General features: G+C 39.0%; 2 protein-coding genes across 3 annotated transcripts; one reads left to right on the top strand and one right to left on the bottom strand.

The window, feature by feature from the left end:
- Positions 1-13,679: 13,679 nt before the first annotated feature.
- Positions 13,680-41,752, bottom strand: kif18a (kinesin family member 18A). The gene is made up of 18 exons (XM_079664060.1): positions 41,614-41,752; positions 40,421-40,762; positions 39,124-39,281; positions 38,857-38,961; positions 38,501-38,611; positions 37,793-37,990; positions 33,580-33,756; positions 33,410-33,484; positions 33,155-33,255; positions 29,541-29,703; positions 28,899-29,063; positions 27,788-27,909; positions 27,371-27,642; positions 24,464-24,508; positions 19,934-20,312; positions 15,408-15,500; positions 15,111-15,208; positions 13,680-14,307 (listed from the first exon to the last, which is right to left on the bottom strand). Exons 2-18 carry the CDS (start codon positions 40,734-40,736, stop codon positions 14,177-14,179), a joined length of 2,709 nt encoding a protein of 902 aa, XP_079520186.1. The 5' UTR covers positions 40,737-40,762; positions 41,614-41,752; the 3' UTR covers positions 13,680-14,176.
- A 31-nt stretch (positions 41,753-41,783) lies between these two features.
- mettl15 (methyltransferase 15, mitochondrial 12S rRNA N4-cytidine) lies at positions 41,784-79,109 on the top strand. Of its 2 annotated transcripts, none has more exons than XM_079664073.1 (6): positions 41,784-41,879; positions 43,603-43,854; positions 63,481-63,617; positions 71,272-71,463; positions 72,437-72,615; positions 77,668-79,109. In XM_079664073.1, the coding sequence occupies exons 2-6, from the start codon at positions 43,618-43,620 to the stop codon at positions 78,090-78,092; spliced, it is 1,170 nt and encodes a 389-aa protein (XP_079520199.1). In that variant the 5' UTR covers positions 41,784-41,879; positions 43,603-43,617; the 3' UTR covers positions 78,093-79,109. The 2 variants fall into 2 exon arrangements, with proteins under 2 accessions (XP_079520199.1, XP_079520200.1); XM_079664074.1 differs by lacking the exon at positions 41,784-41,879 and adding an exon at positions 41,891-42,065.
- Positions 79,110-133,950: the final 54,841 nt, after the last annotated feature.

Raw genomic sequence — 133,950 nt, 5'->3', positions numbered from 1 at the left:
CCAATTTGCATAGTGACATCATTGAAGAACCAGATGAAAAACCAAAAGGACATTTTAGATTTTTTTCTTGGTAGGTTTATTATTACATTATGTTTGAGCAGGGTGGAAAATCACAATGCAAAGCTTTACTATTTAAATGTTCCAGGAAATGAAAGCTAACTGATGGCAATTGGGATTCAAATGATTTAAAGTATCAGGAAATAGAAAAAAAAACATTGAAGAAATTAAAGACAAATGTCTGTTTCATCCTTAAGTGGGACATTTGTATCATTAAGCTGAAATATACCTGCATAGTGTCTTAATTACTCAAACACAAGGACACTAAAAATGGCAACCTGATTACATGATTACAATTTAGGCATTTTCACCTTCAGTGTAAACGTTTTCAGAACAACCAATACCACTGTATATATCTTGTTGTAAAATCCACTGTAAGCCAACTTAAAAATATACAGTCAGATAAGGTCAGCAACTCTGCATATCAGCATTACTCAGGCTTCAAAACAAAACAGTTTTTTCGATGTCTTTATGTAAAAGCCCTATTTTCTGACCCCCATACTAAAAAGCCTTTGTGATGAATATAATCTTTATCTGCTTAAGCACTTGTGGGCGCCCAGGAATGGACGGGTCAAGAGTTTTAGCTCTTTTAGCTTGCAGAGGAGGTGGAGGATCGTGACTTGGAGGCTGTCGGTTAAAATACCCGGACTGAGTGAGGAAAGCTGCGTAGGGAAGTAACACTGTGCTCTGCCTCAACAGAAACTGTCAAAGGGCATCTGCACAGAGTCACTGAAGTCCCAACTGCTCAGTAACAGTGTTACACGGTCTGTGTGCTGGGCCATTTCAAGGTGTTACTGTGTGAACTTTCCCTTGTACGGTGGAGTGCCTGGTTTTAATAAAGTGTATGTTTGGGGATACTCTCAAACAAAGTGGAAAATCCTAATGTAACACCTACTAAAATTTCAAAGCTTTTTCTCGACTGTGAAATCAGCATTTAAAGCAACAATCTCCACACAAGGTCAATTCAGTAGCTAGGAAGAAGTTTTCAATCATATCAAATTATCTTCATTGGCAGATAGAGTAGAACTCATGCAAATCATTTTCGAAAATTAAAACTGAATAATGGTTAGTAGTAACATTTTAAAAGAAAGAGGCCTGATGGACTTACATACTTGAAATATATTTGAATTCCAACAAAATAAACATCTTGATGTCGCCACAACAAGTGAGTCTGCTGTCTATATAATAGCCACTAATTCATAAAGAGCACAGAAATACCAATGATGTGTTTGAGGTAATAAGAAAATGTATCCTGAAATGATGTTATTTGTATTTTTAAAAAAAAGTCTGACATCTGAATAATGAAGTATTTTTCTGGCTTTAGTTTGATCCATCTTATGCCAGCCTTAAAATGAGTCTTCCTCAAATGAACGGTGATGGAAACTAGTGCAAATTCGATCCTTTTCATAGAATAGGAGAACACAGTCACGATAGCATCACAGATCGGTTTGTGGACTAGGGTTTTGAAGCCTCAGCTTTGGACGTTGCCAATTGTCGTTTCAACCATAAAATACACAAGAAAGCAAAGTGTTATCGAATGCTAATAAACGTAATTAAAGTTGTACATCGAAAACAATGCCATGGTTACAACCTGTCAGTCACAGGGTAGCCCCGCCCTCAAACATACCCTACTTTATCTTCTAAACGATGAACCCTAATGAACAAAATCCACTCTAATGAAGAAGACTTGAAACTAGATATTGAAACCATTAACATTGTGAAAATGATTACTCAGATAATAAATAAAGTGAAAAGTAGGATCACTTTCTCATAGACTTCTATACATCACACTTTCTTTTTTGCAACCAGTGGAGTTACCCCCTGTTTAGTATAAGAGATCATTTAAGACATTCTTCAGATCAAGTGGTTATTGGTTGATCCTAACAAACTGATGTGGTAGTTTAACCTTCACATTGTGATGAAAAGGATTTGAGGTAGTGATAATGCCAGTAAATAGCCCGGGCACTTAATTACCAATGAAACACCTAGTTTCAATTATCCACATGGTTTGGATGAGAGTTGATTTCAATAAAATTGGCAATAAACGAAATAGGCATTATTCACCAAAGTTTTAACCTTTCCTTTAACTGCATCGCAAAATGGAAGAGATGGACAAGATGAAATGGTATTTTACAAATGAGAAAATCTGCCTTCAATTGGAATGTTTCAATTAAAGCAGCCAATGAATGCTGTATGTAATGTAAGAGACCACATCAGAGAATTTAACAACAGGTCCCCTTCTAGAGACTTAGAACACAGCTTTCTGTCGGCACTGTTTGCCTTCATCATTTAGCTAAGGTCTATCCATACTTCACCTGTTTGCTGCAAAACTGCCATGTTGCAGACTTTCTTAAGTGCTCTTGCTCTCCTGTTTCATTTCTGTCTTTTATTGTCTTTTTTTGCAATTCTTTGTTTCTTCTGTGCTGAACCATCACTTACTCTGCTTTTGCTGCCCATGTCCGTGTTCTGCTTATGTTTGTCAGGGTTTCACTTTGAATGTAGTTGATGCTGTAAACACCAAACCTTTCTCGATAAACAATGTCACATGGCCAGGTGATGTTGTTTGATATCTGAACTGCATGCCCCCCCCCCTCTGAAAAATAAAGTCAAACAAGATTCCCCATTACAGTTGACAGACAGACAGTAGGCACAAAGTTTAAAATAAAGGTCTTAAAGGGAATAAAAGCCTTGCAGTGAATGGTGAGGGGATTGTTAAGGATAATACAAAGGAGTGGGATTTCTCGTGCATTTGTCTGCAAGAGATATCCCAGCCAAAGTTTCTCTATACATCAAAGGGCCGCCGCAAATAAAAGCACACTTGTCAGGGGCGAACAAACTGCCTCCTTTGTGCCTTCTAGCAGCCAAATTCAGGCACACAAAGGCTTTGGATGTACAACACTGCAAAGAAGACATACTATTCAGATGACATGCTTTGCTCTCTCTCTGGTGGTTTGCTGTGTGCTTTTGTCTGCCCTGACCAGGACAGATATATAATATCACTGGATCAAAATCCTTTCAGTCCCTTTTACTCTCTGTTAAAGACTCCCGTTACACTCCCTCCCCCACTCCACTATTCTTTCTTTTCTTAAACAAAGTAAACTTGATGCAGCCAGATAACACTTGCAGCCCTCAGGCCTAATGCCCAAAAATGAGTCTCAGGTTCATTCAGGTTTTTGAAGCAAAGACTCTTGTACAAACTGTGGTCAGACAGACTGGAAACGGTTTACTGTTACCTCAGAAAAACTTGGTCCGTTTGTTTTGAACATCTGTTGCCTGCATCTTTTACATTCCTGTGAATTAAATTGCTTAGAAAGTTTTTTCCATGCCAAGAAAAAAATAAGAAGAAAGTCATCGTACCGCCTGCACACTCTCTGACACGACTCACATTTACACAAACACAAAGACACCTGAATCACACATAACTCCAATAACCAATGCAATCTGAAACACTGAACGTATCAAGATGATGGTTTCCTGTGTGAAATCTTGTAAAAATTCAACAACATTATTTATCTATGTTGTTCAGGTCTGTAACTTACAGTACTTTCCTTACCAATTAATCTTTTGTTTCATATATATTTACATATAGTTTTATATAGTGCAAGTTATTTTGTTCAGGTTTCTAATTTTGTCTGATCTACCATCCACATTTTTTTGGAGAAAAGATCTGATGAATTCTGGTCATTTAGACAAATATTCAACAATAATTGTTCCAGTAAGTTTTCTGTCAATCAACTTATCAACAAACTAACTGTTTTAGCTGTAATTATAATATTTTGGTCTTAATGATGATGATTTATTTCAGTTTGTTTGCCCAAAAAGTTAATATCTATTAATTGAAATGAATAAAACACAATTTACATATCTACCAAAACCTGTTTTAATATATCTGCATTTGTTCCCAACTTGTGGTGTGGGACCCATTGAAGGTATCAAAATATGAATTCAGGGGTATTTGCTATTTCAGACTTTTCTATTACTTCACTCTTAAGTGATAACATCGTGCAAAATCATTTCAGATGTTCACTGAGAGAATGTGTGATTTTTAAATCTGATTAATATTACATTTGCGTTAGTGACTGAGGACTCCTAGTTGACTAAGAGAAGAAATGCAGCAGAGCGTTTTTCTTTTGTTGTAAATGCAATTAAGTGCTTGATGAATAAAATACAGCTGCCATTTCACCATTGTAATTATCGCAGCAGCAACCCTACAGAGCATATTTACTGTGCCAGTCTTGATTATGTTCCCTATGACCAATGTTTACCCAATAAACTAACTTCTGAGGGAACATATAATTATTGATTGGCTGGACATTTTTTATAAAGCGCCGTTTGCTCACAGGGGAAGGGAGCCATTTTTAATTGCAATGTGTGGATGGGAAATAATTTCACACGATTTTAATGACGCTTTGAGCTATTTTTACTTGACAGATTTAGTTTTCCTTTTTTTTTTTTACATTTGAGACAAACGTCATGGCACACCTGAGCTCACTCAGAGGCACAATGGTGAGAACCACTGCTTCACTCTGCCTTAAGAGATTTCATCGTGTTGAATAGAGCAAGTCTCTGAGTGAATGCAGTGACTCATCAGCAGGGTCATTTGCCTTTCACTGCAAATGAGTGTGGGTGTCTGGATAACTTGCAGTTATAAGATGGATATTGTTTTTTAATCATGGTGAGAGAGAGAAAAAGTGTGAGAAAGAGAGATCTAGTTTGTGTGTACAGTACGCAAGAATGTTTTGTGTGGCTGTGTACAGTTAGTGTGTCAAAGAGACAAAGACTGAGGGCCACATTTTGAGTCTCTGAGATGTATTGTGCACCCGGAGCCACGCATGTTATCTATCAAACAGCTGCTTTGGTCTGGAAGTGCAGCTTCCTGTCATCTGACAGAGAAGCCCTCTATGTGTCAGCCTCCCTCCCACACTCAGTTTCGGGAGGAACACACAAAAGGTGGGAGGAGATATAAAATGTGTGGTTGGATGCACATACTGCCTGATTTCTTAAAGTTCACACACTCTTTGAAGGCCAGATTTATATGGAACTTTTCTTTTTCTTTTTACAAAGCACGAGCATTTTTTTTGTAGATTTTTCAAATGAAAGGCTATGGTATAGGCGCTCTATCTTCAGATGCCAGCCCACATACAGTAACGCTACTATAATATCCATGATAAAATCTCATTTAAAAGGGTGTGGATGAAAACTGAGATGATCATGAAATAAACTTTTACATATTTGTCATTCATTAAAAAACGGTCACCCATAGGCATCAAATTCTTAATATAAGCTCTGTCAAAAGTGTAACGCTTTCATCAGTGTCATATCAATTCATGTTTTCTATCCAACTTTAACTCTATCACAGTAAAGGAAAATGAATAAAAAACTGTCATGAGGACATTCAAGAGTGTTTTCAGTCACATGAAGCCAAATAAAAGAACTATAATAATAAAATGTAATGATAAATAAATAAAATACTATGAATAGTATAATCAAAATAATATTGTATATTTATATACTTTAAAGAAGTATATAACATTGCCATGACAGAGATCTCTCTTTTGTACAGAACGAGACCTTATCAAAAATGTGTGATACGTATCGTGAGTTTTATGCCCGACCCACAAATGGCCTCAAATAAAGTAACTACCTCTGTATACATGTAACTACTCTCTCCTGAAACAAGAACACGATTGTTGAAAGAAAAACAACATAACCAGAAGTGGTTATATTAACGCTACCAAAGGTAGCTAGCTACATTACTGGCTTTCAAGCTAGCTGTTGCCCCAGCTAAAAACACAGTTAACACCCGTAGTTAAACCTTTTGATTGCATTTTAAAACAGTTTTAACACTAAAAGTAATAGACATGTACATAAACTACTACATCCAACAGTAATAAAGTGCCAAAGACCTAACAGCCCAAGAAAATCAGCTTCAGCTGTGACTAAAGCACGAGCACCTTTTTCTTTTTAAAGACAGGATCAGGAACGACTTTAACCTTAACACTGCGGTTATCACAATGTCGATGTGTCCTTGGGCAAGATACTTAACAATTGGCACTGCTCTGTATGAATGAGGTGTGAAAGGGTGAATGACATGTAGTATGTAAAAGAAGTTTGATGGGTCGAAAATACCTTATAAAGCGCTATAAGTACAGTTCATTACCATTTAAATGTATTGATGCCAAACCACAGAAATGCACTCAAGACAGAAAATGCAAATGAAAAGAAATATAGCTTTTAAAACCTTTTTCTTACATAGATGACATGAATGCTTAATCTTCCACTACGAAAAAGTTTGCCTAGCCTTAACTTCGTAATGTTTTCAAACCCGACCTCGAGCTTTCCCTAAACTTAACAAAATCTTTTTTGTGCATGAACCTAAGCAGAATTTAAAATTCATCGTTGGTAGGAGCTACTTCCGTGATCTAGAACAAGTCTTTAATAGTCAACAGTATACGCCTATGAACATGAAGATATTAAATGGGGCATTTTGGATCGAAACAATAATTAAAGATTGTACTGCTAACATCCCGTTATGATAATGACTGTGTTGCAGAAACCTGATACATCTTACATCAGATACAGATCGATTAACTTTCATAATTTGGACAATTTTAAGGACTATGGAGATGGCTTTCCAATTGGTTCCAATTGCAATGATGAAGTGTTTTGGGTTTGATTTAGCTAAATATTTGATTCACGTCCAATGATGGCTGACGCTAAGTGGTGTTGTTTTGTTTAGAGTCTTTAGTCATGGTGACATTACAATAAATACAGATTCAATTATTAAAACTGAAGGTGCTAACATACCCCTAACTAGACATTGTCTTCATGACTGGACCACTAGACCAAACAAATGTGTCCGTGTGGGATATAAAATGTATCTAAGTCTTACATTATTAAGGAGTTTCAGTGTGGGAGAATACTAATTTAGATTTTGCTCATTACCTGTCTTGCCTAGTTATTAGTAATCCAAACTGTTTGGATGTACTAATAGGATTAACAAAGTTGTTAAACTGAAGTTCCCTTACTGTAAAGTGATGCAGATGTGGATCAGGCAAAGCCCGTTCACGCCCACCCAGTCCTGAGAGGAGGTCTAATCAGGCTAAACAATGTGGGCTTGACATGGATGTGTAGTGGCTCGAACTTTATTTCAAGTACTATCTAAAAAGTTATTCAATTAGAGAATACAAAAAATGTCAGGATGGATAAGGGACCTAAGTAGCTTTGCTGTGTCCAGCCAGCCTGCAGGTGGACGTCCTCACCACCAACACATTAACTTTGCCACACCCCAGCGCACAGGCAGGCAGTCGCCCACACCGCCCTGAGTGAGAGATTTACATTTTGACTTAGTGGGCAGCATTGTTTCCTTGTGTTTCACATTGCTGCCTCACAGAAAGTAGGCCTTCAGTTTAAACAACCTGGGGGTCAAAGGGGTACCAAGATAAACCAGAGGGGGTCAAAAGATTTGCTAACAGGGAAAGAACGCAACTAAACATACATAACGGAGGCGGCCATAGCTTTGTTTGAATAATTCACAAGCTGAAAAATGTTAGAAAACACTCCTTCACTCACCCAATTACCTCTAATGTGTTCATTCTGGGTATCAGAGGTACAATTTCTACTATTTGCAGCCCTGGGGTACATTTCCAGGTCCAGGGATTAATACATTCTAATTTAAAATCTAATTAATTTAGACATATCACTTCAGCTACATCGTAATTGGATGGATATTGCGCCCATTATTGCCATTAGTGACTTCTCGATAAAACAGCACAAGCAAAGACAACATAACAACAGGATGCTGCAAAAGGAAGAGAGGATATACGGGCCGTTTGAGGGAAAAGGTGTGAAAGGCTGCCGAGAAACAAATATCATTTAAATGTCTGCATATTCCCGAACCCTGTTAAAGAGCGGGAGTCACCGATCCACTCAGTGTGCAGTGTTTCCTGGAAGTTGTGGTAAAGGGTAATGAGCATACACTCATGCACTGTAAAATACCAGTAGGTTTGGGACTTAACCCTGTCTCCATGGCAATTGCTGCAATGATGACAAATATTCAGTTTCAATAAACAAAATGACTAAAGATTCTGGAGCACTAAGTGATGCCTCATTGCTGTGAGTTTTAGTGACAAAGGAATTCCATGTGTAACACAGAAGGGACATGTTAACACAGGAGGATCTTTAACACCGACCGAATTTACTGACTGAATAAAAACAGAATTGGTTTGTCAGACTTTGTATTTGCAGTCTGTGGGTTCAGACTATAAGTCAGCAAAGTACTTCAGTAGACTCTGCAAATGGTGAAATGTTTATTTGCAAGGCTACCTGCACCATACAGCTCATTCTCCGGAGGATGAGTCATCCACAGGCTACATACAGTACATTTGAGGTGGGCTTTGGATAAGCTCCTGGAGGAGAATGTAGAGGGGCAAAGAACACTGCTGAGCCATCACAGCTGTACTGATTTTCTGTCACATTGTTTCACAACAGGAGACATTACCTGGTAAAGGAAACTGTAAATCTCACCCATCCCCCCCCCCACTTTAACCACTGCACAAGGTCCTGTCTACTCTCAGCTGTGTATTGATAAAGGCGGCCTGGTATTTTCTGCCACAATGTTTCTCACAGAATGTGTTTGCTGAGTGAAATGCAGATGGAGATTATAACAGAAAACATTCCTGAAAACAGGCTGCAGGGATGTCAAGCAAACACATAACTGAATGCACAGCTATTCAGATATCATTCGGTCGCAGCATAATTTGTTAGGTAATATGTGAATGAGAACATAAAACAATCTTCCTTTTTCTGAATGTGATACAGACAGTATATCATCTTGTTGAAAGATGAATGGTTGTTGTTACCTTAGATTTTTCAAAGTTTACGAACTTCTATATGAAATAGATATTTTTTCAAACAATGTACGGTTTATTTTCCTATGTCTTATCGTGTCAGTACAAGTTTCAATCTCTGTACAGTTTTAAGTTATCGAGGCTTACCTTATGCAGAATCACTATGGCTGACTGTATTTCGAGTTGAAATATCTCCCCAAAGTGTGCTCGAATTGAAGATAAAGACACTTTTATTTTATACTTATATGTCAAATAGTTTGCTTCCGACTGACAGACATACTGGGCCAAAATGTGCATGTTGTAAACAGCAATCATTGGCGCTGCTTTACATGCCAAATCAAGGGTGCATGCCAGCAATTTCCATAAACCCCATTTAAATATTTGCATCAAGCATCACGGGAAGGGAGGATGATCAAACGCAACTCTAAAGGGCCCAGTTTACCATGCAGTATTTTGACTGAATATTAAAAAACTTTTCAGATTTAAATTTCTTTTTGTATAATTTACCTGAAGTATCCACAAATTATTTAATTACCTCGAAAAAACTTGAGAGGAGGAGCATGGAATAATGTATTTTTTCATTTTAATTCTACATTAACCTACATTTTTGAGACACAGTACTGCAAGTTGACAACATGAGTAACATTTTTGTTTATGGGCAGAACAAAAGCCAACAAGTGAGACTGTAAGTGGGGAGAGGACAGACTGTACAGGGGCCACAAAGTTCACAGCTGTGACATGCTACTTTGTGGGAGGCAGAAACAATGAAAGAAGGATCATATGCTCATATTTAGCCATGCACACAAAAACACAAATATAAAGGCTCTTTTTAAACACTGAATTTTGCAAAACGCTGAAAGATTCTTAAATCAGGATTATAATAAAGAGAAGTATAATTTGCAACAGTGCTTTGAGTGTGTGCCTGTTGTTGTGATGGTATCTGGATGTGAGGTATGTTATACTTTGCTTCAAAAGGCAAATGCTGAGGTTTCCTCTACATGTGGAATCCTTTTTAGCAGCCTTGTGTGTTGTGTGTATCATCTCCCATCTTTGACATGGCATGAGGTTCAATAACGGTTATTACAGCTGTAATTAGGAGCAGAAAATAAAACAATAAAGTCCACATTGCCTTGTATGTTCTCCAGTGACTCGGCGATGAAAATAACAGCTACATTTAGTAACATAATGCAAATCAATTAAAAGTGCTCTGACTTGAGGGCGAACCATCATTAAAGTCACTGTGATCTTTGTTTAACAAAACAAAAATAGAGTTAACAACTTTGTGACGCATTTGCACAGAGGTGTTTTTTTTTACTAACAAATCACAACACATAGCATGTAATGTCTCTCAGGGAGGCGAGATAAAACAATGGGTCCGACATGATCTGAGATTCTACCTGCAGTTGCTAAGCAACACCCACCTCCAACCTCTCAATCTGTCCCATTGGTCAGCAGGAAAAACGCACAAGGAGCCCCATTGGCTAAGAGAAAGTTAATAAACTTTAGCCAAGACCTGCCTCCCTGTGTGTGCGCACACTCTCTCCCTGTCTCTCTCTCTCTCTCTCTCTCTCACTCTCTCTCACTCACACACACACACACACACACACACACACACACACACACACACACACACACACACACACACACACACACACACACACACACACACACACACACACACACACACACACACACACACACACACACACACACACAATGAAGAGATTCTTGTGAATGAGAGCATGAGAGGGTGTCAGTGCTTGCGCAGTACAGTGCTGATATATGCATTGAGCTCCTGAGCTAAAAATAAAGATCACACTGAATGCTGTGCTACTGAAAGTTGCAAGACTGAATTCAAAGTGACAAGTCTAGTTCTCTCCAGACAGAGCAATGAGGTCCCACCCTCATCATAGATGCAGGAGGTATTTTTGACATTCATTTTTAGTATAGAATTCTAATAAAAGCTTGTTCCCGACGATCCTTCACATTTGATCAGGCTAAAAATGCAACGTAGGAAAGCCTAAAAATATCTTAAGGGGGATTGAGCCAACCCATTTCCCACAGCACTGTCAGATGAGGTAAAGACTTCATTCACATACATCACCATTACTCTGTTGTTATGCTTAGCTAACAATTTCAACCACTGATTCAATTATTATTATTTTTTTACATACAATATATACAGTGGGGCAAAAAAGTATTTAGTCAGCCACCAATTGTGCAAGTTCTCCCACTTAAAAAGATGAGAGAGGCCTGAAATTGTCATCCTAGGTATACCTCAATTATGAGAGACAAAATGAGAAACAAAAAAAATCCAGAAAATCACATTGTCTGATTTTTAAAGAATTTATTTGCAAATGATGGTGGAAAATAAGTATTTTGTCCCCTACAAACAAACAAGATTCCTGGCTCTCACAGACCTGTAACTTCTTCTTTAAGAGCCTCCTCTGTCCTCCACTTGTTAACTGTATTAATGGCACCTGTTTGAACTCGTTATCAGTATAAAAGACACCTGTCCACAACCTCAAACAGTCACACTCCAAACTCCAAATTCCATGGCCAAGACCAAAGAGCTGTCAAAGGACACCAGAAACAAAATTGTAGACCTGCACCAGGCTGGGAAGACTGAATCTGCAATAGGTAAGCAGCTTGGTGTGAAGAAATCAACTGTGGGAGCAATTATTAGAAAATGGAAGACATACAAGACCACTGATAATCTCCCTCGATCTGGGGCTCCATGAAAGATCTCACCCCGTGGGGTCAAAATGATCACAAGAACGGTGAGCAAAACTCCCAGAACCACACGGGGGTACCTAGTCAATGACCTGCAGAGAGCTGGGACCAAAGTAACAAAGGCTACCATCAGTAACACACTACTACTAGTCAGTATCAGTACAATATAAAAACTTCTTAAATTGGTGGAACGTGCTAAAACACTGTGACATGTTTTATGTCTTTATAGGTTCAAATATTTCCTCGGCTCGTATCATTTTCATCAGACATTATTTAATCCAGTCAGCCTCGTTGTCGCTAGTGATTTGGTCTTTGACTTAACGCAGCCCTTATTCTAGAAAACAGGTACACTAAAAAAAAAAAGTAACACACTACGCCGCCAGGGACTCAAATCCTGCAGTGCCAGACGTGTCCCCCTGCTTAAGCCAGTACATGTCCAGGCCCGTCTGAAGTTTGCTAGAGAGCATTTAGATGATCCAGAAGAGGATTGGGAGAATGTCATATGGTCAGATGAAACCAAAATAGAACTTTTTGTTAAAAACTCAACTAGACGTGTTTGGAGGAGAAAGAATGCTGAGTTTCTTCCAAAGAACACCATACCTACTGTGAAACATGGGGGTGGAACCATCATGCTTTGGGGCTGTTTGTCTGCAAAGGGACCAGGAAGACTGATCCGTGTAAAGGAAAGAATGAATGGGGCCATGTATCGTGAGATTTTGAGTGACAACCTCCTTCCATCAGCAAGGGCATTGAAGATGAAACGTGGCTGGGTCTTTCAGCATGACAATGATCCCAACCACACCGCCCGGGCAACGAAGGAGTGGCTTCGTAAGAAGCATTTCAAGGTCCTGGAGTGGCCTAGCCAGTCTCCAGATCTCAACCCCATAGAAAATCTTCGGAGGGAGTTGAAAGTCCGTGTTGCCCAGCGACAGCCCCAAAACATCACTGCTCTCGAGGAGATCTGCATGGAGGAATGGGCCAAAATACCAGCAACAGTGTGTGAAAACCTTGTGAAGACTTACAGAAAACATTTGACCTCTGTCATTGCCAACAAAGGGTATATAAAAAAGTATTGAGATGAACTTTTGTTATTGACCAAATACTTATTTTCCACCATAATTTGCAAATAAATTCTTTAAAAATCAGACAATGTGACTTTCTTTCTTTTTTTTCTCATTTTGTCTCTCATAGTTGAGGTATACCTAGGATGAAAATTACAGGCCTCTCTCATCTTTTTAAGTGAGATAACTTGCACAATTGGTGGCTGACTAAATACTTTTTTGCCCCACTGTGTATACAGTATATATATTTGTATGGAACCGGTAGCCTATCCATTACTTTTGGCAAACAAACTGATTAGCTATTTCTATTAGCTCATTTTATCTGAAACTCTCGGCCAACCATCATAAAGCTATATTTTCGCTGTTTTTCCCACGTTACCTTTTAGTTTATCAATATTTTAGCCGTCGTCTTTTAGCTATTTTTACTTATCTGCTTGCCTATCAGATTTTCATTTTTAATAATCACTAGTATATAAATAAAGATATATATGTATATATAAATAAAAGTAAAACTTGACTGCATTTTTGGACATCAGTGTTTGAGTTAGTGGTGACACCTCTTTCAAGACTGAGTGTTGAGTCTATGCTCTGTTGAGGTGAAACAACACTTATCATCCTGAAACCCCACGAGGCATTGGTAGAGACAAACAGCATCCCATCACTCACTGCACTCTGGGTTTACCTTTTGTGATAAAGGTTTATGAAACGGTAGCTTTTTTTCAATAGGAAGACAACGAGAAAGTTACGTTTGTGAGTTATGCTGTGGGTCACTCCTAGGTCAGTTCAATTTCTCTTGCTGTCCTATTTTCACCTTCCCTAAACCCGGCCTACGTCACTTATTCATCGTTGGAACATCTTGTAACCAAAAGTTCATTTACCACCATCACCCTCTTCATTTATTCATACCCTATTTCAATTGCAGACAAAGGCAGAGATTACATTTTAGAAATGGACTTACTCATTCAAAAACATCCACAGATTCTTTTACAAGCATTTTTATTATGACATAACCATAACACAATGTTATTAACTGTACATAAGAGACAAAAGATAAAACAAATTCAAACTTTTCAGTGTAGAGCAGTTTCAATTCTTTCTGCAGCCATTTCTTAATCTATGGTCAAGTAATCTTCCTTTGATATTAGCTGCCCAGGGACATTTGCTACCTACCAGATCAATCCTTTTTTTTTTAGATAACAGTTCAAAGAAACTAATGTATCTAAACATAATCAAATTAGATTATCAAGAACTATACAATGTAAGAAAAAAGTGCAGTCAAGTAAAACGCCACTGCCGTGTGAGGCTAAATCCAACATATTAACATATTAGTGCAATCTATGATACATTTTGTTAAAGAAATCTCTACAGTTTTAGGTTTTGAAGAAAATACTCTTGAGGAGATGAAAATATTGTAAAAAGATGGAGAATGGACGTTTTCAAGAAGGCTAAATGGTGGGATTCAAACACAATGTTTCTTTACAGCCGTTTGGTCGCCCGTTTGAACTGTTGAGACCTTTTATAGAGAAAGGACTTAGACTCCTGAGGATCCATCAGGCTTCCTTCAGAAACGCTCTTCACAACTCTTCGTGGCCTGTTCTCTTGTGAATCTGAGGACAACAAGAGTGAACACACTAAAGGATGTGAAGAAACAACAATCATGACGCTGTTACTGCCATACAGAGGGCACCATTTTACAGGGTTCCTACACATTTACCACCTCAAAATGACAGTGTACAGAATACAAACAGCTAGAGGTTTATTATGTAAATAAAAGGTTTTCAAATTAGCATGAATGTTATATTCTGAATGCCAGAAGATTGTAGCTAGGTACTCTAGCTGAAATAAATGGATCAATACTTGATGATGGCCTTGGTCCCTCGTTGGGCTGGGTCAAAATGCTGTGACTCTGGGAGCAGACTAAGCTGGAGCAACACTAGTCTGTTGCACTTGGCTTAAAATAGCCACCTTGGGCAGGTAGGAGATGTCAAACGACTATTTACTGTCTGAATGATCCATTCATATTTAGTTTGAAAGAAATCCTTAATTTTGGAAAACCGAATTGTCATGGGCAATAGTCTGGTAACAGTAATATTTTCCCATACATCCAGACCTGGAAATCTTTCAAAAGTCAAATTCCATATTTTTCTATAGTGTATAGAAGCCCTTTATTTTGTCAGGCAATATCATTCTGGCTGCTAACAGCAACTCACAACAGTGAACAATAAACATATAAAACATTTTGGTTTGTTCGAAATATACATTTCATCAAAAAAACATCTTATTCTGTCAATTATAGGGTGTGTGTGTGCACTCTTAGTCATGACAGTCACTATTGTGAATAATGATGACTAGTTTATGTTTAGTGTCTGGATGTCTCCTTAAACTCTGTTTTTTCGGTGTTGACGCTTACCCCCAAAACGATGCACTCTGTGGGGTCTGCTGGCGGATGAAGATTCTATCTTGATGCGCTTCGGTCCAGTAAAACCCTGTGTTATGTCTTCTTGGGTGCTGTAGTGAATAAAACAAGCAGAGAAATACAAATAGAGTTATCAAACAAAATATCAATAACTAAATTTCCTTCCTTTAATACTCAGAACTGGCTTTCAATTTTGGTCTCAGTTTTGTAGCTTTAGTCAGACGGCAAAATCATTATGTCAAAGCAAAGCGTTTAATCGACTGCAGGTAGAAGAAGCCAGAGGCACATTACCAGTTCATTTTTCGCTTTCCTTTGGCAGCCGACGTCATGTGCATGTAGGTCGGTTTGGCTCGTCGCATTTCTTGTAAAGTCAGGATCTGTTGACTGCAGAGCAGAGGTTCACGTTACCAAAGAGTCTCTACTGACTTCTTATCAAAACATTCAATCAAAATAGCTTATTCATTTCATTTGTGGTGTATTGTGTAAGCCGCGTGTATACAAATCTGAAGCTTTGATATGTGATGCTTTGTTCCGATGCACCTGCATTGAGACATTTGGATATGCAAATATTGTGGTCTCTTTTTTTAATAACACCTCAAGGTAGAAAATGAGTAGATCAATGCTTAAGGATTGTGTGTTCCCGTTTTAGTTTTTGTAAACTATCCATAAGTTATATGACATTTTACCCCGTATAATCAGTTTAATGCTCAAAATCCTCTAGCATTTCCATACTTATACGAGGTTTAAATGATTATGGACAAATTTAGCCGCTCTAAACTCCATCTCTGGCATCGCTTTGGGGCTAAAGCTAATCCCAAGAGAGCAAATACTTCCGATGCAGGACAAAACCCCACTGCGCTATAAATGTGTAGACAGTCCGTGACACACTGAGCAACCGGATGTCTGGCAAAACAAACCTGGTGAAAACTATATCTCCTTTTACGCATGTACCTTAATGCCATTCTTACATCATTAGCCCTTAACATTCACATTTACTGCTGAGTCAGGTCTCTACGTGTGTTTTGAGGCTTTTAAACATTTTTTTAAATTGTATTTCTTCCAAACCTAACAGTTAAACTGTCTAAGTAATATAAAACGTGTCTACTACACTTTGCATAACCCCCGCACAGAGAACTGCCACACATTCACTTTGCAGTTCCATAAAATCGCTTTTATACAGTTGCCAGTCTAAAACTAATGCCGTTTCTTGAAGTCTTTTCTTTTTAACATCGTTTTCGTAGTTTACAATGTTGGCACCATCTACAATGGTATCTACTTTCGAAATATTTACAAAAGGTTCTTGCGATGCAATCGTTTTTCCAATCAAGATTTGACCTGTCTGCTGCAGGACAACCCGTTACCGGGCGGTGTTTTCTTTCCATTTGAAGACTTTCTTTATCAACCTAAACTCCTAAAGCGATTGACTCAGACCATCAGGGAAAAAGCACATAGTATAGTATAATCAAATTATTCCCAATGTCTTTTTTTGCTGTAACCCCCACAGCGACCACCAAGCTTTAGGAAAAATATTGCATTGTGACGTCACCAATATGCAATTGTGACTGTGACGTCATCTGTCCTGCGCTTTTAGCTACTTTTGGAGCTAGTGCTAGCTTCTTCCATAGGAAAATATTTGGCAACATTGCTCTCAGAAAGTGGGTATAAGCCTTGTGCTTTAAGTTAAAGAAAAACAACTCCTCGTGACACAGCTTGATCGTGGGGCAGTACAATTGTTGCCCAAGCATTTACATTTCCTTTGATTTAGCCAATGCAGTTTGATTTTAACCTGTTAAGCCCTGAGCCTGTTTTTCAGGTCTCAGGCTCGAAAATGACATTCCCAGAACAAATGACCACATCTTCCCTTCTAAAAAGGGTTAAATTAATAATATTTTTTCTCAAAATAATGATAAACCTGTGAGTTGGATGTAGAAAAGTCAGAATCAATATATATGTTTTTGATTTTAAAAGAAAGTTCAGATTGCACATGGTAAAAAACTGTAAATTATAGTGTCCGTCCAAAAATTCTTTTTTACTTATAGTGAAAACTACCCTTGGATGATGGTAAGGTAGACTAAAAGCTTTAGGAATCCAAAGGACAACATATGATAAGCACCCTGTATCAAGATTGATGCAAAACAATTGACATTTGACCTTTTTAGAGAGGTATAGCCACAATAAACTCCACCTCTGGGGTGATTTGGGTGGAAATGGCCGTTTTTACTGTTTCTCTGGAACCCATAGGTCGATTTTGGTGATTGACATCTCTTTTTGACTGTTAGAGCCAATAGAATCGAAGGGGAATTCCCCATACACACTGGTAAAAAAAAGAAGGTGTGGGCTTTGCGCATGCAGGTTTGCATGCGCAATCTCTCGCTCTGACATCTGGAAACGGAAAAGCAGGTTTATTGCTTCTGGATTATCAGAAATAATTTCAAAGGGACACAGACACATTAGATTAACCTATGGATTAACTTCAGCAGCGTCTTTATTGTTTTAATGTCAATGAAGACCACTTTTGACCAGACAACGACCAAGGTGAGCCATGTTGCCGTTTTTAGCTACCTAGCGCCAAATGTTTTGATGTCTGTTCTTGTCAATAGCTTTGCGAGTTCTTATCATGGAGTGATCATGTATGTACCGATCGATTTTGTGTGATCTCACGATGCGAATCGATGGGTTGGGCATGCAGCTACGATATGTAATAAGGGTGTTATGAGTGAGTTTCTGTGCAACACGCCGTTAGCATTTTTCGTTCGAGGCTAATTCATAGGCTCAGCGCTAGCTTTGTGGGTTAAAAAAAAAAAATCAGTTAGCTGAGACTCTTCCCGTTACATGGATATAAAACATTCATAGTTTATTGAATATTAAGATGCCTTCAAACGCTGTTTCCTGCAGATGACGTGTTTCCCCCCCCAAGTCACCTATTATGCATAATCCACTTTTTCATGTCTTTTAAAGAGATTCTGAACGTTTCAGGAAAAAAGATTCTCTCACTTTCTGTCCTGATTCATTTATATAAAAACCTGTCTGAAAATGAGCTGATCAGATTTTGATGTCATAACGATTTTTTGGCTTGTGTAACCATTACCCAATAACAAACCAAGGTAACCCCCCCACCTTATCACCTGAATTTCCTCCTAGAGCACCATTGTGTTCTTTTTAACCAAATATCTCTCAGAGGGGCGTGGGGACGAGGGGCCCCTTATTTTCCTCTAAAGTAAAAGACAGAGAATCAGCACTTTTGAAACAGGGCTGAAACAGAGGGGATTATGGGATGCTACAATGATCTGTTTGGTATTTTGAGCCAAACACTTCCGAGACATGTTTTGTATCTGAGACCTATAATATATTGATGAAAAACAGTATAATAGGAGACCTTTAAAGATAGTTGGAAACCAATACACTGATACATGGTCAATGTGTAAATGCAAAGGCTCATCTGCTTGGAACATCTTTCACTGACACAAACCCCGTCTTCTGCTCCAAATGTTTTCTATTCTGTTTGCCTCTTCTTAGCTGACTTAAGCCTCTAGGCCTATGGTTCCAGTCTGGAAACTTGCTTCTGATGAGAATACTTCGTCTGTTTGCACTATAGTCTCCGTCTTGTTTTGAATAAGGTTTTAGGGATTTACCACTTCTGTGGGGTTTGGTAGCCATCCAGAATGAGCGTCTTTTACATTATGGGAAACTTTCATTGGCGGCCGAACGGACATGTTTATAGTTTGATCCTAAACATTTTATGGAACTGATTTAACAGATACATTTTTGCCTCTGAACCAATTAAGATAAAAAGCAATTTAATTTTAACTACACAGATGGTTGTTTAAAAAAACCCCCATTATTTATGCTTTCTGGGAAGATGATACAAGCAAGTATAGTAAGTATACATATTTAACAAACATTACATTATTATTCTTAGTTTTTATGCCTTTTCCAGTCATTTTATCCGATTAGACTGTGCAAAATGTAAATGATTATTGCATGAATTCTTTAGCCAGTGGACATTGGTGCCAAATGTACAGAAATAACCCCCAGGCATTCTTGAGATATCGCATTTACACAAATTGGTCGGACGTAGAGGCAACCGGAAAACCCTGTGCCTCCAGATCGGCTGTTGTTAGCACAGAGGCAATCGGAAGTGGGCCTTTCCCTTATTTTGTTTGTACTCGATAGGTCAGAGAGTTAATGAAAATCATTATTGGTGTTTGCTAATCTTATTAAAAGAATTAAAAGGATGTGGAAGCACACAGCAGGGGAAAACATATTTGCTGGCTTGTCAAGACATTAACAATATTAGATCAAGTCAGTCTTTGATGCATGAGAAACCATGAGACACCTGGGTTATTATGAGTTCAACCCAGAGAAAAGTATAAGATGCAAGTACATGACAAACAGAGAAATACATGACACGAGTGGGACTTCAGATAGCAGTGCTGGGTTAGCAGTGTTTTGTGTGTTTTACCAAAGTGTATGTTCCCATAAAGAGTAGTATTGTTTACCGAAACCTTACTTACACAATGTCCTATACTATTGTAGCAGAACCTTTTGGAGGAACCACAGGAGTGCAGCCAGCAGTATGCAGCTGTATCGATGCATTGTTTACGACTACTTCAACACGTTTAAAAGAGTGCACCATATGGACAATATGCTGCATGCTTAGTGTCAAGAGAACTGTAATCAACATTACAAGCCATTCTCAAAACTGAATGGGAATGTTATCCAACTTTCAGGAGGGAGGAATGTGTGTCTGAAGGATCACATACCCTTTTAAACGTTTTAAAATCAAAAGGAAAGCTTAGGCATGAACATTCTCTTACCTTTTGTTAGGAACCTGGCTCTCCTCGTTGGCTTCCGGAAGTCGGAGTGGTTGGCTGGGACCCGAGGGCTCCGTTGACGCCAACGCTCGACAGGGTCTCCCACTTCCTAATAGGATGGTTGCATTGCTTGCAGTTTGATCATCATTGTCCATAACTTCAAATGTCATGTTAGGATCCATGGCACTTGAGCTCTGTGGCAAGTCTTTAAATGTTTTTTGAGAAGGTTCTGGTGTGGACTTGAGTGGGAACATGTCCTCCTCAAACACCTGGGCTGTGGCGAACGTCTGAGGGCTTTGTGGTGCCAGCAACGCAGACAGATTCCTCCTGGTGGGCATCGTTGGACGTAGTTCTGCTTTCATTTCTGGCTGTTTTCCTCCAACTAAATAAACAAACAATCATCATTTAGTAAAAATGGACAAAGCAGCAATAACATAAAAGATGCTTGAACATGTTTGGTAAACCTATTTCACATTAATGATCTGTATTGGTTTTTTCTCTGTGCTTTTATCCCTGATTCGAAGTGGGGGGCAATGTGACATTGTCCATCAACCCTGATTGAGAATTGAGTTTTTGACAGCTAGAGTTCTTTTTTTACAAACTCAAAAGTTGACTGTTGCTTCTTAAGTTATGAATATTATATTTTTTAGAGAAATAAAATGTCCATAGGCTACAACAAGAAACCAAAGAAAACATTGTTTCGTAAAAATATATAACCGATATAAGCATATTTAAATGCATTGTTTACAACGAAGGGCTTTAAGAGGCTAATCAAACCACAGCAGAGCAACAGTTAACAAACCCATCCCCAATGACGCGGTCCCTGTATTCAATCAGTAATAAGTGCTGAAGTGCCAGCCTTGGGCTAAATAGTGCAATTTACAAAATGTCACAACAGAGAAATGAGATGGATCATTCCCTTAAGTTACATCCGGAAGTGTGCAGTAGTGTTGGTGAGGTTATACATGGCACAAGACAATTAAACATTATAGTGCCTTATTTGCACATTTAAACTTTACAATGTCAGAATGAAGCTGTGACAGGCATTATTATCTTTAAAAGCGCTGCATTATATAAATAAACCAGAGCTCAAGGACTGCTGGCTAACAGCCTTGGATTGGTTTCTTTTCAAACAAGGAAAATATACTGCTCAAACACGCAGCGCTGAACCCTCTGAACTCTACTTTTAAAAAGTATAAAGTGAAGGTGCTGCAGAACTTTTATGGGCAACATTATTTTTTTTATATAATCGTACGTAATTAGTGTGCTGTTGTTTATTGCTCTCATTAAATAAAAAACGTACTATTCCAGCAATTACCAGGGTAAAACACATGGCAAAAATGTGCATTTTAATATATACTAGCAAACTGCACCATTTAATGAACACAGGGAAATCCTCAAATACTTTTCTATACCACTGCTTTCTATGAGGCCGGTGACCCGTAAACAGCCAGGAACTTGTATTTATGATATTTCCAAGGTTTGATTTTTATCATTGTGGCATTTGACTGCAAAAAAGATGTATGAATTTTAACGATTTCAATTTCTTTTTTGCCCAGATTTTTATTAAATTGTAAGCTTTACAGGAGTTAGACCCCCTGGAAATATTAAATCATCCGTTGGTCAGAACCTTCCTGCGTGCACCGACTGTGGACACAGCCACGAAGACTGTAGCTACACAGCAGTCGAGCACTGACAGATAGCTAATGTTAGCAGATAGTGAATAGTGATGGACTCCACGGCCTTATTCCATAGGGAATAGTCACACTTGCATTAATTAGTGGTAATTATAGCAAGTGGGCATATTCCCAACAGCATTGATGTTTGTTTCCTTTTCAAGACAGTTGTAACACTGAGCACAAATACATGCCTGCATTTAGATCAATGTTGAAATTAAAATATATTATGTTTAACACATGATGATGAAGCCTCTGGTTCCTTCAAAAACTAAAACAGGATCACCAAATTATATCAATATTTATTCAAATAATGATTTATACAAGTAATTGAATGTCGTAATTTCGATGCCATATTGTCTTTTTTAGTTTTTTTAAAATAAAATGACAACCACATCTTGGGGCAGATTGTGTTAAAATCATGGTGTCTTCATCCCATTACGAACAGCATTACTACACTCGTGGCATTTCCTGCAGTGAGGGTTTAAAAAAGAAACATTCCAGCACATAAAGGAAGTGAGAGCACTAAATGCAAAGGTGAATGACTGAGTTAGACATAACCTTGAATATCAAAATGCAATATTTAGCAAATGTGAGTCAGACCTCGGACAGCACGAGGATAAATCGCTCTTTTCTGTGGCAGAGGAGTTGTCCCTATAGCAATACATGGAAGCCGTTTTCCTTCAATCACATATTTTTGGCTTGTAGGGGATTAATACATGCATGAGTTGCTATTTCTGGTGGAGGCTGCACTGAATTAGGGTCGCCTGGTTGCTGCTGCCTGTTTTTTATAGTGCGCCTTTTCTGGTTGGTGGAGCAGGGGAGTTTACGTCTGTTGACGTTTTTTCCTGCCCTGCTGTGGATCTGCATTTTCATGAATGAAGCTCAGGAGGGATTGGGAGGGTTAGATGCGAGACAGACAGCGAAAAACATTTGAGGGTAGGAGGGAAATAAAGGAAGAATGGAGGAAAAAGCCAGACTGACAGACGTTTGAAGCAAAAGGACAGGAAAAATCTGAGGAGGAAAAAATAGATAAGAGAGAAGAGAGAGGTACAGGATCGAATGGGAATATAAAAAGAACAGCATAAAGGGGGCAGTGGGAGGTAACTGAATGAAACATCCTGAAGCTATTAATAAACGCACGTGTGCACACGTTTAGAAATCAACACTCAATTGTGTTTCTTCAAAGGGAGCACTTTTATGTGATATGCTATTATTAAGCAGCACACAAAGAGTTAATGCGCTTTCAAAACCCCAACCCTTTTTAAAAAGGATGAAATGTGATTGGCTTTGCCAGCTGCAGGGTGGAGCCATTCCTCATAACATGCTGCAGTGACTACCATTAAGAGCTGAGGAAGCAGTGAGGGGCTGCCAAACAGCATCAGGATCAGATCAGAGCACTTCGTCTAGATGCTAAATAGAACCATAGTTATGAGAAAATCTGTTTTATGTCAACTGCATATAATCGAAAAATGTTCAGTCATATACTGATCATTAAGATAGTGCTGCACAACATGTATAATTACAAAAGTATTATGCAAATAAACTGAATTATTGACTGAACAAATTACACTGAAAGAAGTATTTGGTTATTCACTATTAAGCAAATGTTAAGCTTCTAAAAGCCTTGCATGTATTTGGTGTGTTGCATCTCTGTTGCTGTATGTAGACATGTTGATATTATGGACATCATATAAACAAATCCTTTTTGTGTCTGGTACATTTAGGAATAATACTATAAAGCTGTGCCCTTTTTAAAAATGTATAACATTCCTAACTCAAAGAAAGATTGCAGATTACTATGATTTATATTTCTTTATTCCCATGACGTATTATGTTGTCAATAACAGCTTTTTACTATTCTATTAGAGGAATGTCTAACGTTTGTTTATTTCAAATACCACATCCACCCAAAGTTTTATAGTGGGTGTAACACATGATAAATACAGTTAATGTTTGGCCATTCAAGTTTGTTTGCAAAAATATAAAAGATCACCATAGTAATACCATTTTGAGTGGTGGTGTTGACATTTGCAGAGAGACAACTATAGATGTATTGCCAAAGAAAAGTAAAATTATGAGCAAATAATAATAAATGACCAAATGGAAACAACTGGCTTGGCATGAAGAAGGAAGGGCCAGGCAGAAAGAAGGACTTTCTATAATACGTAGCAGGGAAACTTCATATCAGTGGTGGCAAACTCCCTCGTGCTTTCATGTTTCATTGCAATTCAAGAAACTCTGGTCATCTGGCAGGACTATTTTCTTCAAAAGTTACATTTCCCACAATATGTTTCAATGAAATGTAGACCACCTGCAGTAAATATCATTACAGCCAATTTGAACTGCAATATTTCAGAGAGCTTTTTGTGTTACATTTCCCTACAGGTTCCATGTGTACAGTTTTCCCTCTATAAAACTGCTTTTGAGTATTCACATCATTTCATTATTCATGTTTTGGCCAGGGCGGAATGTCTGCAGCACACCTATAAATCTAATTATATTACGTCTATGACTTTTATTGTTCATTTTTACTACTCTGAAGAAGGCTTTTAACTTAAACTGCTCAAAACACGTTCACCAAATAAGAGGTGGACATTTTGGCTCACACAAAAACAATTGTACGTTTATATGGCACATTTAAAAACACAATTTTATGATGTGTGTGTTCTGCTTCGATAAAACGTAGCATCATCTCTTAAATGTGTGTTTGGGCAAGTGTGATGGATTGAGTGAAAGGTGACAAGGAGAGAAGTGAATGATTGAGGGGGAGGGGGGGATTAACAAGCAGGCAGGGCTTTAGGATTAATGACTACAGTATGTTAGCATGACGGGGAAGAGAGGAGAGTAGATCTACCTTTTGGGTGAAGCAGCATGGTTCTTTTTCTGCGCCTCTCTGCACCTGAGAATTACAAAAAAATAATGAAGAGATTCAAGCAGAAGCTAAATGTACACACCTTTATCAAAAATAACAACAACACAGAGAGCCTGACAAACCTCTGAGACCTTTAAGTGGATGTTTTTGTTAGAAATCTTACATAAAAGGTGCTGGTTGAGTTTGACCAAATGGGTTGTTGTTTTTAAACTATTTACTGAAATTGAAATAAAACGTTTGCTGGTATAAAAATGAGATGAAGGTTTAACACTTTTCAACATTGAGGACGGTCTATGTTTCAAGGATCTCTCATTGTGCAGACTGTACCAACATCATTTTACTCATTTTAAATGAATCTTTTATTTAGGAAGAGTCGATCTTACTGTTGTGTTGATGTTCAAGAAAATATGAATCTGACACAAAAGCCCACACATGGTGCAGGGCAATGCGGCCGAGATGTCAGATGGGACATAATGAATTGCCCAAAAATCAAATAATCCTGAAAGGTTTTAAATCTTAAACAAACATCTTATTATCTTTTAAACTTGAATCTATGATTCACAGGAGGCCGATACTATCGTCTGTATTCAGTTGTGAAATGATTTATATTACAGGCAATGAATTTAAATGGACCCAAACAAAAAACACTTTAAAAAGAAGTACTGGATGGAATACAATTTGATATAAGCCAGCAGTGGAAGAGAGGGACAGGTGCAGAGTTTACGGCCACACAAATGAGAGACATCATCACAGTAATTGAGGATTGTTAAGCAGCTTTGGTTCATGCTCCAGTGTGTGTCGTATCTTATACGTCACAAGGGGCTCAGGGGCTGCTAGGTCATGCTAAGATGACAGTTAAAGTGAACATGAACAGTGCAATCTTATGAGCCCTACAATACACACTGCACCTGGATTAATGCCAAATACACTGGACCTCATTCAACTACCCTACAGGACTCCTGAATAATATATTTAACAACTTCTTACACTTGTGTAATCTAACATTTTTACATTTAAGATGTCCCTTGGAGGGGTGTCATTTTATTAACTTTGTGCAAAACATTTACCGGGTGGTGTTCAAGATATTAAAAAGGATACTATTCAGGTATTCACTGGCAGCTGTGATGACAGAGCAGCTAATGTTGTGTTAGAGGCAGGGCAAATAAGTGTTTCTACTCTCTGCTCCTTTCCATCATGGTCTGAGGGTACAGGTGTATGGATTATGTACCAAGAGTGGAACAAATAAATAAATGAAAAAAGACATGTGTGTGACACGGTCCATGTAGCTATACTACTCTTGGCTAGGGCTGCACAATCGATTTTAAATCGAAATCGCGATTTGAAATGATGCAATTTTTTTCTTCTTCTTGTGTGTCAGTCATCCACATCAATCAGAAGTGCTGTGCTCCACAGGTAATAGCCATTGTTAACCAATCAGAAGTGGCCCAAGGTAACTATGCATACGCCCAACAACAACACTGCACGTGAAACGCCCATGTGTGAAGACGTTTCTAGCAACATTCATGGTGTGGATAAATGGCTTCAGCCGAGCCAGAAGCAACGTTTTACCATATAGGTACAATCAGTGAAGAATCTGTGTATTATATTTTATTTAATGAACCGTGAACTGGGTCAGAGAGAAAGACCTGTGTCTGTGTATGTGTATGTGTGTGTGTGTCTCTGTGTGTGTCACTGTCTCTGTGTGTGTCACTGTCTCTGTGTGTGTCACTGTCTCTGTCTGTGTCACTGTCTCTGTGTGTGTCACTGTCTCTGTGTATGTGTGTTTTATCTATGGAAACACTCTCCTGTGGATGTCCTTTCAGATTATTTATATATATATATAACGCAAATTTTATCGCAATCACAATATCTGTCAGAAAAATCGCAATTAGATTATTTCCCCAAATCGTGCAGCCCTACTCTTGGCACATAATATCCTGAGCAAACAATATATTGTGAAAGGGTGTGAATGTCAGCTGTAAATATGATTTATACAACAGAGGTGGTCATTTGAACTGAACTTTTGTAAAAACTAAAGTAAAAAAACTGATAAATTGGTGGGGCATTAAAACATTAGCAAGCAGCTAAGATTCTGCACATCAGAGAGATGAATGTCTGACTTGACACAGATTCGGTCAATGAGAGGCCTCCCTCTCTCTCTCTCTCTCCCTCATTCTGTCGCATGCACTTGGTAGAGTTAATTGAGGGGGACAAATCATTTAGATGTAATTATAGGGGAGACCTGCTTCCCCATGAAAATGACACCTTCTCTTTTTTTCTTCCCACCAGCAGAAGATGATGAATGCACATGCAAGTCCTTTTTTTATATCTGACCAGTTTCAATTAACTCATTTGGGAGCTGTGGTGCATTCTCTCAGTGGCTATTTATAGAATAACATTTAATGGACATTTTCTAGAATAACATTTAATGGACATTTTCTAAGTAGATGTCTTGATTATAAGCAATAACCCATTACTGAAACATCTGATGTTTTTATTAGTCATTCATGTTGTGGCTATGTGGTCAGGTCTTCCTGTAGAGATCAAGCAAATTGACAGCTTCCCAGTCAGGCTACATGGCAGTACTTTTCAACGCTGAAACAATTACTGGATTAACCAATCAAATCTAGAAAAAAAAGACAAACATTGAAATGAAATAGCTTCCAGAATCGGAGGATTTGCTGCTTTTCTTAAAAATAAAAAAAGCATTTTTAATAATTATAATTATATTTGACTGAAGAACTCTTAAAAAATGAAATATTAATTGATAATATTAAACAAATAATTTGCACTACCTCATTTTTCTACCTTCACTAGTTTTACAACAATCCATCCAAACATATGTTTAATAAACAGCAGAATAATAAATAAGTAATAATGATGACTTACTGCAGGGAGAACTTTGGTGGTAGAGCAGATGTGAGAAGGACAGGACAGGTGCCAGGTCGCTGCAGCCCGCCTCCTCCTGAGACTCCCCTCCGGCCCCCACGCCTTTCAGCTGCTGCCCTGCCACTTCCTGGTCTGCCCAGACCACACCTCTCTCCCTCAACACAAGGTGCTCTAGTTCATGGTTCTCCATCTCATCTGCGGCTGTGACCAGCCCAGCCGCACGCAGCGTAGAGTAGTGCTGAGAATAAGCCGGCAACAAGATGTTGACCATTCTAAAAAGCAATGGAAAAATAGGATTTAACAGATGAAAAAAATTGAAGTTACAAGGTAAGTAAGTAAGGTAAGTAAGGTGCAACTTCTTCAGCGAGACTGATCAACAGTTCTTTAATAATTGTTTCTAGGTATTGTCAAACATACTTTTGCATTCGCTTGTTCTCCTGATCCTGCAGTGCAGTGAGCTCCACCATCTGAGTGATGTGTTGTTTGAGATCGTTAACCTGCAGCTCCAGTCGGTGGCCGTGTAGGCTCTTATCCAACACCTGAACAAAGGGGAGAAGTGAGTTCAGAGAGGGAATAGCCAGGGGGAATAGCCATTCTAACAGAACAACATATTGAATTGAAACTCTTGAAGGCAGAATTAAAAGAAACAAAAAAGAAAAGAAGATGCAAAGTTCTGTTTTCATCCACGTCTCATCAGAAAATCTGTCTGCTGCGGGTAAGGAAGGAAGGGGAGAAAAAAAGAGAAAGAACTCTGACGTAAAGAAACTACGAAACAACAGCAGAGAGAACATTTGACCGGTGGGTGCGTCACCGTTCTGGGTCAGTTCCTGGAAGAAAGGATAAAGAAGAAAAACATAACATGGGCATGGTTTAAGGTAACTGGCTGCAGTGTGAGGGATGAGTAAAGGGTATTGATTTATTCTCTTCAGCGATCCACGAGTGAGCCGGAGAAATAAAATGAGCACGGTTCTAATTACTGGGAGAACAGATGGGAAGAAAACAAAGACAGTCACGACACCAGTAGAGACACAGCCTACCTTCCAAAATAAACAAACAAAAAACACCAAGTGATGAGTTTTGAAGGATGTAACCCACATTGTGAAGTTATTCTTTTGATCTAATCATGCCTATTTGTCTTCTTAGATGAACTCTAACTATCTCATCCTGTCCACCAGGTATGTAAGGTTGTAACTAGTTTAACTCACGACTCGCCTCCACTGATCTATCTATTCAAAAACATACAAGAATTAATGTACTCCCTCGCCAATGCCAAGGTTGTTGGAAGTTGTATAAGCATGGCTACAAGCACTGTGGTGACACAATTGTTATGATCAAACAAATAAAGCTGATACTAAACCATGAAGCATTTCTATTTATTTTGTATAAAAGTGAAATATAAATGATTACTTATTATTAGAACATCTGTGAAGCAAGTGTGTAGTCTGAGTACTTATCAAAGTCACAACAAAAACACACATTTGGAAGTCGATAAGTAGTTAATGCACAAATGTCACTTGGTTCTACTAACCTCCGAGGTCTGATCATTGGACTTCAGCAGCTTGATCTCATTCTCAACTCGATGTAGCCAGCCGTCATTGTCCAGGAAACGCGCCTGTGCCTCCTTCAGACGCTTCAGAATGTGCTGCTGCTGAGTGCGTAAGCTGGCAATCTTCCGCTCATGCTTGCAAGTGGCCTAATGAAAGCAACAGCACATTTAAGTTTGAATTGGGCATTGCTAGGATTAATGTGAGACATATTTAACTATGTTTGTGGTCAAAGTATTTCTTCACACTAATGTAAATACTCCATGAAGTTCATCTGAAACTAATTATTTCTTCTTATAATATAGAAGTTTTCAAAAGCAGGTGATTTAAAACCACTATCAGGTCATTTGTTCTCACACTTTAATTCGTTTTGGATGACATTGAACCATTCTATAAAGTTTGGTCTTAGACATTTTTTTTGTGCTAATTATACTTTAAGTGTAATTTACAGCTGGGACCAACACTGGCAGAGAGGAGCCAGGTGCTGGGGAGCATAGTTCCTCCTGTAGTGGCGTAAATGAGAGGCCAAGACAACCATAGAGAACAGAGACGTGAAATGATGACTCAGCAGCTGTTTGTCTGCGGGGATGATGGGATGTGTGGATAGCAACGTAAGCATCAGCTACCTTCTCAGTCTTTTCTTTGGCACAGAAGCATTGGACCTGCAGGTTGTCCTCCTCACTGTACCGCTGGCGCAGCTCGTTCTCCTTCAGTCGTCTCTCCAGATCCAGCTGCTCTTTTCTGATTTGGGCCCGGCCCGAGAAGATTTGCTGCAGAGCTTCTGACACCCTACAGAGGGGGAAGAGTGATATTCACAAGTGAGAATCTTTCCTATCAAAAGGGCTGCATTTGAAAATCTGAATTGAACAAAAGTGAATGTCAAGCATTACAGAAAGCGTGTAAAACGAGTTTGATATCATACATTTTAAGAAGACATTAATGCTGCCCTCCTTTTCGCAATTCAACTTCAATCTTGCATTCAAATGTAAGAAATGTAAACTAAGAATAACATGAATAACTTAGTATAACAAGTATATGTTTTTAATTGATATGGTATGTATTGGTGATAATTACACATGAGTATCTTAAGTGATCACATGGAAAATCAAAAACTGTTCATTCGGATCCCCGTTCTTTAGGACAGTATTTAAGTGACACCTCTCAGTATAATGAGATACATCAACATCAGTCAAACTAAATTCCATTGTACTTTTTGTACAATGAGCTCTTCCAAACCAATTTGTATGTGTATATAACACAAACTAAAAGGGTCTTAATATATTTTACAATCAATTCAAACCCAATATAAATACAGCAATTTATATTGGTTTTAATGTGATTGTAAAATATATTACGACCCTTTTAATAATCAGGTGAAACCAAACTTATTATTTAGATCAAATGTTTGCATGACTATTATCGTTATTCTCGCCAATGAATTGCTTGAAGGTTTGAGTCAAGTATTAGAATATGCTGTTTATGGTTTCCTAAAGCTTCTTTAAAAATACCAGCTCTGAGCTGGAGAAATATTCTTAGCTATATGATGTATAGGTTTATTTCTGGAACACGGTGGAGGTGATATTGAGATTGGATGCAAGTGGCTGTCTGCTTGAGTTAAAAGCAAAAGGAGAGACAGGAGAGGCACGCAGGTAAATAAGACTGGAGAGCTGTCGCTGAAATGTGACTGCACTGTTCAATGTAACTTCAGTGACGTAGGAGACGTCGTGGCCTTGCTAGACTGCTGAATTTTTAATAGCTTGAGAAGCGTGCAGCCTCTATTCAGAGCCTCTCACTGTGCGAGTTGTGAATTCTGATGCCAGTGAATGAAATGTGTGGGAGTGAGACTCATTCAGCTTTTTCTTGTCCCCCGCCCCCAACTCAAATACCCCGACAGATGCTACTGTATATCTTAAAGATGACTAAATGGGAGGTAGTTAATCTGATTTATGGTAAAGAAGTTGATGTTTATACATCATTAGAATAAAAAAGGCGCTGCACAGATGTCCCTATCAAATTAAACCTTAACTAAGATAGTTAAGCTAATGTTGATTATATATAGTCAAAGCATTAGTATCACACCGGTATACACAGAGGTACCTACTCTATATGTGTGGCAGATGTATTAGAGTTGCATTTTTATCCTAATCAAAAAACTGTTAGACAGTATTTTTCAAACCTGATCCTAGGGTCTCAAAGCACTTGATCTTTAATCCAAGAGGTCAAACAGCCCCTCACTAGTTTAACAAGTGACTAGCTAGATTGAAAAAAAAACCTTATCTGTCATTGTGTTAATTTAAAAAACAGATAACAAGTAAGCAAGGACAAAGCAGGAATTTATAAAAAAAAGGTATAAAATTAGGAACTACACTAATTAAGCCCCTCCCCCCAAAAGCTTGATTAATTACAGACCCTGTTAATCAATATTTGAGCATCTGGCTGCTCTATTCAAGTCTACAGCGACTACAGTGCAGGTCAGAAGTAGATGTGGAAAAACTGCTTCTTGAGCTCAAATTGTTAATGAAGTGTAAAATATTGCTGTTAATTACACTAAAACATACTAGGTATGGCAAATAATGTTCTCTCTGAAGGTCTCTCCATTAAATAATGTTAGTACATTTTAAAAGAGTAGGTTACAGGGGGAATTAGACTCATGTAGATGTGCTGCTTTCCAGGAAGAAACCGTTTTCCAGGAGGTGCACATTTCGTGGGATGACATTTCATAAGAGTTATACAAACAAGTATTTTGAAAAAATCTAAATCTCAGGTCAATAAGGCATGCTGTGAGCTGATATGAACACGGTACAGAACAGTACAAGACTGTTATCAGCAGATTAGCAGAAGTGTCATTGGACGCTTACGATTCATTTAGTGAATTATGTATTTGTTTATTCGTGAGGGACAGGTACCAAGAATCATCAACTGTGCAGTTATTACAATTATTCTTAGTTTTTTGTACACTCTGGGTAGGTCAGCTGTCAAAAACCCCACCGACGCATTGTGTTGTGAGTGTGTGGGCATGGCACCACAAACAAATGAACAAACAGCAGTTCACCTTTTTCAATGTATGAGATCCACCATGATACTTACTGACTAACTGATCAAAGCACGTAGAAATGCTTTTGGTAGAAAAAAAGTTGTTTGCTTCTATTGTAGCATCGTCTTGATGGTGCTGCTCCTGGTTGAATATTACATTTTAACTTTTGGATTTTCTTTATGAAAAGGGTGAAGACAGGCTATCCAAAAACTACCAAATAATATCCATCCACAACAGCTCAGTACAATTCTCTCCGGAGCCATCAAGAGATTATGCAAACATTAAGAGGTTGCCATCATGTCTTTTTTATAGACAAATATCATTTAGGTGCAACCTAGGAGCAGACAGCATCCAGTTATGGGACCTGAGGATTGCTTCATCAATGCTTCACCAGCAGTGAGTGGTCTGAAGCCACTATACTCTGCTAGAAAACGATAGAATTGTCCTTTTGGTTGGGACCGAGTTGTTGCAGCAAGCGACGGCGGTCAAAAATCATTTACAAGTGAGGTGAATGTGAAGCATGAGACTAGGAGGTTCAGGGAGGGCCAAAATAAGTTTTCTTAATGTGGTACCTGGGTCCTTTGTAAATAGGTTGAGGGTTTGAACAATTCAGCTTTAATAACTGCTGCTTCTTATTGAAAAAAGCCATTCTAGGTAGTTGGGGTTTCTGATTAAGATACTCTATGGAGGCCTTCTTGCGGAGGTATTTCAGACACATGCTGCTGGGAGGAGATCCTGAGGCAGACCGGGAGCACGCCGGAGGGATCATATATCCCATTTGGCCTCTGATGCATTGGGAACACCCAGGAAGTGTTGGAGAACGTGGGCAGGGAGAGGAGCTCATACATCTCCCAACTAAAGGCTACTCTGCCTAGTATGCTACAAACATGAACAAATAGTGGACCAAAAGGTCACAATACAAAAACAATTACATGAAATGGAAAGCTAAAATGCAAACTTTAGTATTTGGTATTATTCATCGCAAGTCATTTAGTCATCATAATGTTCCAGTCTAATTCCAGGTCCTATGAATTAAAAAAAAAAATGCTTTGTGCTCTTCCTGCATGTATTCAGTGTTTGCATTCCATTTACAAAGTTCAAATAAATAATAGAGACTTCTAATAAAAGAGTTTATAACAGATAAAGACACAACTTATCTTTCTATGTCTCAGATTACTCCCTGAATCCTACTTTCTACATGCTTACCTTTTAAACTCTTCTTGTTTCTGGGAAGAGATGGTGGTAGAAGCCACAGGCACCATGTTCTTCTCCTCATAGTCTTTGAGTTTCTTCTTCAACTGCACAATCTTTAGAAATGCAAAAATAAAATTGAGATAGCAGTAATAAATGAGCATTGGATAATGGCAACTGTTTGAAAGAGACATTTTAAATATCAGAAAATAAAGATTTGCCAGATTTTTTGTATCATTAATTATGGTAGTGTTGGTTGTGTCATCTTACCTCTTGCCGTTGCTTCTCACATATCACTGCATACTGGCCAATGTGACTGTCCAAGCTTACAACATTACTCTTCAGCTGATAAAAGTAGAGAAAAACATGTAAAGATTAAAAATATACATCTATAGTCAAATAATTATTTCATTTATATCATATATTGCTTCGATACTTACCGATGATTTAATCTCCTTGGCCCTGTTGGCGTACTTAAGTGTGTTGTGGGTGTCATCGTAGGACTTGGATGAGGGGCTAACATTGGCAATCATAACCGTCCTGCAGTTTCCCCCCAAGGAGTCTTTAAGTAGCCGCGTCAGCTTGCTGTCCCTGTACGGTATATGAGTCTTCTTATTCTAAAAACATATGAGAAAATATAACATCAGTCCAAGAAATTAGACTATATTGGATTTTTTGCTTTATAAAGTGAACATTGAGTTCATTTAGAATCAAATCAAAAGAAAATACTGAAAATGGACATTCAATACTTCTGTCAGACATGACCAAAAGAGCAACTTTTAGGAGAGTTAGGTGCATTGTGATATGAAGAAAAACACAAGGTGCACCTTAATATGCATTCTCCATCTGGACAAGCCGCACAAGAAAAGCTTAGTCATATTACACTATTTGGTGGGGACCAATAAACTTAACAGGAAACTAAATTCAGTATGAAGTATTCATTTTAGTCAAAACAGGGAACAGCCATGGACCACAGTGGTCTGAAGTCCCCCTGTAGCTGGTCTGGGAACACAGCTCAGTCTGCTATAATGGCGTCAGATAGACTACAGCTGCTTAGGTGAGTCACAATCTCAAGGGCATAGGGATTGCAGAAAGTCACATTAAAGTTAAGTAACAAATGAGCGTAAAAGGATCTCTTTTGGGGTTAGCAGCTGTGCCTGCACTTCTCCCTGGAAACACCCTAATGCTACATCTGGATCCAAAGACCTTAGTTATAGTTCATGTCAGATCCAGGAAGATTCAGGATAGCAATGCAAATTTAGAAAACCATCTCTCAAATGTATTCTTTTAGCAATGTCTGTATCTAAAAGTAAACTGAAAAATATGTTTTGACTCCAATAGATTGGTCTGTGATGGGAAATCTGTTACAGGTTCAATGTCAAATGAATGGAAGGACCTTCAGTAATGTGAAGGGGAAGTTTTAAAGCAGCTATGAAAAACAAGCGCTTGATAAGAACCTCAATTCCACTATGCTTTAAATGGGCTTTGTCTGGTCGTCTGTCAATGATGCATTCAGTTTTTTTTTACCGACTACTCTCCATGGTCAAGTACATTTCTTTAATCATAGAAAACCACACAATATGAAGAATGTAAAAGGTTGTAGTTATCGCTGTTACCACTGCACCAGCATACAATTAACATAATCATTTGAACATAGATCATAAGTGAGGGGGGCTTTTTTTCCATTAGGAACCTTGTTAGTTTTTTGAAGTTGAGAACCACATATCCGTATTTAAAAAAAAGCAACATTTTCATTATCTGTACCATTGAGCATTTCCATTTCACTTTGGACACTTTCAGAAAAATGTCTCTGCATTGGTTTGGACATAGCATACGGCAAACAATTGCAACAAAAAACACGAAGCAGCATAGCATGAAGATGAGATTTCTCTTCACTCAAACAAGCGGCATGTCAGCCCAGACACAAGTGGGGACATTCTTTCCTATAAACAATATCCACAACGTGAATTCCTTGCCTGCCAAAAGTAAACACTGCAAGGCCAATAACCATGGGGATTGGGTTTGGATATGTAGCAAATCAAGCAGATTAAACTATGAGTTCACAACTGGAACACTTTGGAAAGGTGGGTAGAGTATAATATAAGATGGACACTATTTTAACACAAGAGTTAAGCAACCTGTTGAAGAAGGATCACATTTCAGCATGGCCCGGTACATGTGCACAGCACTAAATGCATGTGGCCTGCTTGCGCCTCGTCCCTTGAGACTGGTGTGTAAAATGAGAAGACTGCTTGACAGGTTAATGTATGCAACTGGAATGCAATTATACCCAAATACTCAGTTCACTCTACACATCCCAGGCTCTTCGTTTTACATACAAGCTAGTGCCTAACTTCATATACCTATAACCATAGCAATTTGAAAAAATAAATAATTTTGAAGTATGGCTGCTTTAAAAATATTATAATTGCTTGATTTTTACATAATTTAAAAAAGCAATATATTAAATGTTTCAAAATATTTTTTTGTTAATCATAAATAGCATTTAAAGGTGGCTTAGGTAAGTTTGAGAAACCGGCTCGAGATACACTTTTTGTTATATTCCATGGAATGCTCTTTACATCCCGATAGCAATGAATATCTTAAGCGCTTTGACAAAAAATACATAGATGTTCATCTCTGGAAGCCGTAGTACTGTAAAAAGCACGACCAATCATCTGAGCCGGCCCGGCTAAAATAACTGGATGGCCTACCTGCCTGTCAGCCTTCCATCTGTGCACAAACTTATCTCGTGCCCTCATTGGTCATGTGCGCGTTCGTGTGTGTTGGAGGAGAGGCTCTGTAAGGAAGTGGCAGATTTTTTCCGGCTGTGTATTTTCAAATTCTAGCGCACTCGAGCTGGTTTCTCCAAAATTACCTACCCCACCTTTAACTTGTTACATAGATAATCAAGCATTTGGTTCAGTCCCTATAGTCTTGCAGATGCTGCCTTGGTGCGGCTGTCTCATTTGTGAACAGACCGCTTATCTGAACTTGCAGCTGTCACTGAGGCATCTAGCAGACTGCTCCCAGCAAACAAACCAGGTGAAACCCTGTTCAATATATTAAAGAGAAGCCACATTTTTCATTCTCTCTTAATTACGGTGGCCCTGAAGTGCAAGTCAAAACAGCATTTCAGAAAACACTACAGCATTTCAGAAAACGCCAAGGCATTTCAGAAAACACTTCAACATTTCACAAAACACCACAGCATTTCATTTTATTGTAGTCTACCATAGTGTTTACATGGAGATAAGCCCCGAATTTTCGCATCGCTCTAATCGCTCGAGTTTCAGGCTTCACCGCGGCTGTCAGCTATGTTTACTCCTGTCATTCAAACAAGACACGCTGGAGAGGGGGCGGGGCTTATATCCATGCAAATAATTTGGTAGATACCAACTACAACAAAATGAACATATTTTTATGATTTAATTGTAATACGCATTTCAAAATGATGCCGAAGTAACTACATACTGATACCGGTTAGTAAAAAACATGAATTAATGCTGTGACAAGTCTGAAGACAAGACGGCAGGCGAAAAACCTTTTAGAATGCGTGTTTTCTGAATGGAGATCGGATCGACCAGGATAAACTAACCTGTAGCTGCTCCGTCCAAACTCACAACAACGTCATACAGACAGAAATAAAATAGCGACTGTATTCACCATGACATAGACAGTCTGTGGTTTGTACATGTTTAACTTTTGTCCAGTTTCTGAACAGATATGAGGAGCTGTGAGCTCTGTGTGCCAACAGCTAACAGCTGATGTTTTGGGACATGTTGTGCTGTCGGGTGCTGACCAATCACGAAGCATAATTTCTTGACTGGCAGCAAAAACAACCAATCACAGCAGTACTTCTCTGGCTGGCTCTGTCCAATCACAAACAAGAAGTGTTCTCCCTAAAGGAATACCCTTTCCGTAAAAGTTGAAATGCTGTAGTGTTTTGTGAAGTGTTGAAGTGTTTTGTGAAATGCTGTAGCGTTTTTCTGAAATGCTGTTTTGACTTGCACTTCAGGGCCAGCATACTTAATAGACAAAACGTCCACAATGTTGGTTTTCAGGGCCAGAAAACAATCAAGAATGTCTAGGATCGAGTGGGCAACCTGGTACTATGGCATAATGACCTTGGAAAATATAAGCAGTGTTTGCAAAACACGCAGGTCCTGTAAAATGTTGACGCACGTCTCTTGGCTATGATAACACCAGAGCATTCATCAGACCCAATGCGAAAATCATATGGATTTAAAAAACAATCGAAACATTGAGAATGGTAATAAAGGGATTTTTCTCTCTCTAATTTATTTACCTTATTTTGCGTGACTGTGCCTTTTCAATGAATTACCCCCTTGTGGTTTTATACCTCCGCCAACCAGTGAAGTTGCAGTTTGCATTCATGTCTGTCCAGACCAGAGGCTGTTTGAACTATAGAAGCAGTCTCTGTGACGTCACCCATAGATTTCCGAAAGCACTGAAATATAGCTCAATAAGGATGGCTTAGGCCTTCGTCTGTCTTGGCTTGACAAACAAAACACTGCCTTTACAAAAATGGGATGCAAACATGAGCAAAGAAGTGGATTGCTGACATATTTGACACATTTTTGCAACACTTTTTATGTTATCAGCATTAAATGTAGGATAATATGAACTCACCTTTGGGTCAGCGAGGGCATTGATGACATTGCCTAGGGCGAGGAGTGACTTATTGATGTTAGCACCTTCTCGTAAACGTGCCGCTTTAGCGTTGGTGGCGCTGGCTCTCTCTGAGCCTGCCAGATCAATCAGGCTCAATTTTGCAACGCAGGCATTAGGATTGAGGCTGGCCGTTTTGTCCTGCTGCCTTAAATATATCTGAAGAGAAGAACAAAGAACTGTCAATTCAAGACTATTAAGAAGTAAACAGCGATGCGTTGTAGATGTTTGCAGTGAAACAAGAGACTTGAAATACTTATGATCTTATAGACTGAAGATATTAAATGCCCTCTTGAAATTGGAGGGGTTGCAGTTAAAGTTTTGTATTTATGTTTGATCTTTTGTTAATAATTGTCTTTTATGTTCATGAATCTGCCTTTGTATTTAAATAAAACTGGAATGTACTAATGTTGTAACCCATGACAGTTTGTGGTATGATAACCACAGGTTTTACAGAACAGAAGATTCCACACAGTCTAATTATCTTGTAATCAGAGACATATTTTATGACAACACAGATGAAGGTATGTGTACCCAAAGACTGTTACTAAGAAGATAGTGTGAGGGAGCCTTTTGTTATGTATTGTTGACAAATGGCCTTCTCCTACGTAGCCGTCTATCTACAGGTGTGCATAAGTTCTCCTCTTTAATAACAATGGATTGAAATACCTGAAATACAGCATGGGAGCGCGAAGAGTTGGCATTCATGTCAGTAGGGTGCTGTGTCCTGTTGTGATTGCCAGTATCCAGAGCTTCAAGGATGTGCGCTGCAGATTTGGGCTGTATATAAATATACACAAAAAGGTAATATCAGGGATGGTTTGTGAACCAGAGAAAGGGCCATTCAGCTCTTGCAAACCGCAGCCACTGAACAGTGAAGATAAACATTAAATAGTTAATTTGCATAGCCACATTTTATAGAACAATATATTTTTATTTAAAAAAGGTATATCTTTATTTATTAGCAGATGTTATAATTCTTCCCCTGCTAATTGGGAGTGTGTATAATACATATTGCTACTAACCTTATGTAGCGTGAGGCCTTGAACAACCACTCCTTTAGAGCTGTCCTCTCTGACTGCAAGAGGCCCAATATTCGCCAACAAGTCTCTGATCTGTTCATTGTAAACCTGTAAACAAACAATATAACTGCAAATCCATCAAACTCATCCCAGGAGCTCAGTCGAAACAAAATGCTTGATTGGGTTAAGGCTCTATTAGGGATAAGAGTTAGTCTAAGTCTAAAAATGTATTTACCAGAAAAATAATAATAATAAGATTCAAATAATCACCTCAAAATATGAGAATGCAACAGTGAACTCTTTCTCCTCCTTGGCATCCTCCATGCGTTTGAATAGCTCTGTCATCGTGCGGTACATGACCCCGGGGTCATTCTGGGCACCTAACATAGTATGTGTTTTGCCTGCTCCAGTAGCACCATATGCAAACACTGCAAGTGAAAGACAAGGTTCCATGTAAGTAAAACATGCTCATAGAGTTACAATGCTTATTTAGAAAACAATAACAACAAACTTACTTGGATAGAGCATAACCACAACCTAATGTTATGTAACGTGAACAATTGAAGCACAATACATATTATATTTCATTGTGAAGCCAAGAAAAAACTGCGCTCATTATGAAAAGCTTCGCTAAGGGAATTATAACTGATAAAGAATGAAGATGTTCTAATCCGCCTATATTTGAGATTAAGCCTATAGTATGCAATACCCACAACGCAACCTGAATGACATGCTTTAAACTCAGTCACCCCCCTGAACCAAATCTAATTTAAAAGTTAATGTTGACATAGGTAAACAGATAGGTCTTTCTTTTATTTGTTCGCCCTATATTTATACCAATGAGGCTATGCTAAATAATAGAAACATCTCGTTATTTCAACAGCACTACAAACTCCATCCTAAGAATGACGCTAAAGCTGAAAAAACCCCTCTCTAAAGCAGCCTTAAGAAAAGCTGAACAATAAAACCTCATGAAGATAGGCTGTATTGCATGGCTTTAGAATCAAACTGCATTTGGTGAAGCGAGGTGTACATAATAAACTGTAAACTAGTTGGACATTGTTCCACAAGATCAAGATTTTCAGCTGATCTGAGCATCTTTCAATGGATCAATGATGGCTTTCTGAAGTGTCGGATTCTGTTTACATCAGTACACGAACGAAGGAGTCAAAATGTCCCATTTGTGCTGATTTAAAACAAAGCGTTGTGAAGTGAATGAACAGCAGCCAACAGTTCCAAATAATAATCAACAGTGTGAGTCAGAAAGCCATGTTGATAAGAAATTACTAAATAAAAAAATGCTGTGGCTCATAGCTGCATTTGAACTTCACTATTTGGTGATGCTGGATTTGAAGAGAGGCGGTCAAAAGGCCAAAATGTTAACTCCAGCAGATTAGCTGCTTGGGATGATATAGCTCACACTCAGTCGGATTCCAATAGTTCACTATATCATTATATCATTTTGGAAAAATGGCTGTTCAGTTGTTTCTTTACAGATTGGGGATGCTAATATGTTTGGCAACCAGGTAAAGCTATAACACAAAACATATTATTATTGTTGTATTACCTGTGCAGTTAAATCCATTCATCACTCCATCCAAAACGGCTTTAGTGGTCCCCTCGAAGAGGTCATCCTGGGTCGATTCCTCGCCGAAGACTTGGTCAAAAACAAACTTAAGGTCTTTGTTTGCCCTCTTGTTAATATTTTTGTTTCTGACTCTTTGTGACCCAAAACATGATGTGTCCTCTTCCTTGGGGTCAAATATGAGCATGTGGTTATCAACCACTTGGACCACACTTCGACAGTTTTCAGTCTTCTCGCTCTCAGTGGTTGGCCTCACCCGAACTACCACCCTCACATGGCTGCATACGTCACTTGCCATTGTGGTTCCTTCACATAAATGTGATGCTGCAAAACAAAAACAAAGGGTTACATTTCCAAAATCACCCATTTTAAATTTTCAACACTGTTGTAGGTTTTTTAAATAAAACTTATACTCAGTAAATCATAAATTGAGATAAAAACAGGGGGAAATGGACAGAAGACAGCAGGAGATGGTTTCAAGGGTCTGATGACAGTAAACGACCCTGTTGTAAATCATACTGTGATAAAGGTTATTATGTTTACTTTTGTTGAAGAGATTTAGATTGTGTCTTTATTCGAATTGATGGCCATTTCTGAGGCTCTTGTTTGTTGTGCTGTATAATTTTAAACGGACATACCATTTTATCAGGAGTAATACAGGAAAACATTTCTCTTTTGGACATATGTCTTTTCTACTGTAGATATGTATATAATTGCTGTTTTTTATTGTTTTATATTTAAATGTCTGAACAACAACAATGCTGCTGTAACAACATTTCCCAATTTGGGATGAATAAAGTATCTATCTATCTATCTATCGATCTATCTATAGTTAACAATGTAATACACAGATCTACAATGTCTATATGACTTGTTGGTTAACGTAATACTAACGTTATGCTTTTAACCAAGCAGTAACCAGTAACTAGTCTCAATTCACATTGAAATACAACATACGAGATAGAGATTTGACTGTTAGTTGAGTGCTGTTTAAAATGTTAACATACGTATTTGAATACACACATCACAATAGTGAACGATTAAAAGCCAACCTGCCAACGATAAGTGTGCAAGGGGTCGGATAAAGCCTGCTAGCTAACTGAGCTAGCTCCTACACAACTTCCAACGGTCAGATAGAATTGTTGTTCTTTATGTCGAGTGCAGTTATGTCTTACCTTTTGTCAGCAACGGTTATCTTTAATTACATTTGACTACAGTTAGGTTTTCAGAGAAGACACGCGTATTTCGTTTTGGGAAAGATTAACTTGCTAGGAAAGCTTAGACATAGCAACATCTCCGGTCATAGCTAGCGCAAGCGCCAATATTTTCAAAAACAAGCCATCTTCCTCTCTAAACGCTGATTGGATGTGAGACGCTGGGCATTGGATGACGCACCGGACATGCTGCTTATGGAGGCGGAGCTACTCTCTGGTCTACTACGGTAAGCTACTGTTCACTTCCAGTGGTGTAGACATGTTTCTTCGTCACAGTTCACCTTAGTTGAACATTTTTTACATGTGGATGATCCATGTCATGTTGTGTCCCTATTTGTAAATTCGTGCGAAAGTGCGTGTGGCTAAATGCGTCAACATGGTAGCATAGCAACGATATTGCTCCATCGTCAAGGGTAAAATGCTTAGCTAATGCTGATCTAATGACGTTACAGCTACTACACACATGTGATGAAGCAGCAATGCATGATTTTAAACGTTGTATTTCACTACTTATTACATTTGCATTGACCAATGTCACGCCAAACGCATACATGATTTAACTCTGTTGTGAAGGTCAGTGTGTGCATGACTACTTGGTTACATTTTCTCCATGTTGAGTCATGTGTTTTTTCCAAAATATGGGGCTTACCTGCTTCACAACGGAACTGTTTATGTGTGTTACAAAAAATAGCAACAATAATTCCGATTACACGTGTTAGTTCCAAGGAGATCACGCTGTTGGGAGCTAAGAACTACCAGTGCGTGAATTTGGGCATTTATCCATCTCAAGTAGCCATCTTGTATATTATACCTCAAATGTATATAACTTTATTCTATATTATTATGTGTTATTATGTTGTAGCCCTAATGTTTTACTTGCACACTTTTATCTCTTAGATTTTCATTTTTAATTCCTTGTGTGATTTCCTTTCATAAAACAAACATTTATTAAGCATTATGGGATAGAAATGTCAACAACTGCTTCCCCCTTATTGTTGTACATGTGATAATTAATAACCTTAGCTTGATCAAATGTGCTATTATGTCAGATGTAAGGGCACTGATAAAAAAATTGTCCATTCAATATGTTCTCTGGTCTTCTGGTAAAGGATAGGTTACCTGAAACTGAAAGATTTAATATATTTGATTCCTGTTTGGTACAGCAGGTCTAGTTCACAATCTGAATGCAATCAAGCATTGTCACTCAATATGTTATTGCCATCTCTTCAAATACTGTAATTGTTTGCTGCAATTGAATATTTTCTTTACATTTACCAATGCTATGCACAAACTTGTTAAATTCCTTCAATCCATGCAGATATGTCTACCTCATTGGAGGCATGCATCACTAGCTTAGCTCTCATTTCCAATGCATCTTGTTGCCAGGAAACACCTGAATACCTTTTAACCATTTGGCTCACTGTAGGCAGTATTGCTCATGTGGAATTCCAAAATGTTGAACTAATTAGCCAAAGATGTACTCACTCTTATTGCGGTTGTATTGAGCCACAATTGTTTGCTGTGGAAGAGTTTAACCTTCAGAATGATCTGTACCGGCATGAAATGTTTAAACTGTGATGCCCTCTTGTTTTGGTTTGACACCCCAGGTTGGAGACCAGCTGCTAATGTTAGTTAAAAATTCCCATCACGTATGCAAATATCAAAGCTACTCTGTTAGCCTGCAGCACAAGATATCTGTCAGTTTGCACAGCATGATGTAGGCCTGATATTTTGATAAATATTCCAAATAATTGCTTAGTAACTATGTAAACCTAGTCACTTGAAGTCCATAACTATCACAAATGCAATCTTTATTTCACTTTTTAAAAATACTTTACTATTAAACAGTTTTAAAAACCCTTCTCCTAATTGGCTTACATGCTATGGTTTTACTGGTAGACATGTTTCTGCTTACATCATCTCATAACTTCACTCTTGTTATCTCCACAGATCATTATAAGGATCATGATTTTCCACCTGTCTGTTCGCTCCAATCCAATGTTACGGAAAACAAATCTGGCTGTGTGGAGAGCATGGAGGTCATGCAAGTTAAGCCTGCACTCTTCTACAGTTTGTGCATCTTCTGGTACTGGTCCCCTGGACAGATCTGAAGAACTGTCTTCCGTTTCATCCGAAAAGCCTCCTCACACGCCTGTCATGCTTAAAGAGGTGCTTCATTACTTAGACATCCAGCCAGGTCAGGTACGTTTGCTTCCTTGTTATTTGAGCCAGCTTTTTGAAAGAGAGTAAATTACTGTTTGTTAAGATGTTCTTTCTAACAAGTCAAATATTCATTCAGACTAAATGAGTGCTTTGTAAAAAATATTCACACAAAAGCAATGATGTTATTTCTACTTCTTTCTTACCGTTATTGCCTATAAAATATATTTGCCCAATGTTTTATTCCCCCATTCAAACATAGGACATGTTTAGCCTTTGTGCAAATCTGATATCTGAATCTCGAGGAAAGACTTCCCTCACTGATATTAGTAAGTAATTAGGTCGTATTCGTATTTTCAGGCATTGCTTTCTGGTCTGACTCGGTTGCTGTGGTAATGGCATAGCATGCAAACTCTTACTGTGAGGTGTTTCTTAGAGTATGTCCCTCTTATGTCTGTCAGGACACTCGTCCATATATTTTCATACAACACCATTACCAACTAGAGTCTGGTTAATTTAGTAAATGCATTCTTTTATTTCTTAATTGGATAAAGAAATCAGAGTGTAATGATATAGGTTTCCAAATGTGTGCACCTTCACACCCCAGTAGTATCTCATTGTAATCTGAAAATAACAATTATAAAACAACTCATTTCTTGATAATAATTCTGATTATCAAGATAATTACATTCTGTTCACAATCTATATAACAACCTGTTGTCATAAAGGCACACATGCATTGGACAGGGTGCTGACAGCTTGGCTCTCACCTATGTACTACCAGGACAGATGGGCATGAGTCAAAAGCCTTCTGGCGTGGTAGGCAGCATAGGAGGGGAAGTGATGCCTCCCTATATAATGCATGGTCAAGACAGGTGGGGGCCATGGGTCACAACTTAGTCAGGATTTGCGCCACTGTAGGCTGTTGGCAGGACACAGGGTGCTGCGTCGCTCCTGCCTGAACTTTAGCACCTCTAAACTCCTCCGCTGCCCGCCCATTTACCAACTGTCCCAAGACAGCTTGCCAATCAGATGCTATTAAAAACAGTTTGATAGATTTTGTTTTTTTGTACAGTACATGCTGTGCACCTCACTAAATGTGACGCTCTGTAGAAATGTTGGATGGTTACATCCACAAGTCATGTTTTAAATTTTGCTTCACTGCAGATGTCTGTTAATTTATTTATTAAAATGATGACACATATGTAATATGCTGTTTCCCTGGTTCTAACTCGGCAGAGACAGCCACATGCTCTGGCAGCCTCAGTCAGGCAATCAAAATTCAGAATTTTGACTCCCTGTCAGAGCTGTCTTTAAGCAGTAAAATGTGTGGTGGCTGAGTGATGGTGTCGTTAGCAGATCAATTGCTGTGAGGAGGAAAATCTGATATCAGACAAATGCCCGCTAAAATCACAGAGGCTAGGGTGAGTTATAATCTCTATGGCTATTGTAAAATAATCACCAAACTGTAATCGCTCTTGTCAGCTGAAGCAGAGTATGTAGGAATGGAGTACTTGAGTGACGATGAGTGTCAGGGCAAATACTGTAGTTTAACTAAATTGTGTAAATGGAGCCTTTCAATGCCCTGCTGCCTCCCACAAAGGATGCACAATGTGTAAGGTAGCTAATTTGCAAATAACCATTTTGCTTATTGGATCTGTAATGATAGTGTTCCATATGTCTTTACTGGAAGCAAACATTCACATAAATACATAGGTCACCGCTGACGGATTTATATGTCCCATGCAATGGCTATAAAACAGCTTTCTTTATTATTTTGATATATTTCTGTATGAAATTGAAACTGGAACAGGATAACATCTTGATTACATGGCCCAGGGGATAATAATGTCAGACACTTGCTCCTTCACTTATGTCCAGATTGAAATATCTCCAAAACATTTTGGTTGATTGCCAAGGAAATGAATACAGATATTCATGTAACTTTAAGATGTATCCTGATGACATCTCTGTCTGCCGGATGCTCCATGAAACTGGTAGAACCTGCAACCCTTTTGAACTACAGTGAGCCATTTTATAATGATAGAGTTTAAAGAGAGGCTTTAAACATTGCTGCTGCTGTGGGGAAACACTAATATATATCAACATGTAATTCAGGTTTAGCTTTTCTTTATTATAATGTTTAAAAAACCTTTATTAAAATATATATATTTTTAAATAAAGCAAGAGGAGTCCTCCACTGGCGCAGGCTGCTTGCGTAGGGGACCTCCTCTAGAACAGATTAATGAGCCATCAGCTGAGAGTCCAGGGGAAAAACCCTGCTGCTGCTGTAGAAGGAGAAACCAGCCGCCTACTCTTACATTTCATCTCAGCACACTCCCCCTTGTGGAATTAATGAGGCCAAAGTGTTAAATCTACTTTTTTGGATCAATATCAGAGGCTTTCAACAATCAACACATTAACAGCCTGATAAAGCAAATAAAAACTACTGGTTTGACTGTTTATTTTGATTATACTTTGGCAGGAGATGTATTATTTCTTACAGACATAGGCTTGAAGATATGTTAGTCTTAATGTTGAATGAATGACACAGTTTAATTGTTCACGACTCAGCATTCATATAATTATTTGGCTGAAATGTTACATTAATCCTAATAACAGTCATATAGGTTTCCTTCTAACCCATTGTTAAATGTTAAGGATGAAATGATCTATAACATATAATTCTGGTTCACTATGTATTTATATCTATTCTACCAAAGTACTCTTGTAATTTGGAGTCTGAGGTAATCCTGAAAGTAACAGAAACATTAATGCCAGTTTATGTAGAAAGCAGGTAGTCGCTGATGTGGAGCTTGCAAACCTTAAATAGCATAAACCAGGGACTTGTGATGGCAATAGGAATCTAGCACAGAAATACAGCAAAACAGGCAAACCACAAATCACAGGTGTTGTAGCTTGTTAAGGCCGTGAACCACAGCAGACTGAGTTTAGTGCTGCATTTTTCACTTCCCCTGTTATTTGGGTTATTTGGCTGGCTGTAATTCGGACTCATGAAGAGGCACTCTGTTCCCTGGATAGATGACCACACAACACTCCACCAGCTGCTTCTCCTCAATGTTGCCTATTTTCTTTGTTAGATGCAAGATGGAACAAAAACAAATCTAATGTGCAGATGTGTGAAATGAAAAGCAGTCCACATTTGTACATTTAAAGGTGGGGTAGGTAATTTTGGAGAAACCAGCTCAAGTGCGCTAGAATTTGAAAATACACAGCCAGAAAAAATCTGCCACTTCCTTACAGAGCCCCTCCTCCAACACACATAAACGCGCACATGACCAATGAGGGCACGAGATAAGTTTGTGCACAGATGGAAGGCTGACAGGCAGGTAGGCCATCCAGTTACTTTAGCCGGGCCGACTAAAATGATTGGTCGTGCTTTTTACAGCACTACGACTTCCACAGATAGCGTTTTTTAATGTATTTTTTGTCAAAGCACTTAAGATATTCATTGCTATTGGGATGTTAAGAGCATTCCATGGAATATAACAAAAAGTGTATCTCGAGCCGGTTTCTCAAACTACCTTTAAATGTGTTTTTTTGTGTGGAATGCATAGATTATGGATGTTCAAGTAAAAATGCATCAAACATGAGTACTGTGGGTACTGAGTGTACCAGCTTATAAAGAGGGGAATATAAAGGGTTAATGTGATCTTGTCTCTTTAAATTAGTTTGAAGTCTTACAGCTGAACTTTGGGCCAGCTGAGGTGGGTGTACAGTACACAGAGCACCGTGCACTTTTGTGCAAGACTATTTAGAAACTTAACATACAATTTTATATCTATAAATTTACTCTATTTCTGATAGTCAGTTCATGGGCAGCAACATGTTAATCTTCTAATACTTTGTGTATTCAAACTTATATTCCCAGCAACGGCCAGGTGAAGTGCTGTTGTAAGTACAAGCAAATAGGTAATAGGATCTTGTCTCTTCAAATTAGTTAAAAGCCTTGCAGTTGCTGTTGGGGCCGTGCAGCTGAAGTCAAAGAATGGCTTTAGAAGTAAATATGAAGTGCATGGAGTTATAGTAGTTCAGTAACCCATAAGCTGTTGTCTTTGTGTACTTTATTTTGTAGTACTGTATAAATGCGAGAATGGCACTTTACAAATTAAGTTGTATTAAGTTTTATTTTCTACAAAATAATTTTAAACAGTTTGTCAGTCAGTGTCTTGTCAGACCTCAATTCCTGGTTTTAGCTGTGTTGGCGTTGTGAATTAACATATGAATTTTATACATAAAACAGTTAATATTATTGAAATGTCTGTGTTTATTTTTGAATTGTAACTACGATTGGTTTTATATCTGTATTATTTAAATTTAGATTTTAAATATATAGGTCACACATGCCTGAGAAGGGCATTGTGTTTGATCTGAATAGACATTTAAGTTGTCTAGTCAAAAAAGGGGAACAGTCCAGACAGACTCATTAGCCGTTTATGGTGCAAACACCTCAACAAAAATCTGTATTATCTGAAATATATATTTTTGAATTTTTCTCTGTACCAAATTTGCCACCACAACCTCTTCTGGGTCTGTGTCGTGTCTTTATCTTCTTCTTTTTTTCTTTACACTCCTTTTTGGGAGCACTGAGTAGTGAAAGAGGAGGCTGGTAAATAATTGATCCTTGTAATTAAACACTCCAGCCAGGGATGCTGGGGCTGATTGACGGCCAGATATTAGGCCCTTGTCTCGTAAGGTTGCAAGTTTAGTCTGAGGTTATCAGTGGCCAGAAGAGTCTTTCTCCCTCCCCTCCTCATTACTTTCATGAGTAGAACATTTCATAGTGGATCAGGGTGGGGGTGTGGTGTGAAGACAGTCTGGGACTTCATTAGCCAAATGGGGTGCCTCAGTCTACAGAGCGCCAAACCGTTCTGCCTTGCTGAGCAGACAACCCACCACACGGTCCTGTAGAGCTGTTCTAGCCCTCCCGTCTTACAAATGCTTCAGCTTCTGTTTAAACAAAAGTCAACTTTAAACTTAACTCAAACCAAAACGTTTACCTAACCCTACCTGAAAAGATGATGTCTATTATAGTAGTGCTCAAGTAAGGCTCCCTACTTCCAAATTATATTTGCTCACCATTCAAGTTTCTATAATTTATTGCATTCTATTTAGATTTAAATTACTGCTTTATTTTATTGCTATCTTGCTATATTTTTATTACGTTATCTGTGTACTTTTTTAGATTTTTAATTTTATTTGAATGTATGCACCAAGACACCTAGTCAAATTCCTCGTACGTGTGAACCTACCTGGCAATAAACCCTTCTTTCTGATTTCTGATTGACTACATTGCTTAGAAACCTGTTAATCACACACAATTACAAACACATTGTCAACAAAAGCTTAGACCCCCTAACATTTAATTATTTCCCAAAAGTTGCGCAACATTAATATTGAGATGTTTGTGTGACGCATGTGTGTATCTGTGTGTGTGATGTAAATCATGAACATTACATTACATGGCATGGTACAGGAGTAGAGATTGCTGTGACAACATCAATTACTGAGAGTTGTATTTGCATGTAGCTTTAATAACAATTATTGAAATTGTAAAACTGTATTGTAAAGCACATATCGCTAAACTTAATAAAATTGAACTGGAACCGATCCTTGACGCTGAATTTAAACTATTACAGCAGATTTTATTGCAATATTTACATTTGTTCCCTGTGTGTGAGTGTGGGTATGCTAATTAGATACATGCCCTGTGGACAGCTGGATTTAGATGACTCATTCTTGCAACACATCCTCAACTGGTGTCTGTGTGAGGTCCAACTGCATTATCTCAGTGGTCTTTCTATTAAAAATGTTCAGAATAATGACACAACAACAAATTCACACTCAGTCTCATTATTACACTTACTGTTTAGATACATTTAGGTTGTTATTTTACTTCTTATTTTTCTGGATGATTCTTGTTTTAATAAATGGTTGTACTTGTATTCATTTGACTATTTAAAAGATGGATTTTGGCGTTCTTTTTGTAAAACTGAAAGAAAGAATAGTGCTGCAGTCAAATGTTTGTCAGACATGCTTCCTCTCTTGCATGAAATTGAGTTTTAACAGGCGTTCTCCTGCGACGCCCAGCCTCACTTATAAGCGCTACAACCAGGCTGCAATATTATAAACATGAGAAATGTGTGATGATGCGCGTGTAAGCAGTGATGTTGATGAAAGTGTCCTGATCGGCAAACATCAGCCAACACACACTTCCTTTTTGTGCAATGTCATCAAAAGGTTGGCCCATTTCACAAAAAACGATTTGAGAGCACCGCTCACACTCAGGTCGCAAATGGTGGCCGCGCCGCGTTTCACAAAAGATTGTTTCTCTCAAATTGCAGACACATTTGCGAGTCCTGCAGGGCTCTCACCTGCTCATGAGCTGCAAGTATGGCAGTTGTTTTCACGATTGAAAGAGGTCAAAATTAACAGGAGGAAATGATTTAATGTTGTAAATGTCAGCTTGCACATGTGCTAAAACTGGGGCCCTCGCTCAACTTTTGACACAACGCAATGCAATGTCATTCTGAAAGGTTCTGCGTCGGTCAGTCGTAGCGTGAAAGTTACATGCAAACGGGGTAATTCTACTCTACCCTTTTTGTCAAGACAGAGGTGAAGATTATTGCCGTGGAATTTCCAGTTGTAAAAAAGTATTTTTTAACCTGGGTCTTGTGTCCGATTTAAACTAAAGTAATTTAAAACAGGTGTGATTTCTCTTACTGCCCTTTCTCAGCATGTGTTCCTGCATCCTAATGATCTTTATTAAAGTGCTGTTGCTCATTTTTGATAAAAGTCAGTCTCAGTGACCTTAACTGTGTAACCAACATTATCTATATTCCCAGCAGCATCCAGATGAAGTGCTGTTGTTCTCAGCTGGAGTGCACCCTCTCCTTGCCTTCTCTGTTTCCTGACTAATTTGGTAGGGAAGAGCATGTCCGCTCGACACGACATGACACTACTGACCTAAACCAGTAGCAGAGATTTTCCTCGCTTCCTTCTCTCTGTTCCCACACCATGTTCAACTCCACATTGTAACAAGTGTCCCTTTTTGGGCATGCTGGTTTTATATAAGCTATAACAGCAGGAAACGTGCTTAAAAATAATTGGTTCTTTCATGAAAACAATAATCATCAAACATTTTTTCTCATCAATAATTTGAGGAAAGGCCTTTGAGGACCATTGTATAATTTCTAACATTAAGTACCCGGAGGCTTGTCAATTATTTTGGCAAGATACCACCCTTGTACAGTGTGCTTTATAGGCCAGATGTGCTTTGGCTCACAGCACCTTCACCTCTTGCTGATGAGTACCTAAAGGAAATATATTCAGTCTGGAAGCAGTGCTCGATGTAGTAAATCTTAGACTCGCTGTATCAGCAGCAACCTGCTGAGAAGCAGACCTATCACACAAGCTTCTGTACCCTCCAGGCAACCTCAAACTCCTGAGACTGACCACTACACCCTGAAGGCTAAAAGACTGATGTCAGGGTTTTAGGGGTTGGGGCCTGATGTCTAAGTGAAAACTCAAACTCTGACCGTTGCTCATTTCCATCCTTACAAACTACACTTCGGTGCCAGCTCAGCAATGGACAATATGACTGTATTGACTGTGGGACAATTTGTAAACTGTTGTACAGTAAAATGTTAGCCTGTTTGTAGGTCTCTCAATAGACATCTATGATGAGCGTTGTAGAAATGTTAATGGGAATGTCATTGATACTGAAACAAGAGTAAAGAAAATATAAGATGGTCTGGTAAGCTAACATTATCTCTTGTCTGTTTAGTGTTCACCACATTGAAATGGGACGCACTCTGCGGCCATTACATTACCACTGCTCTACTATGAAGCTTCCCTCAGAGTCCAACCCCTCCCCCAAGCCACCTCCACTGCCCCCACCCCATTCTCCACTTCCTTTCATTTCATATTGTATTGTCAACCCAGTCTTCCAACTACTGGAAGCATCTTCTTACTTAAATGCCTCTAGAAGTCTTTTCCCTATTACCATGCCTTCCACCACGAAGCCTTCATTTAGCTCGGCTCCTCTTTGCACTCCCTAATGGACTTGGCCCTGTTCTTCTTTTGTCTTCCTTTAGTACCATGAAATTCACCTTCAGGAGAGGAAGCCATCCTTCCTGATGCTTCTTTACATTTTGTGAATATAGTTAGATGATTCTACCATCTCTTTTCATTTTCACTTCTGCTTTCTTTCGGGCTTTATATAGTTTGCATTGTTTCCTCGGCACACTGTATTGACAGTAGAGTCACACTGAAGAGAAATCTTTCAGAGCAGTGAAGAAGAGCAATGAAGCATGTAATCATTTTGAATAGATCCACTGCATCATATTTGACCTTAATTCTTGTTTCCTGTTAAAACAAAGACATAGCCTTTTGGCACTTCTGTCACAATTTGTAGCATATGCTTCCCACTGGAACTTGTATTTAACAAGGACACATTTGTAAGCATGTTAACATAACAGCATGTAGTCAGACAACGGTATTGAAAACAAAACGTTTCTATTTAAAGTTGAGACACGCCTCTTAAAAAGAAAACACAGAATTGGTAGTTGAATGCTTTAAAATGGTCTATGTTTACATTAAGTGCTGGAGTTAGTGTGACGTACAGGACAGCAAAATGTCTGAGGAAGGAGTGGCAATATACAGCATTTCCTTTGAGAGATGAGAGCAGGGTTTACCACGACTCACTGTGCCAGACTCAAATGTTTTTGGGTGAAATATCATTCTCTAACCTCTAAAACCATTTAAGTAGTTGTTGTTGCCTAAACTTTAACAGACCAAATGTTTTTTGGGCATGGTGAAAATCTATTTATAATGTTCACCAAGTATGTATTGTTGCTTAAACTCATTAATGGAATGCTTCTAAAAACATTTGTACAATAAATAAACATGGATCTACTCAAGTTGTGTCTATCAGGGGTTACAAATGGTTTCAAATAGACAGGGTAAGGAGTCACTAGCAGGGATGTGAATATCCTGAGAGCAAATTTGATAGTCTTTTTCTGAATTGTTGATGTGCATCTAATAGTTAAATGGGACAGTGGTGTATCCCAGCGAGCGTCCATCCATGATAAACGCACATCAAGGCTCCCCCACTGACCATGTGTGTTGTCTTTTAGACACCAGTGCTTTCCTGCCCACCCCTTGTTTTGTTGAACAGCATCCTGGCCACACTACACTTTTTTTTTTACCATTTTTCTTTTTGTATTTACTATTTACTTGCACTATTTTTTTCAGTTTTATTGTGTGTGTTGCACTGTTGGAGGAGTGACCTAAGATTGTCATCGTCATAAATACACTGTAGCCATGTTCGTATGACCAATAAAATCCTTGAATCTTGAACTTTGAACCACCATCAAGTACATTGTTTCTTGTGGTATCATAATGGTCTTCTTATAGCTCCCCTCTAGAGATGTAAAATATGTATCAGTAATGACCATCGATTAAATTGAATATAGTTTTGTGTCTGTTAAGAATTTTTCAAAAATGAAAGTTGAATTACTTTTTTTTTAAACTTTTTTGGAATGACTTCTAATCCTTTTCCCTTGTTGAAAAATCCAAAATGTTTACATATGCAAACATCTGTTTTTGTTTCAGTCATTGAAGTGCTGGAACACAAGGGGTCACCTACTCCACTGGAAAGTAAATTCTCAGTGTTCATGCACAGTAGGATTCATGTTTCCACATCACGTTTATGCAAGTTGAATACTGGACCAGGATTGGAATTAAAAACAGTTTGGATTACTCATCATTTTATTGTTCTGTGCTCGTGTTGGTTGAAGGTGAACTCACAGAAAAACCAAACAGCCATCTAGTGTTAAATTACACATTTGTCTTGATGCATAGTGAATGTATTTGAGTAGAGGACTTTTTTATATTGTATCAGTCAGTTTGCCAAAGCTTCTCTGTGGCATAACTAATAGAAGGGAATAATAATGTCAGATTATTTTAAATAAAAATGCAGAAATACAGTCCTCTCAGATATTTAAATACCAGCACAGTTGTGATAATAGTGATTTAACTACACTAATCAAAGCAGGCTTTCACACAACATCACCCCTTTGCCCCTGTTTTCTACCCCAAACTAACATGCTGGAGGGTGGGAAACATTAATTTGATTATCATGAACTACAGATCACTGAAGGGACTCTGTAGTCTGTGCTGATCTAAGGATGTGTATCCGAGAGCCACAATGCTTAGTCAACAGAGTTATTTGGTAACTGGTGGATTTGGTAGTTTAATCTTTTCATACAGTTTTAGGTTTGAAATCCATATGCTGTAGTTTAAGCCAGTTATGCTGATGTACAGTATGTTGAAAATGCATAATAGCATCTATGTTTTAGCACACTCAGCACCCTTGTGATTTATGAAAGTGTTATAATGCACGTTAACATGAGCCACTGACATTGTTATAGTCAAACACACAAAACTACTGATATATTTAGGATGTATTCTTAACAGTCACCATAATGCACCTGCAAATTGGACTCATGATGTTGCTCAAAAAAAATGCGCTTGTTTAAGTCTGCATTCAGTTTGATATGAAAATGAATCTTTTCCTTTCTTGCAGAAGAAATGTTGCTCAGTAAATCTCCAACCTGCAAGACAAAAACAGACAGTTTGGCTGGGGGGTGGGGGTGGAGAGTGATGACTCATGCACAGAGTAGAGGTCCCTCCCTTTCCATTTCTTTCTGCGTCCAATCAGTTCTTTCTCATCTGTCACTCATTGCCTCCAAATCAGATCCCAACAATGCTTTTCCATGCCCTGTTAAATCACTTTATTCACAAAGTGTTAGAACTTACAAAGCAAATATAAATGCTAAATTCACATGTTGACACATAGATTGTTGCATGATGATCTGATTACCTTGCTGTGCAGATGATAATATTCAGCATTTAGGATGTTTGGGTCATGCAGTGGCCCCAAATTCAACTTAATCACACGTAGACACATTTTATAATGCTCCAGAATAGATTTTAAAGTTGCTATTGAATGCACATCAAACTACGTTTTAATTTTAACAGAAAAAAGTGTTAATATGTTCTGAGAAGCTAGGTAAAGTCATTATTTTTTAAATGCAATTACTTTCAGATTACTTTTTCAGGATGCCAGCAGAAAGACTAATCGTTGCCTTGGATTTCCCACGTACAGTAAATATTGAGTTATTGGCTCATAGTTTCAGAGAAGATACAAGTGCCTGCTATCCCTGTTTCTCCAGGGATCTCCTCAACACCACCGTGGTGTAAGAGCCAATCTCAGGACTCTTTGAAGTGGGCGGATGCTTGACATGGGCTTTATGAGCTTTATGTAGAGGAGGACAGGGACCGGGGTTTCCCTTTTCGCAGTCAGGTTTTCATGAAAAATAAAACAAATGTAACCAAAGAGCAAAAGCTGAGCTGGCAGGAATGATCTAAAAGTGTCGGTTAGAAAAAGGTAAATAAAGAAAAAGAAGTAAAAGTAAGGACATTTGAGGAGGGTTAGGATGTTATATGAGAAAGTGAGGGGGGTTACATACTGTATTACAATGTTAAAACAATCTTCATAATATATCAGCAGCTGAACATGGAGTTTTAAATATACTGTATACACTTTAAAACCATGAATCCAAAAGTAAAGGCTCCAGAAAGCTAACACCTTGTGTTATTGTAGAAAAGCAAAAAAAGCTTTACTTTTCAAAGTTATCCACGACTAGTACAGTGCTTGTTTTGGTGTTTTGGGATACTGAGCGTGGGTAGTCTGTAAGCCCAAAATTGACAAGGTTGTTGTCACCGTCACTGACTCAGTTCAGATTTTTATGATGCACGATCGCTCCAAAGTTGAGCAACACATCATGTAAGCAGGAAGCAGCTAGGGAGCGACCGGTGTTTTTGATGGCCTGTCTTCATGTCCCTCTTCATGCTACAATCAAGCTGCACAATCGAGCTGCACAACCGAGTCCAATAGTTTTAGAGGCAATCACTCCAGTAAGATAAATAACCACCCAACCATTCATTAAATTAGGAGTCACTAGAGCTTCTTGCTCAACAGCTTACTTCAGTGACCGTGACCCTAAATTAAAGTTATACATAATCAGTGCTCTAAATTCTGGACTCATTCAACTAACATTTTAGTTGGTAACACCAGCAGGTAATTTGAGTGTAACTTTAACACCAAACCACTAATGTATGATTTTACAACGAGTTCACCGTCAACATGACAAACATTTCACCTCTACTGGTTTCTTGCCATAGGTTGATGTCTGTGTGTAACCTTTTGTTGACATGCAGCAAAGGTGAGGTGATTTTTCTGTTGTGGGACATTTGAGGACTTAATACTAAATACTTATTTTACAATGAAAACGTTTTAAACTTAGTTTACGTTAGTAAAATTAGCTTCCAAATATATACAAAGCACAGTAAAAGTACCTCAGCAAAATGGCTGATAGGTAGCATAATGCAGATAATATTATTGTTTTATAATGTACATATCATTTCATTTATTACCATTGATAAAAGTGGAGCTAGTTTGAATTACCTTTTAATCTTGCTTTTCAGCTAAATCAATGAGAAGTAAATGTGTACATTATTTAATTATTTTTATTTATTAGTTTATTCCACTCGTGGCAATTATTATAAAACAAAACATGTACACTTTACACAGTTTTTAGCCGATGATGGAAAGGAGCAAGGAGAAGGACATCTTGTTTTACCTGCCCATTATTATACTTTTGTAACAATAACCAAGATATGTAAAGTAACTACTAGTAACAGAAAGTATCAAATGAATGTAGTAAAAAGTACAATATTGGAATCTGAGTGAAGTAGAACTATAAAGTACATTTCTTGGGCATGTGCCAGAATATTTACACACAGCACAACACTTAGTCAAATGTAATGTGAAGGGGACGTTGCCTTTGCTAATTACAAACAATGTGCCACGCCCCTCTAATACATGGTAAACATGTTTAGCCCAGCTGAGTAAGAGCAGATTTAAATAGTTAAAGACATTTTGTGCATCTGCAGTTGACTTCTCTTATTGTTTCTCTGCACAGAAAGAGAAACTTAAAATAATGTTTCTTCATGAGACTCAATGACAAATATCCTCTCACAGCTGCCCCATCCCTGACTGTCCCAGGATCAGCACCCTGGACAGAGATTGTGGCACACATAAGAACAAAAAGTTAGAACTGATCCACCTGAAACAAAAGTTTGTTATGTTGAACCTTTACCACAGTTGATCCTCATATTGTTTTTCAGGTTCCTTTAGTGATCAATTTATTGAAGTCTGGTTGTCAACTAGGAGCCTGCAGACAGATACAGTCGCAATGACCAGAGCCCCTGCACATGCCACTATTAAATTAAAGAAAAAGTGGGTCAATCTATTAATTTTTTACATTTGCATCCGTTATTTTTCTTTTCTCAGCACATCAGCACCATAATGATGCAGTGCATGCATATTCAGTTTCTACCTGACTAAGCATGCACTATTTGCTTATGCATCAGAAGATCCCTTACAGTAAATACAAAGATGTTAGCTTTGATATAATCAAGCTGTGGGATAGCCCATAATTAGCATCAGAGTGCTGTATGATAGGTACAGAGCTTATAGTGGTGACTTTTCAATATTTTTATATTCTGCAGTTGCTCATCATAATATTGATTGTGGATTTTATATTCCTCACCATTTATATTAATTGCAAACAAAGGACTAGCTTTAGAGCCGTTATGGTTTACATACTGGCAGTGTATTGTCCTGTCTTACCTCTAAGTTGACTATTTCACAAGCTGTGTTTGGGATGTGTTTTTTATAGAACCAAGAAAAAACTGTATAGGCAGAACCAAACAGTATGTGACTGATGTAATGTCATATATTATATCAACAATATTTATTTACTTCACAACACAGTTAACAATCTGCTTTATTAACCCCTTATTGCTCTTTCCCTGAGCTTAAATCATGGTGACACCAAAAGGAACATAAAGACACTTAACCATGCCTACGTGATTCATAGCAGCCTGAAGTTTGCTATATATGGTGTTGGGAGACACTGTGACAAACAGACTAGCCAGCTTCCTGAAATTGTTTAGATAGTTTTCCAGAATGTCCTCTGCCTTGTGCTACTCTGAGAGCACACACTTCTGTAGACCAATAGCCTATGTCCTGTTGCAGCCAATCCAAAAAAGGGAAGTCTAGTTAAAAGTCAAAACACTGGCCAGTAGACTCAAAATAGCCCAGAGTTTTCTTTTAGGGTTTCTCTCATAAGACTGTGGAGAAAGTCCAACATTTAGCAGCTGAGGATACTGTTTACAGAAGTTATTGACATCAAAACGTTGTTGTTGGGGATTACTCTTCCCTTTCAGTGTCCATGGCTGCCATTAAAAGCTGCTCAGTGCTAGTTGACTGTGTCTGTGTGGATATGGCTGTGCAGGGTTTGACACACATTTCGAGGCAGAGTTGGTTTATGGCCCTTACGCCGCTCTCTTTCCCAGTCAAGCGTTTTCCTCAGGGGAAGATACTTGACTTACAGTTGCAGCTTGCTGTTGCTTTCTTCACACAATCATGTCCGCTTTTATGATGAGGTTTACCGAGATTGATGCTGACAATTAAAAAAATAATAATTATGAAACTGTGATAATAGAATAATAATGGTGGTCCCAACTGGGAGTTCCTTTGATTGCTTCAAACAATGGCATTTCATTCTAAGTGGACTACTTTTTTTTTAATAGGGAGAACGAAATAAGCATTTGAAGACATCCCTTTGGGTCTGGTATTATCTCGGGAGCATGAATCGTTAAATGATTAATTAGTTGCAACTGTAGTTAAGTGTGAACTTATCAGCTATGCATGGGAACATGTCAATAGGTTTTTACATTGTTACTCTGTGTGAAGCATCATGCCTTCTTCCGCTTTTGTATGATCCTGAGCAGTGTTGGCTTTATTAAAGTGTACTAACATCATGACTTACTTCTTTTGATGTGAACTCTGACACATTAAGGTGACATTGAGCTCATTTGTACCTTTTAAAATATACCAACATTCAAATAAATACTTTTATAAATGACAAAGTCAGCATAGGACACTTACTACTATGCTTTTTAAGTCTCTAATAAATGTTCTACTGGACTCTAAAAAAGTTTCTAAGTGCCTCTGATAGGGTTTGCTGATTCTCACTCTTTGTTTGACCTACAAACTTCAGATGAGTGTATTAAGAAGCAAAAGCTAACGCTTTAATCTTTCTGCGTGTAGATGTGTCTTGTCTTGACTAGCTCAAATACCTCCTCAAGTGCCTTTTATTTAAACGTGTGCCAAAAGAGTGCAAACAGCACTGAATAGATGAGGAATGAAAGTATTTGTCGTGACTCTGCATCATTTCTCTGACAAAAGAGAGATTATCTTAACATACAGAGAGGAATTTGGAAGCAGCCCTCTGGCAACGAGTTTTGTGAACATTTCTGCACCCCTGTATAACTTGTTCACTCACTCATCACTCAATCTCTCTTTCTTACTCTCAGACACACAGGGAGTATGTTTAGTAGACTTTACGTTTATGTAGGGGAGGCAAAAGGCCGCATCTCAGACATTACTGGTCACCACCAACATAATCTCTTGACAGCGTAATTGCGGGAAGATTTCATGCCTTTGGAGTTCGTCTGCTCTCACTGGCCATCTGTCTGTGCCCCCCCACACCCACCTCCACCCACTACTTGCTGGTCTAATATACAACTCGCATCACATTCATTTAAACAAGTAGGTGGAGGAAAAATACATGTAAATCCTTTTCTTAGAAAAATTAAAAAACAACATAAGATGCAGAGTAACATATATTATGATGCTGTCATAAGGGGTTTCAAAAGTGATATTAATGTATTATAATCTTAATACAGTTTGAGCACAGCAGCCGTTTTGAATGTGAGATTTATGTCCAGAGTCAAGTGCACAAAGGCAACGACACACTTCACTTTCTGCTGTGGATTAAACCACCATTTCCCCCCGTTATCATAACCTCGTCTGTCCATACCATGTTCTCGTGCGGCCAAGCGGCAAAAAATTGGGCGCACTTGTATCTCACCATGAACTTTGTGTGACAGAGAAAGAAATGCAAACCGGTTACCTCCACTCTTGCCATGGCAACGGACGCGACAAGAAAAGCGATCCTGTACCTGTGTATCTGTCTCCCTAATGGTCTGTGTGTTAGTGTAACAAGATCTGTAAAAACTCCCCTCAATGACATTTTAGATCCCCCACTGTAACTGACCTGGGCTGGGGAGTCACAAGTAGGATTTAGGTGAGTACTCAGCCTTCTCTCAGGTTCCTCTTCCCCTTTTCCTAATGAATTCAACCATAAGAAGACTTGAGAAGGGGCCTCTTTTTCCACATGGCCAGGATATTATTTACTGTAGTACGAACTGTATTACGTTTGCAAATGTTCATTATCAAACATCATACTTTTCCCACTTCACAAATGTTAGTCAAACCTTTTTTTTTTACAGAAGAAGATCTTTCCCATGTTTTTAATTTAAAATACCAAATGGGAGTCTATAATGTTTTTTCCTTTTTTCTTTAAGGGGGTAAAGCTCTCATTAAGAATGCTTTGAGGTGGGTGCTGAAGTGTCCTGCATTAGAGCACCTTGCAGCTTCACTGTCGGACTGCACCACTCGGACCACTCCTAACTCTCCTATTCCCTCTGCTGGGAAAGGCAGATATTACACAGCCCAAACACAGCACAAAAACACAGACTACACTAATTACTTTACTTTAAGTAGCATCGCTGCACATAGGGACTCAGATGACCCATGTTGTGTTCAGGCTCAATTTCAATCTGCTGCTTCCTCTATGCAGGCTTGGTCTAGGTGAGAGCCTCGCTGACACCGCTCTGTATGAAATATCAATGTGAATGACTCACTCCCAAGTTTGGTGTCAATCATCATCGCAAATGCCAAACCTATTATCACCAACTCTTTTCAAGAAGTTGTTTGTCCATCAGGTGGCAGAAGCAGCAGGGTTTTTAGGAAAGGGGGAAGGTTTTCACAACAGCATTCAAAAGCTTGTTCTCCCTCAGGGTGAGGGAGCTACATTTCCAATGTACCTTATAAATGACCTTGTAAACATCACATTTTCCATTTTTGGTTTCATGCACTTAATTTCAAAGCGTGGTTTGTTTGGTGGGTGTATGTGTCTGAGTAAGTAAAAGGGAGGAAACTTGGATTAAACCTCATAAAGATGGATATTGTCTGTGCTTAGAGCAGCAGCAGTGATACAAATATGAATACATGTCGTACAGTATTTATATCTTCAACCATTTGCCTCGAAGAATATTGAGCATCAGTGGAACAAGCAGGCTTTACCTTTTGTTATTTTGGCCAAAGCTTTCCCAAGATTTAAAGAAATATTGTTTTGACAAGTGCAGCACACTCCAGTAGAGGACCAGTTTGTCTCCTGGTTGCTTGTGTCGACTGTTTCAATAAACGCCAGCCTACTTTGCTGTTTGTGTTTCTGTTTTCCTTTCCTTTTTTGTATTGAATAGCACAACAGGCAAGTTCATTATGCGTGTGACTCATCCCACTAGCCCACACCCCCTCCCCATCTGCTGCTGTGCGCTGGAAAGGAGAGGGAACCGCCATTGATCACTTCTTCCCTCACACATGCACGCACACACCCCACCTTCAACGTCACTATCGATCGACATGTTTAATGTTTTTGTGGGAAATAGCTGGCATTTCCTTTTTTGTCATTTTCAAATGTGTTCCTTACCATTTGCTGACATTACATAGCATTTAAGAAATAAAAAGTAAGGCATAATCCAAAGAATTGTTTTGAACAATCTCAGAGTGTTCAGTCAGTTATAGGCAGTGGCATTCAGGAAATATATTACATAATTATGTCTGGACAGGAGATGTTTGCGTGTTTGTTGTGTAGATCCATGGAAAGGCTGAGTTTACAGCAGCCTGACTAACAGCAAAGCTGCTCTGTAAAGTGGTTGGCAGGTATTGGACATTTCCTTTATAAAGCCCACTCCCTCCCTACCTGTTATTATTTAACAAATGCTTTAAACTTACCTCAGATATCCAATGGTATGTTTAGGATAAATTCAATATTTTTTTGGAGTAACAACATCGTTATAATAACTATCCTCAAAAAGATGTTTACCAAAAGAAAATGTTCTTCTTCTTCTTCTGCTTTGTTTGAAAGAGTAGAGACCTTATTGAAAAAGTTTGAAATTCATGTTTTTTTATTTCTAACAGGTTTCTGTTTTGAATCAAACACTGACCATATTTGTTCATTCTTTAATGCCAGATTTGGAAGAAATGCAATTTTTTCATTTCTCATGGTTTTCAGTAAAAACTATACACATATTCATGATGTAGCATAAATGCTATTCATCACTATAGCTAAATGTAGAAACACATGCTGCAAAAGCCTCAACACAGGGACACATTAGCATTGCAGGAACAATATTTGATGTATTAATTTTGCAATGGTGGCAAAGAGCTGTGTCTTGGAGAAAGAGTGCAAACAAAGAGTGTGGAATTATTGCTAAATAAACAATTGACTGGTTGAAGAGAGAGAGAGTTCATTTACATTTTAGGCATTATTAATTGCTGGGCATCTATTGCAAGAGTTTAGTTTGCACTTGTTGATAGAATCACCAGACTGACAGTGAAGGCACCTTGTGGCAGAACCAGACAGTTGTCTTTATACAACACTAACTTAAGATTACTTTTTGATGGAAAAATAATATGTGATTGAGTCCTTCTAAATGTTTGCTTTTCTGTAATCCACCAGAGCAGCATGTTAAAAAAGTTAGGAAAAAATAAAGGTTTTTTTATATGTAGGAACAGTTAGGCCAAAAGTCGTCATAGTCATGCGAATGATGTGAAAGAAAAGACTCCCCACTGATTTGTTTTCTCCAGTGGATATTAATAATGGTTTAGTAGGCCGACGCAAATGATTGTTGCGTCGAAAAAACAAAGTAAACTGTCGACATGTGCCAGAGCCTGCAAGAAATTATAGCTATTTAAATAATCATCAAACAAAGGCTGACGTCACGTTTATCTGTTTCAACAAGCTCGCACCAACTTTTCACACTTTATATTACAACTCAGATCAAGGCAATTAAGTACGGTAAAAGTCTTTTTGTGAAAATATTTATTTATTTTTTGTGTCATTTTACTTGAACTGTTATGTTCACTTTGCACTTAAATTCTTAATTAAATGGAAAAATACTCATAGCTTTTTATGAATCAAAGATTTAATTTACAAAGTAGTACTTTGCACGATGGTTATTTCATATAGAATATGCACAATATGTACATGTTTGACCAGAAACCATGCTATATACTGTATCATTATCAAGATATGAGATTACCTATATTGTAGTAGAACATTTTGGCCATATTGTCCAGCCATAATTTATACTTAAATAATTTGCATCACTCCTCTATTTTTGGGGATGTCTGCTTTAAACTTACAGGCTTATCTGGAATCATGAATACAAATCCGTTTTTGATTTTTGACAAAGTCAGATTCACTACTGTAAACTAAACACTGAAAAAAAAGAATCAACATTGTGACGATAGGGTGATGATGATTAATTGTTCATACGGAGTCCTGGTGTGAATGTGTTGTTTTCTTGCTTTCTCGCCTGTAGGTGGTTCTAGACATGACATTTGGGGGTGGTGGTCACACCAAAGCAATTCTGAATTTGGTCCCTGAAGTCACAGTCCTGGCCTTAGACCGAGATCCTACAGCCATTTCTCTGGCCCAGCAATTAGCCAAGGAATACTGGTAAGTGATTTATTAAAGAACATCATGTAGAATGAGACTAATGTACAATAGATGTGTATTGCCGCAGCTGACAGCTTGACCATTTGGATCACAGTGTCTGGTTTGTGGTCATTATTTCTTAAAACACACTATATGATGTAAATGTTGCTGTTCTGTCTGTATTTCTCACTTTTTCCCTGAGCCCGATAAAATACTGCTCGCCAAGATACAGCCCCTGAGTTTCACCATCCAATCAAATCCTTTTTTCCTTCTTAACTTAAAGCTTTTCTCCCCCCCACGCAAAGCTGGTGGGCCCGGCATGTCATTTGTCAGAGTAAGGGCCCACGCCTGCAGTGTGAAGGAGATGCTGCCTCCCACGGAGGATCTATAAGATATGAGGGGGGGGCGGGAAGTAGAGAGAAGCCCAGAGAAGTTAAAAAGTGTCAAGAGAGAAAAAAAGAAAAGGAAAACACGAGAGTGAGAGAACAGGGAGACACGAGGACACGTTGCCAGTGTGAGAGGGAGTGTGTGTGAGCATGAGCAAGGCGCGGGAGGATGAAAATGAGATGTTCCTAAGACCATGGCGTGGGAAGGAATCCTTTTACGTAGATTCTGGGGAAACCTCTCTCAAGGGACTCTGCCAGAGAAATGTGCCCGTGAGCAGGGAATGACAATTAAGAGAAAGAGAGAATGAGAACACTGTATTCTGTCAGCAGCAATAAACCCCTGCTGTAAACTCTTCCACGCCCACTCGTGATACAAGTTGAGAGAAGCTAGAGAAATCTAGCAATTAACCAATATTATTGGAAGCCTGAGTAAAAGACCCTGGCAGCCTACGCAGTGCATCCTCACAACAGGGTTAGAGGATTTTCTCTCTCGCCTGTACTGCTGTTTCTTGAGGGAAGTATAACCTCACTGCAAGCTGTTGAATGTTGGTGTGAATCTGAACCCAGTTTAACAGTACAGAAAGAATCATTTTACCTCAAATGTTTTTTTTGAAAGCATTAGCTTATGAAACTAAATCTCTGATCCCTGAATGATATTCAACCATGCCTTAAATGGGATTTGTCTCCTGCATGTTGAGCCTCAGTCAGCCTATTCTCTCCTCTTCACCATTCCTGTTGTTGCTATGACTTCCCTGCGCTTGAAGCTACGCAGGAGTTATGCCCACAATAAATGTTACGAATCAGAAAAAGCACTAAGCATTATTCTAATGTCAGGCAAACATTGGATTTACACCTGTTCAATGTTGTCACACACAGACTGAAATCAAATGTTATTTAAAATTAATTGTACTTTGTTGATTTCAAACCAATTTAAAAGTTATTTATTTAGCTCTTGCAATCGCATTCACATTTTCTGTAACCATTTGTCATGGATGGAGCTAGATAGCTTGTTGTTGGGCGGATTTAGTTTGAGGTACAGTTGATACATGAAATGCAATCAAGGCAGTGCAGTTGCAGGAACAGATTATGCATTCACAGGCTTTTCTGGGACAGTTTGTGAAACAAAGTAATTTGCAACTTAAGTTAACATGGTGGGAACTCATTTATCTTTAGTGAGGTAACCGGTGGGTGCTATAACAGGTCATAAGCCGCTAACTGTCTGCTCCACCTTTTATTTTTGTAATAGCTTAGAGCCGGAAGCCACCCACATTAAGCTTCACTACCGATCTTCAGAAACCAATAGACAATGTGACGAGACAATGTCCATATTTTGTATGTATTGTATTATTGTTTGTTTTAAGTCTATGGTTTTGTTTACCAAAAACAAAAATCCAACCATGAGTCATTGTCTTTACATTGTTCAGTGTATCGCAGTCAGCCTTTCTCTTGACTCTAATAAGAGGATAAATAACATGAATCATTCATCACAGACAACATCCCGGAAAGTGTACGTTTTCAAAGTTGTCAACTTTCCTCATCTGTGACACAACATCTCCTAACTGTTCGGAAACAAGCTTTTGAATGAGGACATGAAGATGAGAAAATGTGGAGGAACAGCAGGGAAGCATTTAACAGTTATTGATGACATTTCAAAGAAACACCGGCAAGGCCACCAAGTAAACAGCCGTTTAATTACATTTACTCAGCCAAGTGAGGTAGCATACATTGACATGTTAAACAAACACACATTTTCAAAGGCTAGTCTGTGTGTGTCTTTCTTGATGTTTGTAGCCTCCTTCTTCTTTTATCTTGTCTGGACTGTAGATATTTTCATCACTGCTCCTCTGCTGAAAGCAACCAATCAGCATCTTGTCTTAAAGGAAATGAGCAGGTCAACTCAAAGGAATATTTCAGGCTTGATTTGTGAATAGGGTGCATCTTGTCTGCTGAAAAGGTTCCTGATGTCCTCACTGAGTGTACTCTTATTCCAAATGGGCAAGAAAAAGGAATTATTTAGTGACAGGAGGACATACTAAAGAATAGCCAAATGTGTTGCTTTGCGCAAAGTACGTATTGTCTTATTCAGCTTTATGGTTTATTATTATTAATGACCTTAGAAAATAACATGTTGATATTAAAGACAGATAACCTTTTATAATATAATCGTCCAGTTTATTTGAATACAATTTAAAACTGGTTTGACAAAATGTGTATCTATGTGTCTGTGTTTTGAGTAGACAAAATCTATCATAATATTTTTGGATTATTGATTCCTACTGGATTATGACACCTTTTCATCTCATAGCTTTTAAGAACATGAAGATATCTTGATCATGATTCAAACTGAGCAAAGTGAATTTTAGGAGTTGCAGTTGTTAGTAGAAAGGAAAGAGACGCTTAGATTTCATTCCACATGGGGCAGTGCAAAACACATTTATGTCGAGGCTTTGCTGTATAAATATACTTAATAAACATTTAGAGAATAAGGCAAAGACTTGAGGGATCTGACTGCCAGAGGCTGAGCTGGACACACACATACAGTTCACGTACAGTATGTACAGTCTGTGTATTATCTCTTTGGGGCAAAATGTTAACGAAAGCTGACTACTGCTAAAATGACATGAGGCCAAATTCCTGTCACTTAAAAGCACATTAATAGATAGATAACATGTAACTGTAATCACCTTTTCTGATGTTCAATTATAAGGCAAAGCATTGAACATTTAAAAAGAAGATGCTGAGAATTGGAAATGTCTGATGGACTTTTAGTTTTATCCGGCACATGGTTTCTTCACTTATAGAAGATGCTACAGCGCAAATGGGAATATACCCTTGTATCATTAGCACTGGCTCTTAATCTTTGTCACTGCCATTTCACATATCCTGTTATACAATCTGGAAAGCTTTGGATTGTCTCTGTGTGATCTTCCCGTTTTTGGAAGATCACATTCAGTATTAGGTTGATCTAGCGAGATGCAAGAATAACAAAAAACCTGCATGATGTCAATGTTGTGGGGTGCTACAACTATAAATAGATCTCTTAAGCAATTATGAGCCCACACTTGGACCTCAGCACATACACCACTGAAACTTGTCCTCTTTAATAATATAAGACCTTACATAAGACATTTATATATCCAACTCTGTGTCTTAGCCACATAAAGAAGTTAATAATTTAGAAATGTTATGCAACTGTTTTGCATATTTTTAAATCCTTCAGTGGCTTACAAAAACGTGTCTGTGAAAAAGTCACAGTGTCTAGAGAAAGGTATGTACATCACCTGGGTGTGGACGGACACAAAGACCACAGTATTTTAATTTCCATTGTTAAAAAGCAGTAAGTAAATTGTTTAAAACATACCGTAATAAAAGGCCTTTCTTAAGCATGATAGAGCTTTCATTATATTTTTGTAGCTAGCTGTTACGAGACTCCAACTGTGTATGGGAAATCAATTATAGATATCAAATTGTATTGTGTTTTAAAATGTACATTGTACAGATTTCCCCTTTGTATTAGAATGTAACAATTGGCATAGACTCCTCCCATAGCTGCCTTCTGTGTGGTCCCACACAGGCTACACTCTTGCCTAACTCACTGCTCTCAGACATCAATCTTCTTTTGTTATTCACCACACAAATGTTTTTTAAATGTTCACAGAGTATGTTCTCTAGATCAGCTTTCATTCTTTCTATTCCACAACATCAATAACATTAGGAATTCCGCAAGAGATAATAAGCCTCGACTTGTGCAACACTCATAGGGGAGCTTGTGACTGGACCAGCAGTGCTGCCTACCAGTCAGTGAAGCTCCGTCCCCTTTCTCCTCTTCCCTGTTGCCCTTCCTACAGAGGAGCCCCTTTCTAGCTGCTAGCTATCAATGCTATGTATGGAAATCAACATTATAAGAAGTGGCTATGTTGACCATTAATTTACCATCTACCATTGTGCCCATCTTTTAGTGTATCAATACCAATCTTTTCCTCTTACTCAAAATATCATGAACTAAACCTACAAGTACCTGTAATCATTCACAAGTATACATTAGTAGGTACGTAGTGCAACAAAGTGTGTTTTCCATAGTCTCTCAGTGGAGCTGTTGGTGATAATCATATGACAGCAGTATCTGTGTGTTAGCAACTAGCTCTTATTTTCATCCGCACAACACTGCTTGACCTTCAGTAAAAAAAGACGTCAACAACAATTCAGGTTTGCTAAGATTTTCAACGCTCATGAGCTTAAAAAGTTTCTCAGCTTTCACCAATTAGACAGTTTATACCCTGAATAACCAACAAAAATTGGAGTAGGTGGGTAGAGTGCTTTTGAGGAGGCAGTAACATAAAGGGTTTGCGCAGGTGATGGGAGAGAACAACAAAGCCTTTACTATAGATTTTTCAACAAATCAATCACTGTGCAGGAAAGTGAATAACAACAGCAAAGCAATGGAAGGCCCTGGCAGCGTGGGTGAGATGCTCCCTTGCCATCTTGTCTTCAGTGGGCTTTGAAATAGAGGACCTGCCAATTTGTGTTCTTTCTTTGCATACCCCTAGTTAATCTTAAGAGTCATTGTTGTGTACATAAATGTATTCAAATGTCCGGGAATCAATAACAGTATCTTTATTTTATCCATACCTATATTAATGCCGCTTATAATCATTGATGCTGCTTATTAGTATCAATACAGTACTTCAAGCAATAATTACAATTACTTTCTTGTGGTATAGAAAATGAACTTAAATAAAACTAAACACCGTCTAGTAATGAAAGTCCCTTCCAAGTTACTTCCACCCCCTTTCTTTTGGCGCCATTGCTCAGAAAATCCCCATCTTTAAATTCTGCCTTCATTCTCATCTCATCGACACATCTGAAAAGTTTTGTGATGCCGAACCAGGCCGGGGTAAATTGTGCTCCTTCTTCACTTCCCAACCCCCCTACTTCTGACGCTTTTGCTTGGGTTTTCATTGAATGTAGGCATTTATTTTCTTCACACCTTTCACATTTAGGAAGTGCATCTTCTACTGGTGTTATGCTTTGCAATGAAAAAAACGATCTGTCTGTGGACAGATTTCGGTCCGTCCATCAAACTTTCTCCAGATGGAGGTTCATGTGTTGTTCTCAATCTATGTGCACAGGTTGCTAGATACTTTAAAGTTGGGCGAGGCAGCAGATTAAATTAGCTAATTAAATATGCATTGCATAAATGTAAGAGCATCACCATAGCCAACCAGTACTATCTTATGTTAACTAAAGCTATCACGTTTTGTCAAAACACTTGTCACACAATAAGCTTTAGCTCTCTACCTTAAAGTTTCATCCGATAACGATGGTTATCCTGATACAAATGTTATATATCCTGATACTGCAAATGTTGGGTTCAATGTTACCCTTCTCTTCCGTTCCTTTATTCCTGTCCACATGTTAATACAGTCTGCAGAATGTAAACAGAACTACAACTTATTCTTGTTTCTTCATTAATTATGAAGCCCTAGACCAGGGGTGCCCAATACGTCCGGTCGATCGCAAAGGTAGTGTGGGTAGATCGCATGGCATTGAAAAAAAGAAAAAAAAAAGTTATCCATCCATCCTTACTATGGCATTTGCCACTTGATTGACGTACAGGTAAGCCAGTCTGAGATCTCATCTTTTCTAACACGCAGTTCACCACCCATGCTCGGTCAACCGCGCCAGCTGCAACTCACCGGTGAGCTGATTACCTAGTAGTTAGCCTTCCAATTTATACAATTATACTAAAGTAAGGGTATAAAATGTACGTAATGGCCAAAAATGTTCTGAGTTGTATTGTCCCATATGGGTTCATGCAGTTATGCAAGGTACACCAACATAAGGTATTCTCAGTATATATAAATAAATATATGTTTAGCATTTTTAATGTAGGTAGATCATTTTGACTTGGTCATTTTAAAAGTAGCTCCCAAGCTGAAAGAGTGTGGGCACCCGTGCCCTAGACATGAAGAAACGTTTTTTTGACAGTAGGAATGACTCAGGATACAAGTCTTCACTTAAGTCTTTTGGTGAGTTCTTGACAAAGATAGGAACTCCCATAATGAGGTCTTTACATTTCCTTCATCTTTTAAATCCGGTCCATGTTAGCCTCATACTGAGTACACTTTATATGGAGAAATGAATGAGGAAGGTGTCATCAATTTAAGCTGCTTAGGTATGTGATATACAAAATGAGTTGTTTGTCATTTAGAAATAACAATAACATATTTTTGGTCACTTTATTTTCAAGAAAAATACCTTCACTAGCAGGGATGGGTAGAGCAGGCTGCAGAAGACCTCTGGCTCCTTATGTGGAGATGCTAGATCCTGTTGCTCTCTTCTGCCATCATCTTTGTTCGCACAATGTTAAAGGTCACATGAAAAATGCATGAATGTGGCTTGAGGATGCATGACGAAGTGACTGTGTACATAGCTTCTTGCTGTCGGTGACAAGGAAGGATCTAAAAAAGACTCTTAGTGGGAACTCCAAGGAAATACCTGAGCCTGTTTTGAGTTCACATTCAATTGTATACGTCACAGGGTCTCTGCTAGAAATGCTTAAAATGACCTTGACTTGCTGGTTGTTGACTGTGGATGTTTGTTTATATGTATGACCAATTTGAACATGAAAATACAGTCAATATTTGCCATTAACTGAGGAGGGGACTAATTTACCATTCCCATCTAGTAGCAATGTCTCTCTTCCCATCACTTACATATTAAACCAGTCGGTAAAATCCCCAGTTAAGTGTATAAGATTGTGAAACACTCTCCCTGTATTATCACAGAAATGGAGCCACTCTTTATTATCAACTCCATTACTCCTGTCTTCATCAAGGAATAATTCAGCAAGACTAAATCTTGTTACACAAGTCTTTGTATCATAATTGGGGCTTAATATCTTTTTCTTTTTTATATTAAATGATGGAACATAATCCAATACCGTATTAGACTCATTTCCCTGCTCCACATTGTAAACCATTTTAAAGGAATGTTCTAGTTATGAGTTGACATTGAAATCATAAACAGCTAAACTATCTTTTTGCAACACAATCCCTAAACTTTACATAAACTATTTTACTATAATCATTTAAAAATAAAAAGCTATCCAACCAGTTAAACCAAGCAATACAAACGTATTTTCCCTTATTCTGCTGTTTAAATATCACTGAAGAAATGTAACATTTGTTTTCTATTGCATTTAAATTAGGCCAGTGTTTTGACAGCAGCCATAAGCATTGATATGCAAATGTCTAATCATGCTTTTTTCCCCATTATCCTTTCTGCAGTGGTCGTGTGAAACCATTGCTTGGCAAATTTAGCGAGCTTGAAGCCCTGTTGTCTAACATGAACATTGAGCCAGGCAGCGTGGATGCTGTCCTGTTGGATGCTGGCTGCTCCTCCATGCAGATGGACGAGGCGCAGAGAGGCTTCTCCCTCAGCAAGGATGGGCCCCTGGATATGAGAATGGATTGTGAGAGGTAATATATTTACAAAATACAGTAATCGTATCAGGCTGATGGATCTCAATTTCATTAACAATACAGCATTAACAAAACTGGATACAAATAGCTCTAGACTTCATTTATAGAATAAATAATGTTGGGTTCTGCCGGAAAATCTGAATTAATGGTGACTTGAAAATGCGTCAGCAGTAATTCGAGCACTAATGTCAGTAAAGCAGATTATAAAAAAGGGACGTTGCACATTTTTCAATAAAATGCAAAATAAGTCATATGAATATTAAAATGACAAAGCTATTAATTTTGATTAAACGATGGGCTTTCCATTTTCCGTTTGACAGAAGTTTCTCGTAAATATTAAGGCAAACCTTTCCTTAACCATGACCACAATCTTTTCCTTCCTTCTTTATCATTACATTTACACTGAAAATATAATCTTTAATGATTATGAACAAGTATGATTGGGTTTTTGTCATAGTGCGTAGCAATTAAATGGTTCAATAAACTTTAATTTTGAAACAGATAGTTTCGCCAGGCTTTATACAAATATTCCAATAATCCTAATCCTAAATTTCATTTCTCTTTGAATTATTGTCGAAGGTTGATATGTATGTATTTGCGTATGTGCATGTATATGTACGTATGTAATGTATAGATACATATATAGTGTATATGTACATATTTATGCAGGTATATTGATAGACATATATGTGTAATTATATTTGTATTAAAATGTTTAGTTTATTGAATGTTTCTCATAAATATATGAATCACTTCACAAGGTCAGCGTAATGTGCAGATCTACCAGCTAAGATAACCTCATTAAAAGCTATTTCACAGGCTGCATCTCTCTTTTCATCCCCTCACAATCATTCTATTCATAACTGTCAGCCATAAATGTTTTCAGCTGTATCTCAGAGTTGTCAGAATTCGCCGCTGTCAGCAAGGACGTGACGTCAAGCAGCTTAATTGGGCTTCTCTTTGTGCGTAGGTACCCCGACATGCCCTGCGCTGCTGACGTTGTGAATACCTTAGATCAACAGGCTCTTGCATCCATCCTCACTGCATATGGGGAAGAAAGACAAGCCAGGAGAATAGCTTCAGCTATTGTTGAGGCACGCCGAGTCAACCCCATCACCCGGACACAGCAGCTGGCCAGCGTGGTGGCAGGTAAACACAATCCTGATTAATTATCCTCAGCATTCTGGAGGCTGCAATGAGAAAATAAAACTCAAGTGAAGTTAGTAAGTCTGTCTCCAAATGACGAGGACTGTGACCTCAGTCGTCATCTTCTCTTCTGCCTCTGTTTTTGGTGCCTTTCTTCCCCACCTTCCTTTGACAGAGCTAAGACAAAGCCACAGCCGAGACAGAATGTGGCTAATGCCTTGAAAACAAACAATATCTCACACACAGAAACCAATCTCTCTCTTCTTCCCCATTGCTCTTTGCTTTGTTTTTGTCCCCTTCTTTTCCACTATTTCTCGACTCACAAATATGCACACACACCTGACACAAAGGCAAACCCCCACGTATGCTCACACACATGACACACTCGTGCATTAGGAAAGGATAACATTGTTTGTCTTCAATGATTGTTTTTTATAGCAGTATGCCTCCACATTCAAGCTGCTGAACGAGTGAGATGTCGCTTCAGTACTTATTGCACGGAGCCGTATGTGCGTCAGTGTCACCCTGGGAAAACAGGTGTGAGTAAGAGCAGCTGCTTGATCTTTTTGAAGAGCAAAGCGAGTCACTAGCAATGTTTATTTGAAACAATCCAAGAGGTTTTGATTTAAGAAAGTTCCAGAGGGATCTATGAACAATTGTGACAGCGATGCTGGCAGAAAGACATTTAAGTCACAGGAAAAATTGGTGGATTGGAGGAAGCCACTTGGGGGGCTGGTGGCATTGAGACATCAGGAAAGAAAAGTATTTTGGTCACATTTCTCCTACTGTAGTTTTTACAGTTAAGGTTACCAGTAAGCCATATAGAAAACATTTCATATTGAATTTTGTAAATGAAATAATAAATACTGCAGCAAATAATGTTTATTTGAACTTCAAATAGCTTGTATCAGCATCCAACATGTGAATTTGTTATTTAATTCGTTATTAGAATGTAATTGCAATTTACTTGTTAACAGATGAATGGAAAACCATACTTAGGCCTATTTCCCTGTCAAGAACTGGTTAAAACTGATATTAGACTTCAACAAGACACATGGTTTTCTGGTGCAATCTGAGTGAAGAAAGGTAAACGTAGGTATGCTTGAGATTAGGAGATTTAGAGAGTGAGCCTAATAATGAAACCTTATTTGTTTATGTTGTTGGCCTGTTTCACTGATTGTGTAAGTGTTTTGTAGAACTTTGTACAATTATTTGTTGATACAATATCAACTGCATCATCTCTTTCTGGAGATCTTAAAAATCTTCACACAATCCAAGAAAATCCACAATCTTTTTTTCAGTTCTGTTGGGATGTATGTATATTTGTTGTCAGCTGTTGTAAACACCAACCCAGTGCCCCCAAAGTTCATTGTTATTGGACAATCCTGCCGTATGTGACGTTTCGTTTAGTGCCAATGTTTATTGCAGTGCAACGTTTGTGTTGTACGGCTAGAGGAAAGGGTGTGAAGGTTAGGGTGGTGGATGAGTGTGTATCATATTTATAAAGTGAATTATTTTATCTACAATGGTGTTTTGATGTTATCCTTAGCTGTGAGTCACTTAGTAAAGACTGTTTCAGTAAATCATCTTCAATCTTTCCTGACATTTAACTATGAGTGAGATATCACTGCCGGATGCTTTACAGATGTGATTAGAAAGGTTCTACAAATAGCCACAGCAGTGCGTAGTGGTGTTGTTGGACAAAGTGCTTTAAACCCTGAAACAGAAAGCAAAGCAGAATTCTACATGCAACTACAATAAAAGTGTGTTCACTTTGCTGAACGCTGACAGCAAGAGTCAAGTGAGCTTCATTTAGCTACATTACAGTCAAATGCATTCAACAAAACAACCCAATAAATGGCCTAATCACCCTGTACTAAACTGTGTGTGTGTGGCCAGAGGGGAGGACATGGATGCAATTATTTAGAGACACACACACACACAAGCTATTTAACGTTCATTTCAACCCAGAGCAACAACAGTAAAACAGGTTTGGTGGTCTACTTAAATTAATTCAACATTAGCACGTCAGCTTTCACTGCCACTATAAAATGCATTGGCTCAACCAGTTGCAGAGTTCCACAAATATCCACAAACCATCCAATTTGTGTGGATGTGTGATGAATGTTGTTACATGGGTTGAGTTGCATTATATACCAATATCTCTGCAATAAGCTTATATTAGGTGATCTGTAGTTTGATAATCTGATTTCTGTGACTTTGTGTGACAATGGCATATTTGGCTTGGTGAACTTCTTTACAAACAGAAACAAATAATTTCCTCAGGGATTAATAAAGGTTCATCTCCTTTTTCTTCTATAGTTTCTATCTTCCATATTTTTCTAAACCAAAACTTGCATTGTTGAATGGAAAAAGATGTAAAGTCCAAAATGGAGGAGGCTATCAAATTAGCTTTGGAGTTGTTAAATGATTATACAATTAACAACCAGTAAGCTTGCTCGCTTACTAGCGCAGAGGGCTGGCTGGCTAACGCTAGCATAGGCTGCTCCCTGTCAAATGGCATTTTCCAGGATTAACCCTAGCTGCAGCAGCTACCCCTGCAAGCCGTTACTGCATCATGAAGCTTCAGCACCACGTGTAAATAAATGACAGTTTGCAACTGTATAGTGTGACAAAGCACTCCGTTTTGATACATTCCCGTTTGGTAGTGATGCTACTTCTTTCTCGACAGTGTTTCAGTTGATGTTTGCCTCACAAATTGAAACATTTCAACTTGAGCAATAACATCATGTTATATGTTGTTCCACCCCAGTTGTGTCAATGTTTTCCTGTTCAACCTGCTGTGTTTGTGTGATCAAACTCCTGCTTTTTGTTTGGGCCAGGAACACCAAAGCACCAAACACTGTTGTTGTCCAAATATCTTACTGTGGAATGTAGTTGTGCTCCTTCTTTTGTTGTTGCTTGCCCTAAACATCAAATATAGTTAAATAAGATGAGACATAAAACAAAAGGGTCAGCAAGAGCTGTATTCTAAATACTGTGCCTTGTAATAAATTCAGAGTGTTGTGTTTCCTTCTTAACTCCCCTTTATGTACATATCTTAATCTCTTTGTTTCTCCATGGATCTGTCTGTAGGACCTTTGAAAGATGAATTAGAGACAGCGCATGGCTTGGTGAGGCCAGGGCTGGGCCTTGCTGTGCAGGCATCGTATCGATTGCAGTGTGAGTCACACCTTAGGCTGTTTAGTGCAGGAGGAGATAAATGCCACATCACTCACGTCTCTATTTATTGCGGTTTTCTTTAGGTCTAAGTGTCTAATTTCTTTTTATTATGAGCTGCTCAAAGTGGAAATAAACTGTTCAGTTGTATTGACATAGAGTGAATGTTTTTTTTAATGTTGTTTAATAGATTTTCAGTTAGCGTTTTGAACCCAACATATTGTCTACATTTTTTGACCTTTTTGTGTTTGAATTCTGATGCATTCTATACCCTGCATGTTTTTTTAGCAAACAAGTGCACAAGCCTGTAAGTGCAGTTTCTTTCTGCGTGTCTGCAGTTAGCAATGCCTTTTCCTGGATTGCACATGGATTTTAAAGGAGGTGTGCTCAAAAAATGAGGGGATATGAAAAGTTCTGCATGAAAAGTTATCTGCCTTTTAAAAAAGGCAACAGAAAACAGTTCAACATTTATTTTACAAAAATAAAGACTTGGTGCATCAGCTAGACAGTAATAACTGCAAAAAAAACTCAATATTTTGGCATGTTTAAACAGAAATCATGACGTTGTGATTTAGTCATTTTGTACTCAGTAACCAATATCCTAAACTTGGCGTTGCGTTGACTGATGGATCATTAGAGGCATTTGGCTGCATTTACCTCGGTATTTAGTGATACATCAGCCATATAAACACCATCTCCACCCTCCATCTGCTACTCACAGATCCTCTGATGGACCTGCTGATCAATCCTGCTGGAGCTCTCTCTTCACTGCTCACAGCAGCAATTTTCCATGTTTCTATGGTACATCTTGAAAAAATCTACTCATCACTTTTTTGTAACTTGATTAAATTACTTGCTTTAATAATATAAGGAATTCATAATACTTAAGTGAGTTCATACAAAGGTATAAGTTACTGTAAACACATCATCAAATATATCTAATACATTTTATTAAGTGCCGAGGTGTTCCTCTCTCTTGTGTTTAGCTTTATACTTACTGTATACTATCATTAGAGATGATTAGGTGAAGGACCTCTGCCACTAAATGCCGTCCAGTACCCAGTTGCATTCATTTAAGAGGCTTCTTTTATTCGTAAGACTGTGGACGTCTAAGACATCCAAACTTTTTTAATGTTAATCGCATATTGATAACACCTGTGGGTTGTTGAGGTCTTATGAATCATTAGTTCACATGAGCCTTCAGACTCACATGACTTCAGGTGTGGATTGGTAGTGTGGTAGCTGTTAAGTGGTGTGGCAGTCCCCCACTGTGTTCATAGAGGGTTGTTAAAGTTTGACACAGATGGGCTTTTTCACTCCTCCTTCAGATGATCTCTCCTGCCCCTCCAAAATCTGTCTTTTGCCAAACTCACATGGGTGTCACTGCATTTGAACTGCATACTGAATTTGTGGTTGCTTGTGTAACCGGTGTCGATAAGCGGTGTCTGCGTTGTGTTGATGTTGTTGATGGATGAGACCCGAGCCAGCATACAGTCGAGGCGATCTCCGTTTATTCACTGACAATATACAACAAATCAGTATTACATTTGTTATCCCTCAAACTGACTCCTCTCACGTGGAACATTTACAAAAAGGAAAGAGGAAACGTGAGGGACACAATATGAAGGGAGTAGTCCTCACAAAAAGAAAATCCCACTGATTCTATACCTAGTCAGGTATTGAATGTTTAATAAATAAAGAACACAGAATTATTAAATACAAAACACATAATTTGTGTGATTATACTAAATGATAAAGAAATATTTAACACTAAACACCACTGCATATGTACAACTGTTACACTTGTAAAAGCTTCTTAACAACATTTCTTCTGTTTACAAGATCCACTCACTTTTACCATCTCTTTGTCTCTAGGGTCGTTTCCTCCAGCTGTCCTTTACGCCCGTAAAGACCGACTCCAACGGTCTGCACACATAGCCACTAAGACTTTCCAGGCTCTGCGTATCTTTGTGAATGATGAGCTGAACGAACTTCACGCAGGACTGAGTGCCGCCCGGTCGGTACTGGCACCTGGAGGACGTCTCTGCGTGATCACTTTTCACTCACTAGAAGACAGACTGGTTAAACGTTACCTCCAGGGAGAGGACTTGTCCAATCTAGATCACTTCAGCCCGAGGAAGCAAGGCAGTGGGAAGCAAAAACTGGTAGATGCAAACAGAGAAAGTGGAGAGGTTTACTGGCTTCCTCTGCGGAGAAAAGTCATCACCCCAGAAAGGAACGATGTAAATGAGAATCCTCGAGGACGCTCTGCCAAACTTAGGGCAGCACTCAGACGTTAACATTTTTTTTTAAATATGAGGGAATTGAAATTCTTTCTCTTTTCATCACATTTTTTAGCTTTTATACAGATAGATTTTGTTTTAACAATAATCACGTAAGGAGGTTAAGCAAAGGGTGCAAATGCAACTATATGTGTCTGCTGCTTTCTTTTTGTCTTGACTGCAAACGTTGGATTTGTTCTGTTTCAACTATCACAATTAAAGTGGTGGAAAGCCATTGAGGGTTGTATGCCATCAACAACAATGGTTGGTTAAGGCTCTGCATAGTGATGGATGAACTCTGGATAAGAGAGAGAATGATTCTGACAAACAATACGACCCGGGGTTCGAGCCCAGATTTTTTCTTTGTATTGGCAGGCGAAAGAAATAATTGGTGGGACCATGTGTCTACAGAGGTGAGCAGTGACAAAAACTTGTGTGCTTAGAAAACTGGACTCTCCAAATTGGGGCAGGTGGTTTCATTTTCACCTCACTGTCTAGAAGTGCTTGGAGCTGGTTAAGGTGACACCAATCCATTCACTCTATGAAGACTGTAACATGTGATTGAGAGCTGTGAAAGCTAATAAATTGACCTTTGATCTAAGATTAATTAAGGTCAAGAAGTGAACTTCCAATAATAAAATAAATGAAGATAGATTATTAATTAGAAGGGATGATAATGTCTACAGTTTAATATAATATAAAGTATGTACTTAAAGTTTTGCTTCGAGAAGAAAAAACTTTAGGTTGCCACTTCCAAACTCCAATTGCGCTGGTCCATCTTTCTCTCACCTTCCTTTAGCTCGAAACTCGACTGAAAACCACACATTGTGTGAAAGCTGGTTAAAAATTGATGTTAACGTTTTTTTTACCAGATTGAAAGTATTTAATCTTTTTGTTTGCCTTTTGTATTATAAAATGTTGGACATTTTACCCCGCTTCATTGCAACACTATGGTTTGATCCTCACTTTTAGGATCCTGTACGAATTAAAGCTTTCTGTTTGCCATTTAAATAAATAAACTTTTCTTGGATTGCTGACAGAGTATAAGGCGTTTATTGCAGCTATATATCTCAACATATAAAAAAAGAAACACCTTTTCTCATTGACGTCTGTATTTTCCCTGAACCTCCCTTGATGATTCGCTCAAGTGAAACCTCTACTGTACCGTATGAATCAGTAATGCCACTAAATACTGAATGACGCAAGTGTCAGAAGTGGTGCTGAATGAGCTGGTTGGTTGTTTCTGAGCATTCTCTCACCTTCATTCGTAAGCAGATGAGGTGTTTTGATCTTTACTATTTGACTTTGACTAATTGTAATTGCTCCATCAAGATTATTAACACTTTTTTTTTCTTTCTCAGTTTAGTGCACTCTAAATATACCCTTTTCGTTACCTTGGAAACTAAATGGCGCAAGTAACATTTAACTGTGTCTAAAATGATATGCTGTTTATTTTTTATTACTAAATAATGCCATATCGTGAGTTTGTTAACCCTCCCTTTTGACATAGGTGAAGGTGTCATGACATTTTATCTTTTGGCTGCTTTGCTCCCATTTTATTTCCTTAATATATTTACTGAATCACACTGTTTACCATTTATGGTAAGAAAATGTTACTCACGATTTCATCTCATACTGATGCGTAAAAGTGTTCATATAAATAGAAAAGAATAAAGAAAAGGGGGAGAGATTTCAACTTTTTTAAGTGTTCAAAGGTTCATCCTCAGTAAGTGGTCTTTTGTACTGCCACCATTTTCCCTGCTGTGCAAGACGTCCTGTTGTCATGTTGATGTGTGGGTGGGTGGGTGGGTGCTTGTTTTTTAATACAATCTTCTGAACAGTAACTCAGCATCTACACATTATAGAGACGTAGTATTCACCCCACGTACTTCACTAAAAGCAAGGTTGTCTCAATGTCTGATTTTTATGTTATACTTCATGTGGTTAGTTATTAACTCATGATGTTTAAGGATGACAGTCTCTTGTATTTAAGGGGGATCTATTTGCATACAATTAATACAATACTAATTACTATGTTTTCATTAGTGTATCATCAGTCCACCATTTTGCACCGTGATGTTTCTACGGTAATTCAGAGTGGACAAACCAAGCTCTGTCTCTACAGCCTTTACTGAAGGCCACCTTAGTTCTCTTATTCTAACTTCACTGCTCCTCAAGTTGTGTAAAGGATGGTCGCCCAGTGAGGGGAAGGTTCAGGCTTTAGGGTTAAGGAAATCGCCATGTTGAATTTTAATTAGTGATGTAATAAAATGTATGATTTACATCAGGTGGTGTGGAGTTATAAAGAAGTGAGACCTGTGTAGCCCGCCTTTCATCTCTCTCCTTGAGATGAGACTGCTAATGCAGTTGGAGGCAACATAAGTAATAGCATTTAGCATTATAGTAGTTCAGTTGCATTGTGGGTAATGTAGACGCCAAAGAAGATATCTTTGGTTTGCAATTGTTAAACGGTCCATCATGAGTGATGCTGTGGTAAATTTGTGGAAGTATAAGTGTGAGTTACTCGCACTATTCTTAAATATGTCCATGTTCTGCTACTCTGTACTCAATATGACAGGGAACTTTACTACTTACTTTTGAAGACTAAGATTTAATATAGAAACCTGTACTTAACTCAACTTAACATTTTGAAAGCAGGACTTTTACTTTTGTGTTGGCATAATACCTCATCTACTGTGTTTAACATTATGGTAGTTCTATGTGTCTGGGTATGGTGATGTCATGGAGAAATGTCAAATATTTGGCCCGATATTTGTGTTTCTGTAACATAACGTCTCAGATCTAAGCGTCTGATAAGGGGTTATATCAGTTGAAGCTCAAATAACCATTATCCACTGTTGAGATAGGGATTTTTACAGTCTTGCAAGCAATTGCAGATATAGTGTCAGGCTAGAAAACGGCATGTACATGTACCAAAATACATGGTTTCAATTTGTTTTTTTTCATTAACAACTGATGTTTGTTGCTCGATGCAGGAGATGATAAGACGGGAACATCAGTAATATAAATTACTGCTATCTACCACTGCAAATTTTCAATCGCCATGGAAACAGTTACCTCAGATAACAGTAAATATGCTGTAAGACGAAGCTATTATTGTAGACTTGGATCAATCCATAAATTGACTACCAGATGCGTAACTAATAGCTACTGTTGTTGAATCACGTCTCTGAAGCTGCAGGCATACACTCTCAACATAATCTAACCTGCTGCTAACAAACTAGAAGACAGGATTAATGTCTTCACTTGATACATTATCAATTTCAACAAAAGAGCACACAACAATGGTGTTTTTATTTTGGTTTTAAAGATTTGCACTGCACATTGGTTGGTAGGTTTGCTTTTCCACAGGCTGAGGAGCACAGAGGTACGATAAATGAATCTGGATAGTGTGAGCTCAGTACGTCAGCACAGGATGTTTGATTCAAGCCTCAATCTTTCACAGACTCACTATAACCCGAAGAATTACACTAAAGGATTATGAATCAGGAGTGGAACACTAGTGGTTCACAAATTGCACCTCACTGCCTACATGTGTGGCTCATACTCACATCTCTTTTTTTATTTGAATCATTTTATATCATATGTGCTTATCATTGTCTCAACATTTGTTAGAGCCAATCTCTAATTTAGGTGGCACACCTTAAACTGCACAGGGCCAGAGAACTTGTAATGAGGCAAAGTTAGTGACTTCCATGACTTGAATCACTTTGTCATCACAGCAGGGAAAGTTAAGTGTAAAGCTAAAAGAGCTAACATGTTACAAACTGAAAATGTAAAATAAAAAATTCAGAGTAAGGATTTATATTTACATACTGTTGAATGAGTTGAAGGCAACTGAAGTGTAGCCATAATACAAGCCAGATTTGAAAAGGATTATGGGAAACATGAAATGCCATTAGTCCCACTGAGATGAAACTTGTAAAAGGTAAGAAAAACTACCAATGAAAATAAAACGTTGACATTGAACATTATTTGATTGTTTCCATTATATCCAGATGATTATTAGGAGACCAACTACCAAACTTTTTTTCCCCTTCTTTTATTGTTTTCTATAGGAAAGCAAAAATAACACCTAACAAAAGAGAGAATGTCATTTATCAATGTCTCCGCCACATACAGAAAAAAACCTTCTGCTTTTACAGACACAAAGAGTCTGTTTGGCTGTCCACCAACAGAGGAAATGGTCAGTTAAGGACTGATGTGTTGAGTTATAACAGTGAATTTCAGGCAGCCAACAACAATCTCAATGTTTCCCTAGTTTTTAATGTATGTGAGGCCACACAGGTGAGAACAAAGGTTTAAGAACATATGAATACTATTTGACTGAATACCTGTCGATCAATTCTGGCCATTTAAGATTTTGTTTAAAAAACGCAAAAATCTCTGATCCCATCTTCTCACATGAGGCAACTTGTTGCTTAACTTTGAATAAACAACACATTTTGAGATATGTTTGGATCATTTCTTAACTGCTTTTTGACATCTCATAGACTTAACCATTATTGATTGATTCAAATAAGTTGCAGGTTAGTCAATTGTGAAAAGAAACTTCAGTTGCAGAGGTGATTCTGCTGTTAGATGAGGATTTGTACATGTAATGCTCTGTGGTTTCATCATATTCTGTTCATGTTGGCTGTACATTTTGTTTTTACTTTGAAGATTGAAATGGAAAAATCGAGATGTGAAACTTATACCACTCCGGTTTTGTAAAAAAACTGTGAACAGGCAATGGTAATTGATGGTCCAGCTCATGTGTATTTATACGTTTGAAAAGCAACAGCTCTAGCAAAAAAACTAACGAGAACCAGACAAAAATATGACAACAGTAAAAAAGAAGATAAATAAATGTAACACTAAAGTACCAAGCAAGATGAATGACAATGCCGTACCTCTGGTTATTCATCTACCTCTGACTGCTGTTATTTGTTATGTCTTCATTTCTGGCAGAGAGAAGAGAGCCAGGCGATGTATGAGGAGAGAGACAAGTGTCAGCCTGTGGCTCCCCCTCTGACAGGCTGAAGAATGTTTAAGTTTTTGAGCTGAGAAAGTAAGCTCATTCCATCCACATCTTTACTCCCCTCCCTCCAACACTCTGACTCCCCGCCCATCTCTACTGCTCCGCCTGCTATAAAAAGACTTCTTAGAGAAAAACACTGAGGTCAAAGCTATTTGAATAATTCTTGTGATTGACGCAGGGGCCTGCAGGTCTCATGGGAAGAAGATCCAACTGTGAAAGAAGACAGCCATGTTGGATAATACGATACTGCACAGCCAGGGGTGAATCCTGCATTTAGCTGACTTTCAATTTGTAACTTAGTTTAAGGGATTCAAATATGACATTGAAAATGTTAATCACAAGTCCTACCCTCTTAGCAGTTTACTCAAATCCATCACCTCCAAGCTGCCGTGATGAGTGGTGGTTAGTGCATCCTGGAGCTGATGGCAGCCTCTTGGTTATGCCTGAGCCGTCATCAGATCACCTCTTGCTGTGTCAGGCGGTGAACAGGGTGACCTGATGTCATCTCTGTTACTCCAGTGTCTCCAACTGAAGGAGAAACAATACTTGCTTGCTTTCCTGCTATAACAGCCAATTGCATTTTTGCACCTGTTTATTTCTGTCTGGCTGTATAACAAACCCTGCCACAGCCAAGAGGGAGTCCCGTAGAAGAAAAGGTCTATTTCACTCCTCACATCTTAGATGGTAAAATCTAAATGGTAAAATCTTATTGTTAGTTCAAGAAGCTGAGAACAAGGTGGATATTAATACATTACAATGCAATAAGCACAGTTTTTTATAGGGTTAGCAGCAGTGTTGGATTGGATAATTTAAAACTGGTATTAAAATGTGATCAGTATCTGGATATGTAAGCTCTATAGTCTTAAACAAAAGACAATTGAATAAATGGATCCACCCAATATATGGAATACAATACTTACTCCAGATGACATCATTCAAAAAACAGCTCCATTTTAACCTCAAACCCTCCAGTGGACCAACATTACAGGGAAAGATTAAGGAGTTGTCTGGTATAAGGCAGGAATAAGTCTGTATCCATTGCACATTGGTACATTTTGTGTACACAAACTTGCTTTACATTATTCCAATGTTTTTTTAATTGAATACTTGACTTTAATTATTAAGGATAAGAAACCTTTGCCTAAAGTCACATGACTCTCCCTTTGCAGATCTAGCAGACGTAAGAGAGTAACCCACATCCTTTACTGTAACTTGAGGTGTATGCATCACGTACAGTATGTTGAGACTGCCAGCTCTGCATTGCTTTTGTGTTTGCATAATTACAATACATGGAGGAAACGTAAATGAATATTGATTCCAGGTGTTAATGCAAATGAGAGATTTTGTTTTATAGATAATTTGTTCCGACAAAGCCTAAATGTTTTAAAGTCTACATCCCTGACTGCAGAATAAGTCCTTGAAAAACTGTGTGACATGTTGTACAGTTAAATAAGCTCATGTTTTTTTCATCAAAGTGTGGTAATGTGATTAACCATCACAGAAAAATAGAGACCAGGTTAAAGATTTGAATCTATAATGTCAGCACGATATTTTCTCTGAACCTGCTCCATTGAAAATGGAAGTGGATGATTTGTGTTTTTCTTTGTGCTCTCGGAAATTCAGTTCAAGCTGTGTCGCTAACATGTGTTTCATTTCCAAGCAGTTCTAAAAATGCTCCACCAGGAAAGATAAAAGGTATTTTCCTATACGGGGGTAAAGTAACAAAATAAGAAAGAGATACAATTACACTGGAAGAATAAAAAACAACTGCCTTCAAATTAGGTTGTAGGAGGTGAGATGGCAAAACATAGAAACCAGGAGCTGTCTGTAATCAACACCAATGCGGCGATATATTGGATGGCGGCAGCAGAATAAAATCACCACCCTCCAAGTAGGTGTACAGTATATGACTAAATCTTACCACCACCCCCACTTACTGCCATTATCCCACCACAGGGAAAATTGCCTCTCTGGGTACAAGCCTGCAATATTCCCAGCAGTCGTCAATTTGGCTCTTACAGAAGCAGCACTCGCTCCAATGACAGTGAAACGGAGGTCATGCGCTGAACAGTCACCCTGGGGTTAAAATGATAGAGTTTGTGCGAGAGTAAATTACTCTATATACAGGACAGCTTCACTCCAGTGTTTAATGGATACCTATGAGTCTTGTTTTATAGTCATCACTGTGAGCCCTGTTGGCCTGTGGACTTTGCCGTGACATTGTTAACACAGGACTGAGACTTTGATCTGTTCTACCTTTTTGGTCATTTTTTGGCAGAGATACTTACAATGTTGTTAATATAATGTATCTTACAGTTCTGCTTATAGCTTGACTATTTCAGGCAATTCCAGCATCAGCAGCTGCTCAAATATTAAGAGTCACTGATCGACTTGATAGTAAAAGTTTGTCAGACAAACAGTTGGCTAATATATACATAACATAGCATGCACTGTCACAAACTCATTTTATTGAACATTTAAAGGTAACACATTAAAGTTTAAAAAACCCTTATTTCCATTGTGGTCCTTTTTAAAGAAGATGAAGATAGCAACACAGGTCACAGATTACAGAGGTTCACTGAACACGGACACCGACTAAATAAAAAATAACAAAGTGTTTCTATACATAAATACAAAAGCAAAGCAAAGGTTAATTCCATGCATTTATTCATTTATTTAACCATTTCCGTTTAAATTATGTGAAAAATCTAGTAAGTGGATCTACATACAGGTCTTTTTTTCTTTTAAGAAAATAGAATGATTATTGTTTTAATTGTCAATTGTTTATCTTTATGCCATAAACAAACAAAAGCAGTATACTGCATATGTAAAAAATCTCTCTGAGAAAAGTTCTAAACGTTTAAAATATGTTTGTCATTGCCGACTCACAATGAAGCATTATTTACTTCATATAGCAGGCTCAACTTTAACTCAATAAAAGTATTATTTTATACAATTCAGGGGGACTACTATTATTGGGTAATCCATTATAGATTGTTATTGTATTTATTGCATATAAACTGCATGGTCCATGACCTTACTACTACTTGGATTGGCAATGTGCAATTATCAAAATCAAGGTCAAATTCTATTCCAACACTGGGTCATTGATCACATTAACATGGCTTAAATGACTTTGTATGTTCCTTCTGGCTGGCCATATTCAAGGACTTTTTTGGGGTACTTTTTAGGCATTTATAAAAATGGTTGCCAAGCAACTAAATAGTTAACAATAACGAGGTGCAACATTATTTGACAACTTTCCATAATGAAATTGTCCTATTCCTAAAGTGAACTTTATGGTGTTGTATCTGTCTCGATATATGTCATGTGTGATTCAGCGAGAACTGAAACCGAATGTATTCAGTTTGTTTCAGCCTGTCCTCATACAAAAAACGACCATATAGGTCGATTTTTCAGCAGCTTTTTACGACCCAGAGTCACGTTTTAAAGTGTAGCACGGTCGTGTAAGAAACAACATGCTCCCGTTGATTGCAAACGCTCCGGAGATTCTTTTATTCACAAATAACCCTCTCTGGAAAATCCTAAATTGTGCAATAGTTTGGCAATTAAAATGCTTTTTGATTAGATTTCTAGCAAGAAATGTATATTGTACTTTTATAATCTACGTCCAGTGGATGTGTAGGATCAATAGTTTGATAGATATTACGAAGATGATTTGAGGTCTCGCCAGGAGAACATGTATATGCGGCAGCTTCCATGTAAAGTTAGCTTCAACCCTCACGGGATGAAAACAGTATTTCCGGTCTCGAAGTTTTCATAATAAAACCGGAAGTATTCCCCTCACTGTCAAATGATTACACAGTGATATCTGCATTACTCATCCACTAAAAAACATCAGTTTATCTTTGTTAATTACACAATATTGATTGGTTTAAATTGTATACAATGCTTTTGTGTTTTTAACCTTCGATTCGGAGAAACAAATAGTTTTTTCGGAGTTTAGACACTACAGAGTTTCCGAAGACATTACACTACCCAGAATCCCCTATCGTTTGGGACTACAACATCCGCCCGTGATTAGTCCTCGAGCTCTGTGATTGGATGTTGGAGTGGCAGTGCGACAAGGTTATGCCGAGCGTCAAACAGCTCTTTGAAATGGAATGGAACCACGGCAGACTATCCAAAACTGGACTCGAACGGCTCCAGCCCAGATCCCCCTCCAGAACTACACATGCTGGCTAGATGTTCTATGGCACGTCTCTACTGGGAATTGTAGTTTTAAAAGACGTTTTCGTATTTCCCACAATTAGAAGTTGCCAGTATTAAACTGTGTACACCCCTGGAGGTTTAGGGGATACAAAACACAGTGGTGTTATCAAATTTAAAACATATAATGAATAAATGGGTGAAAATTGCTTGTGTCCATAATGGGCAGCATTAATATATACCCACATGACAGCTAAGGCCAGCAGAGCTTTATTTAACAGCTGATCTTATGTCTGTGACCCCTCCTGTTGTTAATTGATAAGCCTGAAACATGCACTTGTCAAGGTTCAGAGGCACATTTTGCAAATATGGCAGTAGCCATCGATCATCTTAAGATAAGATAAGATAAGATAAGATATACTTTATTGATCCCAAGTTGGGAAATGTTTTTGTTACAGCAGCATGTACTACTTTGTTCTACTGTATTTTTACTCCACTATATTTATTTTTGTTACAGATTCTGATTAATGATATGAAATATAAACAACCCTGAGCCTGTTTTTCAGGTCTCAGCCTCAAAAATGACATTTCCAGAACAAATGACCATAACTACACTTCTAAAAGGGGAAAATTAATAATCTTTTTTCTCAAAGTAATGATAAACCTGTGAGTTGGATGTAGAAAAGTCAGAATCAATATAGATGTTTTTTTATTTGAAAGAAAAGTCAGATTGAACATAGTAAAAAACAAAAATTATTTTTTACTTATAGTGAAAACTACCCTTGGATGATGGTATGCTAGACTAAAAGCTTTAGGAATCCAAAGTACAACATATAATAAGTACATATAATAAGTATACCCTGTATCAAGATTGATGCAAAACAAGTGACATTTGACCTTTTTAGAGAGGTTTACCAAAATAAACTCCACCTCTGGGGTGATTTGGGTGGAAATGGGCGTTTTTACCGTTTATCTGGAACCCATTGGTCGATTTTGGTGATTGACATCTCTTTTTAACCGTTAGAGCCAATAGAATCTAAGGGGGATTTCCACATAGACACACATGTTAACAAAAAAATGTGGGTGCGTTGCGCATGCAGTTTTGCATGAGAGTGAACATAGCTCACGCACTGACATCTGAAAAAGGAAAAACAGGTTTATTGCTTATGGATTATCAGAAATCATTTCAAAGGGACACAGACACATTGGATTAACCTATGGATTAACCTTCAGCAGAGTTTTTATCGTTTTAATGCCATTGAAGACTACTTTTGACCAGACAACGGCAAAGCTAAGCCATTTTGCCGTTTTTAGCTACCTAGCGCCAAATGTTTTGATGTCTGTTCTTGTTAATATCTTCGCGAGTTCTTATCATAGAGTGATCATGTACATACCGATCGATTCTGTGTCATCTCACGATGCTAGTCGATATGTTGGATGTGCAGTTAAGATAAGTAATAAGGGTGTTATGAGTGAGTTTCTCTGCAGTAATGCGTTAGCATTTTTCCGCTCGTGGCTAATTCAGAGGCTGAGCGTTAGCTTTGTGGGATTAAAAAAAAGAAAGAAAAAAAAATCAGTTAGCTGAGTTTCTTCCCGTTACATGGATATAAAACATTCATAGTTTATTGAATATTAAGATGCCCTCAGACGCTGTTTCCTGCAGATGACGCATTTTTCCCCCCGGTACTGGGGGGGCGGTGTAGAACAGGTTAAATCAGACTTTAGTTATACCTGAGTAAAATTCAGGGAAGGTGATTGTCAAGTGCCAGAATAAAAGTACTTTGTCAGACTTCATATTTATCTGTTGATACCCCCAACGTTTTTTCTTATTCAAAAGAAGACCTTAACTTAAAGTATTCTTTAATGTTTAAATAAAGCCTTATTAGTTTTTCTGTTTTGCACATCCTCCTATTAATATCTTTGGACGTCCGGCATTAAACTGTTATATTGTAGAGATCACTACAGTATCTTCTTGATATTTTCTATTCTATATTTCTATCATTAACCTTCTATTTTCCCCCTATTTTGTATGTAGGCTACTCTTAATATTTAAATGTTTTCATCAAATATAACATTCAACAACACAATTCAATAACGTGCTTCAACCACTAGGCGGTACGGGTTAAAAAACCAGTGGTCTAATTAATAAAACATAATAATATCAGCTATTGGAATTTTGATTCCATAGATGTGTCTCCCATCACCCAAAACCCCTGACTATTCTCTCAACTCAGTATATTACATTCTTTAATTAAAAGAAAATCAGTAATATCTTTAAAAACTACAAGTCCCTTTCTATCAACTGTGCACCGTTATGGGGTAAATACAGCCTATCTACCAATTGGATCAAATATAAAAGTCACCCGAATTAGTGTTGATACTACAAGGAGACGTATTGTGTGAAAATAAATGGAAGATGTTGTTTAATTGCTGATATATTTATGATCCACGTCACGTATTCAGTTTCGGAGGCATTTTTTCCAGTTTGTCCAGAAGTCTTCTCATCAGGGCTCTATAAATAAAGAACTACGGCAGATGTGTAATATTTAATGCTACCGAACCGTGTATTACAATGCCGTTATGTGATGACTTCCAAAGAGAAAAGCAAGAACACTCTGAATAAAGTATTATTTTATTTTGTTTAAATGTTTTCCGATTTCATATCGCATAAACACCATATCCCGATGTGCATTGCGGCTAAAACATCCAGGACTATGGGTAGTTCGATGTTTTAAAAGCCTCTGAAAAAAGAAAAACACAAAAGCATTGTACACAATTTAAACCAATTAATGTTGTGTAATAAACAAGGATAAACTGATGTTTTTTACTGGATGAGTACTGCAGATATCAGTACTCATCTGCAGTTAAATCATTTGATCATTGGTTTTATTATGAAAACTTCGAGACCGGAAATACTGTTTTCACCCCGTGAAGGTTGACGCTAACTTTACATGGAAGCTGCTGCATTCACGTTCTCCTGGCGAAACCTCCAACCTCCAAATCCACTACACATCCACTGGACGTGGATTCTAAAAGTACAATATACACTTCTCGGTAAAAATCTAATCAAAAAGCATTTTAATGGCCAAACTATCCTACAATGGTCAGGGTTATTTGTGAATAAACGACCCTCTGTAACGTTTGCAACCAACGGGAGCACTTGAGGTCGAAAACTTTAAAACGTGATTTTAGTTCGTACTAAACGCTTAAACAAACGACCTATTTGGTCGTAATAAGGACTTGAACAGTCGACCTATTTGGTCGTATGAGTTGGAGGATTTGTTGGTTTGTTTATGCTCCCCCTTTGCAATGCTATCTTGTAAGAATGGCCCATTCATGTTATGCCGATGACACTCATGTGTGTATTTAGTTTTAAAATGGAAGCTGCTATGTTGCAATAAAGACTGAGAGACATTTGTGATATCCCTAACTCTTTAGACACATAATTTCCTTCTGAATGTGACCATTGTGGCACCCAGATCTCGCTCCCGCCGGATGTCAAGCCTTACCCACTCCTGCAGATCAACTTAAACATTTTCTACCCCGTCCCATAGACATAATCAAATATTTGTATCTTTATAAATGCAATAAGCCGGCATCAATTCCTTTAAAAATAAATAGCAAAACATGGCAGCATAAACTAAAACTAAATAAAACATTACAGAAGCCTTCGCTGATTTATTTTACTAAATGTAGTTTCCTTTTGCAATGGAGATTTTTGAGTCAGACTTCAGAGCTGCAGTGTGAGTACAGTATTACTCTTAACAGAACTAAACCATCCACGCACAATATTTAAAACACTATATTGATCACATTAGATGAGTACAGTTTACTGGAAGATGATACATTTGCTTGCAGAGTTTGCCAAACAATAACAGCCTCTCTTATTTCCATACCATAAATATGACATTTTATCCAGCGTTCATCCTGTAATTATGATGCTGACCGCCCACTTCTGCCTGCATTAGAGTAAATACATCCTGTTCCTGCAACATTTGTGTTGGGTCCCCTGGGAGCCGTAGGATCCTAATCCTGCTGCAGCTTTCCACTAAGAAGAAGCGGCTAGTGTGTGAGGCCTGCTTTGTTGGGTTTACTGCCAACACTTTCAACACGTAGAGGCAGAATGGATAGGTTGAAGTGTGTGGTTTGTTGTGTCCAGGTCCCTCTGGATCTTTGCTCAGCACCACAAAGCAACGTGTGATGTGAGAAACTTTGGGCTTGTGTTTGTACTGTGTGGACTCGGGCGTGGTTGCTAATTCTTGAAACACTTTTGGATACTTTTAGGAGTCTGTTTGTCTTCCAGCACTTTACACTACTCTGTACCAGTGTACCACCCTCACCCTGCCCATGGTTTCTCCCCAGCAGCAAGTCTGGGTGGTGCATGGTCTTTTCTTGGTCGGTACTGCTGAGGGCTAAAGCTTCTGAGCAGAAACAGAGCAGAGCATTGCACTATTCATTGTCATAGTCACATGCCAGACACATAAAGCAGATCTCTGATTGGTGTTTTTTACTTGTTAGACCCAGCTACAACTTTATGGTGATCTAAATGTTACAGAAAAGCACCAAAATCCTATTCCAATACCATGCTTGTTGCCAACAAATGTAAGCTGATTACAGGAGTACACGCTGCCAACTAGTATGTTTTATTTTTAGAACCTATACTATACTATGCTCCCTTATACAGTACTTGTCTGCTTCTAACTTTCTGTTTGTTTTCAGTCGTGTAAAAGAGCAGGTGGCCTGATACACAGCTCGTTTATATGCAGATGACTGTGCTTTACACATCACTAATAACATATTATATGGAATCATTGCAGTGTTTGATCCACAATTTTACCAAACTCAATGTGAATACAGTAAAGCATTTCAGTGTGCAGATCATTTTTATAATAACTATCTTTATTTCACAAAAAATAATAATATGACGTATTTATTTAGTTATATGCTGTAAACATGGTTGAATTCAATCTTAACTCTGCAGGACGTATCCTTTACAATTGCTTTCATAACTAGAGAAAAGGCCATGTTAATGACCTGCTGGAGCAATGCAACATTCCACCTACTGCTGTCGACTGCTCCTTAGTGATTTACCTCCCAACAGGACTTCATGTACATCCAAGAGGTGAGAGCAGAACATTGCAAGGTGTGCAGCTTGCTGCAGCGTTAAGCATAAGAGAAGGTTATCTACGCCATTAAACTATTATTTATAATTTCCCCCTACTCATCTAACTGTGGATATACAGTCAGGATTGTTGTTGGATGTTACAAAAACAAATGTGTCAGATGACTTAACATTTCAAGTTAAAGTAATATATTGACAATGTACAAAGTGTACCCTGTTTTAGGTTTTAAGCGCAATGAGTCACACCTTTGCTCGACACTGGTAGTTAGACAAAAAACTGCACAACAGAAAAAGCTCTGGTAGTACATTCAGAGGGAGAAATGAATAAATAGATTGGAAGAAAGATAGTTATAAAGATACAGTACATCAATCGATGGATAGATTGATATAGATAGATAGATAGATAGATAGATAGATAGATAGATAGATAGATGCATTTTTCAGAGTATCTCAGATGTGAGAAACGCTCATGTGTGGCTACTGCTCACAAAGAAGTTGAAGCAGAGAAATGCCACAGCGCACGCTGAGTGACGTCAACCAGGAGGCCCCGTGGGGATGAGGTGAGTCAGAGCCAGGGCCGCGGCCTCGCCAGCTCTCCGCAGCCATGAGCGCGTCATCACCAGTCTCACTGACACCCTCTCACATTTCTCTGCATCTGCTTCAATGTGCCTCTGCCTCCCTCCATCCCTCCGCCTCCTCAAGAGGATCTCTTCACATCCATGGCATAAGCCGGTCCTAGCTAGGCATGTCTCTCTGTGTCTCTCTCCACACTTTGGGAAGGGTACTCATCAAGCATGACATGTTTTACACATAACGATGGTGAGAGCTTTCTGTCATTTTACAATGTAGTTAAAGAAGGAAAAAAAAAATCAGACAGTTTTCAAGGTTTGTCATTAGGTGAAAACCTTCATTTAGATATCTTGACATTATGAACATTTCTGTATTGATTATGTACAAACAAAGGCTCAGTATGGTGGTGAAAGTGCAGTGAGTCACACCGTTGCCTCTGTAGTTACACAAAGAAATAGACAACAATGCAACATCCTCTAATATCCTCCAGACCTAACATGCTCAGGTTAAGAGAGCAAAAGCCTTCTGCATATCAGCAGTGTATGTGTATGCTGATAAGGAGCTCATTAATGCAAGATATACTGTTAGCGGTGGATCAGGGCTGGACTTTAACACTTTAAATATTTTTGAAGAACGCTCAGACACAAAGTACCCCGTAAACCTTCAGTGTTTAACCCACCCAGGGGCTCTCCTATAACCGATTAGTGTTTTTTTTAATGTAGGTTAAATAGATCCTCTCAATTAGAATGACTGACTTTTATTTTCACAGTTATTAACGTATTCAATACTAGCAGCTTTGACCCAGTCTTTTAAGCTCAAAATAAAATTCTTAGTTTTTCACGTTATGGTATGTCATGTCATGTTATGTCATGTTATGTTATTTCATGTTATGCCATGTTATGTTATGTCATGGTATTTCATGTTATGTTATGTTATGTCATGTTATGTTATGTCATGTCGTGTTATTTTACGTTATGTTATGTCATGTTATGCCATGTTATGTTATGTCATGTCATGTTATGTTATGGAAAACAAATAACACAACCCTAGCAGGTTGGACACAAAGTGGTTTTTAATTTCTCCCCTTATTGCTTTCTCTGCATGATTTCACACCAGAACTGAAGAGAATATCAATACATTATAATTTTTTAATGGAAAAAAACTACACTAGTCTGCATTGCTAGCGGAAAACAATCTCAGAAATTGTAATCTCTGCAAAAATCACTAACTAAAACGTTAACAAGCCAGCTCTTTGACATGCAGTTTACCAGAGATACCAGTTGCTCAACAGGGGAGCAGTGCTACGATGGCATGGCACAGACAAGCCTCTAGTGGGGAGGATTGCAGTACACAGAGATGACGGCTGGCAGATATGGAGAGACAGACTTAATATTAACTTCCTTCCAATTGGTTGACGCCTGTCTGCAAGCTGCCTGCAACGCGTTCAAGTTCCAATCATGCCAGGTAGAGCATGCTCAGCTAGGGGGAGCAGGAGGTTGTCTGCTGGGGAGGGGTGGGGGAAGTAGCTTGCCCGGAGAAAGAGGTCTGCACCACATACAACATTCAAGCGGACATCTGACGTCAGAGCATCAATAATTAAAGCATTTTATTCATAGCCTGGGAGAAAAAGAATCAATTGACAAATCACATATTCACTTTGAGTTACTTCAAACGGTGAGACAATTAAAATGCACAACATGTCTGTGTTGTGTTGAGTGTGTTTGTGTGTGTGTGTGTGTGTGTGAGTGTGTGTGTGTGTGTGTGTGTGTGTGTGTGTGTGTGTGTGTGTGTGTGTGTGTGTGTGTGTGTGTGTGTGTGTGTGTGTGTGTGTGTGTGTGTGTGTGTGTGTGTGTGTGTGTGTGTGTGTGTGTGTGTGTGTGTGTGTGTGTGTGTGATGCCATTTACACCTATTTTCTATTTTTAACTTCCATGTTATTTAGGATGCATTCCCGAATATATGGCAAAGGCAGGCATGTAAATTGTATCTCACTTTCAGTCTGCCCTTGCTTTCTGATTGGTTTTAAGACGCATTAAGCCATTGTATTTATCCCATCTATCATGCTTTGACATGGCAACATCCTCATTTGTATTTCATGTATTCACATTTTCGTTGTATTATATCTTCGGATTAGAGCATACGTGGTTCACTGGAGAGAAGATAAAGCTAATACTTAGATGATTTCAGGTTACCAGAAACATGCTGATTATGTTTTTAATGTTCTGCTGTTCCGTAAATAAATATTCTACATTTTTAAGGAATATGCGTGTTAGTTTTTTCACTAAAAGTTGGATAAGAAGATTGATACTACTCCCATGTTTGTGCGAAAAGTATGTAGCTATAGCCAGCAGTTGATTATAGCATAAAGACAGGAAACAGGGGGGGGAAGCTAACCTGTTTATTTGAAAAGGGGCACTCAACACTGAGTCTCACTAAAACTAAGTTATTTTAACTTTATTTTGTTTATTACATTCAAAAGCAACATTTGAAAACACATAATGATTAAGAGGCACTCGACGGACAATGAGGTCAACATTTCTGTGTAAAACCTGAACCATTGACTTTATTAACTTACCATGCATGTCCTCAGTTTTCCCTATTTGACTGTCTCTGATCTGCAGCCTGACCCTCGTTCTGTCTGTCATCCTGACCTCTGCCCTTTGCACATCCCAAGACACTCTGGATGCTCTTTCTTGGGGTTAAGAGCATGTTTTTATTATAGTCAGAATCTGGTTGTAAGCTTTATTTAAAAGAGGACAATATCATTGTCGCCTCCTTGCTGAGTCAAAGCAAGACTCAAACAGATGCCTGCTCAGTTAGAGACTAAATACAAAGTGGGAAAACATGACATGTAGGAATTTGTTTCACAATCCCTTCAGCAGGTTCAGATAGAAGGAGCTGAGTGAAAGGTACTACATTAACTGAAGCACCATGTCGACTCTCTCAGGTGGTTAAATGGATAGTTGGTACAAGAAATTTATCCTATCTGTCAACCTGACTATTGTTCAACTGTTGATCACTTTTCAATTTGCGAAACATTTATCATTTTTGAAACCCTTGGAATTGTTTTAAAATAGTACTTATTTGTTTAGGGATGTTTAGTACAACTCAGGGTTTTGACACCAGAGAGAGGCTTTACATCCTGTTTGTGTCCGAGATTTGGCAGCTAGGGCACTAAGGTTAGGGTTAGGGAAATATTGGGTTTCAGTTTCAGTAAACTCCTGTTTCAAGTCACTTTTTACAACAATGTTACACTTATCTTATTCCACTGCTTTGAGCGTCTAAATATAACCATACAAAACAATCCTACTGTAGTTGCTTTGAGTAGAATGAATAGTATTTACTTTATATATTACATTTTTTATTTTGATCGACATTTGCCAGATGCTCAACATAGCCACAACTTAAGTTTGTCTGAAAATCAACATAAGACAAAAGTTATTCAACTCTTGCATTACATTTACATAATATTTAAACTTATTAAATGGTACTCATGTGTAAATCTATGACATTTCAAATCTTCCTTACTAATGACCTCCTTCTTGTCATGGTAGGTTGCTGGTTTGATTCTCTGGACCAGCTGGATGAATCATAACTAAATTACTCACCTTTGAAAGGATTCCGTTTTGTTTAGTTCCTGAGAGCTATGATTGTCAGCTGTGGCAGCTCATATGTTGAGTTCACAAACAGTAAATCGGTTTCTGAGTTACGGTGTGTTCTGAAAATTTGTTCAATTTACGACTTGGGTTCCTGAAGTAGAACATATATTCACAAAATCTGGACAGGGACATAGACTCCAGGCTGTATCTTTGACTCCCTGTGAGGTTGGCCATGCCACTCATGTCAATGTGCCATTCTCTGACTCATGGTGTTGCCTACAATGGGGGAGGAAACTCAGAGAGAGAGAGAGACAGCTCAGAGGCTGAGAGTGGGATGAAGTGTTTTCTCCCCCTACTGACTGAAAGGCTGTCTGATATTTTCCGAGGAATTTTCCCAAAGATGCACATTCGGACACAGACCCACATTTACTCATTCATATTTTCATTGTTATGGTAGTGGACAGTAGAGCCTTAAACAGTTATACATTTTTTACATACATACATACATATTTATAAATATTATTTCATATTTAATAAAATAAGTTAGCAATAATGCACAACTTACTGTCCAAGTGTATTGTTCTTTTTATGTTTAGAAACTTGAATAACTCTAGATGTTTATAATTGACCTCTAGTGAGAGAATAAAGGAAAGACTAATTAAAAAAAAAAAAAAAACATTTTTCTTTATTAACCTATTCCATGTTTACAGTAGGTTGATGTCTAGGTTAGCTTCAATCGGTTAACTAGTAGTGTGGCATGAAGATTTAAATGGATTTTTTTTTCAAGACTAACATTTGACACATGTGCGGCCTATCTTGTCATGTGGATGTGGTTAAAGCATGTTTAACGTCTTCTTCCCTCAATAAATCAGTCTAGCTTTAAACATTTCTGAGGAGGAAAAGTTATACTTAACTTTATTACAAATAAAACATGTAACGGAAATCTGTCATCATGTGCTTTTTATGGCAAAATCACTACAGGTCCTGGTGTCGAAAACTTGCAGCTACAAACTGAAAATAAAATGACAAATATAAAAAAATGAAATAAATTAGTATTTGATCCAGTAGAATATGGTGTATGTTTTTATGTTCATTAAGGATCCCCATTAGCGTTTGCTCTTTACAAAAGCTACTCTTCCTGGGGTCCGACACTTAAAAAAATAATACAACAATAGTACAACAACATTCAAGACATAATTCCTGACATCATTAACAACATCACCAATATCATCAACAATTTCCAACATCAACAATCTCTTCCACTTTCAATATCAATCTCAGCCAAGGATGAGTGCACAAGACACCCACCAGTACAAAGCATGAGATCAAATTAATTAGGGTTCACAGCTCACAAGGGTACATGGTCATTAGTAGATGGCCCTTCAATCTCTTCTTGAAAGAGGTTCTGGACTCTATTTCAGCAAGGTAGTTTGGCAATGAGTTCCATTCCTGGTGTAGCCTATTTACTTTTGCAAAACCTACTTGCTCAAGTTCTAGAAGTCTTCAATAGAAACTCTTTAAGGGATTAGTTTAAATTGATTTTATTATGTGGATGAAAGCTAAACTTGGATAAACTTACCCCTGAAATTGGCCTGCAAATTTCAAACTGAGTTAGCCAAGATAGCTTTTTGGAGATAATGTATAGCATTGATTGAAGTTGAATTCCTTTATTAGTGCATGATAAATACCACCATTTTCAATGAAAATACTGTTAATAATACAAAAGCTGTCAACTGACTTTAACTTAAAATCAGAGTTGGTCCATTTATTTTTTTCTTTATATTATTTCAGCCAAGTTGAGTAAAAAAAATCTGAAAACTAGTTTTTCCTCAGAGTTTATCCTATTAAATTGAGTGTTAACAAAACCTAATCACACACACACACACACACACACACACACACACACACACACACACACACACACACACACACACACACACACACACACACACACACACACACACACACACACACACACACACACAGTGTGTTTGTATTTTGATTCTAACATGAAAAGGCACTTCCACACCCATATATTACCTTCTAAAAATAAAGCCATGACGTCAAACAACAGTTATTTCAGTTGGTCAGCTAGCAGCCCCCCTCCCTTCTCAAAATGCACTCGATAACAGAGCAACTTGCAGGCTTAAAAGTATAATAATGTTTCTTAGTAAACAAGCAACCCACAAGACAAATATGTGGCGTTATGTCTCATATTTGTGATTCCTAAATGCAAGCAATTACTTTTCTCTTTCAAATCAATAAAAGTAGGATACATTCAAGAAATCATATACCATCATTTTTCAGCATATCTGAATCCTTATCGTTGTCATGGTGTTAAGTTGTTGATATATTCATGTCAGGACCTCGACGCAAGCTGATGAACCCAAATGCAGGATCCAGAGACAAAGACCACGTTTACACGAGAACAAAACGGGTTGGATCGGCATAGTTTCTCTTGCGTATAGCCCTTTCATTTACACGAGGCCGTAAAAAAACTATAGAAACGGACCCCACAAACGATAAAGGGTCCCAAGGTGGATAGATTTGCAAACAAAACGCTCTGGGGGGTCCAACGGCTCTGTGTAATTGCCTCTATACGATAATTTCCTGAAAAAATAACGATAGCCCCGCCTCTCCCCGCATACTGTGCATAAACGCAAACGTTCCCGTTTGAGCAGCACCAAAGTCTTGAATGTAATAGGAAAAAAAAGGGTAATTATTTTCACAGTTCAGGTAATTTATCTTAACAGAGTAGGTGGTGGAAATAACATAAAGCGCTCACAAGGAGGAAAAAACTAGCGTAACAAAGAGAAGACTTAATAAAAACTTTAAGCCTAGAACAATAAACAAACCTGACATGAGTGAAAAGCGATCCTTTCAGAGCTGAGGCTTGGCACGACCATTCGAGCTACCCATAAGCGCTCCTCAGGACCGTATCCCTCCCATTCGACCAGGTATTGATGGCCCCGGCACCGTTTGCGGACCGCTAGTAGCTTCCTGACAGTGTATACCGGGCGCCCGTCGATAATCCGGGGTGATGGAGGGGCCTTGGAGGCGGGAACCAGAGCGCTCTCCTGAACAGGCTTGATTTTGCTGACCCGGAACGTGGGGTGGACCGAGAGACCTGGGGAGTCGGAGACGCATCGCGACAGGGTTTATAAGGTTCTGAATTGGGAAAGGAACCACGAACCTTGGTGCCAACTTCCTGGAATGAACATGTAGGGGCAAGTCTTTAGTGGGCAACCAGACTCGTTGACCCAGTATGTAGACGGGAGCTGCACGGCGGGAATGATCTGCCGCTGCATTCATCATAGCGTGTTCGATGTCCGAAGGAGTACCTGCCAAGCTCCGGCCCAGACCTTCCGACAACACGGACCATGGCATGCGCAGACGGGACTCTGACCTCCTCCTCATTGGCTGGGAAAAACGGGTGTTGATATCCATAGGCGCACTGGAAGGGGGAGAGACCTGTAGAAGCCAAAGTAAGAGTATTGTGGGAGTATTCCACCCAGGTGAGTTGGTCGCTCCATGACCTTGGGCTCTGGGACACGAGGCATCTGAGGCAGGTCTTGAGGTCCTGATTAAGGCATTGGGGTGGTAGCCGGAGGACAGGCTGACGGTGGCGCCTATAGGAGCCGGCAGAATTCCCTCCAGAGAGACTGAGATAAACTGGGGACCTCGGTCGGACACCAAATCACTGGGGAAACCATGAGTCCTGAATACATGGGTTAGCATGACCTCTGCCGTTTCCTTGGCAGAGGGAAGTTTAAGCAGAGGGATAAAATGAACCATCTTGGTGAAACGGTCCACTACCGTCAGGACGGCAGTGTTACCCTTAGAAGGCGGTAGTGCCCAAGGGTATTGGGGGCACGGGCAGAGGCTGAAGAAGACCCATCGGAGCCAGGGATGAGATCTTGTTACGGGCGCACAGGGGACAGGCAGCCATGTATTCCGTCACCTCCTTCACCATGGCTGGCCACCAGAAATGCTGTTTAATGGTGAACATTGTTCGCCGGATACCTGGATGACATGTGAGCTTAGAGGTGTGAGCCCAGTGGATTACCTTGGAGTGTAACGACACAGGGACAAACAGAAGATTATTCGGACACTAGGTGCTGGGCACACAACATTAGCCTGCTTCACATCATTTTCTATCTGCCAGGAGACCGCCCCAACGACACAGTTCAGTGCCAAGGATCCTCTGGTTCCTTGGCATTAGGTTCTGGCTCATAGAGTCGTGACCGTGCGTCTGGTTTTCCATTCTGAGTACCCGGTCGGTAGGAAATTGTGAAGTTAAATCTGTGAAAGAACAGAGACCAACGGGACTGACGTGAGTTAAGTCTCTTGGCTTTCCTAATGTACTCTAAGTTCTTATGGTCTGTCCAAACAATAAAAGGTTGCTCCGCCCCCTCTAACCAGTGTCTCCACTCCTCTAAAGCTGCCTTGACCGCTTGCAACTCCTTGCCACCTAGGTCGTAGTTCTGCTCAGCCGAAGACAACTTACGGGACAGGTAGGCGCAGAGATGCATTCGGTTGTCCTTGATGGATCTCTGGGACAACACTGCTCCTATTCCCACATTGGAGGCATCCACTTCCACCACAAATTGTCGCTGGGGGTCTGGGACGGTAAGAACAGGTGCCTGGGGACTCCACTGAAACGAGACTTTGGAGGAAGTGAGATTATGCAGGGGAGCGGCAACAGAGCTAAAGTTCCGGATAAACTTTTAATAAAAGTTTGCAAACCCTATGAACTGTTGCACCTTTTTCCTTGTTGGCTAGTGTGGGCCAATTAGCCACAGCACTAACCTTGGAAGGGTCCATATGTACCTGGTTGGCGGTTACAATGTGTCCCAAAAAAGAAACGGTGGCTGACACCTCACACTTCTCGGCTTTGACGTACAGGTGATTCTCCAGTAACTTCTGGAGAACTTGACGAACCTGTGGAACATTGGTTTGACTGTCCGGGGAAAATATTAATATTTCATCCAGATATACATACACAAATACATTCAAAAAGTCTCTCAAAATGTCATTGACGAAGGTCTGGAAGACAGCAGGAGCCCGGTATTCATAATGTCCACTCGGGGTATTAAACCCCGTTTTCCACTCGTCCCCTTCTCTTATCCTGACCAGGTGATAACCATTTCTGAGGTCAAGTTTGGTGAAAATCTTAGCGGACTGAAGCAGTTCAAACGCTGATGACATTAATGGCAGGGGGTAGCGGTTCTTTGTAGCAATGCCGTTAAGTGGGCTATAGTCAATACATGGCCTGAGTGAGCCATCTTTTTTATTCACAAAGAAGAATCCTGCTCCTGCCGGTGAAGAGGAGGGAGACGAGATGTACTCATCCATGGCCGCTCGCTCTGGCCTGGAGATGGAATAAAGGCGTCCCTTAGGAATGGGTGCACCGGGTAGCAGATCGATAGCACAATCAAAAGGGCGATGTGGAGGTAGCGGCAGAGCCTTGGTTTTGTTAAAAACTTCCTTCAGATCGTGGTAACATGCAGGGATTTTAGACAACTCAGGATACTCATCCTTACCATTAACTGGTGTAGTCTCTGAGTCTTTACTGGACACGATGACTGGGTGAAGTCTGATCACCAGAGTCTGCGTTATAGCAGGGCGAGGTGATTTAGGAACACTATCATTTTTTTCACATTCCCCTCCCCATCCCTTAACTTGGCCTGAGCACCAATCAATGTGTGGATTGTGTTTTTTTAACCAGGGGAAACCTAATACAAGTGAGTGCTGAGGGGAATTGAATAAATGAAATTGTAACATTTCTGAATGATTCTGAATTATTACCTGAACGGGCTCGGTCTGATCTGTGACTTGACACATTAGTCTGCCGTCTAATGCGCTGGCATTGATGGGGTGGACCAAAGGAATAGTCTTAAGATTAAGTAGTTTGGCCAGCTCCCAATCTATAAGACTCTCGTCGGCTCCAGAGTCAATCAGTGCCCCTAGTGTGTGTTCTTGGTTGTTAACTATGTGTGTTATCTGAGTAGGTGTGCGTGGAGGGTATTTCGAAGGGAATTTGCTCACCAGCGCCCTCCTCATAGCCGGTGAGCTTCTCCTTTTCCCAGACATGTCTTTCCTCTGGGGAAATCCTGGTTCTTCCTAGCTGCATGGGTTCCTCTTGTGCTTGTGGAGGCGCTGTTCCCGATGTTGCAGAAGCTGGCGGAACCCATGAGGAAGAATTTCTAGGAAAACGCCCCTGGTGGCTCGGAGGTCTAGGTGTGGCTCTCGACGTCTCTCTCTCTCTGAGGCGATTATCCACTCGAGTAGTCATGGAAATGAATGTTTCCAGGTCTTGAGGCAATTCCAACGGAGCCAGGCAATCCTTTATGGGATCTGACAGTCCGTTCATAAACGCGTCTATCAATGCGGGAGTGTTCCAGCCACTGTCCGAGGCTGCGGTCCGGAATTCTATGGCGTAATCTATGACAGGGTAGGAGCGCTGTTTTATCTGCATAAGAGTCCGGGTGGCCTCCCTGGAGGTTGAAGTCTGATCAAAAACCCGGCCCATTGTGTCATGAAAAGCGGAATACGACCTGCACATGGGAGAGTCTCGAGCCCATTCAGCGGTGCCCCATGCCCCTCTGCCGGTGAGGTGGGAGACCAGGAAGGCGATCCTATAACAAAGCCGCTGGATTTTGTTTATAGTGCAGATCACACTGGACCAGGAACGTTCTGCAGTTTCCAGTCTCCCTGGAAAACCTCTCTGGTGATGCCAACCGAAGTGGAACAAATGCTGAGCAAACCTCGGCCTGGCCAGCTGCAGGATCGACGGGAGGTGGCGCCGTCGGCACATCTGGAGTCTCTAGACGGGTGAGGATCTGTTGAAGCTGTGTCGCCAGCTGATTGACCTGTGCGGTTACGGCGGTCTGCAAACCCTCCTGGCGGTCCGACAAAGCTCTTACTCCATGCCCAATAGCAGTTAGCTGCTCTTGATGCTGGTGAATTAAACTGCCTTGGGAAAACAAAGCAGTCTGGAGCGCTTTTGGGTCAGCTGGGTCCATCTTTGGTCAGTTCGTTCTGTCAGGACCTCGACACAAATTGATGAACCCAAATGCACGACCCAGAGACAAAGTTTTGAATGTAATAAAAAAAGTGTATTTGTTTTCACAGTTCAGGTAATTCCTCTTAACAGAGTGCTCACAAGGAGGAAAAAACTAGCGTAATAAAGAGAGGACTTAATAAAAACTTTAAGCCAACAAAAATAAACAAACATAACTAAACCTGACATGAGTGAGAAGCGATCCTTTCAGAGCTGAGGCTTGGGACGACCATTCGAGGAAACAAACAAGACGAACTGACACAGGACATGGGAGAGACAGGACTATTTAAACATGAGGTGAGTGGGAACAGGTGGAAACAATCAGGGGCGGGGCAGACACTGATGAAGGCGGGAAAAACACACAAGGGGAGGAAGAAACAGGGCCTGAAATGAAAGACAAGAGGTAAATACAAAATAAAAGAGGAAATTACAGACAAAATACATAAACATAACTAACACATTTGACGAGACACAACAATTCACATATTAAAAGCAAACACTATGTCTCACTGATTTACTCATAAAATATGTACACGTCACTAAGAGGCTGAAGTGTAGAAACAAGTTTAGGATTGTTGCCATGATAAGTATTCACATCACATATAACTCTCTGCAGTGAGGCTTAGATATGAGTCATAGTCTAGAATGGTGGGAGGGCACATTAACAGACTGACATTTTATTACCGCTCAGCCGCAAAACAAAATTCAACAACTGGAAGAATGACTGTGGAACAACAATTAAACACTGACTAATTAAGGAGATATAAAGTTGTGGATGTACGTACAGTACACAATATAAAGTGTCAAAAATAAACTGAAAGTCTATTTCTATAGTCTAGGAAATGCGATCAGGCTGATTTGAACAATATTCAGGATAAATGAAGGGATTTATTCTTGTCATATGAGAACAAAAGTCGAAAAATCTAAAACAACAACCTTTGATTACTTATGCTTTTCTCTTATTTGACTAAAAATTATGCTTTCATTACGGAGGCAGAAATGTGCCAATGGGATGATTGCATAGTGGATGAGCTGTTGATTAATAGCAACAATTAATAATCATTCCACTTGTAAAACTAGGCTACATGCAGGGTGACTCAACTTAAGTTTGAATAGTACAATCTGAAAACTATGAAATAAATAAAATAAGCATTTTTTAAAGTAATAATTATTTTAATTGTTTTGTGCTGCTTAAAAACGTTTTCATAAATGTTCCTGACGCACAAACAAAAATAGATAAATAAATAAAATATAAAAGGAGGTCCAACACCAAGGAAAATATTATGACCTAGTTTCAAAATCAGTCAATCTTTCAGCAGTTTCGTAAAAGTATGTTTTTATACCGGTTTTTATATTAACTGTAAATGGAGTGTATTAAGGTTTCCGATTTTGGTTGATCAAATCAAATTAAAGATGTCACATTAGGCTCTAGGAAAATGAAAATGTTTAATAAGTGAATTGCTGATTTATCAATAATGAAGAAAAATAATATGAGACACTTGACATAGTGTAGCACTACAGTAATGTATGCAGCAAGTATAAAAAAAGGCATAGTGATGGAAGAACAGGTATTCCTATAAAACGTCACTGACCCTCAACACTTAGCGTTTTGACAGTTACAAGACGAAGCTGGTTAATGCTTCAAATTCCACTGAGGGAGCACTTCAGATATTTTGAGAAGGAGGAAGTGTTTTGTTTTGAAGAACAAAGCAAGAGCTCTGCTCAATATTCATCTCTCTTTTGTTAAGTCTGCTGCATTTTGATGCCACAGAAACATGTAAATATTGAGACTTATCAGAAACTGCAGTGGGAGCAAGAGTCAAATCCGGCTAGTAAATGCCAGTTTACATATTTTAATTGTGAGAAACACATTTCTGAATGAGTCTCATGAATATCTTACAACAACATCGTAAATGAAGTATTAAACTGACTTTAATAAAGCACTAAGGTTTCAGTAAGTCTTATTTACTTTTTCCAATAACTTGTTCAACAAGCTAGCTCGTATGAATAGCAGACCTGCACGTCATGTGACTTCGAAACATCCTGATGTACCCTCAACAATGTCTGGAACAAGCTTTCAGATTCATTATCGCTACTTTGTGAATTATTTTATTGCCTCTGTGGTGGGTTTTTTCAGCTATTCTTAATTATTTGCAGTAGAGTTGTTTAAATCTTAACTTATTTGAACTCCAGGCAATGATTCACAAACAACCAGTCAAAGGATTTCATTTTTGGTGTTGGGGTTTGTGGCATAATAATAACGTAGCAGTATATCTCTGTAGAGCTCTCTGAAATATCAGGGCAGAAGTTTAGCTCTTATCTTAACGTGTACAATTAGAAAGGTATGTTTGTGAAATAGTTCAGCACGCATAGCTTTGAAATGGATATGAATAAAGTTTTGAGGTATAAATCTGAGATTTAAACAATTGAGTGAAGGAACAGTGACAATTATAATTTGGTTCTCACATTAGACAAGGATTTGTACATGTGTGTGTGTGTGTGTGTGTGTGTGTGTGTGTGTGTGTGTGTGTGTGTGTGTGTGTGTGTGTGTGTGTGTGTGTGTGTGTGTGTGTGTGTGTGTTTGTGTGTCTGCATGTACACGTATTGTTTATAGAGCGGTTGTACCGAGGCGCTGAATGGAACAAGTTGCTTGTAGCTACAGCAGCAGAGGAAGTAATAACTCTTAATGTTGGGCACTTTGGAGATGCACGAGGCCTCATTATCTTCCTGAACGCCTGAGGCTTTCCGATGTTCTCACCTTACACCCACTGCTGACCTATGACTCACCAGCCCCTCTATCCTCATAGTAAACCTTTATTGCATTACCTTAATCGTGAGGCATCATGTTGGGAGGTTGGAGGGCAAACCCTCGGCTCCATCATTTATCATTTCACCCTCCTCTTATGAATCATGTACGCATGACTTGGGACATTTCCATTTGGCAACAATAATGCACATACTATAAATTCCTCCAGCATGATGTAAAAAAAGAGGCAGCTCTTTTATTTAGATTCAGATTCAGAGTGGCTGCGGTGTTGGCTGACGTCCCTGTGTGACAGAACACAGGGCTGTTTATATAGACACTGACGTCGCTGCACTGAGGTAATGGAGTGACTTTTGTCACAGAACTGGTATGTCTGCTCGTTTATTTACCATCAATTCTTCAGTTGATGTATATGTACATTAATCAGTAAGCTCCTTGACCCACAACACTTGAAATCTATTTATGCTTTGAAATGGGATTTAATTGAAAACTGAGGGATATAGGACTATAGATTTAAAGAATGAATAGCATCTCTTGCATAAAAAATACAATTATTTGTTTATTGAAATTACAATGACCGCTTGTTTGAAATATTTGTGTTTTATAATTTGAGCGTGGATGGAGAATAGAAGCCTTGAAATCATAATTAGGTTTCTACAGCAGAAACAAATAATCAAAAACATTAACTAAATCTCAAGCAAACCCTGCTGCATTAACCAACTCTTCACTGTCAATGTGTGTGCCATATGCTCAGTAAACTGCAAACAGCTCTGCATAGAAGCTATGTCCTGAGTACTTTTTTTCTCAAAGGGAATATAAGGACATGGAGTGCATTTTAAATAAAGTCACACAAAGGTTATAATCTTGAAATGTGATTATTCTTTATGCCAAAGAAAGATAAGGCATATGGGTAAAGAATGTACTCTTGGGTAAAGAAGAGAAGCTCTGAGACATAATGTCTTAATATCATTTGAAATACATAGCTCAGTCTTTATTTTAATCTCAATTCCTAACCTGTGATGTTTTGTTACTCCATCTTTCCCGGTTCTAAAGCTTTCACGTTAGCAAAATCTAACCACAGACAGACAGACCGTCTTATAATCACCTGGCAAATTACACAAAACAGCTTCTGTGGTAGTTCCCATTACACTAGGTGTCTCCAGGATTACATATTGACATGATGACAAAAACAGACTTAAAAGGTAAAAGCTTTGCTGTTGCTGCTGGTAAAAAATACCGTGGGTTGATAATGGTGGCATCTTTGTTTATTATTACAGTGAATAACTGTATTGGAGCCACCAGCAATTATAACAATATCAATTCATGGCACTGTGCGGAGGCTCAGTGATACAACAGAAGATGCAGCGATTGTTGTGGGTCACCTTAGTTGTGCAGGAGTGTGTCTCTTTCTCAGATCCAAAGGTTTTCATCTCAGCCAGAGGCCACAGTCTCCACATTCCTTATTTCCAAGCCGCACTTCTGCTGATGACTCATCTCCCTGCCTTGTTACGGGGAGCAGCACTCACTCTCCATTGTCGGACTACAGGATTACTTTACTGCGCACACCTTATAATGAAATGGAGAAGCCGATGCAAAAGGCAGACACAATGATTATATTTTGTATAACTGAAGTATTCTAATGTCATTAAGAGGTGGATTAATAGGGAGGCTGTGGCTCAGTGGGTAGTGTGCTGGACTTTGAATCAGGGGATAGCAAGTTTGAGTCCCACTGCAGTCAGCATGTCAACACTTCACCTCAAATTGCTCCTGTGGGGATTGTCCACAGTACTGATTGTATGTAATATGCTTTGGATAAAAGCGTCTAACAAATGTATGTAATTTACTGAAATGTATTGAAAGCAATAAAAAAGTACTATACATATCAGATAGATGACGGGAGACATACTGTTTCTAAATTACCTAAATCAGGGGGTTGAATAATTCAGAACGACCTGGACAGATAGGACTTTACTTGTTGTCATGACTCGGATCATAAACCAGATATGGTAATAATTAGGGCCGGGACTCGATTAAAAAAATTAATCTAATTAATTAGAGGCTTTGTAATTAATTAATCGAAATTAATCGCATTTTTAATCACATATAAATATTTGACCTGAGAACAGTGAGAAGCAATTTTTTTCACATGGATTTTAGCATACCATTGAATAATGACTGAATACATAAGCTTAAGCAACAAAACATTGTCTATTTTTTTCAAGGTGGTACTTAACCAAGACCAACAGAAGAGTGCAATTTTTGCCATAAAGTGTAGCAATAGCATATTTAGGAATATAGTACATTTCAGAGATTCAGGTAGCCTATAGGTAGGTAGACCTTCTGTAAACTATAACACTTTGTTTTTTAAGTAAAACACAATACTTTCAAGTACATTCAGAACATTGGAAACCCTGACTATTAGAAAACATCTCTCTGTTGCTTCAGAGGCCATAACAGACTTTGTTGATTTACCAACAGTTGATTTAAAAAATCTAATCAATTTCAGTCCAACTCTCTCAATAACCTTGGCCAAAACAATAAACAGTACAACATAAAGTGCCAGTTGCACCAACAACGTAATAAATAGTTCAACATAAAGTGTACCATTTAAAATAAAATAAAAAAGTGCCAGTGATTGACCTCAATCCCTCCTATTCTTCCAATATCCTGATGAAAAATAAAATCTCTCTGTTGCATAGGCCACTGTTTGATCAACGCGAATTGGGTGTGGGTCCTTCTACTCCGAGTCGGGCTAACGTCCACGCTAGCTTCCACGCTAGCTGCTATATGTTTTGCATGGAGGTGATACTTGAGGCTTGATGTGCTGCGGTGATATGCAAATTCCTTTTTGCATAATTTGCAAACAACCGTGCTCTTATTGACGCTTCCATCCGTCCGTTTTTTAAAACACCTTGTACTCCGAGTCGGGCTAACATCCACGCTAGCTTCCACGCTAGCTGCTATATGTTTTGCATTGAGGTGATACTTGAGGCTTGATGTGCTGCGGTGATATGAAAATTCCTTTTTGCATAATTTGCAAACAACCGTGCTCTTATTGACGCTTCCATCCGTCCGTTTTTTAAAACAAAATGTCCCATCCACGGGGCCAACCAAAGCGGTCTCATCAGCTTGTTTGTTCATGTTTGACTATTGTTCACTGTGGTTTGTTGTTGTCTGAATTCATGAACGTTAGTTGGTGCTCCAGTATAATCGGTACCCCTGAAACTCATCCACCGAGAAACGTTCTGCGCTGCAAAAATAAGTGCGATTAAAATGCGTTAATTTTTTTAACGCGTTAATTTTTGTGTAATTAATTAATCTTAATTAACGCGTTAAAGTCCCGGCCCTAGTAATAATATAATATGGTAATGAGAGTTAATCCTAAAACACTGTTAAGGACACCCCCTCTATTTAAATTACAATTCTTCCAGATTATTTAAAACTGTATAATGTCATTATTTGCGCTTATAAAATGCTTTTATTTTATTTGTGGAATATTTGGAAATATTAAAGGTTCACTGGGAATTACTATGTTAAAGGTGGGATATGTAATTTATTTCAGAAACTGCCTTGGGCTGGAACACGCCCAGGAAGCTATCGATACCCCCGATTCGTGTGGGCATTGTGCCCGCTTCACCATCAAGAGCTTCCACCGACGGCTAGCGCGCCAAGCTAGCCTGTCGGGACAGGACCCCTTCATGTCCGTTGATTCGCCGGCCGGCAATCGGGACATGGTGGCGACCGCCGCGGAGATTGAGCCCCGCGCTGTGTCAGGCTTGGGCTCAACAACGGCGGTAGCCGCGGAATCGGAGCCCCGCGCCGTATCAGGCTGGGGCCCGGTGGCGGCAAGAGTTGCGAGAGCGGAGCCCCGCGCTGTGTCAAGCTGGGGCTCCTAACTGGACCTCACCGTGGTTCCACCCGCGGAGGATGTCCTAGAGCTGGATTATATGGAGGAGGATGAAGAGGATGCCTCTGAGTTCCTCTTATCCGACTCGGATGAGCACGAAGATGACATCTTCGTTTCATCTGCCCAGGCTGCCAAGCCGGAGGCGATGTCCGCTCCCCCGGGCGAAAGCACACCAGCTTCGCCCTGCCTCAGTATGGACTTGCAGGCCGTGTGCCAATGCGTGGCCAAGGAGACCTCCAGATCTCGCTATGAGGGGAAGACCTTGCCCCAAGCAGCGAGGATGAAGAGGCAGCTTCTCCCTGTCTTTCCAGAGATGCTGGACGAGGTGTCGGTCTCGTGGAGAGACCGCCCTTTCAGCAACAAGGCCCCAATCCAGGGTGCCTCCTCTTTGGACTGTGACGGCATGGAGAAGCTCGGCCTGCTCCGCATGCCGCCCATGGAGCCGCTGGTGGTAGACCACCTCGCGGCTGGCTTCGGAACCGAGCAGGAACCCCACGCTACCGGCAAAGGCAGACCGCTTCAAGTCAGCAATGACCGAACAAGCCTATAAAGCCGCAGCTTTGTCCTTCAGGGCGCTCAATGTCTCCTCGCTGCTGACCGCCTACCAGGCGGAGCTCTGCGAGGACATGACGAACAAACCTGAGCCTGCCGTGTGGGACGAAATCGCAGCGATCACGGACATTTGCCTCCGTGTGCAGCGCTGTGCAGTCCAAGCCATGGGCAAAGCACTGGGGATAATGGTGGTACAGGAGAGAGCCAGGTGGCTTAACCTGACGAACCTTCCAGACCGGGAAAAAGAGGACGTTTCGGACATGCCGCCTTCAACGGCCCCGCGGCAGTCCTTCGCTCAGGCTGCCTCACATCCTGCCCGTTTCAAGATCCCGAAACAGCAGAGGCCACAGCCCGCCCCGGATCTCCAGCCCAGACACGAGGCGAGGACGAGCTGGCCAAGAAAGTCTCCGGTTCCGGCAGCAGCCGCTAAGGCACAGCCGGTCCAGACTTTCAGCCACCATGCGAGGGACACCAACCTGGGGTACCACCATGTTCAGACACTAGAGGGCCCCATAACTCAACAAATAAAGACACAGAGGGCAGACGACAGGGATGTGACATCTCCGCTCGCTTTGAGAAGCGAAAAGTGGGGGATGCTCACAGATTCTGCTTGAGTTTTCAAGACAATAGCACAGGGTTATAGACTCCAATTCGCTGTCACCCCCCCTCACTTTTCGGGCATTCTGCATTTGCAAGCCCGGGGAGAGTCTGCCCGTATTCTGGAGCAAGAGATTCTCTCGCTACTAGAAAAGAAGCCTATATCTATAATACCCTCCGAACAGATTCAGAGCGGCTTTTATTCCAAGTATTTCCTCGTTCCCAAACGGGGAGGGAACGGAATTCGGCCTATACTAGATCTGAGGGCTCTGAACAAATTCAGAATGCTCACTCACACAGCTCTGTTGCGTCTCGTGTGTCAAAACGATTGGTTCACATCAGTCGACCTGAAAGATGCGTATTTCCCACATGCCAGTATATTATCCACAAAGGAAATATCTGAGGTTCACCTTTCAGGGTGTCTGTTACGAGTACAGAGTACTTCCCTTCGGTCTGTCTCTCAGCCCACGAGTGTTTGTACGGTGTACGGAAGCCGCGATAGCCCCGTTAAGACAACAGGGTATTGCCTGGCAACTTATCTGGACGATTGGCTCCTTCTCGCACAGTCGGAGCAAGAGGCTATTACGCAGACGAATTTCCTCGTAAAACACCTGCTCGACCTGGGTTTCGTAATAAACACAGAAAAGAGTATGTTGTCCCCAGCCCAGACTGTACTCTTCCTGGGTCTACGCCTGAATTTGGTGCCCTTTACAGCCCGCCTGTCAGCAGAGAGAGTGAAAGCCTTCAGGGCTTGCCTCGCTCATTTCCAGCCACGCAAATATGTTCTCTTCAGATCATGTCTGCGGTTACTGGGGCTCATGGCGCCAGCCATCCTGGTGGTACGACTGGGACGCTTACACGTGAGGGAGTTTCAGGGCTGGGTAGCTGCCCTCAGACTGGACCCTGTGCGTCATGGCGCGCGGAGAGTGATGGTCACTGTGAAATGCGTAATGGCACTGCGCCACTGGCTACACCCAACTTTTCTAGTACGGGGCGTGCCTATGGGTGCTGTCCTATCGCGGAAGGTGGTCACCACAGACGCATGTCTGACGGGCTCGGGGGGTATATACGAAGGTCGACCTGTGAGGGGTCTCTGGAGCAGAGACCTCCAACGGTCACACATAAATTATCTGGAGCTTTTAGCGGTGTTCCTCACCCTGAAACGCTTTCTGCCTTCTCTCAGAGGACATCATATCCTCGTGAGGACAAACAACACGACCACAATATCGTATATAAACCGCCAAGGGGGTTTGCGTTCTCTCCAGTTACACATGCTGGCACGCAAACTGATCTTATGGAGCTGCGGACGTCTCCTCTCTCTGAGAACGACGCACGTACCAGGTGTGATGAACCTCGGGGCAGATCTGCTGTCCAGAGGTGCACCACTATATGCAGACTGGACTCTACATCCAATAATTGTGAGTCAGCTGTGGGTGCGTTAAGGCCGGGCCGTGGTGGATCTGTTGGTATCAAAAGAAAACGCTCAATGTCAGCTGTTCTTTTCAATGCGCGATTTAAACGCACCGTTAGGCGTGGACGCGCTCGCGCACGTTTGGCCTCCGGTCCTCCTGTAGGCGTTCCCACCCCTGGCTCTGATACCCCCAACTCTGGCCAGAGTCAGAGAACAACGCCACACAGTGATCCTAATAGCTCCACACTGGCCTGCAAAGTACTGGCTGGCGGAGATATCAGCTGCTGTGCGGGCAGCCGTGGCAGCTCCCGCTACGCAGGGACATACTGTCTCAGGCAGGGGGGACGATTTTTCACCCACACCCAGAACGCTTGGCACTCTGGGCCTTGCCCGTGAGTGGTATAACCTGAATACAGTGGGATTCCCTCAGAAGGTGATAAACACTATTCAGAGTACAAGAGCTTCCTCCACCAGGTCCCTCTCTGACTGTAAGTGGAGGGAGTTTGAGGAGTGGTGCCTTCAAAAGGCACACATCTCTTTTCAATGTCCTGTCGGGGTGATTCTATCATTTCTACAGGACCTGATTGATAAACACAGAGCTTTCTCTACGATCAAAATGTACCTGGCTGCTATTGCTGCATGCCATGTGGGCTTTGAGGGAAAGACGGCTAGCCACCATCCCTTGGTCTGCCGTTTTATGAAAGGGGCTCGCAGGTTCCTCCCTGTTTCCAGGTCACTGGTGCCCTTATGGGACCTGGCAGTGGTTTTAGATGGGCTCACTCGACCTCCATTTGAACCCCTGGAAGAAGCTGACATGAAACACCTGTCACTGAAGACAGTGCTGTTACTGGCTCTGGCATCTGCCAAGCGAGTCAGTGACATTCATGCGCTCTCTGTACATCCTTCGTGCACTCAGTTTGCCCCGGGGCAAACGAGAGTGTTGCTGAAGCCCAACCCTGCCTTTGTACCTAAGGTGGTTGGCTCATGTACCCCCATTGACATTGAGGCATTTCCTCCGCCACTGTGTTCCTCTGAGGAACAGCGGCCGAATTTGCTGTGCCCAGTCTGTGCTTTACGCACCTATATGGACAGGTCAAAAGAGTTTCGATGCAATGACCAACTCTTTGTATCCTGGGCTAACCCTCATAAGGGCAAGCCCGTTACCAGGCAACGGCTCTCCCTATGGATTGTGGAAGCGATTGCTCTGGCTTATACGAGTCAGGGTTTGCAGGCACCAACGGGCCTGGGTGCTCATTCTACTCGTGGACTGGCTACATCCTGGGCTTAGTTCAAGGGTGTTTCCATCCAAGACATTTGTGCAGCAGCGAGCTGGTCCTCACCGCTCACTTTTCATTTAATTTCAAACCTTTATTTAGACAGATTGGTCCCTTGAGATTATCGATCTCATTTACAAGGGAGATCTGCATCATTTAGTTCTAAATGAAAAATAAAAACAACATACAAACAAACAACAGAGGATATCATATTTACATATTCAACATTCACAAATACCCAGAGTGTCAGAAAGCATTTCATTTAGACGTGCCTTAAATACATTCAGAGAAATAAAAATGCTCAATTTCAATTTTGCCTGTAGACTGTTCCAAGCAAGTGGAGCTGCGCATATACAAGCTGTCTTACCTAAGACAGTCCTTACTCTTGGTACATCTAACAAGACTATATCCTTCGATTGCAGACAATAGCTGCTTGCAACTTTCTGCTTTATCAATGAACAGATATAATACGGGAGTTTGCACAACATAGCTTTATAGATAAAAGTTTACCAGTGACTGAGCCTCCGTACAGTGAGTGATGGTAAACCTGCCTTGGTATACAGTGTACAGTGATGAGTAAGTGCTTTACAATTTGTTACAAATCTCAGAGCACTATGATACGCAGCATCTAATTTGCTCAGGTAGTTGGCAGGTGCATTCATATACATCAGATCACCATAGTCCAGCACAGGTAAAAAGGTCACAGTGACTAGCCTTTTCCTGGCCTCAAGCGAGAAACAGGACTTATTCCTGAAAAAGAAACCTAGCCTAACCCTCAGTTTTTTAAGCAGGTTATTGACATGAAGTTTAAAAGAGAGACAGTCATCAAGCCAGATACCAAGGTATTTGTAACAGGCAACAACTTCAAGTTTTGTTCCTTGCGTAGATACAATATCTAAAACAGGCTCTGGTGTCTTTTTAGCTTTTGAAAAGAGCATTATCTTGGTTTTATCCACATTTAAAAGAAGCTTTAGTTCAGAGAGCTGAGTCTGAATAATGTTAAAAACAGCCTGTAATTTAACAACCGCCTCCTGAATGGAGGGACCTGCACAATACATCACGGTATCGTCCGCATATAAATGTAAAGTAGCTTCATCCACATTTTCACCTAAACTGTTGATATATATGGAGAATAAAAGTGGACCTAAAACAGAACCTTGAGGAACACCATTAGCAATGTTTAACCACTCAGAAGACAGCCCATCAAAGTGAACACATTGGGACCTTTCAGAGAGGTAGTTCACAAACCACCCCACTGCATGGCTGGATATGCCAATACTGAGTAGCATCTGTTTTAAGACGCGATGATCAACGGTGTCAAACGCTTTGGAAAGGTCAATAAACAGAGCTGCACAACTCTGTTTATTATCTAGCATACTAGTAATATCATTTACCACTTTCATTGTTGCAGTGATGGTGCTATGTTTCTTCCTGAAGCCTTACTGATGTTTAGACAGGATATCATTTATACATAAAAACTCCTTTACTTGTTCACTCACAAGTCGTTCGAGCACCTTAGCCAGAACTGACAATTTAGAGATTGGCCTATAGTTATTTAAAATAGTTGCCTCCCCTCCTTTCAGTAGAGGCAGGACATAAGCAGACTTCCATACTTTTGGAATTGTATTTGTGCTGAGGGAGAGGTTAAAAAGAGAAGTAAGAGGTGGAGCAATAACATCTGCAGCTATCTTTAAAAAGAAAGGTTCTACGTTGTCCGGGCCAGCCGGTTTCCTAGGATCTAACTTGGATAAAGCTTCATGGACAATACCAACAGTTAAAGGAGTAAAACTGAAAGGGTTTTCCAGACCACATTGTTCAGAGTCAAGGACTGGAGCGTTCACAGAAGCAGAAGCACAGTCAGTGACAGAATCAAACAGAGAGCCACAAGAGACGAAATGCTTATTAAAGCAATTTAGCATAGTAGCCCTGTCTGATATAATGCCAGATGCTGTGGTGAGGCACGGAGGTAGCTCATTTGGGATATCACTAGTGGAAATCGATTTTATGGCTTTCCAAAATTTCCTAGGATTATTCAGGTTTTCTGTGGTAACTGACAAATAGTACTTTGACTTAGCACTTTTGACATGTGAAGTGAAGCTATTCCTTAGCTGCCTAAAGCGTAGCCATTCTACCTCTGAGCCTGATTTCCTAGCCTTTGCCCAGGCATTGTTTCTCTCATGAAGGAGACTGGACAGTTCAGCAGAAAACCTGGACAGTTGGGCAGAAAACCAGGGATTGTTTCGTCCCTTCACTCTAAGTTTTGTCCGCTTTTACAGGCTAGATTTCTCTGCTCCAAGTGTGGCCCGCGCAGTGCTGGGCCCCGTGTTGAGGCAGGGTTCTACCTGTTAAGTTCTGTTTGTTTTGGTGATTTTCGAGATAAGCATGTCTCGCAATACGGGAGTTTCAATATCCCATAGTGAGACATCAAACGGAGTGTTATGAATGAGAACTATAGGTTACTTACGTAACCCCAGTTCTCAGAGTAACATGAAGTGAGATGTCTCACCAGACGGCCCTTCTTGCTAAGGCGAAGCGAGAAGAGGTGCTTATTTTGAATGACGCTGCGACGTATCGCAAGCTACTTAAAGGGTGGGTGGATTCCCTGACGTAGACGTCAAGATCACCAGCCAATCAGGATTAGCGTAATGAGATTGATGCTTCTGTTTGCATACGCGTTGAGGCACATCCCATAGTGAGATATCTCACTTCATGTTACTCTGAGAACTGGGGTTACGTAAGTAACCTATAGTTTTCTAAAGCTTTCCCCTTTAAACAGCGGTAACGTTAACGGCTAATTTGCTAACATTTTAATAGAAGTCTTTATTCAACTCCATTTGGAAAAGGGGAAAAGGAGATAGGGGCGTCAAATCAGTTGTTTCATTTTGAGGACATAGTGCCACGAACCGACACCAATGGGACCACGAATAATTAAGACCTATGTTTCTATCAGCTGGTTTTGGAGCTCTTCTGCCCTCTAGTGGCCACAAATAGATTTTTGCAGCATTAAGTTTAGGGCTAACCATCACCATGGTCACCCTTCAAATAACACTGCGGAAACTCGTGTCCACATTCTCATAATTTGTACTCTGCTGTCACTCTGTATACATCTATAGTTCGTGTTATATACTAACCAGACATGAGAGAATTTAACTTTTCAAACCGCTTTAAATATACTGTTGACTGCTGCCTGTGCAGGTTTATCACCTTGTTTACTGAATTGTCTTTATTTATCGCTGGCACATGCATAGGGCCCAGTATGTTCAATAACTCTCATTTTTCTCTTCCTTTATGATTTAATCAGTCAGTGTTGGCAGGAGCCTAATGGCAAGGCCAGTGATGAGTCAGCCAGGCTGCAGTTTTGGGAGCTGGAGGTGAGAAAACACTGAGGGGAGGAGGTAGGCAGGGACACAGAGAGAAAACACAAGCACAAAGTAAGACAAGAACTGAGGGATGCCATTGTGAAAAACATTGAATTTGGAAGCAGGATTGTTTTGCCTCGAGTAGTCGTACATCTTAAGAATTGTTGGAATGAAAAAAGGACTGTTACCTCTTGAGACACCTCGTTAATTGTCATATTGAAATGTTTAGCATCAGGATGACTACTAGCCTTCGCAATGTGCGGATTTGTTCCATTCATAGATCACATTCCAGTCAGAGGATGCTTTTTCCTTAATCAGAAGTCTGGATTGGACTCGTGTTATCAAGGCAGCTCTACGGTTAAGATCACATGAAAATGAAAATGTTTCCAGGATGCATAACCATGTTCGAGACATTCCTCCTATCAGCCTGATTGATGATCCAGACTTGTAGCATTCCTTCCATATCTCACCAAATACTATTATGACAGGAGAGCTTTCCATGCCTGTGTTAAGTCCGTGGCCTGAGGTCTCTTTTTTCAAACATTACGGTAAATGTATTGTTAATCATGGGCTCATTTAATAGTTGACTGTATTTTCACTGCCAGAGGCATCTCGTGACATTGTTTGGGTATGAGACACCACAGTTTAGACAGTGTGGTATTTTCATTCATAACACTCAAGCTATTCCTGTTCCCGCTATTGAACCAAAGAAACCAAACATTTGAGAAGACATCCCTCAGCTGTGGAATGCTTATTTTTGTATTTCATTCTCAGCTAAAGGATATACTCAATTGTTAATCGTACACTAAAAATAATGTGGTGCCTTAAAATAACTACAGTATAGATTCATGAGAAATCTTTGTGTTTCTTATTCAAACATTTGATAAAGTCAAGGGATCGTTGCTTAATAAGAAAAAATAATGAGGTATTGAATAACATTCAGTGTATTGATTTTGTAAATTCAGGCTCACTGTTACGCTATCATTGCTTGCTGCAACACTTGAAAAAAACTGAGATTTATAATAGTTTTTTTAAAGATTCTGTTTACAAAATACATTAAATTATTTGGAATTGCAGCGGTAAATTTAGTTTCTAATTGAAAAAAGTGTCAATTCAGAACTACCAGCTTGTTTTACATGTTAATATTTCCGAGAGCAGTTAAACATTTAAGGAAATATGTTTTTTTCCCTATCTTTCTCTTTTGATGACAATCTGCTTTCTGAGTATGGAGCTGAAACCAGGACACCATTAGCTTAGCTTAGCATTAAGACAGGAAATGAATGAGAGGGGTCGGGCTCTGTCCTCTAGGCTCACTAACTAACAAAATGCCCACGTGACTGCAACTCGCATAATTGATATCGTTACGATCAATTTAGTCGCTCAAAATACCATAACTATACAAAAATGTTGTGCTTTTCCTATTAGTTTTATGTTGTAACGATTTCTTGGTATGGTGAATTCCTGTGATGTTGCCTGGAAACGTCAAAGTAATGAGAAGACTATATACAGCATATATAGCATGTTATTTGTGAGCTTTTGAGGTGCTGGTAGGTGGATTTTGTCACTTTTGGATAGAGCAATTCTAGTTTCTTAGTTTTGACCATGCTTTTTGTTTTAATACTAAATTAAGCTAATCTGCTGCTGGCTTTAGATTCATGCCATACATATGATTATCTTTATAACTTTTGGTAAGAAATGTGAATATCATACTTATTCACACACATACATCTATATTCATACACATAGATTTTGGAACTGAAATGTGCTGTTTTCCAGTCATTACACTAAAGTAATTTATGTTCTGCAAAAAGTGGTACATATTTTGAGTAATTATATGATATAATATAGAAACATTAATATAAATTATTATAATATGATATAATATAATAACCCATATTATTAGAACGATTATTCAAGTTTAAGGGTTGAAGAAAAGGAGGTTGAAAGACGTTCAAACAAAACCATTATGAGGACAGAAGTTTTTGTTCTATTCTCCTCAGTGCAGGTGATAGACTAGTTCCTATTCTGCCTACACATTTCAGGGTATCAACTTGAGGGTGATGATGGTAAGGTGGTCGGAGTTCTGGCAATTATTATGAGCAAGTACTCAAAAGTGCCCTTCACTAATTTCTGTCCAGGCAGCCACAGTGTTCTCGGGCACCTGAATGAAGCAGGTGTGTGTAACCATATTAATAATTTGTTATCTGGCTGGTATCTGTTAGAATTGTTTTTATAGATAAAATATCAGTGACATATAATAGGGGGGAATATGGGAACTCTAATTATGTATTCAAGATATGGGGATAAAATGTCATCATGACATGGACTGACTTTCAAAGAAAAAGGGGAGGACACATGAGCTCAGGTGTTGAAGAATGGTACCAAGAAATGAGGGTGAGAGAACAGATCAGTGTGTGTAATAGAAGGACCCGGGAAACTTCTGACCATTAGGGGGATGTAAGTGACATTGATTGTGCTACATCTTTGATATCTAGCTGTTCACATACTTATACATCATTGCAAAGAAAATCCAATTCAACAAATAATGTGGTCTCAGGTTTAGCTTTTAAGACTTTCATTCATTAAAGAACTTATTAAGCTTACCACATGAGACAACAAAACTCATTACCCAATATATATTTCCTTATTCCAAGAATATAATAGAACTTAGTGTCAATATCTTGAACAGCAGAGTTGGCAGGATGGGTTGTGATTCTAGAAAAAAACTCTCATCGCTCAGTAGATTGTATGTTGTTGTCACTCCGTTGTCACTCCATTACAAAACATACTAACACAGGTGCATCCCTTTTCAAAAGCTTGAACCCAAAAAGGTTTGTGTCCTTCAGAGGATGAGAAGGCAAGGCTGAACAGATGTGTGTGGGAAGCTTTTCTCAATAAATAAAGTCAAAGATGTATAACTCCATCACCAAGTTTCATGAAACAGTATTTGCCTGGCTTTACAAAGTACATTACAGATTTGTTTAAGGCCATTTTTGATCAAAATCAATGCGCAAATGGCATTGTGAGTACTGTTGGAGCCAAGTTACATATAGCTCAATACATAGGTGCAGTCTGAATTGTGTTTATTAGTTTATGTAAATTGGGATGAATAAGTAATTCAAGAATTAATTAATATATAATAATATAGTCATCTAAAGATCAATCAATCAATCAATCAATCAATCAATCAATCAATCAATCAATCAATGTTTATTTATATAGCCCAATATCACAAATGTTACATTTGTCTCAGTGGACTTCACAGTTTGTAAAGAATATCAGTATGACAATACGACACCCTCTGTCCTTAGACCCTCACATCGTACAAGGAAAAACTTCCGGAGAAAACCCACAGTTTAAAAGGGAAAAATGGGAGAAACCTCAGGGAGAGCAACAGAGGAGGGATCCCTCTCCCAGGACGGACAGACGAGCAATAGATGCCGTGTGTAAATTGAAAAGATAATACATTTGCAACATAGGTAGTCCAAATGTTTGGAAATGCATGTGTGAATAATAGGAAGATGAATCCACAAGGATATCCATCCAGGACCTATGATCCAGGACCACAGCCACGACTCAAGATCCAGGGCTCGCGATCCAGGACACAGGACCGCAGGATCATCCATGACTCTGGATCCCAGCGTATATAGACACCAAAAAGAAAGACATTTGGGGAAGCTGGGTTTATGAGAGTACACAGGTATAGACAGAGAGAAGGAAGAAGTAAGATGTCCCCCGACAAACTAAGCCTATATCAGCAAAACTAGGGGCTGAATCTAATCAGCCCTAACTATAAGCTTTATCAAAAAGGAAGGTCTTAAGCGCACTCTTAAAAACGGATAGGGTGTCTGCCGCCCGAACACAAACTGGAAGCTGATTCCACAAATGTGGAGCTTGATAAGAAAAGGCTCTGGCTCCCATTGTACTTTTAGAGACTCTAGGAACAACCAACAACCGTGCATTCTTAGAACGCAATGCCCTATTAGGACAGTGGGGTATAATGAGTTCTTTAAGGTAAGATGGCGCCTGCCCATTCAGGGCTTTGTAGGCAAGAAGAAGAATTTTAAATTCTATCCTGTGTTCTATAGGGAGCCAGTGTAAGGCAGCCAGAACAGGAGTAATGTGGTCCCTTTTCCTAACTCTGATTAGTACACGAGCTGCAGCATTTTGAATCAGCTGAAGCGACTCTACTGACTTCTTGGTACACCCTGATAATAAAGAGTTACAATAATCCAGCCTTGAAGTAACAAATGCATGGACTAGTTTCTCTGCATCGGTTTGAGGCAAGATATGCCTGATTTTTGCAATGTTGCGTAAATGGAAGTAGGCGGTCCTTGAAATTGATTTTATGTGGGCGTTAAAGGATAAATCCTGATCAAATATAACACCAAGATTCCTTACTGTCTCACTGGAGGCCAAATTAATGCCATCCATAGTTAGTATATCTTCTAACCTAGTATATCTTCGTTTCTTCGGGCCAAGTACAATAACTTCAGTTTGGTCGTGTTTAATATCAAAAAGTGTAAGGTCATCCACGTTTTTATGTCCTTGAGGCAATAACACACTGAATTTTATTTAGGTGATTAATTTCATCAGGCTTGATTGATAAATATAGTTGAGTATCATCCGCATAACAATGAACATTTACAGAATGATTCCTTATAATATGGCCTAACGGAAGCATATATAATGTGAACAAAATAGGTCCGAGCACTGAGCCCTGTGGCACTCCATGGCTAACTTTGGTTTGCGTGGAAGATTAATCGTTGACACGTACAAACTGAGAGCGTTCAGATAGATAGGACCTAAACCAGCCTAAAGCAGTTCCCTGTATGCCAACTAAGTGCTCTAGTCTTTGCAATAAGATCATATAAAGATCATCTGATTGTATTCAACTTGATGTAAGCATGATGTTTCGTGAAAGGCAACACTGTATAAGCTATCTGTTAGAACGGTGATGTAAGTTATTGTGGCTTTATGAGATTGGGTCATTCAGTTGAAGCCGGCAAGCCGCACTGTTTTCTTACTGTACAACTTAGACTTTGTATACTCATATAAGAAGAAACTGCACAACTGTTTAATAAAAGTAATTTTTAAAGTCGTGTGGATGTAAGTCCTTTTCACACGAGTAAAGACAAGACAATCGTTCGGACCACCCTGAAATGTTAACCTATCCTTTAATCTGTTCTCAAGTGTGTTGGATGTATACTGGTCTGAATGCACTTCAGCTAATCAAACTATTTAAAATGACGATAAGTATGTGCCCCTAAAAATAAAAGTAAATTATAATTGAACTAACATTAAACAGCGCTGACTTTTTACATTGGTCTGCTTTAAAAGGTGGGGTAGGTAATTTTGGAGAAACCAGTTCGAGTGTGCTAGAATTTGAAAATACACAGCCGGAACAAATCTGCCACTTCCTTACCGAGCCCCTCCTCCACCACACACAAACGCGCACATGACCAATGAGGGCACGAGATAAGTTTGTGCACAGATGGAAGGCTGACAGGCAGGTAGGCCATCCAGTTATTTTAGCCGGGCCGGCTAAAATGATTGGTCATGCTTTTAACAGTACTACGGCACAGATGACATTTTTTTAGGGATTTTTTGTCAAAGCACTTAAGATATTCATTGCTATCGGGATGTTAAGAGCATTCCATGCATATAACAAAAAGTATATCTCGAGCCTTTATTTACTAGTGAAATTGTATCTGTTAATATTTTGGGAGTTTATGCAGGTGGTTGTGGCTGCAGGCTAAACAAGGCTCCAGATGTTTGTCTCCAGTCAGTTTCCCGTTCTTTCTGGGGAATCGTGAAGCATTCCCAGGCCAGATGGACTGCAGGTTGGATGCAGGGAGGTGTGCATAGAAATGTAACTTCCTTTCGAGGAAAAAAAGAGTTAGTGTAACTTTTGGGATTGCAATATTTGATACTTTCAAGAGGTGTATAAGTGTTGGCTGATTATCATAAATGTTTCCAAGTGCTTTCTGTGTGTTAAGGCTTGATTCAATATCTTATTTGATCAAAATTGAAGAAAACACTATAATCGTCAAAGTAAACCATTCAATTTTTTGGTTTTGTGTAAATTCAAAGCAGATTAATATTATTATAATTATTAATAGCAGCATTGACAGTGAAGCACTGCACTCCGCAGTCAAGTAAATCAAGTATAAAGGTTGTGTATAAATCATTTTTTGCAGTAGAATCAAAATAGCAAAAATGGAGAGATGTATTCATACACATGCTACCATAGATTGGGTAACATAATTATGGTACAATTTGTCATTTGAAATGCCTGGCAAATCACCTATGAGTCACGAGGCCAGCAATTCAGAAGAAAAGGACAGGAAGTTGCAGCATGTCAAGTTGAAATAAGTATTTACCTGTTGTCCGTCTCCTGTACATTAAAACATTGTAGATGGAGAACTGCATATTGATGAACTGATGAGCCACAAGATGTTTTATTATTTAATTGGTGGTTTGCCATAAACCATGTTGTTATCAATGAAACATGAATGCTCTAACTCGATAGCCATCTACAGCACATACATTACATATTTAGCCCCACTGTAGTAAATCTCCAAGATCAGTCAGTAAATGTCAAAGTCCATCCTAAACAAGCTGGTAATGAATTATGCAGCTACTCAAGGTTGATGTGGGATTCACATTTCCTACAACAAGCAACTGGGTTTTTACCCCATTCACATTGAGCCTGCATGTTTTATCACTATGTGAGGAAAACTGGAGCTTCTGTTGTCAGTAAATTTCCACTTTTACAGGACCTAAGCAAACCCTGTAAATCTTGGGTAAGAAAAAAACATGAGCAGGCCAGATCTGACCGACCAGCTGCCTACTGATGGTGCCTGTTCCAGGGACACGGGAACGTGTTACATCTGTTGTCTTGTTGCTGTGAATGTAATCTTTCCACTCTTTCATATTTGTTGCTTGTTATGTGAGTCATGTGATAATTTAGGCTTTTTCAAATGTCATACGCTATTTTTTATTAATTTGGACACAGTAGTTAACAGCAAATCACAAATATTAGTAGCTCTAAAAACCTAAATAGAGGATAACAGAAAAAAAACAAGGAGCAACAGTGCAGCGTCTTGAAGTTTGTTTCTGCCACACAGGCAAACATGACCACAACCATGTCTTCCTAAATGGATCATGTGGGGATCATTCTTTGTTATAGCAATCTGCTGTAAGGCTCACTGTTTCCATTTTGCAGCAAAAAACAAACAGCTTCTCTTATTATTTCAACAGTAATAAATCATGCATTATCAATTTCAAACAGTTCACAGACCTAGTTGATAATGTTGCATTCACAAACAAACAGTTTGAGGGGGAGGTTATCATTATTGTTGTTATTATTAATGCATCACAATACAGCTCAACTTTTTAGTTCACTCTCACTGTTAAAGCATCTTATCTGGTCAGAGGAAGGGCTGTTTGCGCCAAAAAAGCTCTAAAACCTGCCCTGCATCAATCGGACAGTTAGAGACGACTGTCGCTGGTGAAGTACTGCCATCTGCCACACCAATTTAGAAAATGATAATATGTCAATGTTTTGTTGAGCTTGTTTCTGCTGCCCCTAAGTGGCCAACAAGTGTAAAGGTTCACAAATTATAAGTTAATTACACAAAATGTAATTTAACGTAAGATACCATATCAATATAAGTTTATGGAGATCTAAAGCGGATGAATCTAAATGTCATAACTTGTGTCATATAACCTTGTTTGCAATAAAGAACGGTATCAATGTGTGTGTGTGTGTGTGTGTGTGTGTGTGTGTGTGTGTGTGTGTGTGTGTGTGTGTGTGTGTGTGTGTGTGTGTGTGTGTGTGTGTGTGTGTGTGTGTGTGTGTGTGTGTGTGTGTGTGTGTGTGTGTGTGTGTGTGTGTTGCTGTGGGTGTATGCATTTCTGTTGCATGACGCACATCCTTAATTGTGAGAGGCAACTACCAGCGATTTTGTGGAAAAAGAAAACAGAAGAGCAGTCCTTTTGTGGTTGCATTAATTAAATCAGCCTCAAGCGTGTAACATCTCTTTCTTATTGTAAATATGCTGTTGATTAAGCTACTTTGTCAAATAATGCCACTATGTTGCAAAAACAGTGTGGCTCATCATAGCTCGCACACAGTTATTCCCTCTCAGCCCCTTTGCATTTCTCTGCTTCATGGTTCCTTTATTAACAGCATCCCATCAAACACACAAACGCCTAGAGGTCTTTGGGAAAGCCTTGCCTTACTGTGCTGGAAGAAATATGTGCACAAGAGAGATCCAGTGACGTGCTTCAACCCTCTGATGTCTCTCATGGAGGACATCGGCTGAGAAATTATTAATTAGTTTTGCACAAGAGTGGTAGGCAGGAAATACTATCAGCTATACTTAGGGCTATAAACTTGAGCTTCTATAGACTGTAATGTATTCTCTCAATGAAAAGGAGGTCTTGTTTATATTTAAACTGTATATTTCTGTCCATTGTATTCCCATAATGGCTTACAGTAATATGTTTTATATCCATTCCGCTGGAAGACAATGTGATAGAATATAAATGATCATACCTAACTGAGATAAGTAAATCTCTGTGGCAAAAAGAAACACTTCCTGATAAAAACAAACTCACAAGCCAACCAGTCTCACGGCATTTTGTGTTATATAGTCACGACATTTAATCTATTGAAAAAAAGAAAAAAAGAAAAAAAGAAATGGGGCTCAGAGCCTCAGAATACTGAAATCTGTATTTCTTAAATCTTTTTTTCCTTCTAATTTGTTATTCTTTTCTAAATAACACACTGTTATTTACTCAACAATAACACACAATTATCCTTGTTTTTATTTATTTGTTTAATTCTATAATATCGGGCTTTTTTACTGTCCGTCAGGAACTGAATTTCCAAATAAAGTCACCGGAAACAGACTTAGCCGATACACACCCGATGAACTGATTACCCAAGATCCTCAGCTATGGTTGAAGCTCGGTGATTTGGATGTTTTAGCCGCAATGCACGTTGGGATATGGTATTTATGCGATATGAAATCCGAAAACATAAAAAAAAAAAATAATAATAATACTTTAATCCGAGTGTGCTTGCTTTTCTCTTTGAAAGTCATCACATAACGGCATTGTAATACACGGTTCGCCTGCATTAAATATTACACATCTGCCGTAGTTCTCTATTTATAGAGCCCTGATTAGAAGACCTTTGGACAAACTGGAAGAAATGCCGCCAAAACTGAATACGTGACGTGGATCATAAATATATCAGCAATTAAACAACATCTTCAATTTCTCTTCACACAATACGTCTCCTCGCAGTATTAATAGTAATTCGGCTGACTTATAAATTTGATCCAATTGGTATATAGGTAGCGGTGCACAGCTGATAGACAGAGATATTACATATTTTCTTTGAATATAAGAATGTAAATACTGAGTTGAGAGAATAGTCAGAGTTTTGGGTGATGGGAGACAGATCTATGGATTCAGAATTTCAATAGCTTACCATTAAATGACGGATATACCTTTCTGTCTATGATGTTTTACAAATCAGATATTAATGTGTAGAAGTAAAACATGTGAAATAATATAGCAATATCCTATAAAATGATGTGAAAACAAGATTAAAACTACACATCTTCAGATGTTATACATACATAAGTGTCCTACACTAATAATATAAAGTATAATTTGTTGTGTTAACACTTTAAACTTGACCCCGCACCGCCTAGTGGTTAAAGCACGTTATTGCATTTTTTTGTTTATATGTTATATTTGATGAAACAAACCATACATACAAAATAGGGGGAAAGCAGAAGGTCAATTATAGAAATATAGAATATCAAATATCAAAAAATATACTGTATTGATCTCTACAATAAAACAGTTTAGTGCCGGATGTACAAAGATATTAACAGGAGGATGTGCAAAACAGAAAAACTAATTACTCAAGAATACTTTAGGTTAAGGTCTTCTTTTGAATAAGAAAAAAGCTTTGGGGGTATCTACAGATAAATATTAAGTACTTATCGTCTAATATATTGCTTTCCTGCAATGTTAACTATGTTGAAGCACTCATTTTAACTGATAGTATACATATTAATTATACTATTATAAGATGTATGTAGATAGTATAAGAAATGTGCAGAATATGACAGTATAATGGTGGAGGTATACACGTATTGATAGATGTCTTGTAATGCACTGTTGAGGAACCTGCGACCCAAGTTTTCATCATTGCATAACACTGTAGTTGTGTATAGTATATGATATGTCAATAAACCTTTGAAAATCTTGAAACCTTGAAAGGGATGTGCAAAATAGCCATTATATACAGTCTTTAATGAACTATTAATAGAGAATAACGAGTAATGAATATGCTTTATTGGGATCTGCAGATAAATGTTTCGTCTTCTCAAGCACCAACTATCGTTCGAGTCCAGTACTGGATAGCCTGCCGTGGTTTCATTCCATTTCATAGAGCTGTCTGAAGCAAAAAGCTTGTGAAATCCAGCATCTAGCATCTAAAACAGTTGGTGGAGACCAAATATTGAGCAATTAAAAAATATATATTACACTTTGAAGCCCGAAATACGACCCAAGAGGAATAATTATGTTTATCCATAATTGCTGGATTTGTAAGTAAACAACTCCCTTATAACGAGTCCAACGTAAGAGAGGATAGTACTGTATGTCCACTGTCCCCATGGGGCAAAAATAATTGCAACCGCTATGTGCCCTTTCTGAAGGTCCGATCACAAAATATATTGCACTGCAACATTATTGAATATGACTGATATTGGTGATGATAGCGATTATCCATGTAACGTCAACATATTTTTTTCTGCGAGAACACAGTAGGCATAACAATGGCAGAGAACAAAATGAATTGTGCCGGTGTAGTGGTCTTCGAACGTCCTGCATCCCTGTATGAGTTTTCCCATTAGTCTTTGAGCAAAACCTTAAAAATATTACGATACAAATTGTGTTTTTGACAAACCAAACCTTGAATATTTAAAAAGGGGGGGAATTTCACTTGTTCTTTTTCATCCCGCAGACTCTCTTACAATCTCTAACAAAGCTGGCTTGTGGTGCACTTTAATAATGTCCACTCATTGAGAAAGTGGTGATCCACAACCTCGACATGTGACACATGGTGTGATGTCACAATGAATCAAGAACCCACAGAAACCAACAGATGACTAAGATTCCCAATCCACCCGACCGGGATGTCTTCAGTCTACTGGATGAAACACACAAATGATGTACTCTAATAGGCCCCAGCCTGTGTGTGTATTTTTTCTTTCAGCAAGGCGATGGGGATAACTGCTGAGCAACCATGCCATCATTAACATAATGTGTTTATCATAAAGGTTCAATTGCATTATGCACCCAAGCCAAGCTGACAAATTGTGCGTAGTTAGAACAATTAGCAAATTAACTGCGATTTAGAGCTCGATTTCAGTCTACAGAAATATTATTATACAGGGACAGGCTGCTTATTAGCAGATGAATAATGTCAAATTAGCCACTTCAAATAAATTCTAATGCTCTTAATTATACTAAATTGAGTTTGCCTGGACTGTGTTGCCTATTGCTTGTCGGTAGAGACTCAACATAATTTTCATATAATTAGAGAAAGCAGCTTGGGATAAATGAATCTTTTCCAGGCAAATATACGTAATGCATGCATAATCTATATGTTTATGCTGCCAGGAATACACACACACACACACACACACACACACACACACACACACACACACACACACACACACACACACCCACACACACACACACACACACACACACACACACACACACACACACACACACACACACAATCTGTGATCCTATTTTGTTTGCTGAAAGTGCTTTAACAGCAGCGTATAAATAGGCTCAGAGGAGTCAGAATCTTTAAACAGCTTACAGTGCGGTGCTTTGTTCGAATGTTCATGTACTTTTATTCATCCTCACATCATCATTAGCCAGCTGTTCAAAGTGAGCAAGACTGACGCACAGTGATGTGTGAGCAGCAAATTAATTTGTTGATTGCTATATTAATAGTAACATATTTTAGTGATTGTGTCCACGTTTTTTGAGGGGTGTGGTGACTCATATCTTGTTGACATGGAGACCAAAATAGCAGCCAAATGGAAGAGGACATTCAGTCTACCCTTGAGACTTTGCACGATGGTGAAGAAAAGCGAGAGAGAAAGATAGAATGAGAGGAGTGACAGAAGGAGAGAGGAAAGGAGAGAAGGGCTTATAGAACTATGAAGGTTTCTGTTGTATAAGCCAACGGTGAGTCACACTCCCTGTTTGAATCTTGAGAACTAATAGAAAATCGTTTGTTTTCTCTCACTAGGGAGTGGGTTAACTCTGCAAGGACGAAAACAGAAATAGGGTGATTTGAGAGGCAAGAAAGAGTTGTCTTATGCAATGCATGTCAGGGTCATTGCAGAGTGACACACAGATTGGGTGCACCGAGGGCATTCAATTCACCTGCAGGAGTTCAGGTGAGGTCCTGCTGAGAGGCAGGAATTTTACTGCTATGATGTTTAATAGCAGAGGCATGGGTAAAAACTATTACTGATTTCACCACTAGGACCTCTAAATGTGCCATGTACCTGTCAAAATGCTCACATAGACAGAATAGCAAGTATATTGATTCATGTGAAGGGGTAACATGCTGAAGAGGTTGGGTACCACCAGTCGTTGACCACTGGTGGGGCTATTGAGCAAGAATTTTTAAAACCTTCAAAAATATATGAGTTGCAAATGCGAGCATGTGGCAGCACAATCAACATTTGTGTTTCTTGTTTGGAGCTGTTCCTTTTACTAACAGTAACACACTGAGACAACACAGCAATGCACCAACAAAGTTGGGGGGAAATACAACTACAAGCTAACAAACATGGAAGTTAACAATACATAATTAGAAATTGTAAAAACCTAACATAACCACAAAGATTATAAAATGCAGATCAGCCAAAAAACCTTTTTCAATTTACACAGTACACATCTTAATGTAAGATTAATCCATGACAACATGAAATCCTCCTGGACTCTTACTATGCCAGAAAGTGTCAATTGTAACGGGTTCATTAGATAGCTTCTGTATTAACTCATTCTATCCATCAATGGTAAACAATTGACTAAGATGGCATTGGATTTGTCACTAATTTCCGCCCAAACATGTAACAAACTTGCGACCTTTTAACTGATGTTCATCCCCAACCCCCTACATTACTCTTCAAATTACACCAGTGATTATTTTCATTGTCTACACCCAGTAGACTTTGCAGGCACACAAAAGGAAAGCAGCGTGGTTTTCTGGTGCTCCGTCAATTGCAAATGTAACCCCACAATGACCAGGCAGGATAAGCCAAACCTCACCATCAGCAGGACTTTAAGATTGAGAGGTTGAAAATTAATCTGACAGCATGCTTTCAAAAGACAGCCTGGAGCTACAGGACACACAAGGGCTAATTGTTTCTATGTTTCTCTGGCCTCTGTGGTTTTCAATTATTAGGTTTAGGGACTGTTTGGCCAGAGTTTCACACTCTCTGTGGCATAAGTCTTACATTTAATATCATTACCTGTTTTGTTTTTATTATGTTAAGAATGAATATGTATACTGATACCATTTTGTAAAGGTTTTTTTATTTAATATAATTAAATCAGTCATTTCAGGCATTCTAAAATGTGAACATTTTCTTGTTCTGATTCCATGAGGTAAGTAAATGGAATATTTTGATCATTTGGACTCTTGCGATTGGCATGTTCCCCTAGTTTCTGAATTTTTTTAGGCAAAACAATTGATCTATTGGATAAATAAATATTTGAATTAATGATCAGTTGCCGCCCTGTTATTGATAAATTGTCAAAAGAGAGTAAATATGATATTGTCAAATAATGTATGGTCTTTTTATTGCTTCGCATTGCATGTCTGGATATACTATGAATGCAGAGAGGTTGTCATTACAGCTTGGACCAACCGATCAGTCATAAGTATTAAAGAAATTCCAATCTATTAGATACAAAAGGAAATGATTCATCATGTCATTGAATTGTCAGTTCTGAACATCGACAGAAGTCAGTGTGATGAGGCACTTCCTGTTCATCTGAGAGGATACTTTATATCAAACATATGTCACCAACTGCTGAGAAACAACAGTGAGCTCTGTGCTGATGCTAGCATGCTGTGTAGAATACAGCTCGAGGGAACAGTTTCACAATGACCATTTATAAAGATAGAAAGCATGAATGACAGGACCACATAGTCCGATCATGCAAGAAAGCAATTACTATGCATTCTGCCAGATTTTAAAGGGTAATTTGACGATAAAACATCTTCAATTTATAAAGAAAATGTACCACAATGTTCCTTCAATAAAAGCCTTCTATCAAAAATTACAACTGGAACATTATGCGTTAATATGTGAGAGTGGCTTCATGAAATTGTAACAACTGTTTTTTGATTAAAAAATCTGGAACAATTTGCCCTCTTTTGCTGGTAAGACATCATATCCATGAGTAACTTTTAATGATAGAGGTAGCTTTAGGCCTTAAGACTTAGACACTTCTTTAGAGCAATTTGTCATCCATTGCTGCTGAGGAATTATATCCATGAGTAACCTTTAATATGAGAATGTTAGCTGTAGGCCTTAACAGTTTACATTTCTAGGTCACCCTATCCACAGGCCTCATCTATCCGAGTTGGAACAACCCGATCCAGTTTCTATTTAGTTCCATTATTGTGTGTTTATAGTAAATGTAGAAGCTCTTTTGTGGGCAATATAAAATTGGTGTAAATGACACTTATGAGCAACAACAGCACATTGAGGCTTTTGAATGGCTACAACGGTTTACATCTTCAAAGCCCATTTTCACAGCCTCAAAAAAGCAACATTGTCCCAGGGTTATTAATTAATACTGTATAAACAAAATGATAACTGCTTCATTACCTTGAAATGCCGATGAAGGCTTTCTTATCATTAGCTCACTTCAAAGCCAGCTCTGTTTTTGTGGTCTTTTTGCCTGAGATAGTTCTTATTTGTGTCAGCTAGGGCATCAGACAAAAGATGCTTTATAATAGTCTGGAAATTATGAACATCACCCTTCCAAAGCCGTTGTAGAAGAAGGTAATCATTGTGACCACACTCTTCTCAGAGGACAGACAGAGAGCGTCATCTGGCGTTACGGTCACACTGTCCCTCACTTGCTAATAACTGTTCTGGCCTAAGCATCAACTCTCCCCCTTAGGGCTTGTCTTTCTTAGGGAACTAAAAGGAATGGCCGAGCAGAGAGAGACAATAAGTGACAATCGATGACATTTTCTAAAAGCATTCGGTATCTTGTATGATAGCAGGATGACAACATTCAGGGTCAACATCAGCTGAGGAAGATAAGACCGTGTGAAAGTAAGGACGCATTCTGCATTTACCGAAACTCAGAGATGTATGACTGCGTTAGTCATATCGAAATGATTACAGGAAATTAGATGTGTTTCTTTATGTCTATTTAAATGTCTCTAATAGCTTCCATTAGGGTTATTGTTGCGCGACTGGAAAACAGAAAGACAGCTTTCCTTTAGATCAACAACAATAACACACACACAAAGAGCAAGGGATACTTGTTTCGCCATTTTCTTGATTTTATAAATTCTACCTTGATCTCTTTCTTATGATCTCATTAATTCTTGATGCATTGGTTATACTGTCCCTGTTAAATAAATACCAATAAAGAATATTGAACTAAATGTAATCACCTCTCACATTAGTGACTTATTATTAATGTAACAATATGTATTATCAGCTTTAATGTCAAAATGTTGTTGCTCGGTTGAGGAGTGGCTAATAAGCGGCTGCCCTGGTTAGATGAATCTATGATATATGATATACTTTAGTTACTTTGGAATAACTTTAATAATTAATTACAGTTATTTCATCAACTTTTTTATTCTATTAATTTAATTTAATCTTTTAATTCCTCCTCATGCCTTAACCATCTGTCATGAAATACAACAAAACACAGCCTTCCTAAGGCAACACATGCACAGTTTCTGCTTCAATGCAATGTTATACTCCTGGGGGCAGAATTTATTCAGACGATTGAGTGTGAATGGAAAATAGTTGGAGCACTGAGAAAATCTAACCACTGTGGGGTAGTGTTTCTCTTTATAAAAACTCAGATACACCCACAGCTGCGTTAAGAGAAAACTATAAAAAATATGAATGTACACTTCCTAATTCCTTAATATCTGTGTGCTTTTCTGAAATATAAAAGGTGTACATATTAAATAAAACAGGGGACCATGATTAGTGCTTGGTTGCATTCTGGCATTCTAGTTTTTATTTATTTCCTAACAGGCATATACCTATCACATACAGTATATCTGTTTTAATTTAATAAACATTATAATAACATGTAAGTTAGCTGAAAGAA

Source organism: Notothenia rossii, assembly GCF_949606895.1.
Source record: "Notothenia rossii genome assembly, chromosome: 2".
In the NCBI taxonomy this organism is placed as follows: domain Eukaryota; kingdom Metazoa; phylum Chordata; class Actinopteri; order Perciformes; family Nototheniidae; genus Notothenia; species Notothenia rossii.
This window is presented reverse-complemented; position numbering and strand designations above follow the sequence as displayed.

What these genes read in the sequence shown, in the direction of transcription:
- kif18a (XM_079664060.1), bottom strand. Translation starts at nt 40,736, where the DNA reads ATGGCAAGTGACGTATGCAGCCATGTGAGGGTGGTAGTTCGGGTGAGG. An exon ending in AAACAAGAAGAGTTTAAAAG is followed by an intron (nt 29,704 to 33,154) that starts GTAAGCATGTAG and finishes CCCCCTCTGTAG; the next exon opens with GGTGTCAGAAGCTCTGCAGC. An exon ending in CCAATGATCAGACCTCGGAG is followed by an intron (nt 27,910 to 28,898) that starts GTTAGTAGAACC and finishes CCCTTTGTTCAG; the next exon opens with GTGTTGGATAAGAGCCTACA.
- mettl15 (XM_079664073.1), top strand. Translation starts at nt 43,618, where the DNA reads ATGATTTTCCACCTGTCTGTTCGCTCCAATCCAATGTTACGGAAAACA. An exon ending in ATGAGAATGGATTGTGAGAG is followed by an intron (nt 71,464 to 72,436) that starts GTAATATATTTA and finishes CTTTGTGCGTAG; the next exon opens with GTACCCCGACATGCCCTGCG. An exon ending in GCTGGCCAGCGTGGTGGCAG is followed by an intron (nt 72,616 to 77,667) that starts GTAAACACAATC and finishes CTTTGTCTCTAG; the next exon opens with GGTCGTTTCCTCCAGCTGTC.